General features: G+C 41.8%; 8 protein-coding genes and 1 long non-coding RNA gene across 11 annotated transcripts; 7 read left to right on the forward strand and 2 right to left on the reverse strand.

Annotated features, from left to right (window-relative positions):
• Nucleotides 1-716: 716 nt before the first annotated feature.
• LOC121844657 lies at nucleotides 717-17,989 on the forward strand (the record flags this gene model as incomplete). The annotated part of the gene is given in 13 exon segments (XM_042314991.1): nucleotides 717-917; nucleotides 1,167-1,292; nucleotides 1,362-1,407; nucleotides 1,494-1,584; nucleotides 1,751-1,863; nucleotides 1,866-1,891; nucleotides 1,999-2,103; nucleotides 5,780-5,870; nucleotides 6,186-6,219; nucleotides 12,942-13,019; nucleotides 13,348-13,450; nucleotides 16,766-16,899; nucleotides 17,064-17,989. Coding segments are annotated over 13 exon segments (1,284 nt in total), but the record flags the coding sequence as incomplete, so codon positions are not given.
• Nucleotides 17,990-23,495: 5,506 nt separating this feature from the next.
• On the forward strand, nucleotides 23,496-32,716 carry LOC121844658 (B-cell receptor CD22-like). The gene is made up of 10 exons (XM_042314996.1): nucleotides 23,496-23,531; nucleotides 27,615-27,692; nucleotides 27,975-28,319; nucleotides 28,752-28,964; nucleotides 29,578-29,847; nucleotides 30,087-30,350; nucleotides 30,555-30,645; nucleotides 30,735-30,786; nucleotides 30,880-31,115; nucleotides 32,266-32,716. Exons 2-10 carry the CDS (start codon nucleotides 27,638-27,640, stop codon nucleotides 32,345-32,347), a joined length of 1,608 nt encoding a protein of 535 aa, XP_042170930.1. The 5' UTR covers nucleotides 23,496-23,531; nucleotides 27,615-27,637; the 3' UTR covers nucleotides 32,348-32,716.
• Nucleotides 32,717-35,758: 3,042 nt separating this feature from the next.
• LOC121844661 lies at nucleotides 35,759-37,384 on the forward strand. Its single transcript, XR_006082096.1, has 2 exons — nucleotides 35,759-36,095; nucleotides 37,267-37,384. It is a non-coding gene; the product is annotated as an uncharacterized LOC121844661 (long non-coding RNA).
• Nucleotides 37,385-46,903: 9,519 nt separating this feature from the next.
• LOC112239338 (B-cell receptor CD22-like) lies at nucleotides 46,904-90,406 on the forward strand. 3 transcript variants are annotated; one of them, XM_042314993.1, is made up of 11 exons: nucleotides 46,904-46,957; nucleotides 60,337-60,414; nucleotides 84,796-84,873; nucleotides 85,159-85,503; nucleotides 86,027-86,230; nucleotides 87,705-88,043; nucleotides 88,126-88,374; nucleotides 88,629-88,892; nucleotides 89,094-89,184; nucleotides 89,268-89,322; nucleotides 89,412-90,406. In XM_042314993.1, the coding sequence occupies exons 2-11, from the start codon at nucleotides 60,360-60,362 to the stop codon at nucleotides 89,649-89,651; spliced, it is 1,920 nt and encodes a 639-aa protein (XP_042170927.1). In that variant the 5' UTR covers nucleotides 46,904-46,957; nucleotides 60,337-60,359; the 3' UTR covers nucleotides 89,652-90,406. The 3 variants fall into 3 exon arrangements, with proteins under 3 accessions (XP_042170927.1, XP_042170926.1, XP_042170929.1); XM_042314992.1 differs by lacking the exon at nucleotides 46,904-46,957 and adding an exon at nucleotides 59,383-59,580; XM_042314995.1 differs by lacking the exons at nucleotides 46,904-46,957; nucleotides 60,337-60,414 and adding an exon at nucleotides 82,282-82,360.
• LOC121844659 lies at nucleotides 61,281-63,937 on the forward strand. The gene is made up of 4 exons (XM_042314997.1): nucleotides 61,281-61,718; nucleotides 62,897-63,235; nucleotides 63,318-63,565; nucleotides 63,820-63,937. The coding sequence occupies exons 1-4, from the start codon at nucleotides 61,496-61,498 to the stop codon at nucleotides 63,865-63,867; spliced, it is 858 nt and encodes a 285-aa protein (XP_042170931.1). The 5' UTR covers nucleotides 61,281-61,495; the 3' UTR covers nucleotides 63,868-63,937.
• Nucleotides 74,545-76,447, reverse strand: LOC121844660 (B-cell receptor CD22-like). Its single transcript, XM_042314998.1, has 3 exons — nucleotides 76,371-76,447; nucleotides 75,130-75,330; nucleotides 74,545-74,837 (listed from the first exon to the last, which is right to left on the reverse strand). Exons 1-3 carry the CDS (start codon nucleotides 76,423-76,425, stop codon nucleotides 74,560-74,562), a joined length of 534 nt encoding a protein of 177 aa, XP_042170932.1. The 5' UTR covers nucleotides 76,426-76,447; the 3' UTR covers nucleotides 74,545-74,559.
• Nucleotides 90,407-98,499: 8,093 nt separating the features above from the next.
• Nucleotides 98,500-121,507, forward strand: LOC112241356 (sialoadhesin-like). Its single transcript, XM_042314988.1, has 10 exons — nucleotides 98,500-98,572; nucleotides 110,365-110,709; nucleotides 110,873-111,085; nucleotides 111,523-111,852; nucleotides 114,866-115,120; nucleotides 120,674-120,943; nucleotides 121,045-121,132; nucleotides 121,223-121,262; nucleotides 121,388-121,468; nucleotides 121,499-121,507. Exons 1-10 carry the CDS (start codon nucleotides 98,518-98,520, stop codon nucleotides 121,505-121,507), a joined length of 1,686 nt encoding a protein of 561 aa, XP_042170922.1. The 5' UTR covers nucleotides 98,500-98,517.
• A 3,789-nt stretch (nucleotides 121,508-125,296) lies between these two features.
• Nucleotides 125,297-129,024, forward strand: LOC121844654 (B-cell receptor CD22-like). Its single transcript, XM_042314989.1, has 9 exons — nucleotides 125,297-125,300; nucleotides 125,490-125,702; nucleotides 126,852-127,178; nucleotides 127,338-127,592; nucleotides 127,801-128,064; nucleotides 128,367-128,454; nucleotides 128,549-128,588; nucleotides 128,717-128,797; nucleotides 128,986-129,024. The coding sequence occupies exons 1-9, from the start codon at nucleotides 125,297-125,299 to the stop codon at nucleotides 129,022-129,024; spliced, it is 1,311 nt and encodes a 436-aa protein (XP_042170923.1).
• A 7,557-nt stretch (nucleotides 129,025-136,581) lies between these two features.
• Nucleotides 136,582-138,096, reverse strand: LOC121844655. The gene is made up of 4 exons (XM_042314990.1): nucleotides 137,884-138,096; nucleotides 137,538-137,842; nucleotides 136,945-137,168; nucleotides 136,582-136,744 (listed from the first exon to the last, which is right to left on the reverse strand). The coding sequence occupies exons 2-4, from the start codon at nucleotides 137,763-137,765 to the stop codon at nucleotides 136,582-136,584; spliced, it is 615 nt and encodes a 204-aa protein (XP_042170924.1). The 5' UTR covers nucleotides 137,766-137,842; nucleotides 137,884-138,096.
• Between the last annotated feature and the right edge of the window lie 6,083 nt (nucleotides 138,097-144,179).

Below are 144,179 nucleotides of genomic sequence, written 5' to 3' on the forward strand. Positions count from 1 at the left end.
CACCTGCCATCCTCTGTCGTACCCGGTCCACCTGCCATCATCATCTCTGTCGTACCTGCTCCACCTGCCATCATCATCTCTGTCATACCTGCTCCACCTGCCATCATCATCTCTGTCATACCTGCTCCACCTGCCATCATCATCTCTGTCGTACCTGCTCCACCTGCCATCATCATCTCTGTCGTACCTGCTCCACCTGCCATCATCATCTCTGTCGTACCTGCTCCACCTGCCATCATCATCTCTGTCGTACCTGCTCCACCTGCCATCATCATCTCTGTCGTACCTGCTCCACCTGCCATCATCATCTCTGTCGTACCTGCTCCACCTGCCATCATCATCTCTGTCGTACCTGCTCCACCTGCCACCATCATCTCTGTCGTACCTGGTCCACCTGCCACCATCATCTCTGTCGTACCTGGTCCACCTGCCACCATCATCTCTGTCGTACCTGGTCCACCTGCCATCATCATCTCTGTCGTACCTGGTCCACCTGCCATCATCATCTCTGTCGTACCTGGTCCACCTGCCATCATCATCTCTGTCGTACCTGGTCCACCTGCCATCCTCTGTCGTACCCGGTCCACCTGCCATTATCATCTCTGTCGTACCCGGTCCACCTGCCATTATCATCTCTGTCATCGGTCCACCTGCCATCATCATCTCTGTCCTCCTTACCCTCCCTCAACACACCTTTTACCATTCTCTCTTTACAGAGACAGAAAGAACGAAGGAAACTGGAGAAGGAGAAGAGCGCGGATGCTGAGCAGGAGGGAGAAGCGTCAGAGTCTGAGAGTGAAAGTGAGGAGGAGGAGGTAGAGAGGGTAGTACCTCCTGCCAAGAACAAGCCCACGCCTCCTCTCACTGTGTCTGGGAACAAGAGCAACCGCCAGCCCCCTGTCAGGACCCTAGAGGAGGTAGGAGAGGGAGGGAGGGAAGGACATGGAAGGCAGGGAGGTATGGAGGGGTGGATACACCAGAGAAATAGATATAGGATGATAGAAAGAATTTCTTTGTCTCTTTCTGTCTATTATATCTGCGGCCCAAATGACACCCCATTCCCTATATAATGCCCTACTTCTGACCAGAGCTATATGATTCTATGGGCCCTGGTCATAAGCAGTGCATTATAAGGGTGCCGTTTTGGTTTATATCTCCTCCTCTAGGAGCCAGAGTGGGACGTCCGCAGTGCGTTTGTGGCCAACGCTGCCAGTCACATCAGACCCAAAGCCAGGACCAGTGCAGGCCACGCCTCTAGAGAGAACAAGGAGAACGAGTCTAGGACTAGCGAGGTGCGGAGGGCTGGATACACACACACGCGCACACACAGAGGCAGTGTTAACTGAGTTGTCTCATTTCAGGTGGAGAGTTCAGACCCTGTGAAGAAGAAGGGAGCTTCACTAACAGGTGACATGAACACAATTGTCTCAATGATTATTTCTATTCACTGAAATGACCCCAGTTTAACACTGTATGTGTGTGTTCTCCTCTAGAGAAGGGTATTCAGTTGTTTAAGCAGGGCCAGTACTCTCAGGCTGTGGAAATGTTCTCTGAGGCTATCCACTATGACCCCAAAGACCACAGGTACACCTTAAAGCTTGACCTCTGACCCTAAATACAACGTATTGCACCACTATGCTCTCTGACCTGAAATTAGATTTCTGTCAACTTGTGTTTTAATGTGTCCTCGCTCTCTCTCTTTCTTCCTTCCCTCTCTCGCTATCTGTCTCTCTGTCTCTTTCTCGTTCAGGTTCTTTGGGAATCGTTCATACTGCTACTGGTGTCTGGAGCTCTACCCCTCTGCCCTATCAGACGCTCAGAGGTCCATCCAGCTTGCCCCTGATTGGCCAAAGGGATACTTTCGCAAGGGAGTGCACTGATGGGGTTGAAGGTCAGTGTCTGAGCTCTCTACTGTGAACGTGGACATTCCTGTGTGTGTGTGTGTCTGTCTGTCTGTGTGTGAAATCTGACTCCATCTTCCTCCCCTCTTCTCTCCAGCGGTATGGTGAGGCAGAGGGGGCCATGCAGCAGGTGTTGAAGCTGGATCAGGACTGTGAGGAGGCCTCCATTGAGCTCTTCAACTGCAAGGTCCTGCAGCTCATGGTGAGGGGAGACTGGGATCAGGGGTCAAATCAAATTGTATTAGTCACTTGCGCTGAATACAACAGGTGTAGTAGACCTTACAGTGAAATGCTTACTTACGAACCCCTAACCAACAATGTAGTTAAAAAAAAAATGAATATGAAGAAATATAAGTAACAAGTAATTAAAGAGCAGCAGTAAAATAACAATAGCGAGACTATATACAGGGGGGTACCGGTACAGAGTCAATGTGGGGGGGAACCGGTTAGTGGAGGTAATATGTACATGTAGGTAGAGTTATTTAAGTGACTATGCATAGATAATAACAGAGAGTAGCAGCAGTGTAAAAGAGGGGGGGAGCAATGCAAATAGTCTGGGTAGCCATTTGATTAGATGTTCTTATGGCTTGTGGGTAGAAGTTGTTTAGAAGCCTCTTGAACCTACACTTGGCGCTCCGGTACCGCTTGCCTGTGGTAGCAGAGAAAACAGTCTATGACTAAGGTGGCTGGCATCTGACCATTTTTAGGGCCTTCCTCTGACACGGCCTGGTATAGAGGTCCTGGATGGCAGGAAGCTTGTCCCCAGTGATGTACTTGGCCTTTCGCACTACCCTCTATAGTGCCTTGCGGTCGGAGGCCGAAAAGTTGCCATACCAGGCAGTGATGCAACCAGTGCTCTTGATAGTGCAGCTGTAGGACCTTTTGAGGATCTGAGGACCCATGTCAAATCTTTTCAGTCTTATGAGGGGAAATGGGTTTGTTGTACCCTCTTTACGACTGTCTTGGTGTGCTTGGACCATGTTAGTTTGTTGGTGATGTGGACACCAAAGAACTTGAAGCTCTCAACGTGCTCCACTACAGCCCCGTCGGTGAGAATGGGGACGTGCTCGGTCCTCTTTTTCCTGTAGTCCTCAATCATCTCCTTTGTCTTGATCACGTTGAGGGAGAGGTTGTTGTCCTGGCACCACACTGCCAGGTCTCTGACCTCCTCCCTATAGGCTGTTGTTGTCGGTGATCGTCGTTGTCGGTGATCAGTGCTACCACTGTTGTGTCATTGGCAAACGTAATGATGGTGTTGGAGTCGTGCCTGGCCATGCAGTCATGAGTGAACAGGGAATACAGGTGGGGACTGAGCACGCACCCCTGAGGGACCCCTGTGTTGAGGATCAGCGTGGCGGATATGTTGCTACCTACCCTTACCACCTGGGGGCGGCCCGTCAGGAAGTCCAGGATCCAGTTGCAGAGGAGGTGTTTAGTCCCAGGTTCCTTAGTTCCCTCAAAGCTCATCAATAAGCTATGATGTTGAACTGTGAGCTGTAGTCAATGAGAATAGAATTCTCACATAGATGTTCATTTTGTCCAGGTGGGAGAGTGCAATAGAGATCGCATCATCTGTGGATCTGTTGGTGTGATATGCAAATTGGAGTGGGTCTAGGGTTTCTAGAATAATGGTGTTGATGTGAGTCATGACCAGCCTTTCAAAGCACTTTATGCCTACAGACGTGAGTGCTACGGGTCGGAAGTCATTTAGGCAGGTTACCTTAGTGTTCTTGGGCACAGGCACTATGTTGGTCTGCTTAAAACATGTTGGTATTACAGACTTGGACAGGGAGAGGTTGAAAATGTCAGTGAAGACACTTGCCAGTTGGTCAGCTCATGCTTGGAGTACACGTCCTGAAATCTATCTGGCCTTGTGAATGTTGACCTGTTTAAAGGTCTTACTCACATCTGCTGCGGAGAGCGTGATCACACAGTCATCTGGAACAGCTTGTGCTCTCATGCATGTTTTAGTGTTATTTGCCTTAAAGCGAGCAAAGAAGTAGTTTAGCTCTTCTGGTAGGCTTGTGTCACTGGGCAGTTCTCGACTGTGCTTCCCTTTGTAGTCTGTAATGGTTTGCAAGCCCTGCCACATCAAACGAGCGTCAGAGCCAGTGTAGTACGATTCGATCTTAGTCCTGTATTGACGCTTTGCCTGTTTGATGGTTCGTCGGAGGGCATAGCGGGATTTCTTATCTTATCTTCTTTCTTTTTCTTGATTTCTTCCGTGTTAGAGTCCCGCTCCTTGAAAGCGGCAGCGTTACCCAATGAAGCTTTACCCAGCTTTAGCTCAGTGAGGATGTTGCCTGTAATCCATGGTTTCTGGTTGGGGTATGTACGTACGGTCACTGTGGGGATGATGTCATCGATGCACTTATTGATGAAGCCAATGACTGATGTGGTGTACTGCTCAATGCCATTGGAGGAAACATATTCCAGTCTGTGGAGCAAAACAGTCCAGTATCTTAGCATCTGCTTCATCTGACCACTTTTTTATTGATCGAGACACTGGTGCTTCAGGCTTTCATTTTTGCTTGTAAGCAGGAATCAGGAGGATAGAATTATGGTTTGCCAAATGGAGGGCGAGGAGAGCTTTGTATGCGTTTTTGTATGTGGAGTAAACTTGGTCCAGTTTTTCCCCCTCTGGTTGTACATTTAACATGCTGATAGAAATTTGGTCAAACAGATTTAAGTTTCCTGCATCCCTGCAAGTCCCCAGCCACTAGGAGCGCTGCCTCTGGGTGAGCATTTTCCTGTTTGCTTATGGCGGAATACAGCTCATTCAGTGTGGTCTTAGTGCCAGCGGTGGTGGTATGTAGACAGCTATGAAAAATACAGATGATAACTCTCTTGGTAGACAGTGTGGTCTACAGCTTATCATGAGATCCTCTACTTCAGGTGAGCAAAACCTTGAGACTTCCTTAGATATGGTGCAGTGGAGTTATTTACAAAAATACATAGTCCGCCGCCCCTTGTCTTTTTTTATTTTTATTTAACTAGGCAAGTCAGTTAAGAACAAATCCTTATTTTCAATGACGGCCTAGGACTGTACTGAACTGCCAGAACCACAGATTTATTTTACCGTGTCAACTCGTGGATTCGATCTTACGACCTTTCGCTTACTAGTCCAACGCTCTAACCACTAGGCTACCTGCCTCTAACCACTAGGCTACCTGCCTCTAACCACTAGGCTACCTGCCTCTAACCACTAGGCTTCCTGCCTCTAACCACTAGGCTTCCTGCCTTTAACCACTAGGCTTCCTGCCTCTAACCACTAGGCTTCCTGCCTCTAACCACTAGGCTGCCTGTTTCTAACCACTAGGCTACCTGCCTCTAACCACTAGGCTACCTGCCTCTAACCACTAGGCTACCTGCCTCTAACCACTAGGCTACCTGCCTCTAACCACTAGGCTACCTGCCTCTAACCACTAGGCTACCTGCCTCTAACCACTAGGCTACCTGCCTCTAACCACTAGGCTACCTGCCTCTAACCACTAGGCTACCTGCCGCCCCAGGTCTGAACGACGACGCTGTTCTTTCCTGCCGATACAGCGTATAACCAGCCACCTGTTGATAATGTCGTCGTTCAGCCACGGCTCTGTGAAGCATAAAATATTACAGTCCTGTATGTCCCATTGGTAGTTTAATCTTCCGCGTTAGGTCATCGATTTTATTTTCAAGAGTTTGCACGTTTGCTAACAGAATGAAAGGAATTGGAGGTTTATTCGATCGCCTACGATCAGGTCAGGCTCTAGTCTTTTGTTATAGGATAACTTTGGTGTTGATTGGTGAACTTGTAATGAGATTTTTTTGTCTTTTCTGTTTTGTTTCTGAGATATGATCTGATATCAGTTTATCAATTCACCCCTTCTCTCCTGTAGGATCTGGGTTTTGAAGAGGGGCAGAGTGTGTTGCTGTTGGAGAAGTTTACCACGGTGCAGGCTGCTCTCGGCTCCCCTGAGGCTGACAGAGGTATTGGGACAGGCTGCTCTACCAGACCCCACCACAGGGGGCGTAGTATAGACATGCTGCACTACCAGACCCCACCACAGGGGACATAGTATAGACAGGCTACTCTACCAGACCCCACCACAGGGGGCGTAGTATAGACAGGTTGCACTACCAGACCCCACCACAGGGGGCATAGCCATTGCATTTAAAGAGTTTGATTTACCAAATATACTACAACAATATAGAAATACTTACTGTACATCTAACATTGATTTGTTGCGAGGTTTCGCTACAATGTTTCATAGTAAAGTGAACCTTTTCCTCTTCTTTCTGCAGTGGTGGACCTCTCCTCCCCTGAGGACTCTACTGGGTGAGTATGTTGAACTGGGTATCATACCTGGGTTGTTAGTGTGACTCTCTACCATGTTATCCCACTGAGCTAAAGTCTAGGCATTAGCTTCGGGAGCTAACATGAATCTTCACGTCTCAGACAAGGTTATCTCGTCATTTGAGACCAGCTTTGTTGACCGAGGCCACAGCCACTCTGTTTGTTATCTCGTCATTTGAGACCAGCTTTGCTGAGGCCACCACCACTCTGTTTGTTATCTCGTCATTTGAGACCAGCTTTGCTGAGGCCACCGCCACTCTGTTTGTTATCTCGTCATTTGAGACCAGCTTTGCTGAGGCCACCGCCACTCTGTTTGTTATCCCGTCATTTGAGACCAGCTTTGCAGGCCACCACCACTCTGTTTGTTATCTCGTCATTTGAGACCAGCTTTGCTGAGGCCACCACCACTCTGTTTGTTATCTCGTCATTTGAGACCAGCTTTGCTGAGGCCACCGCCACTCTGTTTGTTATCTCGTCATTTGAGACCAGCTTTGCTGAGGCCACCACCACTCTGTTTGTTATCTCGTCATTTGAGACCAGCTTTGCTGAGGCCACCGCCACTCTGTTTGTTATCTCGTCATTTGAGACCAGCTTTGCTGAGGCCACCACCACTCTGTTTGTTATCTCGTCATTTGAGACCAGCTTTGCTGAGGCCACCACCACTCTGTTTGTTATTCGTCATCTAAATGGTCCTATAATACATCATTTAATTTACATCCCTACAGTTCTAGAAGCTATTGACTGTCCCAAATGGCCCCCTATTCCAGGGTTTCCGTTAGGAAGATGTTACGCTGGACATTTGTCAAGAAGCATTTGAATATACCGGACATTTGAGAAATTTAACGGACCTCATATGCATTGGGTGCTGAAGCTGATTTAGGGCGTCCACCATCTGTCAGAATGGCAGAAATCACATTTAAATGATGGTAATTCATATTAACAGAACATGCAAGTCGAAGATGCAACAATGTGTGGTCCTTATTACCACATTCTGACTCTGTTAGAATAACTGTCCAAATGTACTTTTGCTCAACCAACAAGACGAGGAACAAACAGCACAATAACTGGCCTGTCAGTCTACGATCCCCCACCGTAGAAACGTTCACCTATTCTATTGGTCAACTTGTGGAGAAAGAAATAGCCGATACCAAACAGACTCTGGGACAGTTGTGGGAAGACAGATCCCAAATTCATTCAACCAGTAGGACCAGGCTACATTAAAAAACATTAAAAAGTCATGAATCTGATGCAGAGCAGAAGGCTTAGATCAGTGGTCGCCAACCGGTCGATCATGATCGACTGCTCGATTTCCAAGCCACTCCTAGTCGATCACCAAGCATTTCTGTGAAAAACCCAACGATAAAGCCTTGCGTTCCTATAAAAAAAATGGTTTTGCGCTGTTGATGGTAGGTGCACTTGATTCAGCAGCCCTAGTGCCGGGAAGGCAAAGTGTTTCCATTTTAAACCATTTCATGTGTCTAAAGGTAGAACTCCGCCTACTCGGCAGGCCCAGAGAGCAAATCAAGTGCACCTATAGGCCTACCGCTGCCCAATCAGATAGCTCAGATCACAGAGTCTGCACAGTTTCCTCGCTCCATAGACTGTAAAAAGAAGCCTTCAACTCACAGCAAAGTGAGTGTCAAAATGTTTAAAACCACGAGTAGAGAGACAACGAATACAGCAGAGAGCTGCTTTTTCTTGACTGAGTTCATGTTTAAGTTGTTATTCAGCACTGTCAACACTTAGTTCATCCGTTTTATAAGCCATAAAATGTGAGTGTTTCAATAAGCTTGCGTCGTTGTTATTTCTCTGGTCATAGGAGTAACAACATTTAATTGATTCATGAGGCAGAAGTAATGCAGTAAGCCTCACCATCAGCTGGAAGACTGTGTCCCCTTTTCTCAGCTGAAGGAGGGAGAGAGGAGGGACGGTGAGGAGGGAGAGAGGAGGGAGAGAGGAGGGACGGTGAGTCGGGTGAGAGGCAGCCTCCGCTGCTCCTTCCCTCCCCTCAGACTGACCATCAGATGCTCCCTCCCCTCAGACTGACCATCAGATGCAGGCCATCAGTACAGTACAAAAATAAGCAAATTATTATGCTCACTCAGCTGTGCCTCACAAGCAATAGAACAAATGATCTATTACCAGTGTGATCATATACCTACAATTTTTTAAATGGTCTGAGAAGAACAACATTGGCAGGCCAATTCATGCGCAGCCAATATGCAGTGATGATATATAGGGCCTATAGCCTACTGTACAAACCTCATTGCTACAGAACTGTGTTTAATTAGTTCATGTTGCAAAGGCTTATGTTTAAGTCATGTTTTTTAAATCTGGCCGTAGATCTCTGCTTGCATTTTGACTCCGTAATCTTGACTCAGAAAAGGTTGTTGACCGCTGGTTTAGGTTAAAATGTTAAACTATTATTTCCTCACATTATAAATGCAACAATGTGCACAAGGCAGTAAATGCGTGAATGTTTGTCCCATAATGACATTAGCGGGAGAACACCATTGTCAAAAGGGCACTGCACATGCGAGCGGTTTCATGTGACAGAGTGAAAATATCTGTTGAAATTTTGAAATAGGGGACATCTGATATGCAACAACTAGCGTGGGTTGCTGGTATGACTAGGATTGTGCCTTTGTCTACTGGACGAGATCTAAAAATTGATGAAATGATGAAAATTGATCTAAAATAATTGCCTCCACAGGTTAGGCTACTTTGACGCAAAGTAAGACATGCCTAATAATGTGTAGTAAAACCAGGGGTTGGAACCGGTTTGGGGAACAGACTTCGAAAATGAAGAACAGAACCAGAACTGAGAATGAAAGTGATCTATACTGTACCGGAACAGAACTGTTATTTTAAAAGCATGGGAACCGGTTAATAATATTATTTTCTTTCTGGGAATTTTTTTCCAGTCCCACCAAAAACGCAACAAAGTGCCTATGCATAGCCCCCACTCTGTCACTCAGAAACTTAACCCAGTGTCTGCCTGCCTGCCAGCTGAAAATTGTGTGTGTGTGTAGGCTAACTGCCCCTCCCTCTGAAGCATAGTCTACCGTAGCTACTGATGTTACACGCTTGATTAAAATATTTTTATTAGAGAAGAATGGATGAACCTTTTCATTTCTAGTTAAGGATACTATAGTACTATATACATGTTTTTATTTGAATTCTGGTGCTGCTCTGCACACAAGCTTGTTAGCTAGCTAGCTAGCTCTGGTCTAGCTCTCAAACTTTAGGCAGAATTATGTGTATTCAGATTCAGAAGACTAATGTCCGCAGAGAGGCAATTCATTTTGCAGCAGTCATAAAACATCACATAAAAAATACAAATAAATAGCAAAGGATATTTTCAAGCAAATAGGCAGGGTATGGCAGTTTCCTAGTGTACTGTAGTGGAACTGAGAGTCATGATCAAGGGTTTGTTCTGGTCCAATGTTAGTCAAGCCAACTCTCTGAAGTTCAGATATTCAAAGTTCCTTCATAGAAGCTTCTCCTCCGCAGGTATGATTCTGTGGGCCTAATTAAGATAATGCATGTCATCACTTTATGACCAACTCTCTTCTCACCAGTGTATTTTCAGTCACATCTAGCACCCTTCTCTACACTTGTCTGTCCAATGCATGTACTTAGCTTGTCCGCTGCATGGCAAGCTGCTCTATCCATTGGTGAAGTCATTTAATGTCGAGCTAAATGTAAAAAAAAATATAAAAATATATTTTAAAGGAACGATATAAACAGTTACTTTTGTTTGAACCGGTTCAGAACATTATTTTGCTGGTCAGAACAGTGGAGCAGCACAAACAAAATCATGGTTCTGTTCAGAACGAATAGATTGGACAATTATTTTGGTTCCAACCGCTGATTTAAAACGTTCAGGTTTCTATCAATTAAGTATGTTTTCAAAATGCCTACTGCCTCCATCTCATTGCAAAGTGTTGTGTGACGAGGTGATGAAGTCTTCCTGTTCATAGTGTTCATAGTGTTGTGTGACGAGGTGATGAAGTCATCCTGTTCATAGTGTTGTGTGACGAGGTGATGAAGTCTTCCTGTTCATAGTGTTGTGTGACGAGGTGATGAAGTCATCCTGTTCATAGTGTGTTGTGATGAAGTCGTCCTGTTCATAGTGTTGTGTGACGAGGTGATGAAGTCATCCTGTTCATAGTGTTGTGTGATGAGGTGATGAAGTCGTCCTGTTCATAGTGTTGTGTGACGAGGTGATGAAGTCGTCCTGTTCATAGTGTTGTGTGACGCGGTGATGAAGTCGTCCTGTTCATAGTGTTGTGTGATGAGGTGATGAAGGTCCTGAGTGTTGTGTGACGAGGTGATGAAGTCGTCCTGTTCATAGTGTTGTGTGACGAGGTGATGAAGTCGTCCTGTTCATAGTGTTGTGTGACGCGGTGATGAAGTCGTCCTGTTCATAGTGTTGTGTGACGAGGTGATGAAGTCGTCCTGTTCATAGTGTTGTGTGACGAGGTGATGAAGTCGTCCTGTTCATAGTGTTGTGTGACGAGGTGATGAAGTCGTCCTGTTCATAGTGTTGTGTGACGCGGTGAGGAAGCCGTCCTGTTCATTTGCTGTTTGAGGAGCTGTAGCAGCATCTCTCCTGCTGTCTGACAGATTTACCTCTCAGAGGCTCTGCATCTGTAGGCTGGACGCGTGATAAATATAATGCATTACGAATATACTGTACACATGTGACAATTTAATTCCACTGAATTATGCAAATGAACCTATAGACTGATAAGCATGACCAGTCAAATGTATTTAGATCATCTGGTATTTCCATCAATGAATAATGCTTTTTAGACTATTTCGCAATGGGATTTTTTTCTTCTTCTCCCGGACAATTGGCCAATGGCAATTTTATTTATCGGCTTTTCATTTTTTTAATCGGCCAAACGCCGGCTATTACTGGCTAATGGAAACCCTGCCCTATTCCCTATATTGTGCACTTCTTTCGACAAGAGCCATATAGGCCTTGGTCAAAAGTAATGAACTACAGTTGAAGTCGGAAGTTTACATACACCTTCGCCAAATACATTTAAACTCAGTTTTTCATCATTCCTGACATTTAATCCCAGTAAAAAATCCCTGTTTTAGGTAGGATCACCACTTTATGTTAAGAATGTGAAATGTCAGAATAATAGCAGAGAGAATAATTTATTTCAGCTTTTATTTCTTTCATCACATTCCCAGTGGGTCAGAAGTTTACATACACTCAATTAGTATTTGGTAGCATTCCCTTTAAATGGTTTAACTTGGGTGAAACGTTTCGGGTAGCCTTCCACAAGCTTCCCACATTAAGTTGGGTGAGTTTTGGCCCATTCCTCCTGACAGAGCTGGTGTAACGGAGTCAGGTTTTTAGGCCTCCTTGCTCGCACACACTTTCAGTTCTGCCCACAAATGTTCTATAGGATTGAGGTCAGAGCTTTGTGATGGCCACTTCAATACCTTCGTTGTCCTTAAGGCATTTTGCTTTGGAAATATGGTTGGGGTCATTGTCCATTTGGAAGACCCATTTGTGACGAAGCTTTAACTTCCTGACTGATGTCTTGAGATGTTGCTTCAATATATCCACTCATGATGCCATCCATTTTGTGAAGGACACCAGTCCCTCCTGCAGCAAAGCACCCCCACAACATGATGCTGCCACCCCTGTGCTTCACGGCTGGGATGGTGTTCTTTGGCTTGCAAGCCTCCCCTTTTCCTCCAAACATAACGATGGTCATTATGGCCAAACAGATCTATTTCTGTTTCATCAGACCAGAGGACATTTCTCCAAAAAGTACGATCTTTGTCCCCATGTGCAGTTGCAAACCGTAGTCTGTCTTTTTTATTGCGGTTTTGGAGCAGTGACTTCTTCCTTGCTGAGCGGCTTTTCAGGTTATGTCGATATAGGACTCGTTTTACTGTAGATATAGATACTTTGGTACCCGTTTCCTCCAGCATCTTCACAAGGTCCTTTGCTGTTGTTCTGGGATTGATTTTCACTTTTAGCACCAAAGTACGTTCATCTCTAGGAGACAGAACGAGTCTCCTTCCTGAGCGGTATGACGGCTGCGTGGTCCCATGGTGTTTATACTTGCGTACTATTGTTTGTACAGATGAACGTGGTACCTTCTGGCGTTTGGAAATTGCTCCCAAGGATGAACCAGACTTGTGGAGGTCTACCATTTTTTTTCTGAGGTCCTGGCTGATTTCTTTTGATTTTCCCATGATGTCAAGCAAAGAGGCATTGAGTTTGAAGGATTGGCCTTGAAATACATCCACAGGTACACCTCCAATTGACTCAAATTATGTTAAATTAGCCTATCAGAAGCTTTTAAGCCATGACATCATTTTCTGGAATTTTCCAAGCTCTTTAAAGGCACAGTCAACTTAGTGTATGTAAACTTCTGACCCACTGGAATTGTGATACCGTGAACTATAAGTGAAATAATCTGTCTGTAAACAATTGTTGGACAAATGACTTGTCATGCACAAAGTAGATGTCCTAACCGACTTACGAAAACTATAGTTTGTTAACAAGAAATTTGTTGAGTGGTTGAAAACGAGTTTTAATGACTCCAACCTATGTGTATGTAAACTTCCGACTTCAACTGTATGTAGGGAATAGGGTGCCATTTAGGTTGCATTCATAATGTTGTGGTGTTATGTTGCTGTAATAAATGTGTTTTTCCTCTTATCCTCAGGTCCCCCTGTCCCTCTCTCTGGGTGGGGAACGTCACCGTGGACCTCACTGAGAAGCACATATGGGACCTTTTCAAAACGTACGACCACCATGCCCCATTTCCATCTGTTTTAGTTCAGTAGCCTGACCTATCTATCTCCATATCCACTGCTTAGGCTTCTCCTGCTGTGACTTTCTTTGTTTCTGACATGGTGTGATAATCATCAAGAAACACAACATTAACACCTTAAATGGTTCACTCAAAATGGCCGCCGGTCCCCCATTCTAATACTGTTACATTTATCTGTTTGTTGAGTTGGAATGGTGATCATTATTCTTTTACGTTCTAATTCTATGTTTTTACTGTAGGTGTGGTGAAATAGAGAGAATGTAGAACTCGGATACTAATTCTATGTTCTATACCATAGGTGTGGTGAGATAGAGAGTATCAGAGTTCTACATGAGAGATTCTGTGCCTTTGTCAACTTCAAGAATGCCAACATGGCCGCTGTCGCCTTGGAGAGGCTCCAGGTGAGTGGTGGGATGAAACATAATGCTGACTAAATGCCTTCAACTATGTGAGATGTGCTTTCAATTATTTAACTTAATCTTTAGGAGTGTGTACTTTTGGGACTATGTCATTGTACCTTTGGAACTATGCTATTGGTTCCATTGCACTTTTGGGACTATGCTATTGGTTCCATTGTACCTTTGGGACTATGCTATTGGTTCCATTGCACTTTTGGAACTATGCTTTTGGTTCCATTGTACTTTTGGACTATGCTATTGTACTTTTGGGAGTATGCTTTTGGTTCTATTGTCTGATTGGAAATATGCTTTTGGTTCCATTGTACTTTTGGGACAATGTTTATTTAACCAGGCTAGTCAATTATTAATAACAAATTATTATTTACAATGACGGTGAGGCTAAAGGCCTTGTGCGAGTACGGATAACTCCTCAAAAAAACAGTTTCAATCTAATTAACATAATCAAAATCGCCTAAACCTGTCCGTTCAAGATAGAGATATCAGTCCAACGCATCCGCCGATGTCACACTTGCGCGTCTGCGGTTAAAGGTGGCAGAGCGAGAGCGATGTTTGTCAGACCATGAGACATCCCGATATCACGAACCGGCTCATAGCCCGTAACAAAAGGGAAACAACGTGGAGATAAGGAGAAACAAAATATATATTTATTAAATAAGTAACTAAGTATAATATACAATGGTGTGTGTAATCAGTAATCAGTAGTGTAAGTGTTTTGCATGAAGGTGATAATGCAGGGTGTTGAAAGATGCTAAAGCAAACAACCAAAAACCACCAAGAAACACAACAAAATCTATAAAGGTGTCTGCATGGAGAGAGTCTCCTCCATGAATGGGGAAGTGGTGTATTTATCCTGGGAGACACCGGGCCCAGGTGTGTCTGCATGGAGAGAGACTCCTCCATGAATGGGGAAGAGGTCTATTTATCCTGGAGACACCGGGCTGCAGGTGTGTCTGGCAGAGAGACTCCTCCATGAATGGGGAAGAGGTCTATTTATCCTGGGAGACACCAGGCCCAGGTGTGTCTGCATGGAGAGAGACTCCTCCATGAATGGGGAAGAGGTCTATTTATCCTGGGAGACACCGGGCCCAGGTGTGTCTGCATGGAGAGAGACTCCTCCATGAATGGGGAAGAGGTCTATTTACCTGGGAGACACCGGGCCCAGGTGTGTCTGCATGGAGAGAGACTCCTCCATGAATGGGGAAGAGGTCTATTTATCCTGGGAGACACCGGGCCCAGGTGTGTCTGCATGGAGAGAGACTCCTCCATGAATGGGGAAGAGGTGTATTTATCCTGGGAGACACCGGGCCCAGGTGTGTCTGCATGGAGAGAGACTCCTCCATGAATGGGGAAGAGGTGTATTTATCCTGGGAGACACCGGGCCCAGGTGTGTCTGCATGGAGAGAGACTCCTCCATGAATGGGGAAGAGGTCTATTTATCCTGGGAGACACCGGGCCCAGGTGTGTCTGCATGGAGAGAGACTCCTCCATGAATGGGGAAGAGGTCTATTTATCCTGGGAGACACCGGGCCCAGGTGTGTCTGCATGGAGAGAGTCTCCTCCATGAATGGGGAAGAGGTCTATTTATCCTGGGAGACACCGGGCCCAGGTGTGTCTGCATGGAGAGAGACTCCTCCATGTCTGCATGGAGAGAGACTCCTCCAATGGGGAAGTGGTGTATTTATCCTGGGAGACACCGGGCCCAGGTGTGTCTGCATGGAGAGAGACTCCTCCATGAATGGGGAAGAGGTCTATTTATCCTGGGACACACCGGGCCCAGGTGTGTCTGCATGGAGAGAGACTCCTCCATGAATGGGGAAGAGGTCTATTTATCCTGGGACACACCGGGCCCAGGTGTGTCTGCATGGAGAGAGTCTCCTCCATGAATGGGGAAGAGGTCTATTTATCCTGGGACACACCGGGCCCAGGTGTGTCTGCATGGAGAGAGACTCCTCCATGAATGGGGAAGAGGTCTATTTATCCTGGGAGACACCAGGCCCAGGTGTGTCTGCATGGAGAGAGACTCCTCCATGAATGGGGAAGAGGTGTATTTATCCTGGGACACACCGGGCCCAGGTGTGTCTGCATGGAGAGAGTATTTATCTCCTCCATGAATGGGGAAGAGGTCTATTTATCCTGGGAGACACCGGGCCCAGGTGTGTCTGCTGGGAGACACCTGGCCCAGGTGTGTCTGCTGAGAGTCCCTCCATGGAGAGAGACTCCTCCATGAATGGGGAAGAGGTCCATGAATGTGGAAGAGGTCTATTTATTTACTCCTGGGAGACACCGGGCCCAGGTGTGTCTGCATGGAGAGAGACTCCTCCATGAATGGGGAAAAGGTGTATTTATCCTGGAAGACACCGGGCCCAGGTGTGTCTGCATGGAGAGAGTCTCCTCCATGAATGGGGAAGAGGTCTATTTATCCTGGGACACACCGGGCCCAGGTGTTTCCCATGTAGCTGACGACCCTCCCAACTCCGCCCACCGGCATCCTAATAAGGGAACAAGAACAAACAGAGAATACGGCAGACAGAGTGGGAGGGTCGTCACACCAAAAAAAAAAACGAAAACGTCTGTACCAAAACTTGATTAAAAATAAGTTTGACTAAAAGGACAACACAGACAGAAGACACTGGCAACAGCTCAAATACACCAGCAAACAGTGTGTGTGTGTGTGTGTGTGCGTAGTGTAAAACAACAGGCTGCCTTACATAAGGCAATGCAAACTAGTGTCATGTGGTGACAACTAGAAACAGCTACATGGCTCAACAACCTGTTCATCTATTTGTCCTTTGAACTCCTCCAGACACCAGGTCCTGGTGTTTTAGTTTGGCCCGGAGGGAATTCAAGATCAGGAGCTGAGTAATGAAAGGGACTTTTAGCATAAAACACGATTGAGATCTGAGCTTGTATTATGTGTTCTCATTTTGAGCTGGAAGAGCAGTGTTTCTTAACTGAATAAGAATGGACCAGGGTTTGACGCTGCGTGTTGCTACTGATGTCCACCTGACAGCACTGTAGAGATCACAATGGTGAGTTAGACGTCTCTGCGTGACACACAGAGTCAAGAGCCTTCAGTGTAGAGCTTGAGTCTTGCACATAAATAGTATCATCATTGTCCAACACAAAGAGAAAAGTACAACGATTCAACTCCTTTCTGGCTGCAAAGGAAAAACAATCTTTGTGCCGGTAATAAAACCCAATACGTTGTTATTGGATCCATTGTACTTTTGGGACTATGCTATTGGTCCTATTGCATGTAGTATTTTGAATGTGCCTGCTGTTTGTCCTCCTGTCCAGGGTGTGGAGCTGGAGAGCACCAGGCTGGTAATCAGGTACCCAGACCGCTGGGTCCAGAGAACCCCTCCCTCTCCTCAGAGGACCAACTCTATAGGCCTCAACACCTCCTCAGCCTCCCAGTATGCCTCCACAGGGTAAAGACATCCACCTGTCATTCAAAACATCATTATGAGTTATTCTAAAGTGTTACCAATCAACTCATATAAACTTTTGAAATGTACAAAGTGATGGAAGGAGGAAGCAGGAGCTCAGGTGCAGGTGTTTGTGTTTTCATACTGTTTGTCTCTCTCTCTCCCAGGACCAGGAGGATGTCTCCCATCAATGGTGACGAGTGTTTCTTCTGGAGGACCACCGGCTGTTTCTATGGTGACAGGTGTCGCTTCAAACACAAGCCTGACCAGAGAGGAAGAGACAGGAAACCATGGCAACCCTGACCACCACGCAGGGACTGGATAGTACAGAGGGAGGAGAATGATGAGGATGAGGGACTGTGTCCCTACTTTAAAAGGGAAAAGGAGGTTGAGGGTGGGGGCGGGGGGGTGTCACCCCGTTTGTAGTCTTCTGGCACAGACCACAGATCCCAGACAGAACACTAGACATATATAATGAGTGTGTGAAGTGTCAATCAAAGTGAAGGGGAGTGCACCTCTGATTTCCTTCCCCCTCTCCCTCGGCCGGAGCTGTGAAACATGGAAATGACATCATCATTAGAACTTGAAGGGATCTTTGCCCAGTGAACCTCCTCTATGATGACCATGTTGTAGACACTAAGGGGGCTGACATCTGTTGTTATCATGTGTTTTACTGTGTATGTATTTATGGTCATGTGACTGAACATGTGACCTGAATGTGTCACTTTGAGACTCAGTGCCAGCATGATGCCATAGGGTGCCAAGTAATTGTCCCTACAGGGGATAAATAAACAATGCTTTTTAATTGAATATGGGGCACGTTCCAGGCAGACTAAATTGCAGTCACCTGCCTTCTCTCACAACACCTGGATAAGTGTTTGTTTAAGATGTCAGCTAACCCATCATGATTTAGCAAACTGATGCAGGACTGCACAGTCAGTGACGTGGCACGCAACCATGAGTCAGTCTGGAACATCACCAGTGTCCATGGGGTGTTCTAACATCCAGACCACCTTAAATGAAACAAGTAGTGTGCTACTGTGGATATTGGAACAAGACCCATAACACCTTCCTAATATTGAGTTGCTCCTCCCCTTTCACCCTCAGAACAGCCTCAATTTGTCGGGGCATGGAAGGTGTCGAAAGCGTTCCACAGGGATGCTGGCCCATGTTGACTCCAATGCTTCCCACAGTTGTGTCAAGTTGGCTGGATGTCCTTTGGGTGGTGGACCATTCTTGATACACACTGGAAACTGTTTAGTATGGAAAACCCAGCAGCGTTGCAGTTCTTGACACACTCAAACCGGTGCACCTGGCACCTAATACTGTACCCCGTTCAAAGGCACTTAAATTGTTTGTCTTGCCCGTTCACTCTCTGAATGGCACACATACACAACCCATGTCTCAATGCTTAAACATCCTTCTTTAACCTGTCTCCTCCCTTTCATCTACACCGATTGAAGTGGATTTAACAAGTGATCATAGCTTTCACCTGGATTCACCTGGTCATTTATGTTATAGAAATAGCAGGTATTCCTAATATTTTGTACACACAGTGTTCTGTTCAGTGGACTAAAACATGTCTGTTCAGTGGGTACATGTCTGTTCAAAACATGTCTGTTCAGTGGACTAGTACATGTCTGTTCAGTGGACTAGTACATGTCTGTTCAGTGGACTAGTACATGTCTGTTCAGTGGACTAGTACATGTCTGTTCAGTGGACTAGTACATGTCTGTTCAGTGGACTAGTACATGTCTGTTCAGTGGACTAGTACATGTCTGTTCAGTGGACTAGTACATGTCTGTTCAGTGGACTAGTACATGTCTGTTCAGTGGACTAATTAAATTCAAGTGGACTAAAGTGACAATACATGTCTGAGTGGAGCACAGAATGACTGTTTCAGAGCATCAATGTCAAAAAGACAATCTGTCTGTATCCTCTCAGCATGTGTTTCAGAGCATCAATGGGGAGCTGAGTGTACAAATGACTTAGTGTTTTATTATGTCAATCAGTTGTATTCATTCATAATAAAATACAGTTTAATCAAATCGGATGAAGTTTCATTATTAAATGTAAATTTTATCTGCTGCCACGTGTTGTATATTTATATGTACGTTTCCCTCTGATTGGATTGTCTGAATTCACTTGTCGAGTGACAATTAAAGAAAAAAAACGACATTGATGAAAGATGTGAATCCCTCTACCCTGGCAAAGACAGACTGTATCTAGGAAAACGATTTAGGCTTTGCCTGTTCCTCTCTGCCCCTGTTTCTCTCTGCCCCTGTTCCTCTCTGCCCCCTGTTCCTCTCTGCCCCCTGTTCCTCTCTGCCCCCTGTTCCTCTCTGCCCCCTGTTCCTGTCTGCCCCTGTTTCTCTCTGCCCCTGTTCCTCTCTGCCCCTGTTCCTCTCTGCCCCTGTTTCTCTCTGCCCCTGTTCTCTCTGCCCCTGTTCCCTCTGCCCCTGTTTCTCTCTGCCCCGTTCCTCTCTGCCCCTGTTTCTCCCTGCCCCTGGCCCCAGTCCTTTTTTGACTGCGTCCCTTTTCTCCACCCTTCCCGAAGTGTGCACTAACAATCACCAATCACACACACACACAGAGGCAGTGTTAACTGAGTTGTCTCATTTCAGGTGGAGAGTTCAGACCCTGTGAAGAAGAAGGGAGCTTCACTAACAGGTGACATGAACACAATTGTCTCAGAATGATTATTTCTATTCACTGAAATGAGCCCAGTTTAACACTGTATGTGTGTGTTCTCCTCCAGAGAAGGGTATTCAGTTGTTTAAGCAGGGCCAGTACTCTCAGGATGTGGACATGTTCTCTGAGGCTATCCACTGTGACCCCAAACACCACAGGCACACAACATAAAATACCACAATACTCACAAATTAGATTTGTGTAATCTTGTCCAAACTCTCTCTCTCTCTCTCTCTCTCTCTCTCTCTCTCTCTCTCACTCTCTCTCTCTAGTTCTTTGGGAATAATTGATACAGCTAAGGGTGTTTGGAGATCTACTCCTCTGACTCATCACATGCTCAGACGTCCATCCAGCTTTCTCCTGATTGGCCAAAGTGATGCTTCCACAAAGGGAGTGCACTAACAGGGTTGAAGGTCACTATCTGAGCTATCTACTGTGAATGTGCACAATGCTTTGTGTGTCTGTCTGTCAGAATTCTGACTCTCTCGCCATCTTTCTTCCTCTCCCCTCCCCTCTTCTCTCCAGCGGTATGGTGAGGCAGAGAGGACCATGTAACAGAGTGGAGGCTCCTCAGAGGAGGAAGGGGAGGGACATCCCCTTTAGTGAATTTAAAAAGTTATCCTTTTTAGATGAAACTATGTAATCAAATAAATGATTAAAACATACTATTTTGCAATGAAGGTCTATAGTAGCCTCAACAGCACTCTGTAGGGTAGCACCATGGTGTAGCTGGAGGACAGCTAGCTTCCGTGCACTGGTACATTGATTTCCATACAAAACCTAGGAGGCTCATGGTTCCTACCCCTTCCCTAGACTTACACAGTAATTATGACAACTTCCAGACAATGTCCTCCAACCTGACATTTTGACATTTTGAAAGCATAAGCTGCAGCTAGCTAGCACTGCAGTGCATACAATGTGGTGAGTAGTTGACTCAGAGAGAAAGACAATAGTTGAACAGTTTTGAACAAACACAGAGCGATAGATCAAACACCCTGCTCAAACAGAGGGATGCTATATTAGCTAGCTGGCTATGATGATCCAACACAACACTGGAACTCTCCTTCATTTATTTGGCGTGGGCTACGGCCAAACTGTAGCCTGTGTGGAGTTGGGTTAATAAAACGTACATTCGTAAACTCAATCCTCTGTCTGGACAATTGTTCCTTTATGATCTAGCCAGGTCATTGCACTATGTTGACTAGGACATTACTTTAGCTAATATGGTGACAACGATATAGAGTGTGTGTAGTAGTTTGACTTGGAAAGGTTTTTCCGCCTGGTCACATACAGCTGGTGTGTTGTACATTGCTACTATAACAACCTCCACTCTTCTGGGAAGGCTTTCCACTAGATGTTGGAACATTGCTACAAGCATTTCGCTACAGCATTTGGCTAACACCCGCAATAACATCTGCTAAACACGTGTATTTGACAAATACAATTTGATTTGATTGCTGTGGGGACTTGCTTCCCTTCAGCCACAAGAGCATTAGTGAGCTTAGGCAGTGATGTTTGGCGATTAGGCCTGGCTTGCAGTCGGTGTTCCAAAGATCCCAAAGGTTTTCGATGGGGTTGAGGTCTGGGCTCTGTGCAGGCCATTCAAGATCTTCCACCCCGATCTCGCCAAACCATTTCTGTATGGATCTTGCTTTGTACACGGGGGCATTGTCATGCTGAAACAGGAAAGTGACTTTCCCAAACTGTTTCCACAAAGTTGGAAGCACAGAATCGTATAGAATATCATTGTTTGCTGTCGCGTTAACATTTCCCTTCACTGGAATTAAGGGATCTAGCCTAAACCAAGAAAAACAGCCCCAGACCATTATTCCTCCTCACCAAACTTTACAGTTGGCACTGTGCATTGGGGCAGGTAACGTTCTCCTGGCATCCGCCAAACCCAGATACGTCCGTAAAAATGGAAATCCATTTCATGAAGCCCCCGACGAACAGTTCTTGTGCTGAAGTTGCTTCCAGTCGCAGTTCGGAGCTCGGTAGTGAGTGTTGCAGCCGAGGACAGATGATTTCTACACGCTACGTGCTTCAGCACTCAGCGGACCCCATTCTGTGAGCTTGTGTGGCCTACCACTTCACGGCTGAGCCGTTGTTGCTCCTAGACGTTACCACTTCATAATAACAGCATTTACAGTTGACCAGGGCAGCTCTAGCAGGGCAGAAATTTTACAAACAGACTTGTTGTAAAGGTGGCATCCTATGAAGGTGCCATGTTGAAAGTCACTGAGCTCTTCAGTAAGGCCATTCTACTGCCAATGTTATGGAGTTTGCATGGCTGTGTGCTCGATTTTATACATCTGTCAGTAATGGGTGTGGCTGAAATAAACTAATCCACTAATTTGAAGGGATGTTCACATACTTTTGTATTGTGTATGTGTCCCAAAAAAAAAGCACATTTTGTTATATCTCCTAGATATAGGACAGCCACTTCAAAATATTACGTCTTTTTAAATTTAGCCATTTATGAATGTGTTACTCAATGTGTTTATATGGGCTACAGCAGTAAAGGACTAATTCAATATTTTATCAAATCATTTTTATGTATTTCTTTTTTTTTACCTAAAGGGGTACTATATTTCAAAATCAAATAGCTAAATGATCCATGGTATGACCACCTTAAAACAATTCCAGATGTCAGCTAGTAGAACCCCCAAACGGCTCAGACATTTAGAGGTTCAGAAACCGAGTGTCAGAGGGAGCAATGACCAGCACCAAAACACACAAATCAAATCTAATTGTATTTGTCACATGCACCAAATACAACAGGTGTAGACCTTGAAGTGAAATGGTTTACTGACAAGCCCTTAACTAACAAAATAATAGATTTCTTAAATGATAAAAATGATTTAAAAAATGAATCACACAATAAAATAACAATAACGAAGCAGCAATAAACAACTACATGAAAGATTATTCATTGTCATTTAAAAACACGCATCAGTCAGACACAATGGGACTCAATAATCCCAGACAGACAGACAGGCAGACAGTTATATGCATGTCAGGGTTCACTTTGGGTCTGTTGTTCTGAAGATCAGTGAGCTGAAGACATCTCTTTCACACAAGAACACAGTGGATATACAGAGCAGCTTGCCTTGGCCTTGGCATAATGACAGCTCACTGTTGTCTGTTGTTTCTAGCTAGCTAATGTTGGTAGCTAAATGACAGCTAACTAACTAGGTCACTAGCTAACTATGGGGTCTAGCTAACTATGGGGTCTTGCTGTAATTCAGTGGCAGCGCATCATATTGTTCACAATCCAGTACATTCAGAGTAGCTGTGTGATGCACAAAAATACTTGTTTATCGCTGAATAACAGCCACTTCATGTAGCTAACAAGCTAGCTGAGATCACTAGTTCACTCAATTCAAACGCCAGTTCAACATAAGTCCCAATAACACAGTACTTTTATGTGCATGCCTGGTTTATTCTATATATATTTTTAACATTTTCAAATGTTATTTTACCTTCTATTTTGTATATTTTCATTGGACTAGTAGGGACATATGAAGCCTGGAGGCTGCAGTAATGTTGAGATGTCAGTAGGGAGAGCTCTAGTCTAGAACACTGGTACCAAAGACACTCCCCTTTCATCTGTTCTGGAACCTTCAGTACCAGCTGATGAGGAGATGGGAATGGGTCACATGTTGTCTCTTGTAAAACATGTAGGTCCACTCCTCATATAAAGAAATGTAACTACAGTATTCTGACTTTAGACCATTTTCTATTTAGATACAGTAACATCCCTTATGTGACATGCTGTTGCTGCATGTTAATGACCTGACTAGGCTACTTTAAATGTGTCAACCACAGAACTCACACTTAGGCTACGCCTGTTTCTACTAACACTTACAGTAGACTACTTCTTGTTTCCTCACAGTGACAGTAGTTGACTAATTGTACAAGACTTCTCCCCTTCACTTCACTCTGTAAGTACACTTGATGATATCTTGGAATATAGTTTTAGTTTTGATGTTTTTAGCCAAACATCACATGACTTCCTGTATCTTTGTACTTGTTGGTTTATTTTGAACTGTGTTTTGGTTGTTAACTGATCCCAGGGCCTGTATTCATAAAGTGTCTCAGACGGTCCATATAATTATGATCTCAAAAGGCTAAACTGATCCCAGATCAGCTCTCCTACTCTGATACACTTTGTGAATACTGACCCTGGACTGGGGTTTCATGGCAAATGCCAAACGTCCTGCACGGTGTTGGGCTGTAAGCACAACCCCCACCTGTGGACGTTGGGCCCCATACCACCTTCATGGAGTCTGTTTCTGACCGTTTGAGCAGACACATGCACATTTGTGGCCTGCTGGAGGTCATTTTGCAGGGCTCTGGCAGTGCTCCTCCTGCTCCCCCTTGCACAAAGGCGGAGGTAGCGGTCCTGCTGCTGGGTTGTTGCCCTCCTTCTGCCTCCTCTACTGATCTTCTGATGTACTGGCCTGTCTCCTGGTAGCGCTCCATGCTCTGGACACTATTTTGACAGACACAGCAAACCTTCTTGCCACAGCTCGCATTGATGTGCCATCCTGGATGAGCTGCACTACCTGAGCCACTTGTGTGGTTTGTAGACTCTGTCTCATGCTACCACTAGAGTGAAAGCACCGCCAGCATTCAAAAGTGACCAAAACATCAGCCAGGAAACATAGGAACTGATGAAGTGGTCTGTGGTCCCCATCTGCAGAACCACCTTGATGGTGGGTTGTGTTTGCTAATTGCCTATAATTTCCACCTGTTGTCTATTCCATTTGCACAACAGCGACAAGACAACACATTCTAATATATTATAAACATTCCATATAGAATAGTTAACATATAACATGTATTGAGACACAGTGATGGTGGGTTGTGTTTAGGTTTAAAATGGGAAATGGGTTGACATTTTGTCAATTTTAGAAATGTAGGGCCCATTTTAATACAGTAACCTCCCTTCTCTGACATGCTGTTCTGGTCCTCATGCATGTTAATGTATTAAAGAGGAAGGAAAGGACAGTTCTGTATCCGCTACTTGTGTCCTAACTACATAAATATGTATCAACCACAGAACTGACACTTACTGTCTGTCTCCACACACTATCTGTAAGTTAACTCACTGTACAAGACTCTCCTTCACTTCACTCTGTAAGTACTCTTGACAATATCTTGAAATACATTTTCTGGTTATTTGTTTTTAGTCATTTGTCATATACTTGAGGGTAATGTATAATTTTACTTGTCGTTGTGTTTTGGTTGTTACATCAGGGTCAGTATTCATAAAGTGTCTCAGTGTAGGAGTGTTGATCTACATAGTGATGAGATGATTAACCAGGGTAAAATAGACATGTAAACAAACATTTGAATGCCTGCTCAGTGTGTGGACTCCAGTGATGGTGGGTGCTGTGTGTGTGTGTGTGTGTGTGTGTGTGTGTGTGTGGGTGTGTGTGTGTGTGTGTGTGTGTGTGTGTGTGTGTGTGTGTGGTGTGTGTGTGTGTGTGTGTGAATGACACAGTGGATTTAGCTGAGGGCCCTTCAGGACTGATGGGGAGGAGGGTTGACATCTATACTGTGTAGGATGTGTGTTTTAACTTTTCTACATCCATAACAACCAGCTCTCTAGACTTTAATACAGACCCCATGGGCCTTATGAGCCTTCCCTGCAGATGCTTGTTGTATATTTGTAAGTGTGTGTGTACGTGCGTGCGTGTGTGTGTCTGTCTGTGCATACGTGTGTTTGTGTGCAAGTTTGTGTGTGTGTGTGTGTGTGTTTGTGAGTTTGAGACACAGTGTGTGTGTGTGTGTGTGCATGTGTGTGTGAGTCACTTGCTATTCATTCTCACAGCTTGGGGATAGGAGCTGTTGAACCTGGACTGAAGTAAATAGTATTAACATGAGACACAGTGATGGTAGGTTGTGTTTAGGACACAGTGATGGTGGGTTGTGTTTAGTAGTATTAACATGAGACACAGTGATGGTGGGTTGTGTTTAGGAGTAGTATTAACATGAGACACAGTGATGGTGGGTTGTGTTTAGGAGTAGTATTAACATGAGAAACAGTGATGGTGGGTTGTGTTTAGGAGTAGTATTAACATGAGACACAGTGATGGTGGGTTGTGTTTAGGAGTAGTATTAACATGAGACACAGTGATGGTGGGTTGTGTTTAGGAGTAGTATTAACATGAGACACAGTGATGGTGGGTTGTGTTTAGGAGTAGTATTAACATGAGACACAGTGATGTTGGTTTAGATAAAATGCATATTAGACTTTATAGAATATGGTCCTCTGTACCTCAGTTGGCACGTAATGGGATGCACATATAACTAACTGTAAGTCACTTTGGATAAAAGCATCTGCTAAATGACATTATTTATGGACAGCAGACTACAACACACTACACAGTCAATACAGCAGGCTATGGTGATGTTCATGGATGCCGCTGATAGATTAAGATACTACTAGTACTGTACAACAGAGGAGGCTGGTGGGCAGAGCTATAGGAGGAATGGCTGGAATGAATGGAACAGTATCCATTCATTCTGTTCATATTACTGCACAAATTAATAAGGACATCAGGACTGGAGGCTGCAGTAATGTTGTGATGCCAGTAGGGAGAACTCTAGTCTAGAACACTGGAACCTTCAGTACCACTTTGATGCAGCTGATGAGGAGTGTAAATTGAATGTGTTTGTAGAATAGAATGAATGACATCATGGAACTGACCAAATGTAAATGGAACTTTGACCTGTTCCATGTAGAACTCAGAGGGACAAGGCAACACATTCTAAGATATTATAAACATTCCATATAGAATAGTCAACATATTAAGATGGTTCTGTACTTTTACTGAAAACTGGAAATGGGTGACATTTTGTCCATTATAGAAATGTAGGGCCCACTCTAATACAGTAACTGTTACGGTTTTCTTCCGTCGAAGGAGAGTCGGACCAAAATGCAGCGTGGTTAAATCGAGACATCCTTAATGACGATGAATACGAACAATACAAAACAACAAATGGAATGTGAAAACCTATACAGCCTGTCTGGTGACAACTAACACAGAGACAGGAACAATCACCCACAAAACACTCAAAGAATATGGCTGCCTAAATATGGTTCCCAATCAGAGACGACGAGAATCACCTGCCTCTGATTGAGAACCGCCTCAGGCAACCATAGACTTTGCTAGAACACCCCACTAAGCCACAATCCCAAAACCTACGAAAAACCCCCATATATAAACACAACACAAAATAAACCCATGTCACACCCTGGCCTGACCAAATAAATATATAAACACAAAATACTAAGACCAGGGCGTGACAGTAACCACCCCTTTCTGACATGCTGTTCTGGTCCTCATGCATGTTAATGTCTTAAAGAGGAAGGAGAGGACAGTTCTGTATCAGATACATGTGTCCTGACAACTTTACATATTAGTCAATCACTGAACTGCCACTCACTACCAGTAAGTTGACTAACTGTACAAGACCTCTCCCCTTCACTTCACTCTGTAACTACTCTTGACAATATCTTGAAATATAGTTTTGGGTTATTTGTTTTTTGTAATAAGTCATATTCTTGAGGGTAATGTATCATTTTACTTCTTGTTTTGAGCTGTGTTTTGGTTGTTACATCAGGACCAGTATTCATAAAGTGTCTCAGTGTAGGAGTGTTGATCTACATAGTGATGAGATGATTAACCAGGGTAAAATAGACATGTAAACAAACATTTGAATGCCTGCTCAGTGTAACTGCACTGTTTAAGTGTGTGTGCATGTGTGTGTGTCACTTGCTGTTTAGCCTCACAGATTGGTGATAGGAGTTATCATTGAACCTGGTGGTCAGTCTTTATGCTGCTGTACAGCTTGATGGACTGTAGAGGATTGAACATTTATCCTCCTATATTTGGGGTTCTGAGAATAAAACAGCTTCAGAACAATCAATGTAGAAATATGTGTTTACAGTAATACAATGTATCAGGTGGAGTTAATCAACAGCTATAGAGTGAGTTGTTGTTTATGTTTCTAAGACTGCAGGGTGGGAGATGCAACAATGTCCTTGAGAACAGCCGGAAGTGTATTGGTGGTATTTCTCTGGTCTGTGACAGGTATGGTCTCATTCATAACTTATATGTTTGTCAATCTACAGACTTTTGTAAAATATTAAAATGACATTTGTGTTTTATTATTCTGTTGTGTTCTGTTAGGAGTCTCCAGTTCACTTCAGTAGTTATCTTTCACACCTCTCTTACCTTACTGAGTGATGCGTATGTGTTTTCTCATCACACTCAACTCAACTCAGCAACTATGGCAACAAAGTATGGACAAAGCCTACAGTCAGTGTGAGCCAATGGCTTAATGTAATACCCTTGTGTTCTGTGACTGTTCAGTTGTACTGGGGCAGAATGGCTGGAGAGTGACTTACACCACTCAGAGTATCTGTACCTTGAAGGGGTCAACAGTGGAGCTGACCTGCTCTTACACATATCCCAGTGGTAAAGTCACAACAACCTTCTGGTTCACTGAATGGGGGACTGGTGTAGAACCTAAAGATCTAGGTCAGGACCCAGAGTATGCAGGTCGTCTGGAGTATCATGGAGATAAGAAGAAAGACTGTACCCTGAAAATCACAGACCTGAGAGAGAGAGACTCAGCTACGTACAAGTTCAGATTATTAACAGATCAGACCAGAGGGAAATATTATGGACGTCCTGGAGTCACTCTGTCTGTCACAGGTACAGTTACATTCTATATACTGGTGACCCTGGAGTCACTCTGTCTGTCACACAGTTACAGTTACATTCTATATACTGGTGATCCTGGAGTCACTCTGTCTGTCACAGGTACAGTTACATTCTATATACTGGTGATCCTGGAGTCACTCTGTCTGTCACAGGTACAGTTACATTCTATATACTGGTGATCTGGTGATCCCGGAGTCACTCTGTCTGTCACAGGTACAGTTCTATATACTGGTGACCCTGGAGTCACTCTGTCTGTCACAGGTACAGTTACATACTATATAGTTAAACTGTTGATTTCCATTTAGATCGGGAAATTGTCTTGGTTTGTATTTATATGTGTATAACATAGGATTTCTTCCATCTTTGTATTAGAGTGATAAGTCAGTGATAAAGGGATTTACAGTGATATTGTTTTTTCTCCAGGTCTTCAGGTGAAGGTGACTGGTGGACATCAGGATAAGACACTGACCTGTATCACCACCTGTACTCTGACTGACAACCCCACCTACATCTGGTACAAGAACGGACACAAAGTAAAGGAGGACACTTCCAGCCTGGACTCAGACTCCTTTAGTGATGCAGACAGTTACTCCTGTGCTGTAAAAGGCCATGAGGATCTCCTCTCTCCTGCAGTGTGTGAGTGTGGACTTTTTTATACACATTTCATATAAATACAATTTGCTTCAGGTCGAGACTTTTGTCAATAAATCAATAAATATTGATCATTATTTAAAAATGATGGTTTTCACTACTGTAAACTGGTTAACTAGTTGTATTCTACTTCATAAACAACATCAGTGTATACTGGAAGGTATTGAAATAAAATATTTATGAGATGTTATATTGTATTTTTGTATTTAAGGTCAGAACTGTTGGAGTGTGACTTACACCCATCAGAGTATCTGTGCCTTGAAGGGGTCAAAAGGGAACATATCCTGCTCCTACACATATCCCAGTTATCATGAGATCAAACAAGCTTTCTGGTTTACTAAATGGTCTGGTATGGAGGCTGAAGATCTGAGCTCAGTGCCAGGGTATGAGGGTCATATAGAGTACCTTGGGGATAGTTTGGTATATTAACATTGTAGTGACAGATATTGGCTCCACATGATACTTGAATGGATCATCTTCAATAAGAGGATGGATCTAAAAGTCATTGTGTGGAAAAGTACATTTGTGGAAAGTTTGTAATATTTTTACCTGATTTCATTTGTACTATTTTTTAAAAATCCACTGTCTTTTACATCAGATGGACCAAGGAACACCTCAGTGTCAGTTAGTCCCTCTGGTGAAATAGTGGAGGGCAGTTCAGTGACTCTGACCTGCAGCAGTGATGCCAACCCACCTGTCCAGAGTTACACCTGGTGGTACAAGAAGAATGGAGGTGACTATCAGAGTATGACAGGACCACAGCATGTCTTCAACCAAATCCAGTCATCTGACACTGGAGAGTACTACTGTGTGTCCCAGAATGAGATGGGGACAGACAGGTCTAGGACCATCAACATGGATGTGAAGTGTGAGTAAAGTACAGCTCAGTGTTTGAATGAGAAGGTAGCTAAACAATTGTAATTAAATGAAGTCGTTTTAAAGTACAGGATCTCCAAATGTATATATGTTAACTTTTTGTGTTAGTCAGAGTTTCAGATCTCTGACTTAACATATCATTTATTTTTGACACGGCATGTCATTTGTAAATATACTACTGTCATAAATATGCTACTGTCCTTTCCCCTCTGACAAATTCTCCTTTACCAGATGCTCCAAAGAACACCTCAGTGTCAGTCAGTCCCTCTGGTGAAATAGTGGAGGGCAGTTCAGTGACTCTGACCTGCAGCAGTGATGCCAACCCACCTGTGGACAAATACACCTGGTACTTTCAAAATGAGACTTTTCTAAATGGATGTGGACAGATGTACAACATCAGTAACTTCAGGTCTGAGGACAGTGGACATTACCACTGTGAGGCCTGGAATGGAAGAGGATCTAGGAACTCTACAGCTCTGATGATCATTATACCAGGTGAAGTTTCATCTTATATATTTCAATACAAAATTAAATTTCAATCTATTATTAATAGTTATACATTCGTTTACTGTACTTTGTTTTATAATTATATATACGTTCAGACTAGATCAGTTAACAAATATTGTATTATTGTCCTGGACTATGTTTATTTTCACTTTATAATATGCCAGTACTCGTATCATCCATATTTTAATTTAGGGAAACAAACCTCAGTTCTGACTGCAGCTGTAGGAATCATTGTGGTTGTTCTGGTTGTCATCCTCTGTCTCTCTGGCTTCATGTGGTTCAGGTGAGTGATTCTTTTAAAGATTATTTCACCCTAACACTTTTTATTAACTTAACTTGTTTCAAGAATAAATTAATTAATGTGCAAAACAGGAAGAAGGCCTCCAAACCCTCCAACACAAGAGACACAGCAGACGATGTACAGGTGAGTCTGTTGGAATCAGAAGGTGACTGTGATGACTGTATTCTTTGTGGAACATTTCCACTCCTCATGTTGTCTGTTCTCTCTCTCCATCAGGGAGACTCTAGTCCAGTGTATGAAAACGTCTCAAGCATGTCCATCAACTCTACTGCAGCACAGACAGCTGACACAGATGACCAGGATGATGTTCACTACGCCAGTGTCCACTTCTCTCACTGCAAAAACCAGGAAGTGCCTCTGTACTCCACCGTCCAGCTGCCTCAACCGCAGATACAAGACGAAGATGTCCAATACGCTGCTGTGGAATTCAACCTCCCCGGTGCTGCCACCCAGTGAGCATATTATGCCATTACAACAACAGGGTCAATACTATAACATTGTGAACACACAGCATTAAAGGAAACGTTGGATTGGGGGGGGGGGCATTATCACCTTGGCTACTGTAGGTTATTTCACCTCAGTCTAACTACAATCACATAGCCTATTAGTTATAATGTTGTCATGATATACACCTGAAAGGGAGGAAATATGGGAAATGATTCACACTGACACACTAATCACAGAAGACACAAAAAAGTGTGACATTTTTAGAACTGTGTTGTTTGCATGTTGATAGTATTATAATGTAGAACTATGGGGAAGATAGGTCCTGTGGTGATGTTTTTTGTTTTTGATGTTTTGATTGGTTGATGTCTTTAGACACGGTGGGATGGTTTTAAAAATGGCCTTTTGTCCGGCATCTCGCAAACACACTGTTAGCAGAGCAACCTGCAGCCTGGGGTAGTGCGTTTCACGTCGCCCTCGGCCTGTGCCGCGAGAAGGGGAATTATTATCCTTCTGAGAAAATGGTGAATGTGCTGCTGAAAATCAGGGAGGCAAATCCAGGGGACACAGGAGAATATAACAATCAAACCATTGTTCAGAATTCCACTCGTTGACAAAGAGGCAGGCGCGATTAGTCAGATCAAGAATATAAGAGTTCTGAGCTTTGACCATCACTGGGAGCAATATTTAGACGTTGATCCGTAATTCATTTTCTTTATTCATTGGAGGAGTAGACAATGATGATGCCATCAATAATGCATATTCTGCATTAAGGTAATTCATGCCTCAACACCAGAAACAGGACGAGGATCTGCAATAAGCTGTTGTGAATTGTAACCACCTCACTGCTGCCCCCTGTGACCATATTCTGCATTAAGGTCATTCATATGCTGCTGCTTATTGTAGGAGATGTCATCAATAAGCAAAACAGTTGACCCCTAGTGGCCACTTTTGATGTTATATCCTTAAACTATGAACCCAACAATGGACATCTCAAGACAATTACTATGACAATAGTGAGGGAGTGATGTCATGATGATTTTTTAGAATGTGTTCTCTCTTTGCCTTCCAAATGGCACACTGTTCCCTATTTAGTGCGCTCCTTTTGACCTGAGTTGGGATGCGGATTTTGTTTAATTTCTGTTTCTCTCTCTTCAGACCCGTGGTGGCACAAACAGCTGAGAAGGACCCCTCTGAGATCTACAGTAGAATCAACAAACCCAGAACCAAGAAGACCTGAACACAACAAATTCAGAACCAAGAAGACCTGAACACAACAAACCCAGATCCAAGAAGATCTGAACTCAACAAACCAAGAACCAAGAAGACCTGAACACAACAAACCCAGAACCAAGAATACCTGAACTCAACAAACCCAGAACCAAGAAGACCTGAACACAACAAACCCAGAACCAAGAAGACCTGAACACAACAAATTCAGAACCAAGAAGACCTGAACACAACAAACCCAGATCCAAAAAGACCTGAACTCAACAAACCAAGAACCAAGAAGACCTGAACACAACAAACCCAGAACCAAGAAGACCTGAACTCAACAAACCCAGAACCAAGAAGACCTGAACTCAACAAACCCAGAACCAAGAAGACCTGAACATAACATATCCAGAACCAAGAAGACCTGAACTCAACAAACCAAGAAGACCTGACCTCAACAAACCCAGAACCAAGAACACCTGAACACAACAAACCCAGAACCAAGAAGACCTGAACTCAACAAACCAAGAAGACATGAACACAACAAACCCAGAACCAAGAAGACCTGGACACAACAAACCCCGAACCAAGAAGACCTGAACTCAACAAACCAAGAAGACCTGAACACAACAAACCCAGAACCAAGAACACCTGAACTCAACAAACCAAGAAGACCTGACCTCAACAAACCCAGAATCAAGAAGACCTGACCACAACAAACCCAGAACCAAGAAGACCTGAACACAACAAACCCAGAATCAAGAAGACCTGAAAACAAAAAGTTGAACAAAAACCTTGTACACTATATATTCAAAAGTGGACATCCCTTCAAATTAGTGGATTTGGCTATTTCAGCCACACCTGTTGCTGACAGATGTATAAAATCGAGCACACAGCCATTCAATCTCCATAAACAAACATTGGCAGTAGAATGGCCTTAATGAAGAGCTCAGTGACTTTCAACGTAGCACCGTCAAAAGATGCCTCCTTTTCAACAAGTCAGTTTGTAAAATGTCTGCCCTGCTGGAGCTGCCCCGGTCGACTGTAGGTGCTGTTATTGTGAAGTGGAAACATCTGAGAGCAACAACTGCTCAGCCGCAAAGTGGTAGGCCACACAGCCGCAAAGTGGTAGGCCACACAGCCGCAAAGTGGTAGGCCACACAGCCGCAAATTGGCAGGCCACACAGGCGCAAAGTGGCAGGCCACACAGGCGCAAAGTGGTAGGCCACACAGCCGCAAAGTGGTAGCGCATAGCGTGTAAAAATCGCCTGTCCTCGGTTGCAACACTCCCTACCGAGTTCCAAACTGTCTCTGGAAGCAACGTTAGCACAACAACTGTTCGTAGAGAGCTTCATGAAATGGGTTTCCAAGGCCAAGCAGCTGCACACAAGCCTAAGATCACCATGTGCAATGCCAAGCGTCGGCTGGAGTGGTGTAAAGCTCGCCACCATTGGACTCTGGAGACATTGACTCTGTTGCACAAACACCATTGCACATTGACTCTGTACCGGTACCCCCTGTATATAGCCCCCGCTATTGTTATTTACTGCTGCTCTTTTATTTTTTATTTTTCTTATCGCTTACTTTTTACTTTGTGCACGGGGGCATTGTCATGCTGAAACAGGAAAGGGCCTTCCCCAAAATGTTGCCACAAAGTTGGAAGCACAGAATTGTCTAGAATGTTGTTCTATGCTGTAGCGTTATGATTTCCTTCACTGGAACGAAGGGGCTTAGCAAGAACCATGAAAAACAGGCCCAGTGTCATAGAGGTGTCACGCCCTGCCCCATGCCACAAGGCTAGGATTGTCCAGTGACAGTGAACTGACGGGGAGTTCTGCTGTTGGCTGGAAGTGGATCTTTACTCCGAATAGCTTGTTTCATCTCATCCTACAGATGCTCAATTGAATTGAGATCTGGTGACTGGCCAGGCTACTGAGTAAGCAGAACTCCCCGTCAGTTCACTGTCACTGGACAATCCTAGCCTTGTACCATGGGGCATTATCCTGCTGAAAAATATATATTTGCAGATGGATACACTGGTGCCATGAAGGAATGCACCTGATTGGCAATGATGAGGTTCAGACATCCTGTTGCATTGAAACATTGCTCCACTTGTATCAAGGGGCCCAATGTGTACTGTGAAACCACACCCCACACCATCACACCACCACCACCAGCCTGTGATGTTGACACGCAGCATGATGGCTGCATGTACTCATGTGGTTCTCTCCATACCCTAGTCCTCCCATCAGCGTGAAACAACAGGAGACAAGATTCATCAAACCCAGCAGCGTTGCAGTTCTTGACACACTCAAACTGGTGCGCCTGGCACCTACTACCCTGTTCAAATAAATATGTTGTCTTGCCCATTCACCCTCAATGGCACACATACACAATCCATGTCTCAATTGTCTCAAGGCATAAAATCCTTATTTAACCCTTTTCCTCTCCTTCATCTACAAGTGACATCAATAAGGGATCATAGCTTTCACCTGGACTCACCTTGTTAGTCTGTTTTGTACACTCAGTTTATACAGATATATGTAATTAAGCAATAAGGCCAGAGATATATTGGCCAATTTACTGTCCCACGGTTAATGACTCCTCTTAGGCAACGTGACGTGAAGCGGAGTGCCTGGATACAGCCCTTAGCCATGGTATATTGCTATTATAAACTGGTTACCAACATAAATAGAAAAGTAAACACGTACACTAACTGGTTTACAATAATATATACCATTTTAGCAGACACTTTTATCCAAAGTCATTCACTCATTCATTACAGTCATGGGTGCGTAAATCTTTCATATGGGTAGTCCCAGCAGGAATGGAACCTCCGAGCCACGCTCTACCAACCGAGTCACACAGAACTACTCTATTGACACTCAGAGTACGAGTGCTGATCTAGGGTCAGTTTTGATGTTTAGACTACGATTAATAAGAAAGGCGATTGTAAATATTTAGAAAAGTATATATGTATTTTATGAAGTATTTTTTAAGTTACAGTAAACCCAGAATCTAACGACAAGAACTTTCCACAAAAACTGTAGATATCTGAATTAGGCAGCCTCGATGTCCAGTTATATTTTATATAACTATATTTTGTTATCTGTCAGAAAGAATCATCAAACGTGTGAGACTATTGCGTTTCAGGTAAGACCAAAATGCAGACTGTGTTGACGTAACAATGTTTACTACAGCAACAGGGGCAGGCAAACGTCAGGTCAAGACAGGCAGAGGTCGATAATCCAGAGTAGTGGGGCAAGGGTACAGGACGGCAGGCAGGCTCAGGTTCAGGTCAGGCAGGCTCAGAGTCAGGACAGGCAAGGGTCAAAACCAGAAGGGCGAGAAAAAGAAAGACTGGGAAAAGCAGGAGCCGAGACAAAACGCTTTTTGACTTGACAAACAAGACGAACTGACAACAGACAAACAGAGAACACAGGTATAAGTACACAGGGGATAATGGGGAAGAAGAGCGACACCTGGAGGAGGGTGGAGACAAGCACAAGGACAGGTGAAACAAATCAGGGAGTGACAGAGACTATATATGAAGTCTAACAACAATAGTTATTCTATCTGTTCTATTATATTGTAATAGTTTATATGATATTGTTAGATCTGTACTCTGACTGACAACCCCACCTACATCTGGTATAGGAATGGACACAAAGTAAAGGAGGACACTTCCAGCCAGTACTCAGACTACCTTAGAGACCCAGACAGTTACTCCTGTGCTGTAAAAGGCCATGCGTACCTCCACTCTCCTGCAGTGTGTGAGTGTAGATTGAACGACAGTATTCCTCCTCATTAGACTATATTCATTCATGTTGGTGAATTACACATCTGAAACACTCATCACACAGAAAGATCTGAGAACAGAATACACTAAAACACTACATATTGTCATGTTATTGTTTAAGGTGTCCGTGGTCAGAACTGTTGGAGTGTGACTTACCCCCACAAGGAAGTCTGTGCCTTGAAGGGGTCAACAGTGGATATATCCTCCACGTATGACAGTGGTGATGCTACGATCACATCATCACACTGGTTTAGTTCTAAACAGAGTTCCAGCTGGAAGGATGAGTTGATCCCTGAGGACCTAACCACAGACTCAGGGTATGCAGGTCGTGTGGAGTATGCAGGAGAGAAGGAGAGAGGTCATTCCATCCTGAGAATCACAGATCTGAGAGAGGAGGACTCTGCTGAGTACAAGTTCATATTCAACACACAGACATCAAGATGGGGACACAGTTTCCCTGGAACAACTCTGACTGTCACAGGTAACACTGCACTCACAACCTTCAGGTGAATGTGACTCCTGCCTGGTGATTCAACACTTTCCCCAAATTCCAGAAATCCTAGTTGGAGGATTAATTCGTTCTGATTCTGGGAATATTCTTGAAAACATGGGGATTTTGGGAGAGTTACCAGAATTGTTGAACCCTGTTCCTGCCACAGTGACAATGCAGCTGTGGGTGTTTTTTATTTTTTACATTGATACAATAGGAACCATCTGTGTAGGAAAGTCTTTGTTTATTGTAATAGATCAGGTGATTCAGGGTTTTAATGATGTTTTTACTCCAGGTCTTCAGGTGCTGTTTCACGAGACCAAGTACCTGATCCTAGACCCAGTCTGCAGTGAGGATGCAGGCAGATACGCCTGTGCTGTAAACGGCCAGGAGGATCTCGCCTCTGCTGAAAAGACCCTCACTGTCAGATGTGAGTAGATGGGATATAATTCTAGAACTACACGCTGATTATACAAAACATTTAGAACACCTGCTTTTTCCATGACATAGACCAGATTTCCACAACTGGTGGTCCACAGGCCAAATTTGGCTTGCGGGTGGTTTTATTTGCCCCCCCCCCGCAAGCAAGGTAAGAGTGCACATTGTTGCATTATACTATGTGTACTCTTACCTTTTCTGTCATCCTCTTTACTAGATGGCCCAAAGAACACCTCAGTGTCAGTCAGTCCCTCTGGTGAAATAGTGGAGGGCAGTTCAGTGACTCTGACCTGCAGCAGTGATGCCAACCCACCTGTGGACAAATACACCTGGTACAAGAAGAACGTAACCTCACCAAAAGCATCAGGACAGAGTTACAACATCACTAACATCATCTCTTCTGTGAGTCACCATCTACTACTATATGAAGAGGTGAGACAGCCATTTACATGAACTCTATTCGTAACATATCAACTTCCACTAGAGGTCAGTAGAGAGCAGAACTCACTCCGTCCCTCATTACAGGAGACACACAGGAGGAAGTGATGACACATCAGACACACAGGTAAATGTCAAAAACCAAAGTTATTTCAATACCAATACAGCAGAAACAGACAGGAAGCAAATTAATTAATGTATTTGTGTTTTATGCAGTATTGCGTATTTGTGTTTCTGTGTCTCTCTCCACAGAGTGTCCATCCTGATCCTAACAGTGACACGTACACAGCTCTGAACATGAAGACCAGGTCACCAGAGTATGACACCCTGGCAGTAAGTCTCTTATAATGCAGTTTGTGTGTCCGTGTACATACAAGTGTTAGAGGGAGTGGTTTGTAAAGTGTTCATTCAATGTGTCTTCTATCAGAATGTGAGGGACTTCGCAGTGACCTTCGCAGTGACACAGCCCCTCAGATAGATACTGAGCTCTCCGATTATGAGAACTGAAGAGACCCACCACAGAACCTGGACTGAAGAGACCCACCACAGAACCTGGACTGAAGAGAACCACCACAGAACCTGGACTGAAGAGCAACAGCATCAAACCAAAGCTAGGCCTCACAATGCTATTCTCTTACTATGATATTGCTTTCTTATCTAGAAGGTTTAAGACAATGAGCTTTAACTTTTGAGTAAATGCTGGAATTTAGATGGTTCTCCTAATGATAAATACAGTATGTGCACTACCATTCAAAAGTTTGGGGTCGCTTAAAATGTCCTTGTTTTTGAAAGAAAAGCAAAAAATTTTGTCTTAAAATAGCATCAAATTGATCAGAAATGCAGTGTAGACATTGTTAATGTTGTAAATGACTATTCTAGCTGGAAATGGCTGTTTTTTAATGGAATATCTACATAGGCGTACAGAGGCCAATTATCAGCAACCATCACTCCTGTGTTCCAATGGCACGTTGTGTTAGCTAATCCAAGTTTATCATTTTACAAGGCAAATGAATCATTAGAAAACCATATTGTAATTATGTTAGCACAGCTGAAAACTGTTGTCTGATTAAAGAAGCAATGAAACTGGCCTTCTTTAGACTAGTTGAGTATCTGGAGCATCAGCATTTGTGGGTTCATTTACAGGCTCAACATGTCAACTTATCTGTTTCCTATCTGTAGATTGTATTGCTTCTTTTTTATGGGATTTTGCCAATTCCAGATTTTTATAACATATAAAGTATTGGCTTGTCTTAGTGACACAAAAATGAATAATATTGATACGCTCTTTTAAATATTTGTATCTCTGGAGTTGTTCCTGATGTGTTAAAATATGTTTTACTTTGTATTGCTGTCAGTCATTACTGGTCATTTTATATTTTATATTATGTAATACCATATTGTTCAGTGTCATGATATTCCTTGTTTCATTATCAAATTATTCATTAGGTATTTTAGATACATTGAATACAGTATAAGCATCATGTTGTAAATAAGCTCAAAGGTAGACAATAAATAGACAACAAATACATGTATGATTTTGTTAATTTACATTGAATCATAACTACATCCATTCAGCTCATTTCTTGTATTTCTGCCCATTGGATACATGATGGTGCCATTGAACCACATAACTATGAGTGGCTAGACACACACACACACACACCCTACACCTACCTAGACGTTGCCAGATTCTTTCCCAGTAGTTCAGACAATGTACGGGTGTGTTGTTGTGGATGCCTATGTCAGTTTGCATGGGTATGTTGCTCCCTAGACTACTGCAGGAGTACTCTAATGTAAGATGTCAAACAGATTAACTAGGTGGTAAAGATCTGGATGGACTATTTCTATTTTCATCTAAATTCTTTGATTCTTTGGGAATGGTTCATACTGGTGTCTGGAGCTCTACCCCTCTGCACTTTTAAGACGCTCTGAAGTCCATCCAGCTCGCCCCTGATTGGCCAAAGGGATACTTCCTCAAGGAGAGTGCACTGATGGGGTTAAAGGTCAGTGTCTGAGCTCTCTACTGTGAAAGTGGACATTGCTGACTGTGTGTGTGTCTGTCGGTGAAATCTGACTCTCAATCTCTTCTTCCTCATCTTATCTCCCCCTCTCTTCCCCCCTGCTCTCTCGCTTCATCTTCCCTCTCTCCCCCATCCTCCCATCCCTCCCCTCCTCCCATCCCTCCCCTCCTCCCATCCCTCCCCTCTTCTCTCTCCAGCTGTATGGTGAGGCAGAAAGGGCCATGGATCAGGTGTTAAAGCTGGATCAGGACTGAGATGAGTCCTCCACTGAGGTCTTCAACTGCAAGGTCCTGCAGATCATGGTGAGGGGAGACAGGGGTCAGGCTCCAGCATAATGGAGTTGGTGGTAGTAGAGTTGGATAACTCAAGCTGAGGTTTGGTCTTCTGTCTCTCTCTCTCTCTCTCTCTCTCACTTTTTCATGTAGAACCTGGGTTTTGAGGAGGGGCAGAGATTTTTGCAGGACTCCAGTGGTGGACCTCTCCTCCCCCCAGGACTCCAGTGGTGGACCTCTCCTCCCTCATGACTCCAGTGGTGGACCTCTCCTCCCCTCAGGACTCCAGTGGAGGACCTCTCCTCCCCTCAGGACTCCAGTGGAGGACCTCTCCTCCCCTCATGACTTCAGTGGTGGACCTCTCCTCCCCTCATGACTCCAGTGGTGGACCTCTCCTCCCCTCAGGACTCCAGTGGTGGACCTCTCCTCCCCTCAGGACTCCAGTGGTGGACCTCTCCTCCCCTCATGACTCCAGTGGTGGACCTCTCCTCCCCTCAGGACTCCAGTGGTGGACCTCTCCTCCCCTCAGGACTCCAGTGGTGGACCTCTCCTCCCCTCAGGACTCCAGTGGTGGACCTCTCCTCCCCTCAGGACTCCAGTGGTGGACCTCTCCTCAGGACTCCAGTGGTGGACCTCTCCTCCCCTCATGACTCCAGTGGTGGATCTCTCCTCCCCTCAGGACTCCAGTGGTGGACCTTATAAACAGTTTGTTATTTTGTTATTGATCCAAATGGATGAGGACATGATTGGGACATATGAAGAGAGACAGGAGGCTGCAGTAATGTTGAGATGCCAGTAGGAGGAGCTCTAGTCTAGAACACTGGAACCTTCAGTAGCACTTTGATGGAGATGATGAGGAGTGATGGGTCACATCTTGTGAGGAAACACATTCAGAAACCATATAGAACAGTCAACACTTTGTTGTGGATCTGTATTTAAAGAAAAGACTACATTGGAAATGGGCTGCATTTAGCCCCTTTTAAACATGTAGGCCCACTCCTCAAATGAAGAAATGTAAATAGCTATGCAGTCTTTAGCAGTACATCCAGTACATCCCTTTCTGACATGCTGTTGATGCATGTGATTGTCTTAAATCCCTGACTAGGCTACTTTCACAATGTGTCAGTCACTAAAATCACACTTCTTGTTTCAATGCACTGCTACACCAGTAAGTTGACTCACTTACTCTGTAAGTATGGTTGACGAGATCATTAAATATATACAGTACCAGTCAGAAGTTTGGACACAACTACTCATTCAAGGGTTTTTCTTTATTTTTACTTTTCTCTGCGTTGTAGAATAATAGTGAAGACATCACAACTATGAAATAACACATATGGAATCATGAAGTAACCAAAAAGGTGTTCAACAAATATATATATATATATATATATATATATATATATATATATATATATATATATTATATATATATAGATTTTATATTTGAGATTCTTCAAAGGAGCCACCCTTTGCCTTGATGACAGCTTTGCACACTCTTGGCATTCTCTCAACCAGCTTCATGAGGTAGTCACCTGGAAGGCATTTCAATTAACAGGTGTGCTTTGTTAAAAGTTCACTTGTGGAATAGATTTCCTTCTTAATGCTTTTGAGACAATCAGTTGTGTTGTGACGAGGTGGGCGTGGTATACAGAAGAAGGCCCTATTTGGTAAAAGACCAAGTTCATATTATGGCAATAACTGCTCAATAAGCAAAGAGAAACGACAGTCCATCATTACTTTAAGACAAGAAGGTCAGTCAATAAGGAAAATGTCAAGAAAGTTTCTTCAAGTGCAGTCGTACTATCTAACAAAACTTACTATATCCCTTCCTTCAGTTATATTATTTGTGGTAGAATTCATTACCAAGGTCATTTCGGGCCTTCTTCCTTTCTTCCTATCGAAAGCAATGTCGGTTCGATTCCGTCACCTTCTCTGTCGCCCTTGGATCATATATCGGCCTGTTTTTTTAAAGCTCAATTCAGAGGCCGATTCTTTAAATAACGAGTCCAGGCCCATTCGTGCGCGGCTTTCGGCTCTCCCTTCGGACGACTGAGACAAGTTTGCGGAATCCGCTCGAAGGACCAATTGTTACTGTAATTTAGTTATTCCAATATGTTTTCATTAATTGAATTCCCTTAATCTATTTTATGAGAATTTGTAAGATTCTTGTTCGCATAAAATAGACGGAGACCAGTCTTTTCAATAATAGGTAACAGAATTTATTCTCGGAGCGCGCTCCCATGTTACCACGAGCAACAGTTTATATACAATAACATGACGTCATTTCATTGCTTCTAAAATGAATCTCCTCCTCCAGACCGGGACAAAGGGAAGTTTAAAAGTTCATTCAAAGTTCATTCTGACCCCCTAGCACATACACAGGACACACAACAAAACTGAATTGACTTTTGACTCCTCACCATTATCGATCACCACTTAGCTGACAGTTCTAACTAACAGAAAACCTAGGAATGCACTCACTGCCTTACCTAAAACACCCCAGAGCTCAGTTTCGTTGGTTCAACCATAGGTTAACTACCTTATCTGTTTACTTAATCCACAACCCATTCCTTTCTTCCCAGTTGGAATGGTGTTCATTAACTGTAATTACTCCTTGTCCGTGTCACACAATCCCTTCTTATGAACTCATATTGTTAATCAGATATAATAAAACTGAGTATAAGTTTACTTAGTTACAGTTCTATTTAAAATGAGAATATTGTTTATTCATTTATTCATAATATTTCTAACAACAATGCATCACCGGTTGCAAACTACCTGCCCTCAAGGTCACCTACACCACCCGATGTCATCAAGGACAACAACCACCCGAGCCACTGCCTGTTCACCCTACTATCATCCAGAAGGCGAGGTCAGTACAGGTGCATCAAAGTGGGGACCGAGAGACTGAAAAACAGCTTCTATCTCAAGGCCATCAGACTGTTAAACAGCCATCACTAACATTGAGTGGCTGCTGCCAACATACTGACTCAACTCTAGCCACGTTAATAATGTAAAAATTGATGTTATCAATTTATCACTAGTCACTTTATATAATGTTTACATACCCTACATTACTCATCTCATATGTACACTGCTCAAAAAAATAAAGGGAACACTTAAACAACACAATGTAACTCCAAGTCAATCTCACTTCTGTGAAATCAAACTGTCCACTTAGGAAGCAACACTGATTGACAATAAATTTCACATGCTGTTGTGCAAATGGAATGGAAGGTGAAAATTATAGGCATTTAGCAAGACACCCCCAATAAAGGAGTGGTTCTGCAGGTGGGGACCACAGACCACTTCTCAGTTCCTATGCTTCCTGGCTGATGTTTTGGTCACTTTTGAATGCTGGTGGTGCTTTCACTCTAGTGGTAGCATGAGACGGAGTCTACAACCCACACAAGTGGCTCAGGTAGTGCAGCTCATCCAGGATGGCACATCAATGAGAGATGTGGCAAGAAGGTTTGCTGTGTCTGTCAGCGTAGTGTCCAGAGCATGGAGGCGCTACCAGGAGACAGGCCAGTACATCAGGAGACGTGGAGGAGGCCGTAGGAGGGCAGCAACCCAGCAGCAGGACCGCTACCTCCACCTTTGTGCAAGGAGGAGCAGGAGGAGCACTGCCAGAGCCCTGCAAAATGACCCCCAGCAGGCCACAAATGTGCATGTGTCTGCTCAAACGGTCAGAAACAGACTCCATGAGGGTGGTATGAGGGCCCGACGTCCACAGGTGGGGGTTGTGCTTACAGCCCAACACCGTGCAGGACGTTTGGCATTTGCCAGAGAACACCAAGATTGACAAATTCACCACTGGCGACCTGTGCTCTTCACAGATGAAAGCAGGTTCACACTGAGCACACGTGACAGACGTGACAGAGTCTGGAGACGCCGTGGAGAACATTCTGCTGCCTGCAACATCCTCCAGCATGACCGGTTTGGCAGTGGGTCAGTCATGGTGTGGGGTGGCATTTCTTTGGTGGGCCGCACAGCCCTCCAGGTGCTCGCCAGAGGTAGCCTGACTGCCATTAGGTACCGAGATGAGATCCTCAGACCCCTTGTGAGACCATATGCTGGTGCGGTTGGCCCTGGGTTCCTCCTAATGCAAGACAATGCTAGACCTCATGTGGCTGGAGTGTGTCAGCAGTTCCTGCAAGAGGAAGGCATTGATGCTATGGATTGGCCCGACCATTCCCCAGACCTGAATCCAATTGAGCACATCTGGGACATCATGTCTCGCTCCATCCACCAACGCCACGTTGCACCACAGACTGTCCAGGAGTTGGCGGATGCTTTAGTCCAGGTCTGGGAGGAGAGCCCTCAGGAGACCATCCGCCACCTCATCAAGAGCATGCCCAGGCGTTGTAGGGAGGTCATACAGGCACGTGGAGGCCACACACACTAATGAGCCTCATTTTGACTTGTTTTAAGGACATTACACCAAAGTTGGATCAGCCTGTAGTGTGGTTTTCCACTTGAATTTTGAGTGTGACTCCAAATCCAGACCTCCATGGGTTGATACATTTGATTTCCGTGTGATTTTGTTGTCAGCACATTCAACTATGTAAAGAAAAAAGTGTTTCATAAGAATATTTCACTCATTCAGATCTAGGATGTGTTATTTTAGTGTTCCCTTTATTTTTTTGAGCAGTGTATATGGATAACATGCTACATTAGACTATATATGGATAACTGGCTACATTAGACTATATATGGATAACAGGCTTCATTAGACTATATATGGATAACATGCTACATTAGACTATATATGGATAACAGGCTACATTAGACTATATATGGATAACAGGCTACATTAGACCATATTTGATAACAGGCTTCATTAGACTATATATGGATAACAGGCTACATTAGACTATATATGATAACAGGCTACATTAGACTATATATGGATAACAGGCTACATTAGACTATATATGGATAACAGGCTACATTAGACTATATATGGATAACAGGTTACATTAGACTATATATGGATAACAGGTTACATTAGACTATATATGGATAACAGGCTACATTAGACTATATATGGATAACAGGCTACATTAGACTACATATGATAACAGGCTACATTAGACTATATATGGATAACAGGCTACATTAGACTATATATGTATAACAGGCTACATTAGACTATATATGATAACAGGCTACATTAGACTATATATGATAACAGGCTACATTAGACTATATGTATAACAGGCTACATTAGACTATATATGATAACAGGCTACATTAGACTAAATATGATAACAGGCTACATTAGACTATATATGTATAACAGGCTACATTAGACTACATATGATAACAGGCTACATTAGACTATATATGGATAACAGGCTACATTAGACTATATATGTATAACAGGCTACATTAGACTATATATGATAACAGGCTACATTAGACTATATATGATAACAGGCTACATTAGACTATATATGATAACAGGCTACATTAGACTATATATGATAACAGGCTACATTAGACTATATATGATAACAGGCTACATTAGACTATATATGATAACAGGCTACATTAGACTATATATGATAACAGGCTACATTAGACTATATATGATAACAGGCTACATTAGACTATATATGGATAACAGGCTACATTAGACTATATATGTATAACAGGCTACATTAGACTATATATGATAACAGGCTACATTAGACTATATATGATAACAGGCTACATTAGACTATATATGATAACAGGCTACATTAGACTATATATGATAACAGGCTACATTAGACTATACAGTATATAGACAGAAGCAGTCAATACAGCAGACTATGATGTCAACATTATATAATAATATGATTGTGGTATGTTGTCATACAGTGTTTGTGTGATGAAATGTGACTTTGTCAAGTAGCCAGTGTTGTGTTTCCCCACTCTATCTGATTCATTTCCAGTTTGTAGTGTTGTTGGTAGCCCAACATTATTGAGGACATTATTATTCGGATGGTGCAGTAATGTTGAGATGCCAGTAGGAGGAGCTCTAGTCTAGAACACTGGAACCTTCAGTACCACTTTGATGCAGCTGATGGAGGAGTGTAAATCGAATGTGTTTGTAGACGTCATGCATATTAATGACTTAAAGGAAGGAGAGGACAGTAAAGGAAGGAGAGGACAGTTTTGCATCAGCTACTTGTGTTCTGACTACTATAAATATGTATCAACCACAGAACTGACAATTACTAACAGTTCCCACACACTACCAGTAAGTTAATGCACTGTACAAGACCTCTCCCCTTCACTTCACTCTGTAAGTACTGTAATTACAATAAAATATATAGTTTTGAGTTATTTGTTTTTAGTAACAAGTCACATACTTGAGGGTAATGTATAATTTTACTTGTTGTTATGTTTTGAGCTGTGTTTTGGTTGTGACATCAGGGCCAGTATTCATAAAGTGTCTCAGTGTAGGAGTGTTGATCTACATAGTGATGAGATGATTAACCAGTGTAAAAAAGACATACAAATTAACACTGCTGTGTGTGTCTGTGTCTGTGTGTGTGTGTGTCTGTGTCTGTGCGTGTTGTCTGTGGTGTGTCTGTGTCTGTGTCTGTCTGTCTGTGTGTGTGTGTGTGTGTGTGTGTGTGTGTGTGTGTGTGTGTGTGTGTGTGTGTGTGTTTGATGGTTAGTCTTTAGGCTGTTTTACAGTAATACACATTTGTTCAATAAGTCTTGTTGTTGTTAATGATGATGATGATGATAATGATTTGATAAGTGATGATGATGATGATGATGATGATGATGGTGGTGGTGTGATGATGACTTTATTGTATTGTAAATTATTTTTGCTCTCATTATTTTACAATGTCAGGTTAAATAGACAGATGCAGACAGACATGCAACACGTCACACACATTACATACATAGTGATATAGACTTACAGACAGACAGTATTCACATAGACAACCATTTAGCACAATACAACACAACACAATATGAGCCTGGTTCATTTTCAGTAATGAGGCCCTGGACCCCATTTACAGTTTCTACTTCAATGTATCAGGTGGAGTTATTCACCAGCTATAGAGTGAGTTGTTGTTTATGTTTCTAAGACTGCAGGGTGGGAGATGCAACAATGTCTTGAGAACAGCAGGAAGTGTGTTGGTGGTCTTTCTCTGGTCTGTAACAGGTATGGTCTCATTCATATCTTTTAGTTGCTCTGTTTAATAATCTACAGACATTTCTAAAAGGATAAGAATCATAATGTTATTTTGGTGTGTTTTGTTAGGCGTCTCCACTTCACTTTAAATAGTTATCTTTCACACCTCACTGAGTGATGCTTATCTGTGGTTTCCATTCACACTCAAATCAGGAACTATGACAACAATGTGGACAAACCCTACTCAGTTTGAAATTGGTCCATCTTAAGGTGAAAAACTAAATGCACAACCCTCCACAGAGTTAATCATATTTTCACACGACTCTCCCCTTGTACTGTAAAACAAATTGCAGCCCTCCCCCTCACATAATTAACTCAAAATAATGTTTTCAACCACAGAGAACAAACGTAGCGACTACATTTTTTGGGGTAATGCTGTGTTCAATTGGTTGTAATCTTGGACTGAGCAGACCTTCCCATACAATTCCGATCAACTCCATGAAATACATCATTCTACCATTCCAATTCACAATATAATTTAAAAAGAAAATACCCTTTTCAAACATATTTTCCATAAATACAGGTATTTTATCAACCAGCATATTTGAGTTAGAACCAATATTACAACAAATATTATGGTTTATCTTTTTTTATGAAATTGAAATTGTAACCAGCTCTGCAATGCTTGTTTGAAAAAGACAGATACTTTGAAGGTTTCATTTTATATTCATCGAACGTTAGACATGGCAATCTGCACAAAGACAAAATGGCCATTTATCAACAAGGGATGAGCTGTTCTTAGTAATCTACTTGAGAACCATTTTGGGTTCAAGTAAAACTTTTGTATAAGTGAAGCTTTTGGAGAGTTTTAGTGCTTTTATATTTGACAATCTCAACCCACCCAGTTCATATTCATTATATAGTGACTGTGTGTTTATAAATGTGAAAATTGACTTCGCCACTTCAACATGTTTTTGTGGCACAGTTACCTCCACGCAGAGTTATTGGCCAGAAGGTTGAGGGTTCGCTGACTCAGATTTTCAACATTTTGACGCCATATTTGTATGTACAGTATATAAAATAGCATGCAACACATTTCCACCAACAGGTTTCTGTGCCAAAACACCACACAACCAAGACAGACACAAAAGTCTAATGACTTCGAGCACTTCAATATCATGGTTTTCATTTTTAAAGCCACAATCAATACTCGATCTCAGTCTGGACAAACAGAGAACACATCCCTCCTTACCTTGTAGGCCTACCCAGTATTGCAGGCTTGACAAACAGAGAACACATCCCTCCTTACCTTGTAGGCCTACCCAGTATTGAAGGCTTGACAATCAGAGAACACATCCCTCCTTACCTTGTAGGCCTACCCAGAATTGAAGGCTTGACAAACAGAGAACACATCCCTCCTTACCTTGTAGGCCTACCCAGTATTGAAGGCTTGACAATCAGAGAACACATCCCTCCTTACCTTGTAGGCCTACCCAGAATTGAAGGCTTGACAAACAGAGAACACATCCCTCCTTACCTTGTAGGCCTACCCAGAATTGAAGGCTTGACAATCAGAGAATACATCCCTCCTTACCTTGTAGGCCTACCCAGTATTGAAGGCTTGACAAACAGAGAACACATCCCTCCTTACCTTGTAGGCCTACCCAGTATTGAAGGCTTGACAAACAGAGAATACATCCCTCCTTACCTTGTAGGCCTACCCAGTATTGAAGGCTTGACAAACAGAGAATACATCCCTCCTTACCTTGTAGGCCTACCCAGTATTGAAGGCTTGACAAACAGAGAACACATCCCTCCTTACCTTGTAGGCCTACCCAGTATTGAAGGGTTGACAATCAGAGAATACATCCCTCCTTACCTTGTAGGCCTACCCAGTATTGAAGGCTTGACAAACAGAGAACACATCCCTCCTTACCTTGTAGGCCTACCCAGTATTGAAGGCTTGACAAACAGAGAATACATCCCTCCTTACCTTGTAGGCCTACCCAGTATTGAAGGCTTGACAAACAGAGAACACATCCCTCCTTACTTGTAGGCCTACCCAGTATTGAAGGGTTGACAATCAGAGAACACATCCCTTTACCTTGTAGGCCTACCCAGTATTGAAGGCTTGACAAACAGAGAATACATCCCTCCTTACCTTGTAGGCCTACCCAGTATTGAAGGGTTGACAAACAGAGAACACATCCCTCCTTACCTTGTAGGCCTACCCAGTATTGAATAAATACTTGACAAACAGAGAATACATCCCTCCTTACCTTGTAGGCCTACCCAGTATTGAAGGCTTGACAAACAGAGAATACATCCCTCCTTACCTTGTAGGCCTACCCAGTATTGAAGGCTTGACAATCTCTGAATGTCATTCAACTTGTTGGTGTTTTGTGACAGGTTTCTCTTTCCATTAATGAAATGGCTGCTGCACAGCTTATTGATTGATTTTATTTGTCAGTTGAAAAAATACATATACATGTACACACAGTTTTTTAAAAGTGACCAGCATTGTTGTTTTAAAGGATTGCACAATAAAGTCGGGGATATATTTACATTGTGGTCCCTGTGTTTTACATAAATACATTTACAATTACAGAGATACAGACACATCACATAGATACAGACACATCACATAGATACAGACACATTACATACATTCAGACACATTACAGAGATACAGACACATTACATAGATACAGACACATTACAGAGATACAGACACATTACAGAGATACAGACACATTACAGAGATACAGACACATTACATAGATACAGACACATTACAGAGAAACAGACACATTACATAGATACAGACACATTACATAGATACAGACACATTACAGAGAAACAGACACATTACATAGATACAGACACATTACATACATTCAGACACATTACAGAGATACAGACACATCACATAGATACAGACACATTACATAGATACAGACACATCACATAGATACAGACACATCACATAGATACAGACACATCACATAGATACAGACACATTACATAGATACAGACACATTACAGAGAAACAGACACATTACATAGATACAGACACATTACATAGATACAGACACATCACATAGATACAGACACATCACATAGATACAGACACATTACATAGATACAGACACATTACAGAGAAACAGACACATTACATAGATACAGACACATTACATAGATACAGACACATTACATAGATACAGACACATTACATAGATACAGACACATTACATAGATACAGACACATTACATAGATACAGACACATTACAGAGATACAGACACATTACAGAGAAACAGACACATTACATAGATACAGACACATTACATAGATACAGACACATTACATAGATACAGACACATTACATAGATACAGACACATTACAGAGATACAGACACATTACATAGATACAGACACATTACATACATTCAGACACATTACAGAGATACAGACACATTACATAGATACAGACACATTACATAGATACAGACACATTACAGAGATACAGACACATTACAGAGATACAGACACATTACAGAGATACAGACACATTACAGAGATACAGACACATTACAGAGATACAGACACATTACATAGATACAGACACATTACAGAGATACAGACACATTACAGAGAAACAGACACATTACATAGATACAGACACATTACATAGATACAGACACATTACAGAGATACAGACACATTACAGAGATACAGACACATTACATAGATACAGACACTTTACAGAGATACAGACACATTACAGAGATACAGACACATTACAGAGATACAGACACATTACAGAGATACAGACACATTAGAGATACAGACACATTACAGAGATACAGACACATTACAGAGATACAGACACATTACAGAGATACAGACACATTACAGAGATACAGACACATTACATAGATACAGACACATTACAGAGATAGACACATTAGAGATACAGACACATTACATAGATACAGACACATTACAGAGATAGACACATTAGAGATACAGACACATTACAGAGATACAGACACATTACAGAGATACAGACACATTACAGAGATAGAGACACATTACAGAGATAGAGACACATTACAGAGATACAGACACATTAGAGATACAGACACATTACAGAGATACAGACACATTACAGAGATACAGACACATTGCAGAGATACAGACACATTACAGAGATACAGACACATTACAGAGATACAGACACATTACAGAGATACAGACACATTACATAGATACAGACACATTAGCGGTACAGACACATTACAGAGATACAAACACATAGATACAGACACATTACAGAGATAGACACATTAGAGAGATACAGACAAAAAAATACCCAACCTTCAAATATGTTTAAGTACAATTCTTACAAGCCTTTGGCTGCTCTGTAACTTATTCTTCAGATGTTTGGTGCTGCTGGTGAACCATGATGTGCAGCATAATCAAAGTGAGACTGTACTAGCGCATTTGCCAGAGTCTATAAGGTGTCTATAGTCAGGTTTCCATTCAATTTGCAATACATTTTCATTCAAATATTTTAGAATCTGCATAAAAATAGTCTGCACATTTTCCCATCATTGTTGTGTTTCTATAAAATAGATTGTTGCAGATAAAAGTCCATCTCATTTTCCCATCATTGTTGTGTTTCTATAAAATAGATTGTTGCAGATAAAAGTCCATCTCATTTTCCCATCATTGTTGTGTTTCTATAAAATAGATTGTTGCAGATAAAAGTCCATCTCATTTTCCCATCATTGTTGTGTTTCTATAAAATAGATTGTTGCAGATAAAAGTCCATCTCATTTTCCCATCATTGTTGTGTTTCTATAAAATAGTCCATCTCATTTTCCCATCATTGTTGTGCAGATAAAAGTCCATCACATTTTCCCATCATTGTTGTGTTTCTATAAAATAGATTGTTGCAGATAAAAGTCCATCTCATTTTCCCATCATTGTTGTGTTTCTATAAAATAGATTGTTGCAGATAAAAGTCCATCTCATTTTCCCATCATTGTTGTGTTTCTATAAAATAGATTGTTGCAGATAAAAGTCCATCTCATTTTCAACTCTAGAAATATTTACAGGCCTTCTGATTTGTCACAAATAAATGTTGCGTTATATATTGAATGTGTCAACTCTGTTATTGGCATGTGCACTCTAGCCAACAGCTTGCAGAGACAGTGCAGGTGTAGCCTACATGATGAGATTATTCTGGACAAACAGTGTAAGATTAATTTTATTTGTTAAACTGCAGCCAATCATCATGTGACCAGAATAAGAACCTCAATATTTATTGAAAGGAGCATCAAGCTCATCACTGTGCACTTTCACCACCCTGTGAAGTCCATAATGTATTCCATCTGTAGCCTAATAACCTGCATGCTGTCCCATGATGTTGCGCCATTTTATATCCAACACACTTTATTCGCATAAAAAGGTTGGATGGAAGCCGGGTTCATGTCAGGCCATTTTGAGGATTCTGGAATGACATTTTGGATGAACGTGCGCATGCCTAAAGGAGACGTTTGAAGTTGCCTAATCAGATTAAAACATTGTGACTGGTTGTGTTTATGCCACATATACAAGGTAATACATTTTAAATGATTATTTAGGCTATACTGAAGCCTTACGTCTAATGTACGAGAGGAATAGTCGCTCGGACTGGAGAGGAGGCAGATCCTGTTAAGCTTTCCTGAATAACTGGGTCTGCCGGGAGAATATATGGCCACATTATCATAGGAGGACTTGGGAGAATGATGCTCTGAAACAGACAGGGCATCTCAGTATCAGAACTAAAAACACAGCCATACTGGCCTGCTACTGTGCCTTCCTAGACCTTAAACTGTTGTAGACCCACAACTGATCCAAATGGAATGAAACATACAAATCACAGGGCTTTTGCACCGTTATTGATGATATTTCACTACAGAGTATCATTTTGTACTCACTTAAAAACAACATTGCAACTATTCATTGCATTGTTGTTTGGTAGTCTAGTCTAGGTAGGATCATTGCATTGTTGTTTGGTAGTCTAGTCTAGGTAGGATCATTGCATTGTTGTTTGGTAGTCTAGTGTAGGTAGGATCATTGCATTGTTGTTTGGTAGTCTAGTGTAGGTAGGATCATTGCATTGTTGTTTGGTAGTCTAGTGTAGGTAGGATCATTGCATTGTTGTTTGGTAGTCTAGTCTAGGTAGGATCATTGCATTGTTGTTTGGTAGTCTAGTCTAGGTAGGATCATTGCATTGTTGTTTGGTAGTCTAGTGTAGGTAGGATCATTGCATTGTTGTTTGGTAGTCTAGTCTAGGTAGGATCATTGCATTGTTGTTTGGTAGTCTAGTGTAGGTAGGATCATTGCATTGTTGTTTGGTAGTCTAGTCTAGGTAGGATCATTGCATTGTTGTTTGGTAGTCTAGTCTAGGTAGGATCGCATTCCTGTTAAACAAGATCATTGGAGGGTTTTTAAACTGTGTGTTTCAGTTCATTCTCGCGCAATGATCATTGCTCTTGTCAGCTTTACTAGTCGTGTGAATTCATAGTGAAAATATTATCATTGCATTGTTGTTTGGTAGTCTAGTCTAGGTAGGATCATTGCATTTTGTTTGATTTTATGTGTAGGTATGATTGCTAATTAGCCTGGTAGTTACAGATCTGGACAAACAATTGCATACCACTATTGTCACTATGAATGAGGAACAGGGCAGGTTTGGTGGTTAGACTGGTAGACTATCATTGACCTGTGGTAGGTAGACTATACTGAACTTAGGTAGATTAAACTGACCTGTGGTAGGTAGGACTCATTGACCTGTGGTTGTTTGACTATACTGACCTGTGGTAGGTAGACTATATTGACCTGTGGTTGGTAGACTATACTGACCTAGGTAGGTAGACTATATTAACCTGTGTTAGGTAGACTATACTGACCTGTGGTAGGATAGACTATACTGACCTGTTTGGTAGGTAGACTATAGGATCAACCTGTTGCTTGGTAGACTATACTGACCTGTGGTAGGTAGACATTGACCTGTTGTTAGGTAGACTATCTAACCTGTCTAGGTAGATCATTGCATTGTGTTAGTTAGTCTATATTAACCTGTGGTAGGTAGACTATACTGACACTAGGTAGGTAGACTAAACAAGACATTGATAGGTTTTTAAATGTGTCTCATGTTAACCTGATGCACCTGGTAGACTATACTGCTGGTAGGTCAGACTATTACTGACCTTTGTTAGGTAGATTATATTGAAAATGTGGTAGCTTTGAATGATTTTATGTGTGGTATGATTATACTGACCTATTACAGACTATACAAACCTGTGCAGGTAGACTATACTGACCTATGAAGGGAACAGATTGACCTGTGGTAGGTAGACTTACTGACCTGTGGTAGGTAGACTATATTAACCTGTGGTAGGTAGACTATACTGACCTGTGGTAGGTAGACTATACTGACCTGTGGTAGGTAGACTATATTAACCTGTGCTAGGTAGACTATACTGACCTGTGGTAGGTAGACTATACTGACCTGTGGTAGGTAGACTATATTAACCTGTGCTAGGTAGACTATACGGACCTGTGGTAGTTAGTCTATATTAACCTGTGGTAGGTAGACTATACTGACCTGTGGTAGGTAGACTATACTGACCTGTGATAGGTAGACTATATTAACCTGTGCTAGGTAGACTATACTGCCCGGTGGTAGGTAGACTATACTGACCTGTGGTAGGTAGACTATATTAACCTGTGGTAGGTAGATTATACTGACCTGTGGTAGGTAGACTATACTGACCTGTGATAGGTAGACTATATTAACCTGTGCTAGGTAGACTATACTGACCTGTGGTAGGTAGACTATACTGACCTGTGATAGGTAGACTATATTAACCTGTGCTAGGTAGACTATACTGACCGGTGGTAGGTAGATTATACTGACCTGTGGTAGGTAGACTATATTAACCTGTGGTAGGTAGACTATACTGACCTGTGGTAGGTAGACTATACTGACCTGTGATAGGTAGACTATATTAACCTGTGATAGGTAGACTATATTAACCTGTGGTAGGTAGACTATACTGACCTGTGGTAGGTAGACTATATTAACCTGTGGTAGGTAGACTATACTGACCTGTGGTAGGTAGACTATATTAACCTGTGGTAGGTAGACTATGCATGTGTAAAAGCGTAGTGTATAATGGAAATACCAAAACACCTTGATATAGTGGAAGCCATGCAAGAAGATGAGGACATTTAGCTAGCATGGAAGAAATTAGAGTAAAACCTGCAAAATAGCGAATGTAAACCAGAGAAACAACACAATACCCTCCCCTGTGGCCAATACAAAAACACAAAACCCTCCCCAAAGCAATAACAAAAAGTTTGACAACCCTCCCTTATTTTGGGGCCCCTCAGTATATTGCGATCTGTAGGATAACATGAGTGAAGGAAATTAAGAAATGTATTAAAATGTTGGAAATGAACGCTGAAATTAAACTATTAACTATGCAAATGAGTGAAAGCAGTGTGCACTAGTTAGGGATAGGCGGGACGCAAATGTCTCAACTGGCCAATTGCCAGGGAAAATGCAGAGCGCCAGATTCATATAAAATACAATAAAATCAAACTTTCATTAAATCACACATGTAAGATACTCAATTAAAGCTACACTCGTTGTGAATCCAGCCAACATGTCAGATTTTAAAAAGGCTTTTCGGCAGAAGCATAAGAAGCTATTATCTGATAGCCTGCACCATCTGCACCATCTGCACCATCTGCACCATCTGCACCATCTGCACCAGCAGTAAACAAAGGAGGTAGCATATTTCAACCCTGCAGGCACTACACAAAACGCAGAAATAAAATATAAAACATGCATTACCTTTGACGAGCTTCTTTTGTTGGCACTCCAATATGTCCCATAAACATCACAAATGGTCCTTTTGTTCGATTAATTCCGTCCATATATATCCAAAATGTCTATTTATAAAGCGCGTTTGATCCAGAAAAAAACAGCTTACATAAAACGCAATGTCACTACTAAATATTTCAAAAGTTGCCGATGAACTTTGCCAAAATATTTCAAACTACTTTTGTTATACAACTTTAGGTATTTTTTAAACGTTAATAATCGATAAAATTGTAGACGGGGAAATCTGTGTTCAATAAAGGAAAGAAAACAAACCAGCGCCACTTTTCACGTATTGTGCAAATCACAAAAGTGTTCCCAGTTCCTAGCTGGCCTACTTCTTCATTGCACAAAGGAATAACCTCAACCAAATTCCAAAGATTGGAGACATCCAGTGGAAGCGGTAGGCACTGAAAAAGGGTCCCTAAGAAATATCCCTTGGCAATAACAAGTTCAGGGAAGAGAGAGAGGCAAAAAACAAAAACAAATTCTGAACAGTTAGTCCTCGGGGTTTTGCCTGCTACATAAGTTATGTTATACTCACAGACATGATACAAACAGTTTTAGAAACTTTAGCGTGTTTTCTATCCAAATCTATGAATAATATGCATATCTTATATTCTTGGCATGAGTAGCAGGAAGTTGAAATTGGGCACGCTATTTATCCAAAAGTGAAAATTCTGCCCCCTAGGAAATAGAAGCCTGGCTCAAATAGAAGCCTGTCTGTAAAAAAGCGCCTGTGTTTCTAAGTAATTTAACGGTAGGCAAATAAACACCCAGACTAATTGAAGATTTACGGTAGGCCAGGCTTCACAAGCTATAGTAGCATGGCACACCTTGATCTGTTATCGCTCGATCTGTCCCTTAGTCTGGCTTAATTCTGATACCATTGTGTTGCGTGACTGTTTCAGTGGTACTGGGTCAGGATGGCTGGAGTGTGACTTACACCACTCAGAGTATCTGTACCTTCAAGGAGTCAACAGTAAAGCTGTCTTGCTCTTACACATGTCCCAGTGGTACAGTCACAACAGCCTTCTGGTACACTGAATCGGGGACTGGTAAAGAACCTGAAGATCTAGGTCAGGACCCAGTGTATGCAGGTCATCTGGAGTATCATGGGGATAAGAAGAATGGTCACACACTGAGGATCACAGACTTGAGAGAGAGTGACTCTGCTGAGTACAAGTTCAGATTTATGATAACAGGCTACATTAGACTATATATGGATAACAGGCTACATTAGACTATATATGATAACAGGCTACATTAGACGATATATGATAACAGGCTACATTAGACTATTTATGGATAACAGGCTACATTAAACTGTATATGGACATGCTACATTAGACTATATATGGATAACAGGCTACATTAGACTATATATGGATAACAGGCTACATTAGACTATATATGGATAACAGACCACATTAGACTATATATTGATAACAGGCTACATTAGACTATATATGGATAACAGGCTACATTAGACTATATATGATAACAGGCTACATTAGACTATATATGGATAACAGGCTACATTAGACTATATATGGATAACAGGCTACATTAAACTGTATATGGACATGCTACATTAGAGTATATATGGATAACAGGCTACATTAGACTATATATGGATAACAGGCTACATTAGACTATATATGGATAACAGGCTACATTAGACTATATATGATAACAGGCTACATTAGCCTATATATGATAACAGGCTACATTAGACTATATATGATAACAGGCTACATTAGACTATATATGGATAACAGGCTACATTAGACTATATATGATAACAGGCTACATTAGACTATACAGTATATAGACAGAAGCAGTCAATACAGCAGACTATGATGTCAACAATATATAATAATATGATTGTGGTATGTTGTCATACAGTGTTTGTGTGATGAAATGTGACTTTGTCAAGTAGCCAGTGTTGTTTCCCCACTCTATCTGATTCATTTCCAGTTTGTAGTGTTGTTGATAGCCCGACAATGCAGTAATAACCAACAAGTAATCTAAACTAAACAATTAAACAACTAAACTAACAATTCCAAAACTACTGTCTTATACACAGTGTAAGGGGATAAAGAATATGTACATAAGGATATATGAATGAGTGATGGTACAGAGCAGCATAGGCAAGATACAGTAGATGGTATCGGGTACAGTATATACATATGAGATGATTATGTAAACAAAGTGGCATAGTTAAAGTGGCTAGTGATACATGTATTACATAAGGATGCAGTCGATGATATAGAGTACAGTATATACGTATGCATATGAGATTAATAATGTAGGGTAAGTAACATTATATAGGGTAGCATTGTTTAAAGTGGCTAGTGATATATTTACATCATTTCCCATCAATTCCCATTATTAAAGTGGCTGGAGTTGAGTCAGTGTCAGTGTGTTGGCAGCAGCCACTCAATGTTAGTGGTGGCTGTTTAACAGTCTGATGGCCTTGAGATAGAAGCTGTTTTTCAGTCTCTCGGTCCCAGCTTTGATGCACCTGTACTGACCTCGCCTTCTGGATGATAGCGGGGTGAACAGGCAGTGGCTCGGGTGGTTGATGTCCTTGATGATCTTTATGGCCTTCCTGTAACATCGGGTGGTGTAGGTGTCCTGGAGGGCAGGTAGTTTGCCCCCGGTGATGCGTTGTGCAGACCTCACTACCCTCTGGAGAGCCTTACGGTTGAGGGCGGAGCAGTTGCCGTACCAGGCGGTGATACAGCCCGCCAGGATGCTCTCGATTGTGCATCTGTAGAAGTTTGTGAGTGCTTTTGGTGACAAGCCGAATTTCTTCAGCCTCCTGAGGTTGAAGAGGCGCTGCTGCGCCTTCTTCACGATGCTGTCTGTGTGAGTGGACCAATTCAGTTTGTCTGTGATGTGTATGCCGAGGAACTTAAAACTTGCTACCCTCTCCACTACTCTTCCATCGATGTGGATAGGGGGGTGTTCCCTCTGCTGTTTCCTGAAGTCCACAATCATCTCCTTAGTTTTGTTGACGTTGAGTGTGAGGTTATTTTCCAGATACCACACTCCGAGGGCCCTCACCTCCTCCCTGTAGGCCGTCTCGTCGTTGTTGGTAATCAAGCCTACCACTGTTGTGTCGTCCGCAAACTTGATGATTGAGTTGGAGGCGTGCATGGCCACGCAGTCGTGGGTGAACAGGGAGTACAGGAGAGGGCTCAGAACGCACCCTTGTGGGGCCCCAGTGGAACACTGGAACCTTCAGTACCACTTTGATGCAGCTGATGAGGAGTGTAAATCGAATGTGTTTGTAGAATAGAATGAATGACATCATGGACCTGACCAAATGGAACTTTGACCTGTTCCATGTAGAACTCAGAGGGACAAGGCAAGACATTCTAATGTATTATAAACATTCCATATAGAATCGTGAACATATTGTTGACATGATTCTGTATTAAAATAAAAGTGGAAATGGGGGACATTTTGTCCATTTTAGAAATGTATATCCACTCTAATACAGTCATCTTTCTTTTCTGACTTGCTGTTCTACATGTCATGCATATTAATGACTTAAAGGAAGGAGAGGACAGTTTTGCATCAGCTACTTGTGTTCTGACTACTATAAATATGTATCAACCACAGAACTGACACTTACTAACAGTTCCCACACACTACCAGTAAGTTAATGCACTGTACAAGACCTCTCCCCTTCACTTCACTCTGTAAGTACTGTAATTACAATAAAATATATAGTTTTGAGTTATTTTTTTTTAGTAATAAGTCATATACTTGAGGGTAATGTATCATTTTACTTGTTGTTATGTTTTGAGCTGTGTTTTGGTTGTTACATCAGGGCCAGTATTCATAAAGTGTCTCAGTGTAGGAGTGTTGATCTATGTAGGGATGAGATGATTAACCAGGGTAAAAAAGACATACAAATTAACACTGCTGTGTGTATGTGTGTGTGTGTCTGTTTGATGGTTAGTCTTTAGGCTGCTGTACAGCTTGACGGACCATAGAACATTGATCCTCCTATATCTGGGGTTCTGAACTATCAATGTAGAAATATGTGTTTTACAGTAATACACATTTGTTCAATAAGTGATTGTTGTTGTTAATGATGATGATGATGATGATGATGATGATGATGATGATGATGATGGTGGTGGTGGTGGTGGTGGTGGTGATGATGACTTTATTGTATTGTAAATTATTTTTGCATCATACATCATGTCAGGTTAAATAGACAGATGCAGACAGACATGCAACACGTCACACACATTACATACATAGTGAAATAGACTTACAGACAGACAGTATTCACATAGACAACCATATAGCACAATACAACACAACACAATATGAGCCTGGTTCATTTTCAGTAATGAGGCCCTGGACCCCATTTACAGTTTCTACTTCAATGTATCAGGTGGAGTTATTCACCAGCTATAGAGTGAGTTGTTGTTTATGTTTCTAAGACTGCAGGGTGGGAGATGCAACAATGGTCTTGAGAACAGCAGGAAGTGTGTTGGTGGTCTTTCTCTGGTCTGTAGCAGGTATGGTCTCATTCTTATCTTTAAGTTGCCCAGTTTGTCAAACTACAGATATTTCTAAAAGCATAACCATTTTTATGTTCTACTGTCGACACATTTGGCGTCTCCACTTCCCTTTAAACAGTTGTCTTTCACACCTCACTGAGTGAAGCTTATCTGTGGTTTCCATTCACACTCAACCAAAGAATATCTATGTCTCAACTCAGCAACTATGGAACAAAGTGTTAGTGTGAGTCAAAAGACCTTGAACTTAATGTAACGTCCTTGTGATGTCTAACTGTGTTTCAGTGGTACTGGGTCAGAATGGCTGGAGTGTTACATACTCCACTCAGAGTATCTGTACCTTGAAGGGGTCAACAGTGGATCTGTCCTGCTTTATCAGATATCCCAGTTGGCATAAAGTCAAAACAACCTTCTGGTTCACCAAAAAGTATGATGTGGAGAATTATGTAAATCTGAGAAATGACCCAAACTACAAAGGTCGTGTGATGTACCGTAGTGATAAGACGAATGGCCACATCCTGACAATCACAGACCTGAGAGAGAGGGACTCAGCTGAGTACAAATTCAGATTTATAACAGATCAGACTGGAGAGAAATATTCTGGCTATCCTGGAGTCACCCTGTCTGTTACAGGTACAGTGATATTATATACAGTGTTGATCTGTTTAATCACTCTGTCTGTTACAGGTACAGTGATATTATATATAGTGTTGATCTGTTTAATCACTGTCTGTTACAGGTACAGTGATATTATATATAGTGTTGATCTGTTTAATCACTCTGTCTGTTACAGGTACAGTGATATTATATATAGTGTTGATCTGTTTAATCACTCTGTCTGTTACAGGTACAGTGATATTATATATCGTGTTGATCTGTTTAATCACTCTGTCTGTTACAGGTACAGTGATATTATATATAGTGTTGATCTGTTTAAGTGGTTCTGGAAAATTGTCTTGATTTGTACAGAAATAATATAATTAATATGAATGTATGGTATAATAGGAATGTCTGAATTGATGATTTGAGAACGTCCACTCCTGCCTCATTTGAACTAGACAACAGGTCATTGAGGGTTTTAATGTTGTTATCTACTCCAGAACTGCAGGTGAAGGTGACCACTACATGGTGGTCAACTACACTGACCTGTAGCACCACCTGTACTCTGACTGGTAACCCCACCTACACCTGGTACAGGAACAGTAAGATTGTACAAGGGGCCTCCTCCCCCTCATACACAGTCTACTTTAAAACTGAAGACAGCTTCTACTGTGCTGCAAAAGGCATCAATTCTAATGCAGTTTGTGAGTGTGACTAATACACTTTTAAAGTCTGTCAAAATCATCCAATACATCATTGGTCAGTGTTGATGTTTAGTGAAACAGACATGAGATAGAGCTACTATTCCATTTAGATTAATGGTGGTTGATGTTTAGTGAAACAGACATGAGGTAGAGCTACTATTCCATTTAGATTAATGGTGGTTGATGTTTAGTGAAACAGACATGAGATAGAGCTACTATTCCATTTAGATTAATGGTGGTTGATGTTTAGTGAAACAGACATGAGATAGAGCTACTATTCCATTTAGATTAATGGTGGTTGATGTTTAGTGAAACAGACATGAGATAGAGCTACTATTCCATTTAGATTAATGGTGGTTGATGTTTAGTGAAACAGACATGAGATAGAGCTACTATTCCATTTAGATTAATGGTTGTTGATGTTTAGTGAAACAGACATGAGATAGAGCTACTATTCCATTTAGATTAATGGTGGTTGATGTTTAGTGAAACAGACATGAGATAGAGCTACTATTCCATTTAGATTAATGGTTGTTGATGTTTAGTGAAACAGACATGAGATAGAGCTACTATTCCATTTAGATTAATGGTTGTTGATGTTTAGTGAAACAGACATGAGGTAGAGCACTATTCCATTTAGATTAATGGTGGTTGATGTTTAGTGAAACAGACATGAGATAGAGCTACTATTCCATTTAGATTAATGGTGGTTGATGTTTAGTGAAACAGACATGAGATAGAGCTACTATTTAATATAGATTAATGGTTGTTGATGTTTAGTGAAACAGACATGAGATAGAGCTACTATTCCATTTAGATTAATGGTGGTTGATGTTTAGTGAAACAGACATGAGATAGAGCTACTATTCCATTTAGATTAATGGTGGTTGATGTTTAGTGAAACAGACATGAGATAGAGCTACTATTCCATTTAGATTAATGGTGGTTGATGTTTAGTGAAACAGACATGAGATAGAGCTACTATTCCATTTAGATTAATGGTGGTTGATGTTTAGTGAAACAGACATGAGGTAGAGCTACTATTCCATTTAGATTAATGGTGGTTGATGTTTAGTGAAACAGACATGAGATAGAGCTACTATTCCATTTAGATTCATGGTTGTTGATTTTACAGTTCTAAATACTGACACCATTTGAAAAATGTACTTGTGTTTCAGCTGTTGAGGGTCACAGTTATTTCCACGTGACTTACACCCATCAGAGGATCTGTACCTTGAAGGGGACATCAGTGGACATATCCTGCTCTTATACTTATCCCAGTGGTCATACAGTCTCTGAAATAAACTGGTATACAAAAGGAAAACTTAATGAGGCGTCTCAAATCCTGAGCCCGGGGTATGGAGGTCGTGTGGAGTACCTTGGAAATATGCAGAGTGACTCCATCCTGAGAATCACAGACCTGACAGAGGAGGACTCAGCTGAGTATAAGATTAGATTCAGAACAGATCAGACAACCTGGGAGCCCACCTTCCCTGGAACAACTCTGACTGTCACAGGTAACACTACAGGTCACATCCTATCAATACTGCAAACGATTACTTAATGATGTACTCAGTGTTTTAATCCTCTTTCATTTAGGTCTGCAGGTGAAGGTGACTCCTGCCACTGTGACAGAGGGACAGAATGTGACACTGACCTGTAGCACCACCTGTACTCTGAGTGACATCTCCAACCCCACCTACATCTGGTACAAGAGTGGACATGTAACCACAAAATCTACCAGTCTGTTCCTAAACCCAGTCAGCAGTGAGGATGCAGGCAGATACTCCTGTTCTGTAGAAGGACATGAGGATCTCCCTCTGCTGAAGAGACTCTCACTGTCACATGTGAGGATGTGTGATCCATCTCCAGTTGTTTTCTTTTCGTAACATCTTCTCTCATCTATTATATCCATTATTTCAATCTATGTCCCAGTTCGATGATTGTACTCATCTCATTACTGTAGTAACTACAAGTACTTCACAAACACTGTATTGTTACATTAATGTCTAAGTTCCACATATTTATATTCATATTTAATTTATTTTAATCATATGTCCAAGTTCTATGTATGAACAATGTGTTACATATTGTCCACCAGACGGCCCAAAGAACACCTCAGTGTCAGTCAGTCCCTCTGGTGAAATAGTGGAGGGCAGTTCAGTGACTCTGACCTGCAGCAGTGATGCCAACCCACCTGTGGACAAATACACCTGGTACAAGAAGAACGTAACCTCACCAAAAGCATCAGGACAGAGGTACAGCATCACTGACATCATCTCTGAGGACAGAGGAGAATATTACTGTGAGGCCCAGAATAGAAGAGGATCTATGAACTCTACAGCTCTGATGATCATTGTAGCAGGTAAAGTTACATCTTCAATACTTCAATACAAAACTACATGTTTCAATCTAATCTTAATCATTATACTCTGACTAATTACACCTTAGTTTACACTGGGTTATAAGAACCCTTAACAAGTATTGTATTACTGTCCTGTATTATAGTTCATTTGTAGTTCATTATATCATGTCATGTACTCAAATCATCCATGTTGTATCATAGGGAAACCAACCTCCTTTATGACTGCAGCTGTAGGAAGCATAGTGGTTGTTCTGGTTCTCATCCTCTGTCTCTCTGGCTTCATGTGGTTCAGGTGAGTGAAGTGAAAACACATTTTTCAGTTTTATTATTTAGCTTAGTAACATTGATTGATTCATTCATTAATGTGTAAAACAGGAAGAAGGCCTCCAAATCCACCTCTGACACAAGAGACACATCAGAGAATGTACAGGTGAGTCTGTTGGAAACAGAGAATGTACAGGTGAGTCTGTTGGAAACAGAGAATGTACAGGTGAGTCTGTTGGAAACAGAGAATGTACAGGTGAGTCTGTTGGAAACACAGGTGAGTCTGTTGAAACAGAGAATGTACAGGTGAGTCTGTTGGTAACAGAGAATGTACAGGTGAGTCTGTTGGAAACAGAGAAACAGGTGAGTCTGTTGGAAACAGAGAATGACTGTCTGTTGGAAACAGAGAATGTACAGGTGAGTCTGTTGGAAACAGAGAATGCACCAGAAGGTGACTATTGCTTTGTGGAACATTTCTACTCCTTATGTTGTCTGTCCTCTCTTTCTCCATCAGGGAGACTCTAGTCCAGTGTATGACAACATCTCAGGCATGGCCATGACCTCTACTGCAGCACAGACAGAGTCCACAGACAACCAGGATTATGTTCACTATGCCAGCGTCCACTTCTCTGGCTCCAAAAACCAGGAAGTGCCTCTATACTCCACCGTCCAGCTGCCTCAGCCCCAGATTCAGGACGAGGATGTCCAGTATGCTGCTGTGAAATTCAGCCGCCCCAGTGCTGCCACCCGGTGAATATTTTCTGCCATTACAACAGAGTCAATACTAGAACACTGAACTCACAGACATCATCAAGGGCATTCATATGCTGCTGTTTATTGGAAGAGTAGACAATGTCATCAATAAGCAAAACAGTTGACCCCCTAGTGACAACTCATTGTTCCCTGAGATCTCCCTCCATCAATAGCTGAAGCACAGGGGGATGGTGGCACCTTAATTGGGGAGGATGGGCTTGTGGTAATTGCCGGAGCAGAATAAGTGGAATGGTATAAAATACATAAAACACATGGTTTCCATTCTATTTGCCTCGTTCCAGCCATTATTATGACCCGTTCTCACCTCAGCAACCTCCTTCAGGACAAAGTGCATTTCCTTGAACTCATGATATGGTGGAACAATGGACATTTGTTGCACTCAGGGTTGGGGTCAATTCCATTTCAATTTAGGAAAATTCCAATTCCAATTGTTCCTCATTGAAAAGCATTGAGAAAATATGACATTTCAGTTTACTTCCTGAATTGAAATGTGTTTTAGTTGTGTCTTTAGACTAAACTTTAGCAAAACAAATCTGCACAAGACTATACAGCTGCACTCTTATTGATTTGATGTATGACATTAACTTGGCGTTGATATCGAGACTGTCAAGTATGATATTATAACGCTTTTTAATCACTAATCTAAATGTGTTTCTTACTTTTTGTCAAATGTGATGAGTGGCCAGTGTTTGTTTATCCATGAGAAAAGGTTAATAAATGCTTTCACCCTCCATTGGTTCTCACGCTCTTCCATTTTGTCAAACAGTGAATGTGGCCTCCTATAAGTCACTGATATTTTAACAAATGTAAAACAATGACAGAGGTTCTGCCTATAGGGTTTATTTTAAAATAAGTTGAACAAAGAAGAAATGTCAGTTTGTTGACATGAGAGTATTATGATGATAGAACATATATAATTAATATCATGCAAATGAGCAAGCATTTCAGTTCTAGCATGATGTCACTGGTCCTCTTCTATACACCTGTGAAATGATCTTTCCGTACGGTGTACATTTGAGGACATCCCGACTCCTTATGACAAAAGTCGACTATGGGTCTCCATCCAATGGTTTCACTTTCGTTTGCATTACAAGCAAAAGCACAACTACACAAAAATGACATTATTAACTAAATGTATTATATCATCTAAAAATACATTCTGTGATTTAAAAAAAACACACGGCCACTTCGCCATCTGTTTTGGTAAAGAGCTGAGAATTCTGTCTGGAGAAATGTGACACACACACACACAAACACACACAAGCAAGTAATGTCATGGTATTGTGGTATTGTGAATTCTATATTGCAAATGTGAAATATTAGATTCATGATGTAATAATGTATTATATGATGTATTGTTTTATTGATGATTTTATTTGTATTATTTTATTTAACCTTTATTTAACCAGGTCGGCCAGTTGAGAACAAGTTCTCATTTACAACTGCGACCTGGCCAAGATAAAGCAAAGCAGTGCGACACAAACAACAACAGAGTTACACATGGAGTAAACAAGCGTAGTCAATAACACAATAGATATAATAGTACATGTGTTTAGTTAAGTTCAGAATTTTCAATTGTGTGTTAAAACATGATCAGTAGAGTACAGTATGCCAGTAATACCAAAATGCTTTTCTGCTGAAGGATAATGTTCACGTCAATGTATAACATTGTCAAGTATAACTGTTTGTGTGTTAATAATGTACTTTTATATATGTATCTGATTGTGAGATATGCTGTCACAGCGATAATTATTGGCACCCTTGATAAATATTAGTAAAAAATATAGTATAAAATAAATAGTACAAATACTGCATGCTGCAAAAGATGGGATGTACATTGTACATCTAGTTTCATATATAATACTTGTGCTTGCGATTTTAAGACCTCTGAGTAACAGATTGTTGTGGAGACATTTTGAAAATGGCCTAAAGTAAGAGTAAGAGTGATTGAGTTGATGCTTCATAAGAGATTTAGGAGTAGTATTAACATGAGACACAGTGATGGTGGGTTGTGTTTAGGAGTAGTATTAACATGAGACACAGTGATGGTGGGTTGTGTTTAGGAGTAGTATTAACATGAGACACAGTGATGGTGGGTTGTGTTTAGGAGTAGTATTAACATGAGACACAGTGATGGTGGGTTGTGTTTAGGAGTAGTATTAACATGAGACACAGTGATGGTGGGTTGTGTTTAGGAGTAGTATTAACATGAGACACAGTGATGGTGGGTTGTGTTTAGGAGTAGTATTAACATGAGACACAGTGATGGTGGGTTGTGTTTAGGAGTAGTATTAACATGAGACAGTGATGGTGGGTTGTGTTTTGGAGTAGTATTAACATGAGACACAGTGATGGTGGGTTGTGTTTAGGAGTAATATTAACATGAGACAGTGATGGTGGGTTGTGTTTAGGAGTAGTATTAACATGACACAGTGATGGTGGGTTGTGTTTAGGAGTAGTATTAACATGAGACAGTGATGGTGGTTTGTGTTTAGGAGTAGTATTAACATGAGACAGTGATGGTGGGTTGTGTTTAGGAGTAGTATTAACATGAGACACATTGATGGTGGGTTGTGTTTAGGAGTAGTATTAACATGAGACATAGTGACGTTGGGGTATCAGGAATCTGTATAAACACATTCGACTATACAGAATATGATTCCCTGTAGCTCCGCTGGTAGAGCAATTTTTGTATTCCTATTACTGCCCAAATGAATGAGGACATCATATGAGGACTGGAGGCTGCAGTAATGTTGAGATGCCAGTAGGGAGCGCTCTAGTCTAGAACACTGGAACATTCATTAACACTGATGCAGCTGATGAGGAGTGATGGTGGGTCACATTTCTCCTCTTTAAAAAATGTATGGCCCACTCCTCAAATGAAGAAATGCAACCCTCTTCTGAGAGGCTGTTTATGCATGTTAATGTCTTATCTCCCTGTTTAGAACTCACACTTACAGGAGGATACTTCTTGTTTCTCTGCACTGCCAGTAAGTGTTGTTGGTTCAGATCAGTTGTTCCCAAACTTTGTATAGTCCTGTACCCCTTCAAACATTCAACCTCCAGTTGTGTACCCCGTCTAGCACTCTCAAATATAGTTTTTTGCCATCATTGTAAGCCTGCCACACACACACACTATACGATACATTTATTAAATATCAAATCAAATCAAATCAAATCAAATCAAATTTTATTTGTCACATACACATGGTTAGCAGATGTTAATGCGAGTGTAGCGAAATGCTTGTGCTTCTAGTTCCGACAATGCAGTAATAACGAGCAAGTAATCTAACTAACAATTCCAAAAAAAAAAACTACTGTCATACACAGTGTAAGGGGATAAAGAATATGTACATAAGGATATATGAATGAGTGATGGTACAGAGCAGCATAGGCAAGATACGGTAGATGATATCGAGTACAGTTTATACATATGAGATAAGTATGTAAACCAAGTGGCATAGTTAAAGTGGCTAGTGATACATGTATTACATAAGGATGCAGTCGATGATATAGAGTACAGTATCAACGTATGCATATGAGATGAACAATGTAGGGTAAGTAACATTATATAAGGTAGCATTGTTTTAAGTGGCTAGTGATATATTTACATCATTTCCCATCAATTCCCATGATTAAAGTGGCTGGAGTAGAGTCAGTGTCATTGACAGTGTGTTGGCAGTAGCCACTCAATGTTAGTGGTGGCTGTTTAACAGTCTGATGGCCTTGAGATAGAAGCTGTTTTTCAGTCTCTCGGTCCCAGCTTTGATGCACCTGTACTGACCTCGCCTTCTGGATGGCAGCGGGGTGAACAGGCAGTGGCTCGGGTGTTTGATGTCCTTGATGATCTTTATGGCCTTCCTGTAGCATCGGGTGGTGTAGGTGTCCTGGAGGGCAGGTAGTTTGCCCCCGGTGATGCGTTGTGCAGACCTCACTACCCTCTGGAGAGCCTTACGGTTGAGGGCGGTGCAGTTGCCATACCAGGCGGTGATACAGCCCGCCAGGATGCTCTCGATTGTGCATCTGTAGAAGTTTGTGAGTGCTTTTGGTGACAAACCGAATTTCTTCAGCCTCCTGAGGTTGAAGAGGCGCTGCTGCGCCTTCCTCACGATGCTGTCTGTGTGAGTGGACCAATTCAGTTTGTCTGTGATGTGTATGCCGAGGAACTGAAAACTTGCTACCCTCTCCACTACTGTTCCATCGATGTGGATGGGGGTGTTCCCTCTGCTTTTTCCTGAAGTCCACAATCATCTCCTTAGTTTTGTTGACGTTGAGTGTGAGGTTATTTTCCTGACACCACACTCCGAGGGCCCTCACCTCCTCCCTGTAGGCCGTCTCGTCGTTGTTGGTAATCAAGCCTACCACTGTTGTGTCGTCCGCAAACTTGATGATTGAGTTGGAGGCGTGCATGGCCATGCAGTCGTGGGTGAACAGGGAGTACAGGAGAGGGCTCAGAACGCACCCTTGTGGGGCCCCAGTGTTGAGGATCAGCGGGGAGGAGATGTTGTTGCCTACCCTCACCACCTGGGGGCGGCCCGTCAGGAAGTCCAGTACCCAGTTGCACAGGGCGGGGTCGAGACATAACATAAGAATGAGTCTGAGTTTGTCACAACCTGGCTCGTGGGAAGTGACAAAGAGCTCTTATAGGACCAGGGCACAAAAGAATATATAATATTAGTGAATAATTTTGCTCATTATTTTGGCATCTTACATATAAAACCTTATTTGTTCATTGTGAGTAACACAACACAGGTTAATGAGAAGGGTGTGCTTGAAAGGATGCACATAACTCTGCAATGTTGGGTTGTATTGGAGAGAATCTCAGTCTTAAATCATTTTCCACACACAGTCTGTGCCTGTATTCAGTTTTCATGCTAGTGAGGGCTGAGAATCCACTCTCACATAGGTACAGTTGAAGTCGGAAGTTTACATACACTTAAGTTGGAGTCATTAAACTCGTTTTTCAACCACTCCACAAATTTCTTGTTAACAAACTGTAGTTTTGGCAAGTCAGTTAGGACATCTACTTAGTGCATGACACAAGTAACTTTTCCAACAATTGTTTGCAGACAGAATATTTCACGAACACCATCCCAACCGTGAAGCACAAGGGTGGCAGCATCATGTTGCTTTGCTGCATGAGGGACTGGTGCACTTCAGAAAATATATGGCATCATCAGGCAGGAAAATGATGTGGATATATTGAAGCAACATCTCAAGATGTTAGTCAGAAAGTTAAAGCTTGGTATCAAATGGGTCTTCCAAATGAAAAATGACGCCAAGTGGCTTAAGGACAACAACGTCAAGGTATTGGAGTGTCCATCACAAAGCCCTGACCTCAATCCTATAGAAAATGTGTGGGCAGAACTGAAAAAGCATGTACAAGCAAGGAGGCCTACAAACCTGACTCAGTTACACCAGCTCTGTCAGGAGAAATGGGACAAAATACACCCAACTTACAGTGGGAAGCTTGTGGAAGGCTACCCGAAACGTTTGACCCAAGTTAAACAATTTAAAGGCAATGCTACCAAATACTAATTGAGTGTATCTAAACTTCTGACCTACTGGGGATGTGATGAAAGATATAAAAGCTGAAATAAATCATTCTCTCTACTATTACTCTGACATTTCACATTCTTCAAATAAAGTGGTGATCCTAACTGTTCTAAAACAGGGAATTTTTTATAGGATTAAATGTCAGGAATTGTGAAAAACTGAGTTTAAATGTATTTGGTTAAGCTGTATGTAAACTTCTGAATTCAACTGTAGTCCATCCAGATCTTTGCCACCTAGGACATCTATTGGACCACTTAAATTTGAGTACACCTTCAATAGTCTAGGGAGCAACTGTTGTGGAGATTCTTAACAAAATATAACACTTACAAGAACTTGTGAATTAAATATAGGCTTTTAATACAAACATTTCAGAAGCCTAGATGGTCCACGGAACACACCCTTTTCCAGAGCTCTAGCTCTGATTTATACACATACAACATATGAGTCCATCCCACATGCAAATGAAATTATTTCCCTCAGTCCATCTGCCACCATTATATCCCAATCTGTGCATCCTGCTTGTTCAGCTCGATAACACCCATATCTGCTTTCAGTCAAGTTATAATGGTGACAGGACCTCTTCATGTCACAAAAATAATACATGCCCATCTTATGCTATGGGCCCCCTTACGTTCAGCCTGGTGTGTTCTTTGGTATGTGTGTCCTTATTAGGACTAGTAGACTGTGTCTCTTCTCTTCATGTCCTAAAAAGATATGCCCTGTGTCTATAGTCCATCAGTTGGTCATTTGGCTGACCCCCTCCTTTGTATGTCCCTATGACCAAGGTATGTCCAGCTGTCCTATGCTCTCATGGACTTACTTTGGCTTCCTGTCCTATACAATGCATTTTACCAGAATGGCAAATGCACTAAGCGTATCTTTCTCGTGGTACAGTATTAAGATTCTCCCTACATGTACATCTTTCTCCCACACTACATACCCATACCACACACATACGGACGCAGGCATCCACACGCACACACCCATACAATGTCTAATCTACCGGGAAAGAATCTGGCAAGGTCTCGCGTGCGTGCGTGCGTGCGTGCGTGTGTGTGTGTGTGTGCCTAGCCACTCAGGGTTATGTGGTTCAATGGCACCATCATGTGTCCAACAGGGAGAAATACAAGAAACGAGCTGAATGGTTATGTAGTTATGATTCAATGTAAATTAACAAAATATTCAATTTATTTGTTGTCTTTTTATTGTTTACATTTGAGCTTATTTTCAACATAATGCTTATACTGTATTCAATGTGTCTAAAATATGTAATAATGAATAATGTGATAATAAAACAAGGAATATCCTGACACTGAACAATATGGTATTACGTAATATAAAATATAAAATGACCAGTAATGACTGACAGCAATACAAAGTAAAATGTATTTTAACACATCAGGAACAACTTGAGATACAAATATTTAAAAGCTCTTGTCAATATAATTCATTTTTGTGTCACTAAGACAAGACATAACTTTGTTATAAAAATATGGAATTGGCAAAATCCCATAGAAAAAACAATACAATCAATAGATAGAAAACAGATAGTCTGTAATAGATAAATTGCAACATTGAGCCTGTAATCGAACCCACAAATGCTGATGCTCCAGATACTCAACTAATCTAAAGAAGGCCTGTTTTATTGCCTCTTTAAATCAGCAAGCACAACCATTTTCAGCTGTGCTAATATAATTGCAATATGATTTTCGAATGATCAATTAGCCTTTTAAAATGATAAACTTGGATTAGCTAACACAGTGTGCCATTGGCCTCTGCACACCTGTGTAGATATTCCACAAAAAAAAATCTGCCATTTTCAGCTACAATAGTCATTTAAAACATTAACAATGTCTACACTGCATTTCTGATCAATTTGATTATATTTTAATGGACAAAAAAAAAAATTCAAGAACATTTTAAGTGACCCCAAACTTTTGAACGATAGTGCACATACTGTATATCATTAGGAGAATAATCTAAATTCCAGCATTTTCTCAAAAGTTAAAGCTCATTGTCGCAAACCTTCTAGATTAGAAAGCATAATGATAGTAAGAGAATAGCATTGTGAGGCCTAGCTTTGGTTTGATGCTGTTGCTCTTCAGTCTAGGTTCTGTGGTGCTTCTCTTCAGTCTAGGTTCTGTGGTGCTTCTCTTCAGTCTAGGTTCTGTGGTGCTTCTCTTCAGTCTAGGTTCTGTGGTGCTTCTCTTCAGTCTAGGTTCTGTGGTGCTTCTCTTCATTTCTCATAAATGGAGAGCTAAGGATCTATTTGAGGGGCTGTGTCACTGGGGAGTCCCCTCACATTCTGAAAGAAGACACACTGAATGAGAACTTGACAAACTTGTCCCTATAACATTTATATGGACATGGACACAAAAACTGCATTATAAGAGACTTACTGCCAGGGTGTCATACTCTGGTGACCTGGTCTTCATGTTCAGAGCTGTGTACATGTCACTGTTAGGATCTGGATGGACACTCTGTGGAGAGACACAGAAACACAAATACTCAATACTGCATAAAACAAATATATTAATCAATTCACTTCCTGTCTGTTTCTGCTGTATTGGTATTGAAATAACTTTGGTTTTTGACATTTACCTGTGTGTCTGATGTGTCATCACTTCCTCCTGTGTGTCTCCTGTAATGAGGGACGGAGTGAGTTCTGCTCTCTACTGACCTCTAGTGGAAGTTGATATGTTACGAATAGAGTTCATGTAAATGGCTGTCTCACCTCTTCATATAGTAGTAGATGGTGACTAGAAGAGCTCCAACAGTCAGGACAGCCCCCACCCCCATCACAGGAACCCAGGGAAACACTGCTGTAGTATCATGAGATTCTAAATGCATGGTGGAGATATGACATAGAGGAAACCAGGGAAACACTGCTGTAGTATCATGAGATTCTAAATGCATGGTGGAGATATGACAGAAGAAACCAGGGAAACACTGCTGTCATATCATGAGGTTATAAATGCATGATGGAGATATGACAGAGGAAACCAGGGAAACACTGCTGTCATATCATGAGGTTATAAATGCATGATGGAGATATGACAGAGGAAACCAGGGAAACACTGCTGTCATATCATGAGGTTATAAATGCATGATGGAGATATGACAGAGGAAACCAGGGAAACACTGCTGTCATATCATGAGGTTATAAATGCATGATGGAGATATGACAGAGGAAACCAGGGAAACACTGCTGTCATATCATGAGGTTATAAATGCATGATGGAGATATGACAGAGGAAACCAGGGAAACACTGCTGTCATATCATGAGGTTATAAATGCATGATGGAGATATGACAGAGGAAACCAGGGAAACACTGCTGTCATATCATGAGGTTATAAATGCATGATGGAGATATGACAGAGGAAACCAGGGAAACACTGCTGTCATATCATGAGGTTATAAATGCATGATGGAGATATGACAGAGGAAACCAGGGAAACACTGCTGTCATATCATGAGGTTATAAATGCATGATGGAGATATGACAGAGGAAACCAGGGAAACACTGCTGTCATATCATGAGGTTATAAATGCATGATGGAGATATGACAGAGGAAACCAGGGAAACACTGCTGTCATATCATGAGGTTATAAATGCATGATGGAGATATGACAGAGGAAACCAGGGAAACACTGCTGTCATATCATGAGGTTATAAATGCATGATGGAGATATGACAGAGGAAACCAGGGAAACACTGCTGTCATATCATGAGGTTATAAATGCATGATGGAGATATAGGGGAAAACAAGGAAGAACAATATTTATTTAATTCTATGTCATACGGTAGGATAAGTGTCTCACATTGCTTACTATTATTTATTGTTGTTGACCTGTGTGATTGTCAATGAATAGATGAAGGTTAGGTGAACTTACACTGAACGTCCACAGACACAGAAGAAGAGATGAGACGTCCATATTTATTCTCAGCCTCACAGTAATATTCTCCTCTGTCCTCAGAGATGATGTTAGTGATGTTGTAACTCTGTCCTGATGCTTTTGGTGAGGTTACGTTCTTCTTGTACCAGGTGTATTTGTCCACAGGTGGGTTGGCATCACTGCTGCAGGTCAGAGTCACTGAACTGCCCTCCACTATTTCACCAGAGGGACTGACTGACACTGAGGTGTTCTTTGGGCCGTCTGGTGGACAATATGTAACACATTGTTCATACAGCTTTAGAACTTGGAACTTGGATTTATGATTAAAATAAATTAAATATGAATATAAATATGTATAACTTAGACATTAATGTAACAATACAGTGTTTGTGAAGTACTTGTAGTTACTACAGTAATGAGATGAGTACAATCAAGGAACTTGGACATAGATTGAAATAATAGATAGATTTCATATCTGTTCCACTGCACATCAACACTAACCAATGATTGGATGATTTTGAAAGACTTTAAAAAGTGTTTTAGTCACACTCACACACTGCAGGAGAATTTATGCCCTTTACAGCACAGTAGAAGCTGTCTTCAGTTTTAAAGTAGAATGTGTACGAGGGGGAGAACTCTTGTACAATCTTACTGTTCCTGTACCAGGTGTAGGTGGGGTTACCAGTCAGAGTACAGGTGGTGCTACAGGTCAGTGTAGTTGACCACCATGTAGTGGTCACCTTCACCTGCAGGTCTGGAGTAGATAACAACATTAAAACCCTCAATGACCTGTTCTCAAATCATCAATTCCGACGCATACTTTCACATTCATATTATTTCAATACAAATCAAGACAATTTTCCAGAACCAATTAAACAGTTCCACACCATATATAATATCACTGTACCTGTAACAGACAGAGTGATTAAACAGATCAACACTATATATAATATCACTGTACCTGTAACAGACAGAGTGATTAAACAGATCAACACTATATATAATATCACTGTACCTGTAACAGACAGAGTGATTAAACAGATCAACACTATATATAATATCACTGTACCTGTAACAGACAGAGTGATTAAACAGATCAACACTATATATAATATCACTGTACCTGTAACAGACAGAGTGATTAAACAGATCAACACTATATATAATATCACTGTACCTGTAACAGACAGAGTGATTAAACAGATCAACACTATATATAATATCACTGTACCTGTAACAGACAGAGTGATTAAACAGATCAACACTATATATAATATCACTGTACCTGTAACAGACAGAGTGATTAAACAGATCAACACTATATATAACATCACTGTACCTGTAACAGACAGAGTGATTAAACAGATCAACACTGTATATAATATCACTGTACCTGTAACAGACAGAGTAACTCCAGGATCACCAGCATAATTCCTCCAGTCTGATCTGTTATGAACAGAACAGATCCACTGATGACCCCTTCAAGGTACAGATACTCTGAGTGGTGTATGTCACACTCCAGCCATCCTGACCCAGTACCACTGAAACACAGTTAGACATCACAATGGTATCAGAATGAAGACAAGGTCTATTGGTTCACACTGACAGTAGGGTTTGTCTCCACTTTGTTGCTTTAGTTGCTGAGTCGAGTGTGAATGGAAACCACAGAAAACTATTTAAGTGAAGTTGATATGCTTAACAGAACACACCAGAATAACATTATGATTCTTAACCTTTCATAAGTGTTTGTAGATTATTAAACAGAGCAACTAAAAGATATGAATGAGACCATACCTGCTACAGACCAGAGAAAGACCACCAACACACTTCCTGCTGTTCTCAAGACCATTGTTGCATCTTCCACCTTGCAGTCTTAGAAACATAAACAACAACTCACTCTATAGCTGGTGAATAACTCCACCTGATACATTGAAGTATAAACTGTAAATGGGGTCCAGGGCCTCATTACTGAAAATGAACCAGGCTCATATTGTGTTGTATTGTGCTACAGACGTGGATCTTAATTTGATCACACTTTTGTTTTCGAGAATTTTCCTGCTTCCTGGAAATGCAAACTTGTAGTGTATTCAAGGTTTATAAAGGCTTCTAACTGTCAGGGATCCCTCCAGTACTGCTGCTCATTCTGTGCACCAGTTCTGGAAGCCTACGTCACTGGCTTTCTAGGCATCACTGAGCTGTCTAATTACACACACCTGGTTCCCATTTCCCCTGATTAGCAATTATATAAATGTGCCCTTTGTTCACCATTGTCTTGGTCAGGTATTGTTTCCATGTCTGTTGGTCTTGTGAGTACCTGTACTTTGTTGCGGTGGATTTCGTGCTGCGTGTTATTACGTGTTTCATCCTGTGTATTTATTAGAGGTTTAAAAAATAGCCCACTTTTCTTGTGCTTATCTGTTGTTGATCTTTTCTATGGGATTTAGCCAATTCCAGTTTTTTTATAATAGATAAAGTATTGGCTTGTTTTAGTGACACAAAATGAATAATATTGATAAGAGGTTTTAAATAATTTTAGCTCTGGAGTTTCTCCTGATTTGTTTTAATACGTTTTACTTTGTATTGGTGTCATATTATTGGGCATTTTATATTTTATATTGTGTTATACCATATTGTTCAGTGTCATAATATTGCTTGTTTTATTATCAAATTATGAATTATTACCTATTTTAGATACATTACATTTTGCAGCTTTTTTTTTTTACATTGAATACAGTACAAGTATCATGTTGTAAATAAGCTCAAAGTTAGACAATAAATAGACAACAAATAAATCAATTATGTTTCTTGTATTTCTGTCTATTGTACACAGGCGCCATAGAGCAATATAATACATGAGTGGCTAGCCTATAGGCCAGCCAGGGATACTCCATTACTGTCAAGAGAGAAACTGTAATAGATCAACAAACACACACACGAACATGCACGCACGCACACACACACGTAAACACACACTGAGTCTAGAACTTGCCAGAGTCTTTCCTGATAGTTCAGATGTTGTATGGGTGTGTGTTTATACGTGTGTGTGTGGGGGGTATGGGTATGTTGCATGAGAACTCTAATGTAAGTGGTCCAACAGATTTCCTAAGTGGTAAAGGTCTGGATGGACTATTTCTACATTGATCTAATTTTCTTTTGATTCTTTGGGAATGGTTCATACTGGTGTCTGGAGCTCTACCCCTCTGCCCTATCAGACGCTCAGAAGTCCATCCAGCTCGCCCCTGATTGGCCAAAGGGATACTTATTCAAGGGGAGTGCACTGATGGGGTTGAAGGTCAGTGTCTGAGCTTTCTACTGTGAAAGTGGAAATTGCTGATTGTGTGTGTGTGTGTGTGAGTCAGTCTGTCTTCTCCCTCTCCCCACTCCCCATCCTTTCCTCCCTTCACTCTCTCACCTCATATCCTCCACCTCCCCTCAGTTTTCCTTAAATGGCCTTCTGAATAGGAATGGACCAGGGTTTGAGGCTGCGTGTTGCTACTGATGTCCACCTGACAGCACTGTCGAGACCACAATGGTGAGTTAGACGTCTCTGCACGATACACAGAGTCAAGAGCCTTCAGTGTAGAGCTTCAGTTTAGAGCTTTAAATAGTATCACCATCGTTCAACACAGAGAGAAAAGTACAACGATTCAACTCATTTCTGGCAGCAAAGGAAAACAAGATTTGTTATTGGTTCCATTGTACTTGTGGGACAATGCTATTGGTCCCATTGCATGTATTTGGACTGTGCCTGCTGTTTGTCCTCCGGTCCAGGGGTGGAGCTGGAGAGCACCAGGCTGGTAATCAGGTACCCAGACCGCTGGATGCAGAGAACACCTCCCTCTACTCAGAGGACCAACCCTATAGGCCTCAACACCTCCTCAGCCTCCCAGTACGCCTCCACAGGGTAAAGACATCTCTCACAGGTTTGACTCTCTCTCTCCCAGGACCAGGAGGATGGCTCCCATCAATGGTGACGAGTGTTTCTTCTGGAGGACCACCGGCTGTTTCTATGGTGACAGGTGTCGCTTCAAACACAAGCCTGACCAGAGAGGAAGAGACAGGAAACCCTGACAACCCTGACAACCCTGAACACCACGTACCGTCCGGATATGACAGAGTAAGGAAGAAGAGAAGGAATGACAGAATAATGAATATGAAGATTGAGGAAGAGGAGGAGGGACCGTGTAGCTACCTGAAAAGGGAACAGGAAGCTTGGCTAGAATGGGGCTGTTGGGAGGGTGTCACCGCTTTTGTAGTCCTCTGACACACAGCACAGACAGCACACTGGACACACAGTAGGAGTAAGTGTCAATCAAAGTGAAGAGGAGTGCTCCTCTGATTTCCTTCCCCCGCCCCCTCGGCCTGAGCTGTGAAACATGTTGGTTATTGATGTTAGATGATGGAGATGATGTCATCATTAGAATCTTGAGGGGGTTGTTGCCCAGGCCAACGCCTCTACAACAACCATGTTGTAGACACTAAAGGGGGTCAGGGCAGGGTCTTTGATGCAGCTGATGAGGAGTGTACATTAAATGGGTTAGTAGAATAGAATGACATCATGGAACTGACCAAATGTAAATGGAACTTTGACCTGTTCCATGTAGAACTCAGAGGGACAAGGCAACACATTCTAAGATATTATAAACATTCCATATAGAATAGTCAACATATTGTTAACATGGTTCTGTATTTAAATAAAAGTGGATTTGGGGAACATTTAGTCCATTATAGAAATGTAGGGCCCACTTTAATACAATAATCTCCCTTTTCTGACATGCTGTTCTGGTCCTCATGCATGTTAATGTCTTAAGGAGGAAGGAAAGGACTGTTCTCCATCAGCTACTTGTGTTCTACTTTAAATATGTATCAAACACAGAACTGACACCTACTAGCAGTTCCCCACACACTACCAGTCAGTTGATCTCACCCCCTCACTTCACTCTGTAACTACTCTTGACAATATCTGGGAAAATAGTTTTTGGTTATTTGTTTTTAGTAATAGGTCATATACTTGAAGGTAATGTACCATTTTACTTGTTAAGTTATGAGCTGTGTTTTGGTTGTTACATCAGGACCAGTATTCATAAAGGGTCTCAGTGTAGGAGTGTTGATCTACGTAGGGATGAGATGATTAACCAGGGTAAAAAGACATGCAGACAAACATTGTAACACTGCAGTGTGTGTGTGTGTGTGTGTGTGTGTGTGTGTGTGTTTGTGAGTCACTTCTGTTTAGACTCTCAGCTCGGTGATAGGAGCTATAATTGAAACGGGTCCGGCCATGGAGCCGGGTGGAACGTCGCACCCGGACTGGGCACCGGCGTAGAGGAAGGCTCCGGCCTTGGAGCAGGACTGAACGCCATGCCTGGACTAGGTACCGGCGCAGAGGAAGGCTCCGGCCTTGGAGCAGGACTGAACGCCGTGCCTGGACTGGGTACCGGCGCAGAGGAAGGCTCCGGCCTTGGTGCGGGACTGAACGCCGTGCCTGGACTGGGTACCGGCACAGAGGAAAGCTCCGGCCTTGGAGCGGGACTGAACGCCGAGCCTGGACTGGGCCCCGGAGCAGAGGAAGGCTCCGGCCTTGGAGCAGGACTGAACGCCGTGCCTGGACTGGGTACCGGCGCAGAGGAAGGCTCCGGCCTTGGTGCGGGACTGAACGCCGTGCCTGGACTGGGTACCGGCACAGAGGAAAGCTCCGGCCTTGGAGCGGGACTGAACGCCGAGCCTGGACTGGGCCCCGGAGCAGAGGAAGGCTCCGGCCTTGGTGCGGGACTGAACGCCGTGCCTGGACTGGGTACCGGCGCAGAGGAAGGCTCCGGCCTTGGAGCAGGACTGAACGCCGTGCCTGGACTGGGTACCGGCACAGAGGAAGGCTCCGGCCTTGGAGCGGGACTGAACGCCGAGCCTGGACTGGGCCCCGGAGCAGAGGAAGGCTCCGGCCTTGGTGCGGGACTGAACGCCGTGCCTGGACTGGGTACCGGCGCAGAGGAAGGCTCCGGCCTTGGAGCAGGACTGAACGCCGTGCCTGGACTGGGCCCCGGAGCAGAGGAAGGCTCCGGCCTTGGTGCGGGACTGAACGCCGTGCCTGGACTGGGTACCGGCGAAGAGGAAGGCTCTGGCCTGGTGAAACGCACTTCAGGGCGCGTGCGAGGAGCAGGCACAGGACGGACCGGACTGGGGATACACACTTTAGGGAGAGTGAATGGAGCCGGCACAGGTGGTACCAGACTGGGGATACACACTTTAGGGAGAGTGAATGGAGCCGCCACAGGTGGTACCAGACTGGGGATACACACTTTAGGGAGAGTGCATGGAGCCGGCACAGGTGGTACCAGACTGGGGGCTACATTAGACTATACATATATGGACTACACACTTTGGATAACAGGCTACATTAGTCTATATATGGATAACAGGCTACATTAGACTATATATGGATAACAGGCTACATTAGACTATATATGGATAACATGCTACACTACACTATATATGGATAACAGGCTACATTAGACTGGATATGGATAACAGGCTACATTAGACTATACATGGAAACAGGCTACATTAGACTATATGGATAACAGGCTACATTAGACTATATATGGATAACAGGCTACATTAGACTATACATGGAAACAGGCTACATTAGACTATATATGGATAACAGGCTACATTAGACTATACATGGAAACAGGCTACATTAGACTATACATGGAAACAGGCTACATTAGACTATATGGTGGACAACGAAACAGGCTAATTAGACTATATATGGAAACAGGCTACATTAGACTATACATGGAAACAGGCTACATGAGACTGTACATGGAAACAGGCTACATTAGGAAACAGGCTACATTAGACTATATGTAGGATAACAGGCTACATTAGACTATATGTGGACAACAGGCTATTTAGACTATATATGGATAACAGGCTACATTAGACTATATGTGGACAACAGGCTATTTAGACTATATATGGATAACAGGCTACATTATAATATATTTGGATAAGAGGCTGCATTAGCCTATATGGACAACATAGTACATTAGCCTATACAGTCAACACAGCATCACTATGGTGATGATGATTGTGATGATATTGATGCCTCTGCTACTACCTGTACTGTCCAGCAGAGGAGGCTGGTGGGCAGATATATAGAAAGACATGCTCATTGTACTGGCTGGAGTGGAATAAATGGAACAGTATCCATTAATTATATTCCAGTCATTGCAATTAGCCTCTCCTCCTATATCTCTGCCAACCAGCCTCCTTTATTGTACACAAGGTCCTTTATTATAATACAACAGTGTATGTTTGCTTAACTGTGACTTTTTCAAGTAAACAGTTTAGTTTTTCACTAGTTTATCTAATGTATTTCCAGTGTGTTATGTTGTTATTAACCCAACATTATTGAGGACATTATTATTAGGAAGGTTAGGAAATCACCTAGCAACCACACCAAGCCCTCTGTAGTCGACACATTGTTTAAATGGTTCTCTGTGTTGTCAAAATATCACGTTGGAAATATGACACATTTAGCTCTTTTTAAAAATGTAGTCCCACTCCTCAAATGAAGAAAAGTACATATAGATATGCAGTCTGTTGCATAATTTCTGTTGAAATACAGTAACATCCCTTTCCTGATGTACTGGTCTGGTCATCTTGCATGTTAATGACTTAAAGAGGAAGAATAAGGGCAGTTAAATATGTGTCAACAAAATAACTCACACTAACTGACAGTAAGTTGACTCACTGTACAAGACCTCTCCCCTTCACTTCACTCTGTAAGTACAATTGTCAATATCTTGAAATATAGTTTGGGGTTGTTTTGTTTTTAGTCATGTAATTGAGGGTAATGTATCATTTTACTTGTTGTTCAGTTTTGAGCTGTGTTTTATGGCCAGTATTCATAAAGTGTCTCAGTGTAGGAGTGTTGATCTACGTAGGGATGAGATGATTAATCAGGGTAAAAAAGACATGCAAACAAACATTGTAGCTCTGCAGTGTGTGTGTTCATGTGGGCCTGTGTGTGTGTCTGCGTGTGACACAGTTGATTTATCTGAGGGCCCTTCAGAACCAGACTGATAGGGAGTAGAGTTGACATCTATACTGTGTAGGATGTGTGTTTTAACTTTTCTACATCCATAACAACCAGCTCTCTAGACTTTGATACAGACTCCATGGGCCTTATGGGCCTTCCCGACAGATGCAGGATACCTACACTACATGACCAAACGTATGTGGACACCTGCTCATCAAACAAATCATTAAAAAGTCATGGGCATTAATATGGAGTTTGTCCCTGCTATAACAGCCTACACATTTGGGAAGGCTTTCCACTAGATGTTGGAACATTGCTGCTTGGACTTGCTTCCATTCAGCCACAAGAGCATTACTGATGTTGGGCAATTAGGCTTGGCTTGCAATTGGCATTCCAATTCATCCCGAAGGTGGTTGAGGTCAGGGCTCTGTCAGTTCTTCCACACCGATCTCGACAAACCATTTCTGTATGGACCTCGCTTTATCCACCGGGGCATTGTCATGCTGTAACAGGAAAGGGCCTTCCCCAAACTGTTGCCTCAAACTTGGAAGCACATAATTGTCTCGAATATCATTGTATGCCGTATCGTTAAGATTTCCTTTCAAAGGAACTAAGGGGCCCGAACCATGAAAAACAGCCCCAGACCATTATTCTTCCTCCACCAAACATTTGACCAACTGGGGACGTTTTGTTGGTCCCCACAAGGTCAAATGCTATCTCTAGGGGGTTTAGGGTTAAGGTTAGAATCAGTGTCAGGTTTAAGAGGGTTTCTGTTTATGCTGGTTTCAACCTTTGTGTTGCACGGGCCTATTGCAACTTTCTGCCCCGTTTCTATATTGAACATCCAACCGGTCTGGAGACAGTGGGAGAACATGACAGGCCGAAGTTCAACAGGAGGAAGACAATTATTGATTAAGTGCTGAGGTTAAAAAGGTTTAACTTTAAAACAAATGTTCTAATAAAATCATAATAAAACATGCAAACTGGATCAATTAAATAAATAATCCCACCAAGTGTCACGATCGTCGTAAAGATTGGACCAAGGTGCAGCGTGAGTAGAGTTCCACATCTTTTAATAAATTAAAACTCACAAAACAAGTGAACCGTGACACTACTGGTATGCACACAGGAAACTATCTGTAGACAAGATCCCACAAAACACAATGAGGAAATGGCTGCCTAAATATGATCCCCAATCAGAGACAACGATAAACAGCTGTCTCTGATTGGAACCAATACCCAGCCAACATAATTCATTAATCACCTAGATGACCCACCTTAATCACTATCACGCCCCAACCAACATAGAGAATAAACAGCTCTCTATGGTCAGGGAGTGACAACAAGAGATGAAGGGATTAGGTGCTCAAAAATAAGTGCTAGGTTAAAGTGCATGGTATAATAAAATTCAATATTAAATATAAGACTAAACCAGTTAGAATCAGTGTTACGGTTAGATTTAGGTTTAGGGTTTGGAGCTAGGGTTTGGGTTAGGGTTAATAGGTTTTGGGTTTAAGGTAAAGGAAAATAGGATTGTGAATGACTCTGAATTTTGTGTCCCTGCATGGTTAGCTTTACAAGACTGTGTGTGTGTGTCTGTGTGTGTGTGTGAGTGAGTGAGTGAGTGAGTCACTTGCTGTTTAGCCTCATAGCTTGAGGATAGGAGCTGTCATTGAACCTGGTGGTCAGTCTTTAGGCTGCTGTACAGCTTGATGGACCGTAGAGGATTGAACATTTATCCTCCTATATTTGGGGTTCTGAGAATAAAGCAGCTTCAGGATAATCAAAGTAGAAATGTTTGTTTGCAGTTTTACACATCTGTTCAATAAGTGATTGTTGCTGTTGTTGTTTTTGATGATGATGGTGGTGATGATGACAATGATGATGGTGATGACTATTGTATCCATTAGGAAATTATTTTTGCATCATACATCATGTCAGGTTAAATAGACAGATGCAGACAGACATGCAGCACATTACATACATAGTGCAATAGACTTACAGACAGACAGTATTCACATAGACAACCATATAGCACAATACAACACAACACAACACAATATGAGTCTGGTTCATTTTTAGTGATGAGGCCCTGTACCCCATTTACAGTTTCTACTTCAATGTATCAGGTGGAGTTATTCACCAACTATAGAGTGAGTTGTTGTATATGTTTCTAAGACTGCAGGGTGGGAGATGCAACAATGGTCTTGAGAACAGCAGGAAGTGTGTTGGTGGTCTTTCTCTGGTCTGTAGCAGGTATGGTCTCATTCTTATCTTTAAGTTGCCCAGTTTGTCAAACTACAGATATTTCTAAAAGCATAACCATTTTTATGTTCTACTGACGACACATTTGGCGTCTCCACTTCCCTTTAAACAGTTGTCTTTCTCACCTCACTGAGTGAAGCTTATCTGTGGTTTCCATTCACACTCAACCAAAGAGTATCTATGTCTCAACTCAGCAACTATGGAACAAAGTGTTAGTGTGAGTCAAAAGACCTTGAACTTAATGTAACGTCCTTGTGATGTCTAACTGTGTTTCAGTGGTACTGAGTCAGAAAGGCTGGAGTGTTACATACTCCACTCAGAGTATCTGTACCTTGAAGGGGTCAACAGTGGAGATGTCCAGCTCTTACACATATCCCAGTGGTACAGTCACAACAACCTTCTGGTTCACCAAAAAGTATGCTGTGGAGAAGTCTGTAAATCTGAGAAATGACCCAAACTACAAAGGTCGTGTGACGTACCGTAGTGATAAGACGAATGGCCACACCCTGAAAATCACAGACCTGAGAGAGAGAGACTCAGCTACATACAAGTTCAGATTTATAACAGATCAGACAGGAGGGAAATATTATGGCGAACCTGGAGTCACTCTGTCTGTTACAGGTACAGTGATATGATATATAGTGTTGATCTGTTTAATCACTCTGTCTGTTACAGGTACAGTGATATTATATATAGTATTGATCTGTTTAATCACACTGTCTGTTACAGGTACAGTGATATGATATATAGTGTTGATCTGTTTAATCACTCTGTCTGTTACAGGTACAGTGATATTATATATAGTGTTGATCTGTTTAATCACTCTGTCTGTTACAGGTACAGTGATATGATATATAGTGTTGATCTGTTTAATCACTCTGTCTGTTACAGGTACAGTGATATTATATATAGTATTGATCTGTTTAATCACTCTGTCTGTTACAGGTACAGTGATATTATATATAGTGTTGATCTGTTTAAGTGGTTCTGGAAAAATTGTCTAAATTTGTACAGAAATACTATAATTAATATGAATGTTGGTATAATAGGAATGTCTGAATTGATGATTTGAGAACGTCCACTCCTGCCTCATTTGAACTAGACAACAGGTCATTGATGGTTTTAATGTTGTTATCTACTCCAGACCTGCAGGTGAAGGTGACCACTACATGGTGGTCAACGACACTGACCTGTAGCACCACCTGTACTCTGACTGGTAACCCCACCTACACCTGGTACAGGAACAGTAAGATTGTACAAGGGGCCTCCTCTCCCTCATACACAGTCTACTTTAATCCTGAAGGCAGCTTCTACTGTGCTGTAAAAGGCATCAATTCTCCTGCAGTGTGTGAGTGTGACTAATACACTTTTAAAGTCTGTCAAAATCATCCAATACATCACTGGTCAGTGTTGTTGTTTAGTGAAACAGACATGAGATAGAGCTACTATTCCATTTAGATTAATGGTGGTTGATGTTTAGTGAAACAGACATGAGATAGAGCTACTATTCCATTTAGATTAATGGTGGTTGATGTTTAGTGAAACAGACATGAGGTAGAGCTACTATTCCATTTAGATTAATGGTTGTTGATGTTTAGTGAAACAGACATGAGATAGAGCTACTATTCCATTTAGATTAATGGTTGTTGATGTTTAGTGAAACAGACATGAGATAGAGCTACTATTCCATTTAGATTAATGGTGGTTAATGTTTAGTGAAACAGACATGAGATAGAGCTACTATTCCATTTAGATTAATGGTGGTTGATGTTTAGTGAAACAGACATGAGATAGAGCTACTATTCCATTTAGATTAATGGTGGTTGATGTTTAGTGAAACAGACATGAGATAGAGCTACTATTCCATTTAGATTAATGGTTGTTGATGTTTAGTGAAACAGACATGAGATAGAGCTACTATTCCATTTAGATTAATGGTGGTTGATGTTTAGTGAAACAGACATGAGATAGAGCTACTATTCCATTTAGATTAATGGTGGTTGATGTTTAGTGAAACAGACATGAGATAGAGCTACTATTCCATTTAGATTAATGGTTGTTGATGTTTAGTGAAACAGACATGAGATAGAGCTACTATTCCATTTAGATTAATGGTGGTTGATGTTTAGTGAAACAGACATGAGATAGAGCTACTATTCCATTTAGATTAATGGTTGTTGATGTTTAGTGAAACAGACATGAGATAGAGCTACTATTCCATTTAGATTAATGGTGGTTGATGTTTAGTGAAACAGACATGAGATAGAGCTACTATTCCATTTAGATTAATGGTGGTTGATGTTTAGTGAAACAGACATGAGATAGAGCTACTATTCCATTTAGATTAATGGTGGTTGATGTTTAGTGAAACAGACATGAGATAGAGCTACTATTCCATTTAGATTAATGGTGGTTGATGTTTAGTGAAACAGACATGAGATAGAGCTACTATTCCATTTAGATTAATGGTGGTTGATGTTTAGTGAAACAGACATGAGGTAGAGCTACTATTTAATATAGATTAATGGTTGTTGATGTTTAGTGAAACAGACATGAGGTAGAGCTACTATTCCATTTAGATTAATGCTGGTTGATGTTTAGTGAAACAGACATGAGGTAGAGCTACTATTTAATATAGATTAATGGTTGTTGATGTTTAGTGAAACAGACATGAGGTAGAGCTACTATTCCATTTAGATTAATGGTGGTTGATGTTTAGTGAAACAGACATGAGATAGAGCTACTGTTCCATTTAGATTAATGGTTGTTGATTTTACAGTTCTAAATACTTCCACCTTTTGAAAAATTTACTTGTGTTTCAGCTGTTGAGGGTCACAGTTATTTCCACGTGACTTACACCCATCAGAGGATCTGTACCTTGAAGGGGACATCAGTGGACATATCCTGCTCTTATACTTATCCCAGTGGTCATACAGTCTCTGAAATAAACTGGTATACAAAAGGAAAACTTAATGAGGCGTCTCAAATCCTGAGCCCGGGGTATGGAGGTCGTGTGGAGTACCTTGGAAATATGCAGAGTGACTCCATCCTGAGAATCACAGACCTGACAGAGGAGGACTCAGCTGAGTATAAGTTTAGATTCAGAACAGATCAGACAACCTGGGAGCCCACCTTCCCTGGAACAACTCTGACTGTCACAGGTAACACTGCAGGTCACATCCTATCAATACTGCAAACGATTACTTAATGATGTACTCAGTGTTTTAATCCTCTTTCATTTAGGTCTGCAGGTGAAGGTGACTCCTGCCACTGTGACAGAGGGACAGAATGTGACACTGACCTGTAGCACCACCTGTACTCTGAGTGACATCTCCAACCCCACCTACATCTGGTACAAGAGTGGACATGTAACCACAAAATCTACCAGTCTGTTCCTAAACCCAGTCAGCAGTGAGGATGCAGGCAGATACTCCTGTTCTGTAGAAGGACATGAGGATCTCCCCTCTGCTGAAGAGACTCTCACTGTCACATGTGAGGATGTGTGATCCATCTCCAGTTGTTTTCTTTTCGTAACATCTTCTCTCATCTATTATATCCATTATTTCAATCTATGTCCCAGTTCGATGATTGTACTCATCTCATTACTGTAGTAACTACAAGTACTTCACAAACACTGTATTGTTACATTAATGTCTAAGTTCCACATATTTATATTCATATTTAATTTATTTTAATCATATGTCCAAGTTCTATGTATGAACAATGTGTTACATATTGTCCACCAGACGGCCCAAAGAACACCTCAGTGTCAGTCAGTCCCTCTGGTGAAATAGTGGAGGGCAGTTCAGTGACTCTGACCTGCAGCAGTGATGCCAACCCACCTGTGGACAAATACACCTGGTACAAGAAGAACGTAACCTCACCAAAAGCATCAGGACAGAGTTACAACATCACTAACATCATCTCTGAGGACAGAGGAGAATATTACTGTGAGGCCCAGAATGGAAGAGGATCTATGAACTCTACAGCTCTGATGATCATTGTAGCAGGTAAAGTTACATCTTCAATACTTCTATACAAAACTACATGGTTCAATCTAATCTTAGTCATTATACTCTGACTAATTACACCTTAGTTTACACTGGGTTATAAGAACCCTTAACAAGTATTGTATTACTGTCCTGTATTATAGTTCATTTGTAGTTCATTATATCATGTCATGTACTCAAATCATCCATGTTGTATCATAGGGAAACCAACCTCCTTTATGACTGCAGCTGTAGGAAGCATAGTGGTTGTTCTGGTTCTCATCCTCTGTCTCTCTGGCTTCATGTGGTTCAGGTGAGTGAAGTGAAAACACATTTTTCAGTTTTATTATTTAGCTTAGTAACATTGATTGATTCATTCATTAATGTGTAAAACAGGAAGAAGGCCTCCAAATCCACCTCTGACACAAGAGACACATCAGAGAATGTACAGGTGAGTCTGTTGGAAACAGAAGGTGACTGTGTATTGCTTTGTGGAGCACCTCTACTCCTTATGTTGTCTGTCCTCTCTTTCTCCATCAGGGAGACTCTAGTCCAGTGTATGACAACATCTCAGGCATGGCCATGACCTCTACTGCAGCACAGACAGAGTCCACAGACAACCAGGATTATGTTCACTATGCCAGCGTCCACTTCTCTGGCTCCAAAAACCAGGAAGTGCCTCTGTACTCCACCGTCCAGCTGCCTCAGCCCCAGATTCAGGACGAGGATGTCCAGTATGCTGCTGTGAAATTCAGCCGGCTCAGTGCTGCCACCCGGTGAATATTTTCTGCCATTACAACAGAGTCAATACTAGAACACTGAACTCACAGACATCATCAAGGGCATTCATATGCTGCTGTTTATTGGAAGAGTAGACAATGTCATCAATAAGCAAAACAGTTGACCCCCTAGTGACAACTCATTGTTCCCTGAGATCTCCCTCCATCAATAGCTGAAGCACAGGGGGATGGTGGCACCTTAATTGGGGAGGATGGGCTTGTGGTAATTGCCGGAGCAGAATAAGTGGAATGGTATAAAATACATAAAACACATGGTTTCCATTCTATTTGCCTCGTTCCAGCCATTATTATGACCCGTTCTCACCTCAGCAACCTCCTTCAGGACAAAGTGCATTTCCTTGAACTCATGATATGGTGGAACAATGGACATTTGTTGCACTCAGGGTTGGGGTCAATTCCATTTCAATTTAGGAAAATTCCAATTCCAATTGTTCCTCATTGAAAAGCATTGAGAAAATATGACATTTCAGTTTACTTCCTGAATTGAAATGTGTTTTAGTTGTGTCTTTAGACTAAACTTTAGCAAAACAAATCTGCACAAGACTATACAGCTGCACTCTTATTTGATTTGATGTATGACATTAACTTGGCGTTGATATCGAGACTGTCAAGTATGATATTATAACGCTTTTTTAATCACTAATCTAAATGTGTTTCTTACTTTTTGTCAAATGTGATGAGTGGCCAGTGTTTGTTTATCCATGAGAAAAGGTTAATAAATGCTTTCACCCTCCATTGGTTCTCACGCTCTTCCATTTTGTCAAACAGTGAATGTGGCCTCCTATAAGTCACTGATATTTTAACAAAGTAAAACAATGACAGAGGTTCTGCCTATAGGGTTTATTTTAAAATAAGTTGAACAAAGAAGAAATGTCAGTTTGTTGACATGAGAGTATTATGATGATAGAACATATATAATTAATATCATGCAAATGAGCAAGCATTTCAGTTCTAGCATGATGTCACTGGTCCTCTTCTATACACCTGTGAAATGATCTTTCCGTACGGTGTACATTTGAGGACATCCCGACTCCTTATGACAAAAGTCGACTATGGGTCTCCATCCAATGGTTTCACTTTCGTTTGCATTACAAGCAAAAGCACAACTACACAAAAATGACATTATTAACTAAATGTATTATATCATCTAAAACTACATTTTGGGATTTTAAAACACACGGTCACTTCACCATCTGTTTTGGTAAAGAGCTGAGAATTCTATCTGGAGAAATGTAACCACTCTGGAATTCTATCCATGAGATGGAAATGATTGTTTTAACCCTGTTTTAAAGGGTTCTGATGGAGTTGTACCGTTGAAATAAGCTTCTAAGCATTTAAGTTATATTCTTCAAGAAAAATGGCCATACATCATTCATTTAAAAATCTGAAAATGGATGTACCGATCACAGACTGTAGCTTTAAGCTGACTTAGACAAATGCCTATTGTTGTATACAATTCACTATCGCTGTACCCCTTGGTAGCACACAGGACATAAGAAAAAATAGTTTGTTGATTTGAGTACATGATGTAACATCAACATAAATCAGCATTATGCAAATGAGAATGCTTTCCAATTCTGACATGATGTCAATGATCCTCTTCAATAGACATGAAATTATCTTCTCTACGGTGTACATTTTAGGACATCCCTAAAACAAAGTCTACTATGTAATTTCATGGGACTCCTTCCAATGTGTTTATGATAAGATCATGGGTATTGTGTTTGCTGTTAATGTGACACACACACACACACACACACACACGCACACGCACACGCACACGCACACGCACACGCACACGCAATGTCATGCTATTGTGAATTCTATATTGCAAATGTGAAATATTAGATTAATGATGTAATAATGTATTATATGATGTATTGATTTATTGATGATTTTATTTTATTTTACCTTTATTTAACCAGGTCAGCTAGTTGAGAACAAGTTCTCATTTACAACTGCGACCTGGCCAAGATAAAGCAAAGCAGTGCGACACAAACAACAACTCAGAGTTACACATGGAACCAACAAGCGTACAGTCAATAACACAATAGATATAATTGGACATGTGTTTAGTTAAAGTCAGATTATTCAATTGTGTGTTAAAACATGATCAGTAGAGTACAGTATGCCAGTAATACCAAAATGCATTTCTGCTGAAGGATAATGTTCACGTCAATGTATAACATTGTCAAGTATAACTGTTTGTGTGTTAATAATGTACTTTTATATATGTATCTGATTGTGAGATATGCTGTCACAGCGATAATTATTGGCACCCTTGATAAATATTAGTAAAAAATATAGTATAAAATAAATAGTACAAATACTGCATGCTGCAAAAGATGGGATGTACATTGTACATCTAGTTTCATATATAATACTTGTGCTTGCGATTTTAAGACACATTGATGGTGGGTTGTGTTTAGGAGTAATATTAACATGAGACACAGTGATAGTGGGTTGTGTTTAGGAGTAGTATTAACATGAGACACAGTGATGGTGGGTTGTGTTTAGGAGTAGTATTAACATGAGACACAGTGATGGTGGGTTGTGTTTAGGAGTAGTATTAACATGAGACACAGTGATGTATTAACATGAGACACAGTGATGGTGTTGTGTTTAGGAGTAGTATTAACATGAGACACAGTGATGGTGGGTTGTGTTTAGGAGTAGTATTAACATGAGACACAGTGATGGTGGGTTGTGTTTAGGACACAGTGATGGTGGGATGTGTTTAGGAGTAGTATTAACATGAGACACAGTGATGGTGGGGGTTTGTGTTTGATGGTGGGTTGTGTTTAGGAGTAGTATTAACATGAGACACAGTGATGGTGGGTTGTGTTTAGGAGTAGTATTAACATGAGACACAGTGATGGTGGGTTGTGTTTGTAGTATAAACATGAGACAGTGATGGTGGGTTGTGTTTAGGAGTAGTATTAACATGAGACACAGTGATGGTGGGTTGTGTTTAGGAGTAGTATTAACATGAGACACAGTGATGGTGGGTTGTGGGTAGTATTAACATGAGACACAGTGATGGTGGGTTGTGTTTAGGAGTAGTATTAACATGAGACACAGTGATGGTGGGTTGTGTTTAGGAGTAGTATTAACATGTATTAACACAGTGATGGTGGGTTGTGTTTAGGAGTAGTATTAACATGAGACACAGTGATGGTGGGTTGTGTTTAGGAGTAGTATTAACATGAGACACAGTGACAGTGATGGTGGGATTGTTTGTTTGAGACACAGTGATGGTGGGTTGTGTTTAGGAGTAGTATTAACATGAGACACAGTGATGGTGGGTTGTGTTTAGGAGTAGTATTAACATGAGACACAGTGATGGTGGGTTGTGTTTAGGAGTAGTATTAACATGAGACACAGTGATGGTGGGTTGTGTTTAGGAGTGTATTAACATGAGACACAGTGATGGTGGGTTGTGTTTAGGAGTAGTATTAACATGAGACACAGTGATGGTGGGTTGTGTTTAGGAGTAGTATTAACATGAGACACAGTGATGGTGGGTTGTGTTTAGGAGTAGTATTAACATGAGACACAGTGATGGTGGGTTGTGTTTAGGAGTAGTATTAACATGAGACACAGTGATGGTGGGTTGTGTTTAGGAGTAGTATTAACATGAGACACAGTGATGGTGGGTTGTGTTTAGAGTAGTATTAACATGAGACACAGTGATGGTGGGTTGTGTTTAGGAGTAGTATTAACATGAGACACAGTGATGGTGGGTTGTGTTTAGGAGTAGTATTAACATGAGACACAGTGATGGTGGTTGTGTGTAGGAGTAATATTAACATGAGACACAGTGATGGTGGGTTGTGTTTAGGAGTAGTATTAACATGAGACACAGTGATGGTGGGTTGGGTTTAGGAGTAGTATTAACATGAGACACAGTGATGGTGGTTGTGTATAGGAGTAGTATTAACATGAGAAACAGTGATGGTGGGTTGTGTTTAGGAGTAGTATTAACATGAGACACAGTGATGGTGGGTTGTGTTTAGGAGTGTATTAACATGAGACACAGTGACAAATAATAATAATAATAATAATGCAGTTGTGTCCATGTCCATATAAATGTTATAGGGACAAGTTTGTCAAGTTCTCATTCAGTGTGTCTTCTTTCAGAATGTGAGGGGACTCCCCAGTGACACAGCCCCTCAAATAGATCCTTAGCTCTCCATTTATGAGAAATTAAGAGAAGCACCACAGAACCTAGACTGAAGAGAAGCACCACAGAACCTAGACTGAAGAGCAACAGCATCAAACCAAAGCTAGGCCTCACAATCCTATTCTCTTACTATCATTATGCTTTCTAATCTAGAAGGTTTGCGACAATGAGCTTTAACTTTTGAGAAAATGCTGGAATTTAAATTATTCTCAGGATATTCCTTGTTTTATTATCACATTATTCATTATTACATATTTTAGACACATTGAATACAGTATAAGCATTATGTTGAAAATAAGCTCAAATGTAAACAATAAAAAGACAACAAATAAATTGAATATTTTGTTAATTTACATTGAATCATAACTACATATCCATTCAGCTCGTTTCTTGTATTTCTCCCTGTTGGACACATGATGGTGCCATTGAACCACATAACCCTGAGTGGCTAGGCACACACACACACACACACGCACGCGAGAGACCTTGCCAGATTCTTTCCCGGTAGATTAGACATTGTATGGGTGTGTGCGTGTGGATGCCTGCGTCCGTATGTGTGTGGTATGGGTATGTAGTGTGGGAGAAAGATGTACATATAGGAAGAAACATAATACTGTAACACAAGAGAAAGATACACTTAGTGCATTTGCCATTCTGGTAAAATGCATTGTCTATTGTATAGGACAGGAAGCCAAAGTAAGGCCATGAGAGCATAGGACAGCTGGACAAACCAAGGTCAGAGGGACATACAAAGGAGGGGGTCAGCCAAATGACCAACTGATGGACTATAGACATAGGGCGTATATTTTTAGGACATGAAGAGAAGAGACACAGTCTACTAGTCCTAATAAGGACACACATACCAAAGAACACACCAGGCTGAACGTAAGGGGGCCCATAGCATAAGATGGGCATGTATTATTTTTGGGACATGAAGAGGTCCTGTCACCATTATAACTTGACTGAAAGCTTCAGATATGGGCGTTATCGAGCTGAACAAGCAGGATGCACAGATTGGGATATAATGGTGGCAGATGGACTGAGGGAAGTAACTTCATTTGCATGTGGGATGGACTCATATGTTGTATGTGTATAAATCAGAGCCAGTGCTCTGGAAAAGGGTGTGTTCCGCGGACCATCTAGGCTTCTGATATGTTTGTATTAAAAGCCTATATTGAATTCACAAGTTCTTGTAAGTGTTACATTTTGTTAAGAATCTCCACGACAGTTGCTCCCTAGACTATTGAAGGTGTACTCAAATTTAAGTGGTCCAATAGATGTCCTAGGTGGCAAAGATCTGGATGGACTACAGTTGAATTCAGAAGTTTACATACAGCTTAACCAAATACATTTAAACTCAGTTTTTCACAATTCCTGACATTTAATCCTATAAAAAATTCCCTGTTTTAGGTCAGTTAGGATCACCACTTTATTTGAAGAATGTGAAATGTCAGAATAATAGTAGAGAGAATGATTTATTTCAGCTTTTATATCTTTCATCACATCCCCAGTAGGTCAGAAGTTTAGATACACTCAATTAGTATTTGGTAGCATTGCCTTTAAATTGTTTAACTTGGGTCAAACGTTTCGGGTAGCCTTCCACAAGCTTCCCACTGTAAGTTGGGTGTATTTTGTCCCATTTCTCCTGACAGAGCTGGTGTAACTGAGTCAAGTTTGTAGCCCTCCTTGCTTGCACACGCTTTTCAGTTCTGCCTACAAATTTTCTGTAGGATTGAGGTCAGGGCTTTGTGATGGCCACTCCAAAACCTTGACTTTGTTGTCCATAAGCCATTTTGCCACAACTTTGGAAGTATGCTTGGGGTCATTGTCCATTTGGAAGACCCATTTGCGATCAAGCTTTAACTTTCTGACTAACGTCTTGATGTTGCTTCAATATATCCACATTTTCCTTCCTCGTGATGCCATTTATTTTGTGAAGTGCACTAGCCCCTCCTGCAGAAAATCACCCCCAAAATATGATGCTGCCACCCCTGTGCTTCACGGTTTGAATGGTGTTCTTCAGCTTACAAGCCTCCCCCTTTTCCTCCAAACATAACAATGGTCATTATGGCCAAATTGCTCCCAAGGATGAACCAGACTTGTGGAGGTCGCCAATTTGTTTTCTCAGGCCCCCTTTGAACTCTCAGGCCCCTTATTGCCAGTTTGTTATTTTGTTATTGAACCAAGTGAATGAGGATATGATTGGGACATATTAGTCACCCTAGGCAGACAGGTTGCCTCCCACAATGTTAACAATGTCCTTGCTGTTTCACTAAGGTGTGGGATTTCCTAGACTAGTAGAGACATATTAAGACTGTAGTAATGTTGAGATGCCAGTAGGGGCAATCTAGTCTAGACCACTGGAGCCAAACATACTATTTAGTCTACTTTCAGTTGCACATGATGCAGCTGATGAGGAGTGATGGGAATGATGGGAATGGGTCTTTTAATAAATGTAGGCCCACTCAAAGAAAGAAATCCAAATATGCTGACTTTTGTCCATTTTCTATTTAGAAACAGTAACATCGCTTTAGTGGCATGCTGTTTACACATGTTAACACCCTGACTAGTCTAATTTTAAAATGTATCAACCACAGAACTCACTTAGGTTACGCCTACTTCTACTAATGCAGTAGACTACTTCTTGTTTCCACGCAGCGACAGTAAGTTGACTAACTGTACAAGACCTTCCCCTTCACTTCACTCTAAGTACTCTTGACAATATCTGGAAATATTGTTTGTCATGTTTTTCTTGTAATATATCATATATTTGAGGGTAAGACTTACCGTATCGTTTCATTTTTGTGATGTTTTGAGCTGTGTTTTGGTTGTTACACTTTATGAATACTGGCCCTGATGTATCAGAATAGGAGTGCTGATCTAGGATCAGGTTCACCTCATCCAAATAATTGATCTAAAAGGCAAAACTGATCCTAGAACAGCACTCCTACTCTGATACACTTTCTGAATACCGGCCCTGGACTATGTTGATGTTTAGTTCAGTTTATTCATGTGCATGTTTTTGTGTGTATATGTGGGTTGTGTTTAGGAGTAGTATTAACATGAGACACATTAGACAAATGCAGAATATGGTCCTCTGTAACTGAGTTGGTAGAGCACGGCGCCTGCAACAACACTGGAACCTTCAGTAGCAGCTGATGAGGAGTGATGGGATTTAGTAACATTTTGCCTCTAAAAATGTATGGCCCACTTCTCAAAGGCAACTATTTTCTGACATGTTGTTTGTGCATGTTAATGTCTTAACGCCTTGACTGGGCTACTTTTAAAATGTGTCAACCACAGAATTCACACTTACAGTAGGCTACTTCTTGTTTCTATGTACTGCCAGCATCACCTTCCTGTCATCTGTAGACCTCTACAGCCTGAACCATAGTGTTCTATATATGGACATTATACTGTATGTACTTAATTAGCACTTCATTATCACAGAATAGTATATGAACAACATGCTACATTAGACTGACTCGTTTCAGGAAACTAGACCTGGGTCACTACTTCACAGGAGAGCCATTTGAAAGTCAACTTTTTTATTCAAAATGCGTTTTTTGGCAGAAATGCCTTCTGGAACATGTGAACTTTCATGTGCCTTAATAACAAACTTGTATGTCAACTGTACATACGAATAAAATTAGCCTAGTTGGTTTAGCCACAGAACCTTCCTGCTAGCCATGATTGGCTGAGGTGAGTGGGCTGGACATGCTGAGAGAGGAGTGCTGTTCTGGTCCTGTTCTGGTCCTCTTGTATATTAATGACTTAAATTCCTCTTTAAGAGGAAAGGACAGTTCTGCATCAGCTACTTGTGTCCCGACCACTTTAAATATGTATCAACCAGTTGACTCACTGTACAAGACCTCTCCTTCACTTCATTCTAAGTGCTCTTGACAATAACTTTGTTAGTTTTTGGTTATTAGTTTGTAGATGTAAGTCATTATTGAGGCTAATGTATCATTTTACTTCTTATGTTTTGGTTATTACATCAGGGTCAGTATTCATAAAGTGCCTCAGTGTAGGAGTGTTGATCTACATAGTGATGAGATGATTAACCAGTGTAAAATAAACATGCAATCAACCATTTGAATCTCTGCTCAGTGTGTGTGTGAATGACAGTGGGTTTATCGGAGGGCCCTTCAGGACCAGACTGATGGGGAGGAGGGTTGACATCTATACTGTGTAGGATGTGTGTTTCAACTTTCTACATCCATAACAACCAGCTCTCTAGACTTTGATAGACTCCATGGGCCTTCAATACAGATGGTTTCTGTATTTGTGTGTGTGTGAGAGAGTCACTTGCAATATAGAAATATGTGTTTGCAGTTCTACAAATATGTTCAATAATTGATTGTTGATAATGATGATGACTATTGTATACATTAGGAATTTATTTTGTATCATACTTTGTCAGATTAAATAGACAAACATGCAACACATCACAACACATTACATACATACATAGTGCAATAGACTTACAGACAGACAGTATTCACAGACAACCATATAGCACAATACAACACAAAATGAGCCTGGTTCATTTTCAGTAATGAGGCCCTGTACCCCATTTACAGTTTATACTTCAATGTCTCAGGTGGAGTTATTCACCAGCTATAGTGTTTGTTTCTAAGACTGCAGGGTGAGAGATGCAACAATGGCCTTGAGAACAGCAGGAAGTGTGTTGGTGGTCTTTCTCTGGTCTGTAGCAGGTATGGTCTCATTCTTAACTTTTAGTTGCTTTGTTTAATAATCTACAGACATTTATAAAAGGATATGAATCATAATGTTATTCTGGTGTGTTCTGTTAGGCGTCTCCACTTCACTTTAAATAGTTATCTTTCAAGTGATAAGTGATGCGTATCTGTGATTTCCATTCACTCAACTCAACTATGGCGACAAAGTGGACAAAACATTTACAGTCAGTCATTTAGCAGACAAGCCTATGCAGAGCAACAAAGGTCAAGCGCCACGCCCAAGGGCACTTTGACAAAGTCAAATCGGGGCCCAGAACCAACGACCTTTCGGCCACCGGCCCAAGCTCCTAACTGCCAACAAAGATTCCTTCCCCCTACAGTTCCCAGAGAGCTGCCCCTCAACCATCCTCACTCAAAACATGCATTGGACGTAACAGCGTTGCCCCTCAGTGTCATTCAAAAATGTTTTGTTTATTTTGACAGAATTTTCTACTTTTGTCTTTGACCGTCATTCTATCCCCCACCCAGACACTCCACTCCACATCCCAACTCTCAGTTTCCCTCAGCCCATCCCACCTTTCTCTGCTGGCCACAATCTTTGGATTTCTACACACCATGTATCTTTCAACTATGCTGTGATGTTTAACATACAATTTGAATAGATGTAATCAAATAGAATCCACCGATTGCGAGTTGATTCGTAAGAGTATTAGTATGTTAGTAATTGACTGACCAGGTCTCTCCAGATCTCTCAAAAATGCTATTTGTAGGGTCAATTTTAGATTCAAGTTAACTTTTTGGCCATTCCTGAGACCAGCAACAGGCTACCTGAGGGCAATACCAGAACAAATGGACTATTGATTTTTGCATCCACACAACTAAATCTGAAGAGCTACGATAATTGAATGCCCCAAATATTCAACATTGTTGGTGGCAAGAATTCTGTAGAATAATGTTAGCTGAAAAACAAGGGGTGGCAGGGTAGCCTAGTGGTTAGAGCGTTGGACTAGTAACCAGAAGGTTGCAAGTTCAAACCCCGAGCTGACAAGGTACAAAACTGTCGTTCTGCCCCTGAACAGGCAGTTAACTCATTGTTCCTTGGCAGTCATTGAAAATAAGAATTTGTTCTTAACTGACTTGCCTAGTTAAATAAAAAAAAGAAGTCTTGAGTAGTTTTAAAAATGCACAGTTAGTCAGAAGTTTACATACGCCTTAGCCAAATACATTTAAACTCAGTCTCACAATTCCTAACATTTAATCCAGGTAAAAATTCCCTGTTGTAGGTCAGTTAGGATTACCACTTTATTTTAAGAATGTGAAATGTCAGAATAATAGAATGATTTCAGCTTTTATTTCTTTCATCACATTCCAAGTGGGTCAGAATTTGACATACACTCAATTAGTATTTGGTTGCATTGCCTTTAAATTGTTTAACTTGGGTCAAACATTTTGGGTAGCCTTACACAAGCTTCCCACAATAAGTTGGCTGAATTTTGGCACATTCCTCCTGACAGAGCTGGTGTAACTGAGTCAGGTTTGTAGGCCTCCTTGCTTGCACACGCTTTTTCAGTTCTGCCCACAAATTTTCTATGGGATTGAGGTCAGGGCTTTGTGATGGCCACTCTAATACCTTGACTTTGTTGAGCTTAAGCCATTTTGCCACAACTTTGGAAGTATGCTTGGGTCATTGTCCATTTGGAAAATCCATTTGCGACCAAGCTTTAACTTCCTGACTGATGTCTTGATGTTGCTTCAATATATCCACATAATTTTCCTTTCCTCATGATGCCATATATTTTGTGAAGTACACCAGTCCCTGCAAAGCACCCCCACAACATGATGCTGCCACCCCCATGCTTGGGATGGTGTTCTTCGGCTTGCAAGCCTTCCCCTTTTTCCTCCAAATGGTCAGTATGGCCAAACAGTTGTTTTCGTTTCATCAGACCAGACGACATTTCTCCTAAAAGTAAAATCTTTGTCCCCATGTGCAGTTGTAAACCATAGTCTGGTGTTTTAATGGCTGTTTTGGAGTAGTGGCTTCTTCGTTGCTGAGCAGCCTTTCAGGATATGTCGATATAGGACTCGTTTTACTGTGGATATAGATTACTTTGTGCCCTGTTTCGTCCAGCATAGTCAGGGTCCTTTGCCGTTGTTCTGGGATTGATTTGCACTTTTCACACCAAAGAACGTTCATCACTAGGAGACAGAACGCATCGCCTTCCTGAGCAGTATGAAGGCTGTATGGTCCCATGGTGTTTATACTTGCGTACTATTGTTTGTACAGATGAATGTGGTACCTTCAGGCGTTTGGAAATTGCTCCCAAGGATGAACCAAACTTGTGGAGGTCTGCAATATTTTCTGCAATATATAAGTCTTGGCTGATTTCTTTTGATTTTCCCATGATGTCGAGCAAAGGGGCACTGAGTTTGAAAGGTAGGCCTTGAAATACATCTACACGTACACCTCCAATTGACGCAAATGAGCTTATCAGAAGCTTCTAAAGCCATGACATCATTCTGTAATTTTCCAAGCTGTTTATAGGCAGTCAATTTAGTGTAATTTAGTGTAACTTCTGACCCACTGGAATTGTGGTAGTGAAAATAATGTCTAAACAATTGTTTGAAAAATTACTTGTCATGCACAAGTCCTACTTGCTTTACCAAAACTAGTTTGTTAACAAGACATTTGTGGAGTGGTTGAAAAACAAGTTAATGACTCCAACTTAAGTGTATGTAAACTTCCCACTTCAACTATATCAACTCATACACCCTGTGCCATGGAATCGGTACATTAAAAACCATTTCTTCCCAGCTTCTTTTCAATCTATATGGCACAGCTGTCAACATCCTGGTCCTCAAACAAAACTGGTATACTTTCCTATTTATGCTGTTTTTGTTCCTCCGGCAGTTTTGATCCTTTATATTGGGCAGACACACCAGTTCCCTACCTCCCGCCACTGCCACCTGCCTCCATTTGTGTAATTCTGTAATCAATTGGTTGTAATCTTGGACTGAGCAGACCTTCCCATACAATTCTGATAACTCCATGAAATACATTCTTCCATACCAATTTACAATAATTGAATAACCAAATTCTTTCAACATTTTCCATAAATACAGGTATTTTATCAACCAGCACATTGAGGTCAGCCATAATGTAATATTTGTTCTGTCTTTTCTGGGGATGAAATTGAAATCAGTTCTGCAATGCTTTTTTGAAAAAGAGATACATTGAATGTTTCATTTTCAATTAATTGAAAATTAGACATGGTAATCTGTAAAAAGGCCATTTTTAAACAGTGGTTGAGCATTTCTTAGTAATCCATTTGAGAACCATTTTGGGTTCAAGTAAAACTTTCGTATAAGTGAAGCTTTCAGAGAGTTTAAGTGCTTTTATATTTAGTCTGAACTCACCCAGTTCTAGTAGGACACAAGGTGAGACCCAGATGCAGACACAGGACACAGATGGTTGGAGTCTTACAATGTTAATTCATCCAAAAGGGGTAGGCAAGACAATGGTTGTGGACAGGCAAAAGGTCAAAACCAGATCGGAGTCCAGGAGGTACAGAGTGGCAGACAGGCTCGTGGTCAAGGCAGGCAGAAAGGTCAGGCAGGCAGGTATATAGTCCAGAAACAGGCAAGGGTCAAAACCAGGAGAACTAGAAAAGGATAATAGCAAAAAAAAAAAAAGCAGGAGAACGTGAAAACCTCTGGTTGACTTGACTTAAACATACAAGGCGACCTGGCACAGAGAGACAGGGATAAATACACTGGGGAAAATAAGCGACACCTGGAAGGGGTGGAGACAATCACAGGGACAGGTGAAACAGATCAGGGCGTGACATGTTCATATTAATTATATAGCTACAGTGTCTTTATAAATGTGAAATTTGACTTTGACTCTGATATGGTTCTCAATCAGAGGCAGGTGTTTGTCATTGTCTCTGATTGGGAACCATATTTAGGTAGCCTGTTTGGTGTTGGGTTTTGTGGGTGATTGGCCTTGTTCCTGTCTCTGTGTTACTTTGCACCAGAATTAGGCTGTTTTGGTTTACGTTTTTGTATTTGATTCGTGTTTACTTTGTTTCATTAAACATGGATCGTAATAGCCACGCTGCATTTTGGTCTGACTCTCTTTCACATGAAGAAAACTGTGACAGCCTGTTTCTTTACACTACAATCAGAGCCGGCTGCAGACAATGATCAGCTAGGGGAAATCAGATTTTAAAAATTTATATTTCGAGTGCAATATTATTTATACAGTATAATATATGCAACAAATTTTCTACCAACAGGTTTCAGTGCCAATGCACCACACAACCAATAAACAAAAGCATAATGACTTTGAGCACTTCAATATCATGGTTTGCGTTTTAAAACCACAATCAAAACCCAATCTGGAGAAACAGGAAATACATCCCTCCTTATCTTGTAGGCCTACCCAGTAAAGAAGGCGTGGCAATCTCTGAATGTTGTTGAACTTTTTGGTGTTTTGTAAGGATGTCTCTTTCCTTTCATCAAATGGTCACTTTACAGTTTAAACTGATTGATTTTATTTGTCAGTAATAAAGCACACACACACACATATATAGTGGGGAGAACAAGTATTTGATACACTGCCGATTTTTGCAAGTTTTCCTACTTTCAAAGCATGTAGAGGTCTGGAATTTTTATCATAGGTACACTTCAACTGTGAGAGACGGAATCTAATTGTATGATTTTAAGTAATGAATTTGCATTTTATTGCATGACATAAGTATTTGATCACCTACCAACCAGTAATAATTCCGGCTCTCACAGACCTGTTAGTTTTTCTTTACAGCCCCCTGTTCTCCACTCATTACCTGTATTAACTGCACCTGTTTGAACTCGTTACCTGTATAAAAGACACCTGTCCACACACTCAATCAAACAGACTCCAACCTCTCCACACACTCAATCAAACAGACTCCAACCTCTCCACAGTGGCCAAGACCAGAGCGCTGTGTAAGGACATCAGGGATACACTTGTAGACCTGCACAAGGCTGGGATGTGCTACTAGCCAGTAGGCAAGCAGCTTGGTGAGAAGGCAACAACTGTTGGCGCAATTATAAAATGGAAGAAGTTCAAGATGACGGTCAATCACCCTCGGTCTGGGGCGCCATGCAAGATCTCACCTCGTGGGGCATCAATGATCATGAGGAAGGTGAGGGATCAGCCCAGAACTACATGGCAGGACCTGGTCAATGACCTGAAGAGAGCTGGGACCACAGTCTCAAAGAAAACCATTAGTAACATACTATGCCGTCATGGATTAAAATCCTGCAGCACACGCAAGGTCCCCCTGCTCAAGCCAGTGCATGTCCAGGCCCGTCTGAAGTTTGCCAATGACCATCTGGATGATCCAGAGGAGGAATGGGAGAAGGTCATGTAGTCTGATGAGACAAAAATATAGCTTTTTGGTCTAAACTCCACTCGCTGTGTTTGGAGGAAGAAGAAGGATAAGTACAACCCCAAGAAAACCATCCCAACTGTGAAGCACAGAGGTGGAAACATCATTCTTTGGGGATGCTTTTCTGCAAAGGGGACAGGACGACTGCACCGTATTGAGGAGAGGATGGATGGGGCCATGTATCGCAAGATCTTGGCCAACAATCTCCTTCCCTCAGTAGGAGCATTGAAGATGGGTCGTGGCTGGGTCTTCCAGCATGACAACGACCCGAAACACACAGCCAGGGCAACTAAGGAGTGGCTCCGTAAGAAGCATCTCAAGGTCCTGGAGTGGCCTAGCCAGTCTCCAGACCTGAACCCAATAGAAAGTCTTTGGAGGGAGCTGAAAGTCCGTATTGCCCAGCGACAGGCCGAAACCTGAAGGATCTGGAGAAGGTCTGTATGGAGGAGTGGAACAAAATCCCTGCTGCAGTGTGTGCAAACCTGGTCAAGAACTACAGGAAACGTATGATCTCTGTAATTGCAAACAAAGGTTTCTGTACCAAATATTAAGTTCTGCTTTTCTGATGTATCAAATACTTTTATGGATTTTTGTTTTAGATTCCGTCTCTCACTGTTGAAGTGTACCCATGATAAAAACTAGACCTCTATGCTTTGTAAGTAGGAAAACCTGCAAAATTGGCAGTGTTTCAAATACTTGTTCTGTGTGTGTGTGTGTGTGTGTGTGTGTGTGTGTGTGTGTGTACAGTTATTTAAAATTGACCAGTATTGCACAATACAGTGAGGGACGTATTTCCATTGTGGTCCCTATCTTTAACATAAATGCATATACAATTATATAGATACAGACACTGCAGAAATGCAGACAAAAATGTTTGACCTACAGATGAGTATGAAGGGGGAGTTTAAGTACAATTCTTACAAGCCTTTGGCTGGTCTGTCGCTTATTCTTTAGATGTTTGGGGCTGCTGGTGAAACAAATATTTTAAAATCTGCATAAAAATGTATGCACATTTTCCCATCAGAGTTGTCTCCAACAAATTGACTTTTTGCACTTTTTGAACCCAAGTTCAAATTGATCCCATTTTTGCACATAGCCAAAAGTCTGTAAATCTGTAAATACTTAGTGCACATATAAATAACCTTTGGGATTAACTTCCCATGTAGCAAATAAAAAATACAAAGGTAAATGGGTTTCCATCTCATTTTCAACTCTATAAATATTTTAAACTACAGGCCTACTGATGGTTTTGTCACAAAAACATGTTGCGTTATATAGCGAATGTGCTCTGATATTGGCATGTGCTCTCTAGCCAACAGCTTGCAGAGACAGTGCAGGTGTAGCCTACATACTTTCACCCCCTGTGAAGTTCATCATGCGATTATTATGGACAAAAGTGTACAATTATCTTTATGTCAAACGGCAGCCAAGCATCAATCATGTCACCAGAATAAGACCTCGATAGTTATTGAAAGGAGCATCAAGCTCATCTCTGTGCACTTTCACCCCCTGTGAAGTTCATCACACCCCCTGTGAAGTTCATCACCTCCCTGTGAAGTTCATCACCCCCTGTGAAGTTCATCACACCCCCTGTGAAGTTCATCACCCCTGTGAAGTTCCCCCTGTGAAGTTCATCACACCCCTGTGAAGTTCATCACCTCACACCCCTGTGAAGTTCATCAGTTCATCACCCCTGTGAAGTTCATCACCCCTGTGAAGTTCATCACCCCCCCCTGTGAAGTTCATCACCCCCTGTGAAGTTCATCACCCCCTGTGAAGTTCATCACCCCCTGTGAAGTTCATCACATCACCCCCTGTGAAGTTCATCATAATATCACCCCCTTAATCATCACCCCCTGTGAAGTTAATCACCCCCCTAATAAATGAAGTTAATCACCCCCTTTCCCATGATGTTGTTAATCACCACCCCATTTTCTGTGAAGTTATCACCACCCAATCATGAAGTTCATACTTTTAATTTGCATCACCCTGTGAAGTTAAAACCCTGTGAAGTTCATCACATCCCCTTGGTTGGGAACCTGGGAACCTTTTCATGTCAGGCCATTTTGAGGTTCCTGGAATTAGATATTGGATGAATGTGCGCATGCCTAAAGCAGACTTTTAAAGTAGCCTAATCAGATGACAACATTGTGGCTGGTTGTGTTTATGCCACATATAAAAGGTAATACATTTAAATGATTATTTAGGCTATATTGAAGCCTTACGTCTAATGTACGAGAGGAATAGCTGGCTCGGGATTGGAGAGGAGGCAGATCCTGTTAAGCCTACCTGAATAACTGGGTCTGCCGGGAGAATATATGGCCACATTATCATAGGAGGACTTGGGAGAATGATGCTCTGAAACAGACAGCGGATCTCAGTATCAGAAACACAGCCAGACTGGCCTGCTACTGTGCCTTCCTAGACCTTAGAAATTGTCGATGACCCACAACTGATCCAAATGGAAGGAAACATTCAAATCACAGGGCTTTTGCGCTGTTATTCAAATGACATTTTCACACAGTCTACAGTACAGTAGAAATGTGTACTCACTTAAAAACAATATTGCAACTATTCATTGCATTGTTGTTTGGTAGTCTAGTCTAGGTAGGATCATTGCATTGTTGTTTGGTAGTCTAGTCTAGGTAGGATAATTGCATTGTTGTTTGGTAGTCTAGTCTAGGTAGGATCATTGCATTGTTGTTTGGTAGTCTAGTCTAGGTAGGATCATTGCATTGTTGTTTGGTAGTCTAGTCTAGGTAGGATCATTGCATTGTTGTTTGGTAGTCTAGTCTAGGTAGGATCATTGCATTGTTGTTTGGTAGTCTAGTCTAGGTAGGATCATTGCATTGTTGTTTGGTAGTCTAGTCTAGGTAGGATCATTGCATTGTTGTTTGGTAGTCTAGTCTAGGTAGGATCATTGCATTGTTGTTTGGTAGTCTAGTCTAGGTAGGATCATTGCATTGTTGTTTGGTAGTCTAGTCTAGGTAGGATCATTGCATTGTTGTTTGGTAGTCTAGTCTAGGTAGGATCATTGCATTGTTGTTTGGTAGTCTAGTCTAGGTAGGATCATTGCATTGTTGTTTGGTAGTCTAGTCTAGGTAGGATCATTGCATTGTTGTTTGGTAGTCTAGTCTAGGTAGGATCATTGCATTGTTGTTTGGTAGTCTAGTCTAGGTAGGATCATTGTATTGTTTGGTAGTTAAACAAGATCATTGGGGTTGTTTTTAAACTGTCATCTCATGTTCTTTCTTTGCAATGATGTTTGGTAGTCTGTCTGCCTATCAGCTATTCATATGTTTTCTTTGGATTCATATTGAAAATGGGTGCAGCTTTGAATGATTTTATGTGTAGGTATGATTGCTAATTGTTACAGTTTGGACAAACAGTCCAGGTAGGATCTATTGTCACTATGAATTGTTTGGTAGTTAGACTGGTAGGATCATTGACCTGTTGTTTGGTAGACTATACTGAACTCTGGTAGGGATTATTGACATTGTTGTTGGTAGAGTCTATAGGATCCTTGCATTGTTGTACAGTAGGTAGACTATATTGACCTATGGTAGGTATCTATACTGACATTGCATTGGTTTGGTAGACTAGTCTGAGGTAGGTATCATTGACCTGTCTAGTAGGTAGACTATCTGACCTGTAGGTAGGATCATTGCATTGTTGTTTGGTAGTCTGAGTCTAGGTAGGATCATTGATTGTTGTTAGGTAGACTATCTGACCTGTCTAGGTAGGATCTATTGATTGTTGTTTGGTAGACTATCTGAGGTAGGATCATTGATTGTGGTTGGTAGTCTAGTCTGAGGTAGGATCATTGCTGATTGTGTTTGGTAGTCTAGTCTGTGGTAGGATCATTGATTGTTGTTTGGTAGTCTAGTGACCTAGGTAGGATCATACTGACCTGTGGTTTGGTAGTCTAGTGACCTAGGTAGGATCATTGTATTGACCTGTGGTAGGTAGACTATGCTGACCTGTGGTAGGTAGACTATACTGACCTGTGGTAGGTAGACTATACTGACCTGTGGTAGGTAGACTGTGCATCTCATGTTCTTTGGTAGGTGAGACCTGTCCTGTGCCTAGGTCAGCTATTCATATGTTTTCTTGTGGTAGGTGAAAATGGGTGAGCTTTGAATGATTTAGACTATGGTATGATTGCTAATTAGCCTATTACAGATCTGGACAAACAGACACATACCACTATTGTCACTATGAATGGTGGATTTAGGGACTATATGACCAGTTAGACTGGTAGACTATACTGACCTGTGGTAGGTAGACTATACTGAACTCTGGTAGGTAGATTAAACTGACCTGTGGTAGGTAGACTATATTGACCTGTGGTAGGTAGACTATACTGACCTGTGGTAGGTAGACTATATTGACCTGTGGTAGGTAGACTATACTGACCTGTGGTAGGTAGACTATATTAACCTGTGGTAGGTAGACTATACTGACCTGTGGTAGGTAGACTATACTGACCTGTGGTAGGTAGACTATATTGACCTGTGGTAGGTAGACTATACTGACCTGTGGTAGGTAGACTATACTGACATGTGGTAGGTAGACTATACTGACCTGTGGTAGGTAGACTATACTGACCTGTGGTAGGTGGACTATACTGACCTTTGGTAGGTAGACTATATTGACCTGTGGTAGGTAGACTATATTAACCTGTGGTAGGTAGACTATATTGACCTGTGGTAGGTAGACTATACTGACCTGTGGTAGGTAGACTATACTGACCTGTGGTAGGTAGACTATACTGACCTGTGGTAGGTAGACTATATTGACCTGTGGTAGGTAGACTATACTGACCTGTGGTAGGTAGACTATATTAACCTGTGGTAGGTAGACTATACTGACCTGTGGTAGGTAGACTATACTGACCTGTGGTAGGTAGACTATATTAACCTGTGCTAGGTAGACTATACTGACCTGTGGTAGGTAGACTATACTGACCTGTGGTAGGTAGACTATGCTGACCTGTGGTAGGTAGACTATGCTGACCTGTGGTAGGTAGACTATGCTGACCTGTGGTAGGTAGACTATACTGACCTGTGGTAGGTAGACTATACTGACCTGTGGTAGGTAGACTATACTGTGGTATCGTAAAAGTTAGTGTGTGTAAAAGCGTAGTGCACAATGGAAGTACCAAAACACCTTGATATAGGGGAGGTGCATACAAGATGAGGAGGACATTTAGCTAGCATGGAAGACATTATAAAGTAAACCTGCTAAATAACTAATTTTATCCAGAGATACAACACACTACCCTCCCCTGTGGCCAATAAAAAAACACACAACCCTCCCCAAAGCAACTAAAAATGTTTGACAACCCTCCCCAAAGCAACTAAAAGGTTTGACAACCCTCCCCAAAGCAACTAAAAGGTTTGACAACCCTCCCCAAAGCAACTAAAAGGTTTGACAACCCTCCCCAAAGCAACTAAAAGGTTTGACAACCCCCTCCCCAAAGCAACTAAAAGGTTTGACAACCCTCCCCAAAGCAACTAAAAGGTTTGACAACCCTCCCCAAAGCAACTAAAAGGTTTGACAACCCTCCCCAAAGCAACTAAAAGGTTTGACAACCCTCCCCAAAGCAACTAAAAGGTTTGACAACCCTCCCCAAAGCAACTAAAAGGTTTGACAACCCTCCCCAAAGCAACTAAAAGGTTTGACAACCCTCCCCAAAGCAACTAAAAGGTTTGACAACCCTCCCCAAAGCAGCTAAAAAGGTTTGACAACCACCCCCAAAGCAACTAAAAGGTTTGACAACCCTCCCCAAAGCAACTAAAAGATTTGACAACCCTCCCCAAAGCAATTAAAATGTTTGACAACCCTCCCCAAAGCAACTAAAAGGTTTGACAACCCCCCAAGCAACTAAAAAGGTTTGACAACCCCCCAAAGCAACTAAAAATGTTTGACAACCCCCCAAAGCAACTAAAAAGGTTTGACAACCCCCCAAAGCAACTAAACAAGTTTGACAACCCTCCCCTATTTTGGACCCCCAGTAAATTGTGATGTGTCCCTAACACGTTAGTGAAGGAAATTAAGAAATGTATTAAAATGCTGGAAGTGAATGCTGGAATGAAACTATTAACTATGCAAATGAGCGAGAGCTGTGTACATTCAGGAAATAGATGCCTGGCTCAAGTAGAAGCCTGTCTGTAATAAAGCATTTGTTGTGTTCAGTTATTTACCGGTAATCAAATAAAACGCCCAAACTAATTGAAGTTTTACGGTAGGCCAGGCCTCACTAACTATAGTAGCACAGCACACCTTGATCTGTTGTCTCTCAATCCGTCCCTTAGTCTGTGCCAACAGACCTTGGCTTAATTTTGATACAATTGTGTTGCATGACTTTTTCAGTGGTGCTGGGTCAGGATGGCTGGAGTGTAACTTACACCAAGAATAGAATCTGTGTCTTGAAGGGGTCTTCAGTGGAGCTGTCCTGCTCTTACACATATCCCAGTGGTCATACAGTCACAACAGCCTTCTGGTTCACTGAATTGGGGACTGGTGTAGAACCTGACAGTCTAGGTCAGGACCCAGAGTATTCAGGTCGTCTGGAGTATCATGGAGACAAGAATGGTCAACGCCTGAAAATAACAGACCTGGGAGAGAGTGACTCTGCTGAGTACAAGTTCAGATTTATGACAAATCAGGAAGGAGGGAAATATATGGGCAGTCCTGGAGTCACTCTGTCTGTCACAGGTACAGTAACATTCAATATAGTTAAACTGTTGAATTCCATTTAGTTCAGGATAATTGTCTTGGTTTGTATTTATGTCTGTATAACATAGGATTTCTTCCATCTTTGTATTAGAGTGATAAGTCAGTGATAAAGGGATTTACAGTGATATTGTTTTTTCTCCAGGTCTTCAGGTGAAGGTGACTGGTGGACATCAGGATAAGACACTGACCTGTAGCACCACCTGTACTCTGACTGACAACCCCACCTACATCTGGTACAAGAACGGACAAAAAGTAAAGGAGGACACTTCCAGCCTGTACCCAGACTCCTTTAGTGATGCAGACAGCTACTCCTGTGCTGTAAAAGGCCATGAGGATCTCCACTCTCTTGCAGTGTGTGAGTGTGGACTTTTAAATACAATTTTCATACAAATAAAATGTTGTTTCCGGTTGTGAGATGATTATAATTTTATTTGCTGTTAATGTGCCGTCCACTTCTGCTTTAGTTCCGTATCTTCGTAGGGCTTCAAGATTGCATATCAAATTCATAAGATATATTCATGTTTGTGGGTGAATTTACTTCTACCAGATGCCTTTTATGAAGACCTTTACTCAATATGTTGACACATTGAACACCCTTTCATTTTTATTTATTTTTAAAGTTGAAAAACTACAATGCTGAAAGAGTAGTCACTTCCTGGTTACTTTCACAGCATATCATTATGGTTTTCACTACTAATTGTTTTCCTACTTTATTAACAACATGCGTGTATACTGGTAGGTATTGCAATGACATATTTATGTAAGGTGTTTTGTTGTCTTTTTGTATTTCAGGTAAGAACTGTTGGATTGTGACTTACACCCATCAGAGTATCTGTGCCTTGAAGGGGTCAACAGTGGACATATCCTGCTCTTACACATATCCCATTGATCATGAGATCAAAACTACTTTCTGGTTTACTAAATGGGAGTCTGATATGGATCCTGAAGATCTGAGCTCAGTGCCAGGATATGAGGGTCATATGGAGTACCTTGGGGATAAGAAGAGTGAGGGTACCCTGAGAATCACAGACCTGAGATTGAGTGACTCTGCTGGGTACAGATTCAGATTGATAACATCTGGAGAAAAGTTTGCTGGCTCACCTGTCTCCCTGACTGTCACAGGTAATCTGTCATACATCTGTTACGGTGACCATATTCCCACCACACAGCCAGTCATGAGGCCTGTCAAATTCCACGTGACCGTTTAGTCACGATAATTAATCTTCTCCAAGCTCAGATGCTTCTGATGGTCGTTAGTAGCCTTTCTAACTGCCTGGTACTCAGCAATATTTTGTCCCTCTAATAACTCTGACATCAATGCAAATGTGATCGAAAATCTAACCAAACATGAGCTCATGTTGTGCAACATTTCTATAGGCTGTACAATTACGTGAGGAAACTGAGTGATGGCCTCTATTGAAAAGAGGAGGATCCCATCAGCTTTCTATAGGCTAAACCTACTATACTGTATTTATTTCTCAACTTTCCAAATTTATATAGTGTCAAAAGACACGCGCAGGTGTCTGTAATCATGACCGGGTGTGGCCTGATATCATTGGTCAACTCTCATATATTAAAATAGCATACAAAAAACATAAATGGATAGCGTACAGTCATAGATACAATTTGGCCACATAAGCCCACAAACATTTACAATAGCAAAATCACAAGAATGGCTTCAGATCAAAGTCCACATTGAGACCGAAGGGAGCAAGGGTCTTTAAATTAAAGATCCAGGCAGCCTCTCGTTTTAACAATAAATTGTTGAGGTCACCCCCTCTCCTAGGGAGGGTGACATGTTCGATGCCAATATAACGCAGAGACGAGTTTTTGCACATAATGGTGCTACGATACTTATTATTCACATAATTTTTTACCACAAGGACAAGTTATAAGATAAATAACTGCCTTAGTGGAGCACGTAATAACACCTTTGATTGGGATCTGTTTCCCTATTTGGTGGTGTTTGAATGATCTACATTTATAAGTGCCATTGCATTGAGCACAGCCATTACACTTGTAGTTTCCATCCATTAGGGGCGCAAATAGACGTGGTGCAGGGATATCTTGGGGTGGTAAATCAGAGTTTACCAATTGATCTCTGAGGTTTCTGCCCCGTGAGAATACGACCAAGGGAAGGTCCTAAAACACATTACAGAGACTATCATTGGATCTTAGAATGTGCCAATGTTTGTGAACGATTCCCTTAATTTGTTCAGTGCACCTTGAAAAAGGTCATGTCTCGTTATGTTTTGAATTTTCTCAATGACTGTATTAATCGGACCATTTTTGTACCCCTCTCCTTGAATGTTCTCTGCGTCTCAGCCATATTTCTTTCTATCTTCTTTTTTTTTACAAACTCTTTTGATTCGACAGAATTGGCTGAAGAGCAAACTGTTTTTCAAGGGAACAAACTTTTACGATCAGTAGGTTTTCTGTAAAGATCAGTGCATAGAACATTATCTTCAAACAAGATCAGAAGATCAATAAAACTGAAGTGATGGCTATTTAACAGTCTGATGGCCTTGAGAGAGAAGCAGTTTTTCAGTCTCTTAGTCCTAGCTTTGACCAACCTGTACTGACTTCAGCTTCTGGATGATAGCGGGGTGAACAGGCTGTGGATTGGGTGGTTGAAGATCCTTATGGCCTTCCTGTGACATCAGGTGCTGTTGTTGTCCTTGAGGGCAGGCAGTGTGCCCCCGGTGATGCATTTGGCAGACCGCACCACCCCTGGAGAGCCTTGCAGTTGCAGGCGGAGCAGTTGCTATACCAGGCAGTGATACAGCCTGACAAGATGCTATTACTATAATTACCTTATTAAGGGCAGTCATACAGACACAGTAGTGGTATGTCACAGAAAAGTACCTAATTTAGTATTGCACATAAGAGGACATAATACACAGTTAGTGCAGAAAGTGTTCAGACCCCTTGCCTTTTTCCAAATGTTGTTACATTACAGCCTTATTCTATAATGGATTAAAGATCACATTTCCATAAGTATTCATAACCATTACTCAGTACTTTGTTAAAGTACCTTTGGCAGCAATTACAGCCTCGAGTCTTCCTGGGTATGGCGCTACAAGCTTAGCACACCTGCATTTGGGGAGTTTCTCCTATTCTTCTCTGCAGATCCTCTCAAGCTCTGTCAGGTTGGATATGGAGAGTCGCTGCACAGCTATTTTCAGGTCTCTCCAGTGATGTTCGATCGGGTTCAAGTCCAGGCTCTGGGTGGGCCACTCAAGGACATTCAGAGACTTGTCCCGAAGCCACTTCTGCATTGTCTTGGCTGTGTGCTTACGGTTGTTGTCCTGTTGGAAGGTGCCTTTTGGCAAACTCCAAGCTGGCTGTCATGTGCCTTTTACTGAAGAGTGGCTTCTGTCTGGCCACTCTACCATAAAGGCCTTATTGGTGGAGTGCTGCAGAGATGGTTGTCCTTCTGGAAGGATCCCCACAGAGGAACTCATGAGCTCTGTCAGAGTGACCATCGGGTTCTTGGTCACTTCCCTGACCAAGGCCCTTCTCCCCGATTGATCACTTTGGCCAGCTCTAGGAAGTGTCTTGGTGGATCCAAACTTCTTCCATTTAAGAATGAGAGCAGCCATTGTGTTCTTGGGGACCTTCAATGCTGCAGAATTGTTTTGGTACCCTTCCCCAGATTTGTGCCTTGACACAATCCTGTCTTGGAGCTCGACGTGCAATTACGTCGACCTCGTGTCTTGGTTTTTGCTCTGACATGCACTGTCAACTGTGGGACCTTATATAGACAGGTGTGTGCCTTTCCAAATCGTGTCAAGTCAATTGAATTTACCACCATCAAGTTGTAAAAACATATCAAGGATGATCAATGGAAACAGGATGCACCTCAGCTCAATTTCGAGTCTCATTTCAAAGGGTCTGAATACTTACGTAAATAAAGGTATTTTTTTAATTCATTTGTACAAAAAAAAATCTAAAAACCTGTTTTTGCTTTGTCATTATGGGGTATTGTGTGAAGATTGATGAGGGAAACAATTATTTGAATACATTTTAGAATAAGGCTGTAACGTAACAAAATGTGGAAAAAGTCAAGGGGTCTGAGTACTTTTCGAATGCACTGTATAGGAGGACCATATTAATTGTTTTATTTTTACTCTAGATGTTGTGTTGGAGATGGTTCCTACATCTGTGTCAGAGAGTGAGAGTGTCACACTGACATGTAGAACCAAATGTACGCTGGACCCAATCGCAGCATTTATTTGGTATAAGAATGGACAACCTATACCAAACAGCAACACCTACTCTCTTGTCTATAGCCTATTCTCAGTCAGCAGTGAGGATAGAGGCAGATACTCCTGTGCTGTAGAAGGCCATGAGGATCTCCCCTCTGCTGAAGAGACTCTCACGGTCAGATGTAAGTTTAAACATTTAGTTTGGTATTATAACATTGTATTGACAGACATTAGCTCCACATGATACTTGAATTGATCATCCTCAATAAAAGGGTGAATCTAAGAGTCATTGTGTGGAGGAGTACAGTTGAAGTCGGAAGTTTACATACACTTAGGTTGGAGTCATTAAAACTTGCTTTTCAACCACTCCACAAATGTCTTGTTAAAACATCTTTGGGCTGCAATCCCGTTAACGGGATGATATGACAACAGCCAGTGAAAGTGCAGGGCGCCAAATTCAAAACAACAGAAATCTCATAATTAAAATTCCTCAAACATACATATATGTAATAACCTTTTTTAAATAATCTTGTTGTTAATCCCACCACAGTGTCCGATTTCAGATATGCTTTTCAGCGAAAGCACCACAAACGATTATGTTAGGTCACCACCAAGACACCACCAAGCCACCACCAAGCCATTTTTCCAGCCAAAGAGAGGAGTCACAAAAAGCACAAATTGAGATAAAATTAATCACTAACCTTTGATGATCTTCATCAGATGACACTCATAGGACTTCATGTTACACAATACATGTATGTTTTGTTTGATAAAGTTCCTATTTATATCCAAAAAGAGTTTACATTGGCGCGTTACGTTAACTAGTTCCAAAAACATCCAGTGATTTTGCATAGCCACATCGATTCAACAGAAATACTCATCATAAATGTAGATGATAATACAAGTTATATACATGGAATTATAGATATACCTGTCCTTAATGCAACCGCTGTGTCAGATTTTTTTTTTTTTAAACAACAGAAAAAGCAAACCATGCAATAATCTGAGACGGCGCTCAGAAATATAATGCAATTAGCCGCCATTTGAGTCAACAGAAACCAGAAATTACATGATAAATATTCCCTTACCTTTGATGATCTTCATCAGAATACACTCCCAGGAATCCCAGGTCCACAATAAATACTTGATTTGTTCAATAATGTCCGTTATTTATGTCCAATCAGCTACTTTTGTTCACGCGTTTGGTACACTTTTCCAAACGCTGGTGCTGGTCGACCATTTCTTCGGACAAAAACTTCTAAAAGTTATATTACAGGTCGAAGAAACATTTCAAACTAAGTACAGAATCAATCATTAGGATGTTTTTATCATAAATCGTCAATAAAGTTCCAATCGGAGAATTCCTTTGTGTCTTGAGGAGGAACGGAACACAGGAAGATATCATGTGCTATGCGCGTGACCAGGAAATGGCTCTCTGCCAGTAAGCTGACTCATTCTCTTATTCAGTCCCACAACACAGTAGAAGCCTCATTCAAGTTTATATAGACAGCTGACATCTAGTGGAAGCCCTAGGAAGTGCATCTTCATTCATATCCCAATGTGATTTCAATAGGGAATGGGTTGAAAATATACCAACCTCAGATTTCTCACTTCCTGTTTGGATTTCTTCTCAGGTTTTTGCCTGCCATATGAGTTCTGTTATACTCACAGACATCATTCAAACAGTTTTAGAAACGTCAGATAATAATAATTTGCATATATTAGCAACTGAGACTGAGGAGCAGGCCGTTTACTCTGGGCACCTCTGGGCACCTTTCATCCAAGCTACTCTCTTGGCAGGCATATGAAGTTTTAACAAACTACAGTGGCTTGTAAAATGGCATTTTTCCTATTTTGTTGTCTTACAACCTGGAATTAATTATATACAGTGCCTTGCGAAAGTATTCGGCCCCCTTGAACTTTGCGACCTTTTGCCACATTTCAGGCTTCAAACATAAAGATATAAAACTGTATTTTTTGTGAAGAATCAACAACAAGTGGGACACAATCATGAAATGGAACGACATTTATTGGATATTTCAAACTTTTTTAACAAATCAAAAACTGAAATATTGGGCGTGCAAAATTATTCAGCCCCTTTACTTTCAGTGCAGCAAACTCTCTCCAGAAGTTCAGTGAGGATCTCTGAATGATCCAATGTTGACCTAAATGACTAATGATGATAAATACAATCCACCTGTGTGTAATCAAGTCTCCGTATAAATGCACCTGCACTGTGATAGTCTCAGAGGTCCGTTAAAAGCGCAGAGAGCATCATGAAGAACAAGGAACACACCAGGCAGGTCCGAGATACTGTTGTGAAGAAGTTTAAAGCCGGATTTGGATACAAAAAGATTTCCCAAACTTTAAACATCCCAAGGAGCACTGTGCAAGCGATAATATTGAAATGGAAGGAGTATCAGACCACTGCAAATCTACCAAGACCTGGCCGTCCCTCTAAACTTTCAGCTCATACAAGGAGAAGACTGATCAGAGATGCAGTCAAGAGGCCCATGATCACTCTGGATGAACTGCAGAGATCTACAGCTGAGGTGGGAGACTCTGTCCATAGGACAACAATCAGTCGTATATTGCACAAATCTGGCCTTTATGGAAGAGTGGCAAGAAGAAAGCCATTTCTTAAAGATATCCATAAAAAGTGTTGTTTAAAGTTTGCCACAAGCCACCTGGGAGACACACCAAACATGTGAAAGAAGGTGCTCGGATCAGATGAAACCAAAATTGAACTTTTTGGCATCAACGCAAAACGTTATGTTTGGCGTAAAAGCAACACAGCTCATCACCCTGAACACACCATCCCCACTGTCAAACATGGTGGTGGCAGCATCATGGTTTGGGCCTGCTTTTCTTCAGCAGGGACAGGGAAGATGGTTAAAATTGATGGGAAGATGGATGGAGCCAAATACAGGACCATTCTGGAAGAAAACCTGATGGAGTCTGCAAAAGACCTGAGACTGGGACGGAGATTTGTCTTCCAACAAGACAATGATCCAAAACATAAAGCAAAATCTACAATGGAATGGTTCAAAAATAAACATATTCAGGTGTTAGAATGGCCAAGTCAAAGTCCAGACCTGAATCCAATCGAGAATCTGTGGAAAGAACTGAAAACTGCTGTTCACAAATGCTCTCCATCCAACCTCACTGAGCTCGAGCTGTTTTGCAAGGAGGAATGGGAAAAAATGTCAGTCTCTCGATGTGCAAAACTGATAGAGACATACCCCAAGCGACTTACAGCTGTAATCGCAGCAAAAGGTGGCGCTACAATTTTTCAGTTTTTGATTTGTTAAAAAAGTTTGAAATATCCAATAAATGTCGTTCCACTTCATGATTGTGTCCCACTTGTTGTTGATTCTTCACAAAAAATACAGTTTTATATCTTTATGTTTGAAGCCTGAAATGTGGCAAAAGGTCGCAAAGTTCAAGGGGGCCGAATACTTTTTCGCAAGGCACTGTATATATATATATACGCTAGCAACTCCCGCTACAACTACGGGCTCGGTACAGACAAAGGTTGAAAGTCATGCGTCCTCCGACACACAACCCAACCAAGCTGCACTGCTTCTTAACACAGCGCCATCCAACCCGGAAGCCAGCCGCACCAATGTGTCGGAGGAAACACCGTGCACCTGGCAACCGTGGTTAGTGCGCACTGCGCCCGGCCCGCCACAGGAGTCGCTGGTGCGCGATAAGACAAGGATTTCCCTACCGGCCAAACCCTCCTAACCCGGACGACGTTAGGCCAATTGTGCGTCGCCCCACGGACCTCCCGGTCGCGGCCGGTTACAACAGAGCCTGGTCGCAAACCCAGAGTCTCTGGTGGCATAGCTGGCGCTGCAGTACAGTGCCCTTAACCACTGCGCCACCCGGGAGGCTATTAAAATATATTTTGGGGGTTTGTAAATTTTGATTTACACAACATGCCTACCACTTTGAAGATGCAAAATATTTTTCATGTGAAACAAAAAAGAAATCATTTTAAAAACTGAAAACTTGAGCATGCATAACTATTCACACATGCCTTTTGGTGAACACTTGTTTGGTTATTTTTTTCTTTAAGCAATGGCTTTTTTCAGTCCACTCTTCCCAAAAACCCAGCTCTGTGGAGTGTACAGCTTAAAGTGGTCCTATGGACAGATACTCCAATCACCGCTTTGGAGCTTTGCAGCTCCTTCTAGGTTATTTTTGGTCTCTTTGTTGCCTCTCTGATTAATGCCCTCCTTGCCTGGTCTGTGAGTTTTGGTGGGCAACCCTCTCTTGGCAGGTTTGTTGTGGTGCCATTTTCCTTCCATTTGTTAATAATAGATTTAATGGTGCTTCATGGGATGTTCAAAGTTTATGATTTTTTTACAACCCAACCCTGATCTGTACTTCTCCACAACTTTGTCCCTGACCTGTTTGGAGAGCTCCTTGGTCGTCATAGTGTTGCTTGCTTGGTGGTACCCCGTAATGCAACAAATTAGGAAAACGCCAAGGGGGGTGAATACTTTTGCAAGGCACTGTATAGTTTTGGCAAGTCTGTTAGGACATCTACTTTGTGCATGACACAAGTACGTTTTCAAACAATTGTTTATAGACCGATTATTTCACTTATAATTCACTGTATCACAATTCCAGTGGGTCAAAAGATTACATACACTAATTTGACTGTGCCTTTAAACAGCTTGGAAAATTACACAATTTCAGATGTCATGGCTTTAGAAGCTTCCGATAGGCTAATTGACATCATTTGAGTCAATTGGAGGTGTACCTGTGGATGTATTTCAAGGCCTACCTTCAAACTCAGTGCCCCTTTGCTTGACATCATGGGAAAATCAAAAGAAATCAGCCAAGACCTCAGAAAAAGATTGTAGACCTCCACAAGTTTGGTTAATCCTTGGGAGCAATTTCCAAACACCTGAAGGTACCACGTTCATCTGTACAAACAATAGTATTCAAGTATAAACACCATGGGACCACGCAGCCTTCATACCGCTCAGGAAGCAGATGCGTTCTGTCTCCTAGAGATTAACGTACTTTGGTGTGAAAAGTGCAAATCAATCCCAGAACAACAGCAAAGTTAAAATGTGATGTGAAGATGCTGGAGGAAACGTGTACAAAAGTATCTATATCCACAGTAAAACGAGTCCTATATCGACATAACCTGAAAGGCCGCTCAATAAGGAAGAAGCCACTGCTCCTTACCGCCATAAAAAAAGCCAGACTATGGTTTGCAACTGCACATGGGGACAAAGATCATACTTTTTGGAGAAATGTCCTCTGGTCTGATGAAACAAAAATAAAACTGTTTGGCCATAATGACCATCGTTATGAATGGGACAAAATTGATCCAACTTATTGTGGGAAGCTAGTGGAATGCTCCCTGAAATGTTTGACCCAAGATAAAGAATATAAAAGCAATGCTACCAAATACTAATTGAGTGTATGTAAACTTCTGACTCACTGGGAATGTGATGAAAGAAATAAAAGCTGAAATAAATCACTCTCTCTACAATTATTCTGACATTTCACATTCTTAAAATAGTAGTTATCCTAACTGACCTACGACAGGGAATTGTTACTCGGATTAAATGTCAGGAATTGTGGAAAAACTGAGTTTAAATGTATTTGGCTAAGGTGTATGTAAAGTTCCGACTTCAACTGTACATTTGTGGAAAGTTAATATAATATTTAACTGACCTAATTTGTACTTTTACTATATCCAATGTATTTTACACCAGATGGTCCATGGAACACCTCAGTATCAGTCAGTCCCTCTGGTGAAATAGTGGAGGGCAGTTCAGTGACTCTGACCTGCAGCAGTGATGCCAACCCACCTGTGGACAAATACACCTGGTACAAGAAGAATATAGCCTCACCAAAAGCATCAGGACAGAGTTACAGCATCACTGACATCATCTCTGAGGACAGAGGAGAATACTACTGTGAAGCTAGAAACATTAAAGGGACAGAGACTTCCATCCCTGTCCATATTAATGTCATGTGTAAGTATGTCATGTTCTGTCTATTTCTGGTGCTCTGTGATATGACTGATTTAACAGATATATGTTCTAACCTATTGACACCTAAACCCATGATCCTGCAGCAGTGTTTCCCTGGGTTCCTGTAATGGGGGTGGGGGCTGTCCTGACTGCTGGAGCTCTGCTCCTCACCATCTACTGCACTCTGAAGAGGTGAATCTTTCATTGAGATATACTGCATTAGTAACACAACCTCCACTAGAGGTCAGTAGAGAGCATAACTCACTCTGTTCCTCTTTACAGGAGATCCACAGGAGGAAGTGATGCCACAACAGACACACAGGTGATTATATCAGTTACACCTCCACCTTCACACCTGGTGATATTAATCTACTGTATCACGACAGTCTCTTTCACACTATTTTCACTTTTACTATGTTCTCTCTCTCCATTTCCCGCTCACTCCAGAGTGTCCACCATGACCCTAACAGTGACACGTACACAGGTCTGAACGTGAAGACCAGTTCAACTGACTACGACACTCTGGCAGTAAGTCTCTTATTATGTGTTTGTGTTTAGAGAAAATGATAGAGGTGTCTCAAAGTGCTCATGCATTTCCCCTCCCTCCCTCCCTCCCTCCCTCCCTCCCTCCCTCCCTCCCTCCCTCCCTCCCTCCCTCCCTCCCTCCCTCCCTCCCTCCCTCCCTCCCTCCCTCCCCCCCTCCCTCCCTCCCTCCCTCCCTCCCTCCCTCACACCCTCCCTCACACCCTCCCTCTCTCACTCTACAGAGTGTCCATCCTGACCCTAACAGTAACATGTGCACATCTCTGAAGAAGAATACCAGGTCACCAGAGTGACATCCAGGCAGTAGGTGTGTGTGTGTTTGTTCCTAAACATTTTATGAAGTGGTGTATAAAGTGCTCCTTCAGTGTGTCTTTGTTCAGAATGTGAGAGACTCACCCAGTGACACATCCCCCTCAAATAGATACTAAGCCACCATAGAACCTGGACTGAAGAGAACCACCACAGAACCTGGATTGAAGACAACCACCACAGAACCTTGCATTAAAATAATCTATGCCGAACCTGGACCTAGGATTTCCAGACAATGAACTTTAACTTCTCCACAAACATTGAAGTTTAATGTTTTTTCCTTGTAACGTTAATTATATATATTGAAGATAAATAGGATGGATTATATTCTACTCTTTTACAATGGGACATTTCCCCATTGTAAAATATGTATAATATTAAAAACAGCTTTTAATATGTTTTGCTTTCGCACCTAGTTGCTCCTGATGTGTTAATTGACTTACTTTGTATTGCTGTCAGACATTATTGTGCCATGGCATTTATGAATATTAATATCACAATCACACTTGATTTATGGTGACATTTTTTATGATTATTTCCAATACAGTGTGATTCAGTGTAAATTATGCATTATTATGCATTTTGTTGTGAATTAGCTCAAAGTTTAAGACAATAAAATGTTTTAAACTTTAAAGCCATAAAATGTTGCTTTAAATATTACAGCCTAGTCTGTCTTTATCATCTGTTAACTTGAAAATCTTAAAAATATGAATTTATACAAGTATCCCACAATACAGTAGAGTAGAGCACCCCGCCCTCCATTTGGCAAATCTGACCATAATTATATCCTCCTGATTCCTGCTGACAAGAAAAAACTAAAGCAGGAAGTACCCAGGACTCGCTCAATACGGAAGTGGTCAGATGACGTGGATGCTACGCTACAGGACCTTTTTTTCTAGCACAGACTGGAATATGTTCCGGGATTCATCAAATGGCATTGAGGAGTAAACCACCTCAGTTATTGTCTTCATCAATCAGTGCATCGACGACGTTGTCCCCACAGTGACCGTACCTACATATCCCAACCAGAAGCCATGGATTACAGGCAACATCTGCATTGTGCTAAAGGCTAGAGTGCACAATTATGAACTTGAAAGTGTATGAATAAACCAATTAGGCACATTTGGGCAGTCTTGATACAACATCTTGAACAGACGTGCAATGGTTCATTGGATCAGTCTACAGTCTACTTTGCACATACACTGCGGCCATCTTGTGGCCAAAGTCTAAATTGCGCTTGGGCTGGAATAATACATCATGGCTTTTCTCTTGCATTTCAATAATGATTGTACAAAGAAAATACCAAAAAAATGATTTTTATTTCTTTGTATTATCTTTTACCAAATCTAATGTGTTATATTCTCCTACATTCATTTCACATTTCCACAAACCTCAAATTGTTTCCTTTCAAATGGTATCAAGAATATGCATATCCTTGCTTCAGGTCCTGAGCTACAGGCAGTTAAATGTGGGTATGTCATTTTAGGCGAAAATGGGAAAAAAGGGTTTGGTCCTTAAGAAGTGGAGGGTGTAGTACAGGCTTTTATGCACAACGCAACTCAGCATGCCTGGATACAGATTAATCATGTATTGTGTGGTTACGGTACAACAAAACCCAGAGGACTTTGCTATGACACTCACAGCCATGATAAAAATGTCATCATAACACATGGGCTCTCATGCAATATTGCTTAAATATACCATGGCTGTTAGCCAATCAGCTTTCAGGGCTGAAACCGTCCAGTTATTACTACAAAATATACTACAGAATAATGACATGTTTGTCAGTACCTTTGACAGACTACACAGTTGTTTCCTAATCCTTGCTTTGCCTGATGGCCATTGAAGTTGAACAAGGACATCAGGCCATTGGTTAACCGTGCATCAGGCCATTGCTAACCTTGCAATCTATGTCAAGAGACTTTGTTTGAAACACCGGAAGTTATGCAGTAAACACTGTCTCAGTGTCACGCCCTGACCTTAGAGAGATGTTTTATTTCTCTATTTGGTTAGGTCAGGGTGTGATTTGCGGTGGGCATTCTATGTTGTCTATTTCTTTGTTTTTGGCCGAGTATGGTTCCTAATCAGAGGCAGCTGTCTATCGTTGTCTCTGATTGGGAATCATACTTAGGCAGCCCTTTTTCCCACTTTCTGTTCTGGTATCTTGTTTTTGCACAGTTGCTGTTAGCCCTGCAGAACTTTACGTTCGTTTATATTTTGTGGTTTTTTGGAGTCAATTAAAATTAAAGTATAATGTACGCCTACCACGCTGCACCTTGGTCTCCTTCTAACAACGGACGTAACGGGTTGTTATATCAGGGTCCGTATTCACAAAGTGTCTCAGAGTAGGAGCGCTGATCTTGGTTCAGGGCTCCTGGTCCAAATAATTAAGAAATAAAACGGTGTGTGTGTTGCACGCAGTGGATTTAGCTGAGGGCCCTTCAGGACTGATGGGGAGGAGGGTTGACATCTCTACTGTGTAGGATGTGTGTTTCAACTTTCTACATCCATAACAACCAGCTCTCTAGACTTTGATACAGACTCCATGGGCCTTATGGGCCTTCAATACAGATTGTGTGTGTGTGTGTGTGTGTCACTTACTGTTTAGCCTCACAGCTTGGGGATAGGAGTTATCATTGAACCTGGTGGTCCGTAGAGGATTTAACATTTATCCTCCCATATTTGGGGTTCTGAGAATGAAACAGCTTCAGAATAATCAATGTAGAAATATGTGTTTACAGTAATACAGACCTGTTGTTGTTGTTAATGATGAAGATGACTTTATTGTATCTATTCGGAAATTATTTTTGCATCATACAGCATATCTTAAATAGACAGACGTAGACAGACATGCAACACATCACACACATTACATACATACATAGTGCAATAGACTTACAGACAGACAGTATTCACATAGACAACCATATAGCACAATACAACACAACACACACATTACATACATAGTGCAATAGACTTACAGACAGACAGTATTCACATAGACAACCATATAGCACAATACATACATACATAGTGCAATAGACTTACAGACAGACAGTATTCACATAGACAACCATATAGCACAATACAACACAACACAACATGAGCCTGGTTCATTTTCAGTAATGAGGCCCTGGACCCCATTTACAGTTTATACTTCAATGTATCAGGTGGAGTTATTCACCAGCTATAGAGTGAGTTGTTTATGTTTCTAAGACTGCAGGGTGGGAGATGCAACAATGTCCTTGAGAACAGCAGGAAGTGTGTTGGGGGTCTTTGTCTGGTCTGTAGCAGGTATGGTCTCATTCGTAATGTTTTAGTAATGTTATCTTAATGTTATTCTGTGTATTCAGTGACATCGTCTGTTAGGGGCTTCTTCTTTTCTGGAATAGTTGTCTTTTACACCTCACTTAGTAACACTTAGGTCCTTTCTGTGGTTTCCATTCACACTCAGCAAGTAGAGTACGGCAACAAAGTGTGGACAAATGCTGTTAGTGTGAGAAAATGGGTCTGTAATGTATAATCACTGTAATGTGTACAGTAACATTCAATATAGTTAAACTGTTGAATTCCATTTAGTTCAGGATAATTGTCTTGGTTTGTATTTCTGTCTGAATAACATAGGATTTCTTCCATCTTTGTATTAGAGTGATAAGTCAGTGATAAAGGGATTTACAGTGATATTGTTTTTCTCCAGGTCTTCAGGTGAAGGTGACTGGTGGACATCAGGATAAGACACTGACCTGTAGCACCACCTGTACTCTGACTGACAACCCCACCTACATCTGGTACAAGAACGGACACAAAGTAAAGGAGGACACTTCCAGCCTGGACTCAGACTCCTTTAGTGATGCAGACAGTTACTCCTGTGCTGTAAAAGGCCATGAGGATCTCCACTCTCCTGCAGTGTGTGAGTGTTGAGCTTGTAAACAACATTACATACAACATTTCACTTGAGGGACAATCATATTTGTATATGCTTTGAGTGTGACATCCACTTCTGCTTTAGTTCCGTATCTATTCCCAAGCTGTGTTGAATGGGCTTCAAGAATATATAATCAAATTCATGAAAATGTGGTCATTTATTAAAATTGTGGTAAACTGTGGGGTGTTGGGTTGAGCGTGCAGAGACACAGAGAGGTTTTAGTCAGCAAACACAACTTTACTAGGCCATAAAATAAACATAACAAACTGTGGGGTGTTGGGTTGAGCAGAGATTAACACAGGAGGTTTTAGAGATTAACACAAACTGTGGAGGTTTTAGTCAGATTAACACAGAGAGGTTTTAGTCAACAAACACAACTTTACTAGGCCATAAAATAAACATAACAAACTGTGGGGTGTTGGGTTGAGTGTGCAGAGATTAACACAGAGAGGTTTTAGTCAGCAAACATAACTTTACTAGGCCATAAAATAAACATAACAAACTGTGGGGTGTTGGGTTGAGCAGAGATTAACACAGAGAGGTTTTAGTCAGCAAACACAACTTTACTAGGCCATAAAATAAACATAACAAACTGTGGGGTGTTGGGTTGAGTGTGCAGAGATTAACACAGAGAGGTTTTAGTCAGCAAACACAACTTTACTAGGCCATAAAATAAACATAACAAAGAAAATCACATAGGTTCGGTCCTTCTTCTTCTCAGCTTTGGCTCTGTGTCGGTCTCTCCCGGGTCTCTCCTGCGGTGGGCCACATCGCTCCTTTTATGTTGCCTCCACGGCTGGTTGGCACTTTCCCTAATTACCTCCACATGGAGCCATCCGCGTCGGGGTGCATTCATGTCACTGGGAGAATTCACTTTTTGAAGACCTTTGCGCTATGTTTTTGCACATAGAACACCCTTTCAATTTTCATAAAATGAAAACTACAAATGTTGAAAAACTACAAACCTGAAGGGGTGGTCACTTCCTCGTTACTTTTACTGAATATAATTATGGTTTTACAAACGGTTAGGAAGTAATTATTATTTTCCTACTTTATTAAAAATATAAGTGTATACTGGTAAGCATTGTAATTAAAGACTGTTGAAAGGTGTTCTGTTATCTTCTTGTCTTTCAGGTCAGAAGTGTTGGAGTGTGACTTACACCCATCAGAGTATCTGTACCTTGAAGGGGTCAACAGTGAACATATCCTGCTCTTACACATATCCCAGTTATCATGAGATCAAACAAGCTTTCTGGTTTACTAAATGGTCTGGTATGGAGGCTGAAGATCTGAGCTCAGTGCCAGGGTATGAGGGTCATATAGAGTACCTTGGGGATAAGGAGAGTGACTGTACCCTGAGAATCACAGACCTGAGATTGAGAGACTCTGCTGGGTACAGATTCAGATTGATAACATCAGGAGATACGTTTGCTGGCTCACCTGTCTCCCTGACTGTCACAGGTAATATGTCACTCATCTCACATCTATTACTGTAATGAACTTATTAAGGGCAGTCATACAGAAACTGTGGTGGTATGTGACAGAACAAAACAAATCTAGTATTTCATATAAGAGGACATATATAGGAGGATAATAATGATTTGTTTCCTTTTACTCTAGATGTTGTGTTGGAGATGGATCCTACATCTGTGTCAGAGAGGGAGAATGTCACACTGAGATGTAGAACCAAATGTACACTGGACCCCATCACAGTCTACAGTTGGTATAAGAATGGACAGTCTATACCAAACAGCAACACCTCCTCTCCTGTCTATATCCTTTTCTCAGTCAGCAGTGAGGATACAGGCAGATACTCCTGTTCTGTAGAAGGACATGAGGATCTCCCCTCTGCTGAAGAGACTCTCACTGTCAGATGTGAGTAGATGGGTTTTAAATATTTAGTTTGGTATATTAACATTGTAGTGACAGATATTAGCTTCACATGATACTTGAATAGAGAATCTTCAATAAGAGGGTGAATCTAAAAGTCATTGTGTGGAAAAGTACATTTGTGGAAAGTTAATAGAATATTTGCAACTAACCTAATTTGTACTCCTTCTAAATCCACTGTCTTTTACATCAGATGGACCAAGGAACACCTCAGTGTCAGTTAGTCCCTCTGGTGAAATAGTGGAGGGCAGTTCAGTGTCTCTGACCTGCAGCAGTGATGCCAACCCACCTGTGGACAAATACACCTGGTACAAGAAGAACGTAACCTCACCAAAAGCATCAGGACAGAGTTACAGCATCACTAACATCATCTCTGAGGACAGAGGAGAATACTACAGTGAAGCTAGCAACATTAAAGGGACAGAGACTTCCATCCCTGTCCATATTAATGTCATGTGTAAGTATGTCATGTTCTGTCTATTTCTGGTGCTCTGTGAGATGACTGTTTTAACAGATAAGCACTATAAACACATGTACACACGGATTTTGTGTTGTAGATATGTGGTGTTAGAGTAGGGGCCTAAGGTCATATAAGTCATGTGTTTTGCAATCTGTAGTGAATGCATTGTAATGTTTTTAAAAATGGAATAATTGCCTTAATTTTACTGCCTACATTTTGCTAATGAGGATCCATAATAAATACAACTACAAACAGATATATGTTCTAACCTACTGACACCTAAACCCATGATCCTGCAGCAGTGTTTCCCTGGGTTCCTGTAATGGGGGTGGGGGCTGTCCTGACTGCTGGAGCTCTGCTCCTCACCATCTACTGCACTCTGAAGAGGTGAGGATTTCCATACCAGGGATAAATATGAAATGTTTATAAACCTCCACTAGAGGTCAGTAGAGATTTTATCTCACTATGTTCCACTTTACAGGAGATCCACAGGAGGAAGTGATGCCACAGCAGACACACAGGTGATTATATCAGTAAACCTCCACCTCCACACCTGGTGACATTAATCTACTGTATCACAACAGTCTCTTTCACACTATTTTCACTGTTACCATGTTCTCTCCCTCTCTCCATTTCCCGCTCTCTCCAGAGTGTCCATCATGACCCTAACAGTGACACGTACACAGGTCTGAACATGAGGACCATGTCACCTGACTACGACACTCTGGCAGTACGTCTCTTATTATGTGTTTGTGTTTTATACAGTATTTGAATTTGTTCAGAGAAAATGAAAGAGAGAGTGGTGTCACAAAGTGCTCGTGCATTTCTCTCTCTCTACTCCCTCCCTCCTTCCCTCCCTCCCTCTCATGCTCTCTCTTTGTGTGCTCTCTCTTTGCCTCTCTCTCATTCTCTCCACAGAGTGTCCATCCTGACCCTAACAGTGACATGTCATCATGAAGAAAAGACAGATCACCAGAGTGACACCTTGGGAGAAGTGTGTGTGTGAAAGTGTTCATTCAGTGTGTCTTCTTTCAGAATGTGAGGAACTGAGCCCCCTGTGACACAGCCCCTCAGATAGATGCTGAGCCCTCCGATTATCAGAACTGAAGCAAACCACCACAGAACCTGACACACAGTGACACAGACCCTCAGATAGATGTTGAGCCCTCTGATTATCAGAACTGAAGAGAACCACCACAGAGACCTGGACTGAAGTCAACCAACACAGAACCTGGACTGTAGAGAACCATAACAGAACCTGGTCCGAAAAGAAGAGAACCCCAATGTTTTTTCCTTGTAATGTTAATTAAATATATTGAAGATAAATAGGATGGATTATACTTTTACTCTTTTATAATGGGACATTTCCCCCCAAAATGTCCAAAGTCATTCTCATGTAGTAATGAAAACAACAATGAAGGCGATGCGGGCACCAGCTGGAAAATGTGAAAAAGTTTGTGCAGGTCCTGTTCTGACTGGAGATGCGCAAATGTCTGCATACTTGATCTGCGGAAACAATTGGGAGGTGCTTGGGAAAGTTCGTCAGGCTCAGTAATTCCCCAAAAACTGAATTGTCAGCAAAAGTGAAATGGCCTACTTTTATGTGAATTAATGAGGACCCCAACTCAAACTGTTGTTAGAAAATAAAACTTGTTAGAAAATCATATGAATTTGACAAGTTGAAACAGCCTATACATAAAAGCAGGCAGCGTGCCTTAGTTTGAGGGCAGCGCAGATTAAGACATTAACCTTTTCACATGAGTTCCAATATCTCTAACGGTTGCCCCAGCATAAGTTTTTTTATGCACGTGATGTCAGAATGCCCTCACTGTTCCAAAATGTCATTGTTACGCAACAGGACAGTTGAGCTAACGTAGGCTAATGCGATTAGCATGAGGTTGTAAATAACAAGAACATTTCCCAGGACATAGACATATCTGATATTGGCAGAAAGCTTACATTCTTGTTAATCTAACTTCACTGTACAATTTACAGTAGCTATTACAGAGAAATAATACCATGCTATTGTTTGAGGAGAGTGGACAATTTTGAACATGAATGTTATTTATAAACAAATTAGGCACATTTGGACAGTCTTGATACAACATTTTGAACAGAAATGCAATGGTTCATTGGATCACTCTAAAACTTTGCACATACACTGCTGCCATCGAGGGGCTAAAAATCTAACCTGGGCTGGAATAATACATTATGGCCTTTCTCTTGCATATCAAAGATGAAGGTCCAAAAAAATTAAAAAGAACGGTTGATTTTTCCTTTGTATTATCTTTTACCAGATCAAATGTGTTATATTCTCCAACATTCCTTTCATATTTCCACAAACATCAAAGTGTTTCCTTTCAAATGGTAATGTACCAAAAATATGCATATCCTTGCTTCAGGACCTGAGCTACAGGCAGTTAGATTTGGGTCATTTTAGGCGAAAATTGAAGAAAAGGGGCAGATTCTCTTAAGAGGTTTTAAAATATGATGAAAAGAAACATGACTGTAAATAATTAATTACAAACTTTCAAACGAAATGTAACTTCTTGGCAGGGAAAAAACACATTTCAATAAAGGTGGGTTTTGACACTCTTAAGTAGGTGTCATAATCAGCCATAAAATAACACAATATATGTCACAGCAGGTGATGATAGGTCATGAGAGTGTTATGACCATATTATGACAGGTTATGATAAGTTATGTCAGCTGTTATGACATATTGTGACATGGTCATAACAAAGTCATAGCATGCTATGACACTGTGTCAAATAAATTGTTACCATTGGGGTCAATCCCATGTCAATTCCAGTCAATTCAGAAAGTAAACCAAATTCCAATTCTACATTTTCACTCATTGAAAAGGTTTGAAGATAATTGGAATTAGAATTTCAATCTACTTCCTGAATTGAGTGGAATTGAAATGGAACAACTTGCTTGTGGTTGACCTCATTCTTATTCAGCTCCTGCTGCTGATGTGCAGAAGTGTGAATGAAACCTCAGTGAGGTTTGAAATATAACTATTTAAAGTGAAACCCTAACCCCACTATTTAAAGTGAGACACTTAACAGAACACATCGGAATAACATTAGGATTTTTAAACTTTTAGAAATGTTTTTAGATTGTTAAACAGAGCAACGAAAAGTTATGAATGAGACCATACCTGCTACAGACCAGAGAAAGACCATACCTGCTACAGACCAGAGAAAGACCACCAACACACTTCCTGCTGTTCTCAAGGCCATTGATGCATCTTCCACCCTGCAGTCTTAGAAACATAAACAACAACTCACTCTATAGCTGGTGAATAACTCCACCTGAGACATTGAAGTATAACTTCTTAAGCTGGTGAATAATGTTGTGGAAAAAGCCTAACAGCCGGATCTTATACCCGGTCAGCAGTGAGGATGCAGTGATGCCAACCCACCTGTGGACAAATACACCTGGTACAAGAAGAATGTAATCTCAGCATAAGCATCAGGACAGAGTTACAGCATCACTAACATCATCTCTGAAAACAGAGGAGAATACTACTGTGAGGCCCAGAATGGAAGAGGATCTATGAACTCTACAGCTCTGATGATCATTGTAGCAGGTAAAGTTACATCTTCAATACTTCTATACAAAACTACAAGTTTCAAGCTGATCTTAATCATTGTGTTTTGACTGATTACACTTTGGTTCATAATTATGTGTTGGCTTGGATCCCTTGACAAGTAGTATAAGATCTCCAAGTAGTAACATGTATTGTGTTGATATTCTGTACTCAATCGTCCACTTGATCTTTTAAGGAAACATACCTCAGTTCTGAATGCAGCTGTAGGAATCATAGTGGTTTTTCTGGTTCTCATCCTCTGTCTCTCTGGACTCATCTCTGGACTTCAATCCAACATGGCGTAGCAGTCAGACGTCTTTGTCCTGTCGTGTCCCTTGTATATATCGTTTTACATATTTTTCTTCGCATATCTTTTAAAATATTTTGCTAAACCTCAACATCTAAATACTCTCCTGCATCCCGCCTCACCCAATGTGGCGTGGATCTGCTTTTTTTTCTAAAGTATTTATATTTACTTTGGATCTGGAATCCCTCAACTGAAGCTAGCCAGCTAACTACCATCTATCAGTCAGCAAACCATTGCCAGCGGTCATCAGCTAACCTTCAGCTCGGAAAGCTCTCGCCAGTTCGAACAACGTGACTCTAACCAGAGCATAACGGACCTCTTATTTTATCCCCGGATTCCTACCGCAAACTGAACATTTTCATCTGGATCTTCACAACTAGCTAACCACAATCCCAGATGACTACTCCTGGCTAGCGTTTCCATCCCAGAGCAAGCACCAATTAGCTTGAAGCTAACCCGGCCAGGGCTACTGTGCTACCACCGAAGCATACTCCTGAGCTACAATATCCGGACCCCTTCTACAGCCGGTACGGGGCATGGAACCCCGTAGGTCCCCTACAACTGGAATACCGACATAATCTGCCCGAGGACTCCAACAGGTCCCTCAAGCGCGACGCCCGCTGAAGGCCCATTATGCTAACCAGCTAGGCCTGCTAGCTACCTAGAGCTACTTGGAACCCTACTAAGTCCACGACTGGTCTATCGACGTCACAGCACGAAGAGGCAAGAGTTAGCCCCTGCTAACTGCTTGCTTGCTAACCCGGTCTGCTAACTGCTAGCCCCGGCTAACCCGGCCTGCTAACTGCTAGCTTACCCCGGTCTACTAACAGCTAACTTGCCGACCCCGGCCTGCTAACTGTTAGCTTGTTAGCATCGGCCTGCTAATCTGTCTGAATCGCCGTGTCCCCAGCAAGCCCAACCACTCACTGGACCCATATGTTCACTTGGCTACGCATGCCTCACTCTAATATCAATATGCCTCGTCCATTACTGTCCTGGTTGGTGATTACAGTCTTATTTCACTGTAGAGCCTCTAGCCCTGCTCAATATACCTTAACCAACCATGCCTTAACCAACCATGTTGTTCCACCTGCGATGACATCACCTGGTTTAAACATCTCTCGAGACTATATCTCTCTCATCATTACTCAATGCCTAGGTTTACCTCCAATGTACTCACCGCCTACCTTACCTTTGTCTGTACACTATGCCTTGAATCTATGTTATCGTGCCGAGAAACCTGCTCCTTTTACTCTCTGTTCCGAACGTGCTAGACGGCCAGTTCGTATAGCCTTTAGCCGTACCCTTATCCTACATCCCCTCTGTTCCTCTGGTGATGTGGAGGTTAATCCAGGTCCTGCAGTGCCTAGCTCCACTCCCACCCCCCAGGTGCTCTCATTTGTTGACTTCTGTAAACGTAAAAGCCTTGGTTTCATGCATGTTAACATTAGAAGCCTACTCCCTAAGTTTGTTTTACTCACTGCTTTAGCACACTCTGCCAACCCAGATATCTTAGCCGTGTCTGAATCCTGGTTTAGGAAAACCACCAAAAACCCTGAAATCTACATCGCTAACTATAACGTTTTCTGCCAGCATAGAACTGCCAAAGGGGGCGGTGTTGCAATCTACTGCTAAGATAGCCTGCAGAGTTCTGTATTACTATCTCAGTCTGTACCCAAACAATTTGAGCTTCTACTTCTAAAAATGCACCTTTACAGAAACAAGTCTCTCACTGCTACCGCTTGCTATAGACCTCCCTCTGCCCCCAGCTGTGCCCTCGATACCATATGTGAATTGATTGCCCCACATCTATCTTCAGAGTTTGTGCTACTATATTATATAAAAAATACTATAAAAATATTGTCTGTGACTATAACAGAATTGATGTTGCAGGCGAAAGCCTGAGAAAAATCCAATCCGGAAGTGCCTCACGTTTTGAAAGCGCTGCGTTCCAATGCGTCCCTATTGAGCAGTGAATGGGCTATCAACCAGATTACATTTTCTCCGTATTCCCCAAGGGGTCTACAGCATTGTGACGTAGTTTTACGCATTTATGTTGAAGAATACCCGTAAGCGGCTACATTGCGCAAGTGGTCACCTGATGCTCCCATAGAGATTCTCAAGTAAAATACAGAGGTAGCCATTATTCCAACCGGTCCTACTGAAAAACGAATTGTCCCGGTGGATATATTATCGAATAGATATTTGAAAAACACCTTGAGGATTGATTATAAACAACGTTTGCCATGTTTCTGTCGATATTATGGAGCAAAATTTGTATATTTTTCGGCGTTTCGTGACTGCAATTTCCGGGCGATTTCTCAGCCAACCGTGAAGAACAAACAGAGCTATTTCGCCTACAAAAATAATCTCTTTGGAAAAAAGGAACATTGGCTATCTAACTGGGAGTCTCGTGAGTGAAAACATCCGAAGCTCATCAAAGGTAAACTATTTAATTTGATTGCTTTTCTGATTTCCGTGATCAAGTTACATGCTGCTAGCTGGACAAAATGCTATGCTAGGCTATCGATAAACTTACACAAATGCTTGTCTAGCTTTGGCTGTAAAGCATATTTTGAAAATCCGAGATGACAGGGTGATTAACAAAAGGCTAAGCTGTGTCTCAATATATTTCACTTGTGATTTTTATGAATAGGAATATTTTCTAGGAATATTTATGTCCGTTGCGTTATGCTAATTAGTGTCAGTCGATGATTACGCTCCCTCATGCGGGATGGGGAGTCACTAGAGGTTTAACACCCCGGCCATCCTACAATCTAAGCTTGTTGACCTCAATCTCACACAAATTATCAATGAACCTACCAGGTACAACCCCAAATCAGTAAACACGGGCACCCTCATAGATGTCATCCTAACTAACTCGCCCTCCAAATACACCTCTGCTGTTTTCAATCAAGATCTCAGAGATCACTGCCTCATTGCCTGCATCCGTAATGGGTCTGAGACAGAACGACAACCCCTCATCACTGTCAAACGCTCCCTGAAACACTTCTGCGAGCAGGCCTTTCTAATCGACCTGGCCGGGGTAACCTGGAATGACATTAACGTCATCCCGTCAGTAGATGATGCCTGGCTATTCTTTAAAGTGCCTTCCTCACCATCTTAAATAAGCATGCCCCTCTTAAAAAATGTAGAACTAGGAATAGATATAGTCCTTGGTTCACTCCAGACCTGTCTGCCCTTGACCAGCACAAAAAAAATCCTGTGGCGTTCTGCATTAGCATCGAATAGCCCTCGTGATATGTAACTTTTCAGGGAAGTTACGAACAAATATACACAGGCAGTTAGAAAAGCTAAGGCAAGCTTTTTCAAACAGTTATTTGCATCCTGTAGTACTAACTCAAAAAAGTTCTGGGACACTGTAAAGTCCATGGAGAATAAGAGCACCTCCTCCCAGCTGCCCACTGCTCTGAGGCTAGGAAACACTGTCACCACTGATAAATCCACTATAATGGCTACCCTTACCCTGGTCAACTGCCCGGCATCCTCCACAGCACCCCGCCAAAGCCCCCACCATTTCTCCTTTACCCAAATCCAGATAGCTGATGTTCTAAAAGAGCTGCAATATCTGGACCAGCCGGGCTAGACAATCTGGACCCCCTCTTTCTAAAAATGTATGCCGAAATTGTTGCAACCCGTATTACTAGCCTGTCCAACCTCTCTTTCGTATCGTCTGGGATTCCCAAAGTTTGGAAAGCTGCCACGGTCATCCCCCTCTTCAAAGGGGTGACACTCTAGACCCAAACTGCTACAGACCTATTCTATCCTACCCTGTCTTTCTAAGGTCTTCGAAAGCCAAGTTAACAAACAGATTACTGACCATTTCGAATCCCACTGTACCTTCTCCGCTATGCAATCTGGTTTCAGAGCTGGTCATGGGTGCACCTCAGCCACGCTCAAGGCTCTAAATGACATCATAACCGCCATCGATAAGAGACATTACTGTGCAGCCGTATTCCTCGACCTGGCCAAGGCTTTCGACTCTGTCAATCACAACATTCTTATTGGCAGACTAGACAGCCTTGGTTTCTCAAATGACTGCCTTGCCTGGTTCACCAATTACTTTGCAGACAGAGTTCAGTGTGCCAAATCGGAGGGCCTATTGTCCGGACCTTTGACAGTTTCTATGGGTGTGCCAACAGGGTTCAATTCTCAGGCCGACTCTTTTCTCTGTATACATCAATGATGTTGCTCTTGCTGCTGGTGATTGTCTGATCCACGTCTACACAGACGACACCATTCTGTATACTTCTGGCCCCTCCTTGGACACTGTTAACTAACCTCCAGATGAGCTTCAATGCCATACAACTCTCCTTCCGTGGCCTCCAACTGCTCTTAAACGCAAGTTAAACTAAATGCATACTATTCAGTCGATCACTGCCCGCACCTGCTTGCCGGTCCAGCATCACTACTCTGGACGGCTATGACTTAGAATACGTGGACAACTACAAATACATGGGTGTCTGGTGAGACTGTAACCTCTCCTTATAATGGATATGAATCCATTATATTTTCCTGTTGATAGATATATGGTAAGTACAAAGGCCTTCAAATTCAGAGAGCAAAGTTCAGAGCAGGTTAAAGTGAACCATTACCTTGCAGAATCCTTCACTAGTGTTGAATATATGCTTGGTGCACCAATGCTAACATAACCGTCCTTGGGAGCATTTCCACTGTCAACAGGCATTGCCTCCGTAGGAGTGTAGCCGATTTGGGAGACTCCAGTTCTGCCATTCTTGTAGTGCGATTTGGAACTGTAGGAAGAGATTGGGATGACACCCGACTGTTCAACAATACTGGCTTGAGAACTACCAGAGGCACCATCTTCAGTGCTTTCGTAGTGCTTCTGCTGAGAATTTGGGGCCGGTTGCTGCTGGGAAATTTGGGCTACATGCCAAAATTGCTGAGGAATGGGGTTGGGTTGCTGCTGGGCCATTTGAGCTGGATACCTCACTTGCTGAGGTTTGACGACCAGTTCCTTCTGCTGCTCAACTGCCAGTTCCTTCTGCTGCTCGACTGCCAGTTCCTTCTGCTGCTGGGGAAATTGAGATGGATGCCACTGGCGGCCAGATGATTCTCCTGATGGAGCATTTTAGCTCGATACCACATTTGCTGGGGCATGGCGGTCAGTTCCTTCTGTTGAGGTTCAGTGGCCGGTTGCTTCTGCTGCAGGGGCATTTTAGCTGGATGCCACGCTTGCTCGGACGTGGTGGGTGGTTGCTTCTGCTGCTGAGGTTCAGTGGCTGTTCGATTCTTGGACATTTGAGCTGGATGCCAGACCTGCTGAGGTTGCTGAGCTATGGGGGCCAGTTGCTTCTGCTGGGGAAATTGAGCTGGATGCCAAACTTGCTGTGGCATGGCGGTCAGTTCCTTCTGCTGAGCTTCAGGGGCAGGTTGCTTCTGATGCAGGGGCATTTGAGAAAGATGCCACACTTGCTGGGGCACGGCGGGCGGTTGCTTCTGCAGTGTGTGAAATGGATTCTTCTGGGGCATTTGAGCTGGATGCCACACTTGCTGGGGCACAGTGGTCGGTTGCTTTTGCTGCATTTGAGCTGGATGCCACACTTGCAGGGGCACGGCGGTCGGTTGCTTCTGCTGCAGGGGCATTGGAGCAGGATGCCACACTTGCTGGGGCATGGCAGTCGGTTGCTTCTGGGGCATTTGAGCTGGATGCCACACTTGCTGGAGCACAGTGGTCAGTTGCTTTTGCGGCATTTGAGCTGGATGCCGCACTAGCTGGGGCACGGCGGTCGGTTGCTTCTGCTGCAGGGGCATTACAGCAGCATGCCACACTTGCTGGGGCACGGCATCGGTTGCTTCTGCTGCAGGGGCATTTGAGCAGGATGCCACACTTGCTTCGGTCGGTTGGCAGCATTTGATTAGGATGCCACACTTGCTGGGGCACGGCGGTCGGTTGATTCTGCTGCAGGGGCATTTGAGAAGGTTGCCACACTTGCTGGGGCACGGTGGTTGGTTGCTTCTGCTGCAGGGGCATTAGAGCAGGATTCCACACTTGCTGGGGCACGGCGGTCGGTTGCTTCTGCTGCAGGGGCCTTTGAGCAGCATGCCACACTTGCTTGGGCACGGCGGTCGGTTGCTTTTGCAGCATTTGATTAGGATGCCACACTTGCTGGGGCACAGCGGTCGGTGGCTTCTGCTGCAGGGGCATTTGAGCTGCCAAACATGCTGGTAAGAAAGATCATAAAGGTAATTTCAGATTCAGGTTTAGGGGGGTCATTTTCAGTCACAACTTGCACACTTGTTTATGTGTTGCTGTGCATTTTGTTGCCAACCTATTTTGCTACCTGACAACTTTACGCTTTTTACTTTTTAATTATCGTTTATATTTTTGTTTTTTCCCTCAACTTTTCCACTCCGGAAGCTTTATCTGGACATGGTTCGTCAGGACCTCCAACAGCCGAAGCTAAGTAGTAACATTAACATGATGCCTTCTAATTGCAGTCGCTGTACTCATAATATACAGGAGAACGATCGCCTTACGGCGAGGATAGCTTCAGGCGCAATCGTTAGGCAAGGGTAATTTCAGTGTAGGAAAGGATGAACACAGTCCTCGCAGCCGGACAACTTTCTCACGGTTTCTGGAAGGAAATGCTGTAGGAATGCTCAACCGGTGTCGCTCATTCAGCGACAGAAACTTTCAACCGGTTTTCCCCATTAAGCAGCAAGTCGGAGTTAGAGGCCAAACCTTCTCGTGTCTCTACTCCTCCCGTTACGGGGTCTGAGACTCCGAAGCTTCCCACCATTAGCTCTGACAAATTGAAAACTCTAGTCCATTGGCGACTCCATTACCTGCAGTATTAGACTTAAAACCAATCATCCAGCGATCATACACTGTTTACCAGGGGGCAGGGCTACCGACGTTAAGGCTAATCTGAAGATGGTGCTGGCTAAAGCTAAAACTGGAGAGTGTAGAAAGTATAGAGATATTGTTATCCACATCGGCACCAACGTGGTGTTAGGATGAAACAGTCAGAGATCACCAAGCGCAACATAGCTTCGGTGTGTAAATCAGCTGGAAAGATGTGTCGGCATCGAGTAATTGTCTCTGGCCCCCTCCCAGTTAGGGGGAGTGATGAGCTCTACAGCAGAGTCTCACAACTCAATCGCTGGTTGAAAACGTTTCTCTGCCCCTCCCAAAAGATAGAATTTGTAGATAATTGGTCCTCTTTTCTGGGACTCACCCACAAACAGGACCAAGCCTGACCTGCTGAGGAGTGACGGACTCCATCCTAGCTGGAGGGGTGCTCTCATCTTATCTACCAACATAGACAGGGCTCTAACTCCTCTAGCTCCACAATGAAATAGGGTGCAGGCCAGGCAGCAGGCTGTTAGCCAGCCTGCCAGCATAGTGGAGTCTGCCACTAGCACAGTCAGTGTAGTCAGCTCAACTATCACCATTGAGGCCGTGTCTGTGCCTCGACCTAGGTTGGGCAAAACTAAACATGGCGTTGTTCGCCTTAGCAATCTCACTAGGATAAAGACCTCCTCCATTCCTGTCATTATTGAAAGAGATCATGATACCTCACATCTCAAAATAGGGCTAATTAATGTTAGATCCCTTACTTCAAAGGCAATTCTAGTCAATGAACTAATCACTGATCATAATCTTGATGTGATTGGCCTGACTGAAACATGGCTTAAGCCTGATGAATTTACTGTGTTAAATGAGGCCTCACCTCCTGGCTACACTTGTGACCATATCCCCCGTGCATCCCGCAAAGGCGGAGGTGTTGCTAACATTTCCGATTGCAAATTTCAATTTACAAAAAAAATGATGTTTTCGTCTTTTGAGCTTCTAGTCATGAAATCTATGCAGCCTACTCAATCACTTTTTATAGCTACTGTTTACAGGCCTCCTGGGCCATATATAGCGTTTCTCATTGAGTTCCCTGAATTCCTATCGGACCTTGTAGTCATAGCAGATAATATTCTAATCTTTGGTGACTTTAATATTCACATGGAAAAGTCCACAGACCCACTCGAAAAGGCTTTCGGAGCCATCATCGACTCAGTGGGTTTTGTCCAACATGTCTCTGGACCCACTCACTGTCACAGTCATACTCTGGACCTAGTTTTGTCCCATGGAATAAATGTTGTGGATCTTAATGTTTTTCCTCATAATCCTGGACTATCGGACCACCATTTTATTACGTTTGCAATTGCAACAAATAATCTGCTCAGACCCCAACCAAGGAGCATCAAAAGTCGTGCTATAAATTCACAGACAACACAAAGATTCCTTGATGTCCTTCCAGATTCCCTCTGTCTACCCAAGGACGCCAGAGGACAAAAATCAGTTAACCACCTAACTGAGGAACTCAATTTAACCTTGCGCAATACCCTAGATGCAGTTGCACCCCTAAAAACTAAAAACATTTCTCATAAGAAACTAGCTCCCTGGTACACAGAAAATACCCGAGCTCTGAAGCAAGCTTCCAGAAAATTGGAACGGAAATGGCGCCACACCAAACTGGAACTCTTCCGACTAGCTTGGAAAGACAGTACCGTGCAGTACCGAAGAGCCCTTACTGCTGCTCGATCATCCTATTTTTCTAACTTAATTGAGGAAAATAAGAACAATCCGAAATTCCTTTTTGATACTGTCGCAAAGCTAACTAAAAAGCAGCATTCCCCAAGAGAGGATGGCTTTCACTTTAGCAGTGATAAATTCATGAACTTCTTTGAGGAAAAGATCATGATTATTAGAAAGAAAATTACGGACTCCTCTTAAATCTGCGTATTCCTTCAAAGCTCAGTTGTCCTGAGTCTGCACAACTCTGCCAGGACCTAGGATCAAGAGAGACGCTCAAGTGTTTTAGTACTATATCTCTTGACACAATGATGAAAATAATCATGGCCTCTAAACCTTCAAGCTGCATACTGGACCCTATTCCAACTAAACTACTGAAAGAGCTGCTTCCTGTGCTTGGCCCTCCTATGTTGAACATAATAAATGGCTCTCTATCCACCGGATGTGTACCAAACTAAAAGTGGCAGTAATAAAACCTCTCTTGAAAAAGCCAAACCTTGACCCATAAAATATAAAAAACTATCGGCCTATATCGAATCTTCCATTCCTCTCAAAAAGTTTAGAAAGGGCTGTTGCGCAGCAACTCACTGCCTTCCTGAAGACAAACAATGTATACGAAATACTTCAGTCTGGTTTTAGACCCCATCATAGCACTGAGACTGCACTTGTGAAGGTGGTAAATGACTTTTTAATGGCATCAGACCGAGGCTCTGCATCTGTCCTCGTGCTCCTAGACCTCAGTGCTGCTTTTGATATCATCGATCACCACATTCTTTTGGAGAGATTGGACAAGTTCTGGCCTGTGAATGGTCTCTGTGAATGGTTTGTCCTCTGACAAATCAACTGTACATTTCGGTGTTCCTCAAGGTTCCGTTTTAGGACCACTATTGTTTTCGCTATATATTTTACCTCTTGGGGATGTCATTCGAAAACATAATGTTGTGCCTAATGGTTCCCAAGCGGGAACTACACCCCCCCCCGTTCAACTCAAACGGTGGCGCAGGGAATGCAAAAATATTCTTAGAAATATTTAACCTCCACACATTAACAAGTCCAATACCTCAAATGAAAGATAAACACCTTGTTCATTTACCCAGCGTGTCAGATTTTTAAAATGTTTTACGGCGAAAACAGAACATATATTTATGTTAGACCACCACCAAAACAAAGAAAAAACGTAGCCATTTTGTCCAACAAAAGATACAATGACAAAAGCAGGATTAAAAGAAAAATCATTCACTAACCTTTTGAAAATCTTCATCAGATGACAGTAATATGACATGTTACACAGTACATTTATGTTTTGTTCGATAATATGCATTTTATATCCATAAATCTCGGTTTACATTGACGCCATGTTCAGAAAATTCTCCAAAATGTCCGAAGAAATTATAGAAAGCTACGCCAGATAACGCCAGATAACAGAAATACTCATCATAAACTTTGACTAAAGATACATGTTCTACATATAGTTAGAAAGATACACTTGTTCTTAATGCAACCGCTGTGTCACATTTTTTTAACGTTACGGAATTAGTTTACTATGCAATAATCTGTGACGGCGCTCAGACGTAACAATATTTCTCCGCTATGTTGGAGTCAACAAAAATACAAAATTACAACATAAATATTCCCTTACCTTTGATGGTCTTCAATCAGAATGTAGTGGAAGGAGTCATACTTACCCAATACATCGTTTTGTTTCATAATGTTCAATTCTAGTGTCCATGTAGTAGCATATGCTACCACTTTCAGCTCAAATGCCCAAAAAATGACTTCTGGTCCAGAATAATTGCGCATCAAAACTTCCAAATTACATATTACAGGTCGACGAAACTGGTCAAACTAAGTGCAGAATCAAGCTTCAGGATGTTATAAACGTACAAAACGAATGGCATTCCAACCGGACAATCCTAGTTCATCTGGGGCTGACTGGAACAAAGGAAGCTCTCTGTCCAAAGCGTGCCTTCACGCACAAGAAAATCCTTACGACAGTTTTTCACCCCATTGGGTCAAAGTTCACAGCATATGCACCATTAAACGCTCTACTGAATGAGGACATCTAGTGGAAGACAAAGGAAGTGTTTCCAGATCCATAACTGGTTGGGAAGGGAGGGGGCGATGACGTCAAAGTTGCCCCAACTTTCAGGATTCCAAAACTAGTTTGGAAGATTGCCTGCCCTGTGAGTTCTGTTATACTCACAGACATAATTCAAACGGTTTTAGAAGCTTCAGTGTTTTCTATCCAATAATAATAATAATATGCATATATTTGCAATTTAGGACAGATTTTTATGCAGTTTACTATGGGCACGCAATTCATCCAAAGGGGAAATACCGCCCCCTATCCTTAAGCCATTAACTTTCACTGCTATGCGGATGACACACAGCTGTACATTTCAATGAAACATGGTGAAGCCCCAAAATTGCCCTCGCTAGAAATCAAATCAAATCAAATCAAATTTTATTTGTCACATACACATGGTTAGCAGATGTTAATGCGAGTGTAGCGAAATGCTTGTGCTTCTAGTTCCGACAATGCAGTAATAACGAACAAGTAATCTAACTAACAATTCCAAAAAAACTACTGTCTTATACACAGTGTAAGGGGATAAAGAATATGTACATAAGGATATATGAATGAGTGATGGTACAGAGCAGCATAGGCAAGATACAGTAGATGGTATCGAGTACAGTATATACAGTATGTAAACCAAGTGGCATAGTTAAAGTGGCTAGTGATACATGTATTACATAAGGATGCAGTCGATGATATAGAGTACAGTATCAACGTATGCATATGAGATGAACAATGTAGGGTAAGTAACATTATATAAGGTAGCATTGTTTAAAGTGGCTAGTGATATATTTACATCATTTCCCATCAATTCCCATGATTAAAGTGGCTGGAGTAGAGTCAGTGTCATTGACAGTGTGTTGGCAGTAGCCACTCAATGTTAGTGGTGGCTGTTTAACAGTCTGATGGCCTTGAGATAGAAGCTGTTTTTCAGTCTCTGGGTCCCAGCTTTGATGCACCTGTACTGACCTCGCCTTCTGGATGACAGCGGGGTGAACAGGCAGTGGCTCGGGTGGTTGATGTCCTTGATGATCTTTATGGCCTTCCTGTAGCATCGGGTGGTGTAGGTGTCCTGGAGGGCAGGTAGTTTGCCCCCGGTGATGCGTTGTGCAGACCTCACTACCCTCTGGAGAGCCTTACGGTTGAGGGCGGTGCAGTTGCCATACCAGGCGGTGATACAGCCCGCCAGGATGCTCTCGATTGTGCATCTGTAGAAGTTTGTGAGTGCTTTTGGTGACAAGCCGAATTTCTTCAGCCTCCTGAGGTTGAAGAGGCGCTGCTGCGCCTTCCTCACGATGCTGTCTGTGTGAGTGGACCAATTCAGTTTGTCTGTGATGTGTATGCCGAGGAACTTAAAACTTGCTACCCTCTCCACTACTGTTCCATCGATGTGGATGGGGGGGTGTTCCCTCTGCTGTTTCCTGAAGTCCACAATCATCTCCTTAGTTTTGTTGACGTTGAGTGTGAGGTTATTTTCCTGACACCACACTCCGAGGGCCCTCACCTCCTCCCTGTAGGCCGTCTCGTCGTTGTTTCAGACATAAGGAAGTGGATGGCTGCA

Source organism: Oncorhynchus tshawytscha, unplaced genomic scaffold (assembly GCF_018296145.1).
Source record: "Oncorhynchus tshawytscha isolate Ot180627B unplaced genomic scaffold, Otsh_v2.0 Un_contig_493_pilon_pilon, whole genome shotgun sequence".
Taxonomy (NCBI): Eukaryota; Metazoa; Chordata; class Actinopteri; order Salmoniformes; family Salmonidae; genus Oncorhynchus; species Oncorhynchus tshawytscha.

What these genes read in the sequence shown, in the direction of transcription:
- LOC112241356 (XM_042314988.1), top strand. Translation starts at nt 98,518, where the DNA reads ATGGCCTTGAGAACAGCAGGAAGTGTGTTGGTGGTCTTTCTCTGGTCT. An exon ending in CTTTCTCTGGTCTGTAGCAG is followed by an intron (nt 98,573 to 110,364) that starts GTATGGTCTCAT and finishes TGACTTTTTCAG; the next exon opens with TGGTGCTGGGTCAGGATGGC. An exon ending in AGAGACTCTCACGGTCAGAT is followed by an intron (nt 115,121 to 120,673) that starts GTAAGTTTAAAC and finishes CAATGTATTTTA; the next exon opens with CACCAGATGGTCCATGGAAC.
- LOC121844660 (XM_042314998.1), bottom strand. Translation starts at nt 76,425, where the DNA reads ATGGTCTTGAGAACAGCAGGAAGTGTGTTGGTGGTCTTTCTCTGGTCT. An exon ending in CTTTCTCTGGTCTGTAGCAG is followed by an intron (nt 75,331 to 76,370) that starts GTATGGTCTCAT and finishes TATCTACTCCAG; the next exon opens with ACCTGCAGGTGAAGGTGACC. An exon ending in CATAAATTCTCCTGCAGTGT is followed by an intron (nt 74,838 to 75,129) that starts GTGAGTGTGACT and finishes ATTGTCCACCAG; the next exon opens with ACGGCCCAAAGAACACCTCA.
- LOC121844655 (XM_042314990.1), bottom strand. Translation starts at nt 137,765, where the DNA reads ATGCCCCTGCAGCAGAAGCAACCGACCGCCGTGCCCCAGCTAGTGCGG. An exon ending in AAGTGTGGCATCCAGCTCAA is followed by an intron (nt 137,169 to 137,537) that starts ATGCAGCAAAAG and finishes CATCCAGCTAAA; the next exon opens with ATGCCCCTGCAGCAGAAGCA. An exon ending in TGGTCGTCAAACCTCAGCAA is followed by an intron (nt 136,745 to 136,944) that starts GTGAGGTATCCA and finishes CTCTTCCTACAG; the next exon opens with TTCCAAATCGCACTACAAGA.
- LOC121844654 (XM_042314989.1), top strand. An exon ending in TGTCCATATTAATGTCATGT is followed by an intron (nt 128,065 to 128,366) that starts GTAAGTATGTCA and finishes ATGATCCTGCAG; the next exon opens with CAGTGTTTCCCTGGGTTCCT. An exon ending in CTGACTACGACACTCTGGCA is followed by an intron (nt 128,798 to 128,985) that starts GTACGTCTCTTA and finishes TTCTCTCCACAG; the next exon opens with AGTGTCCATCCTGACCCTAA.
- LOC112239338 (XM_042314992.1), top strand. Translation starts at nt 59,544, where the DNA reads ATGCACTGTACAAGACCTCTCCCCTTCACTTCACTCT. An exon ending in CATCAATTCTCCTGCAGTGT is followed by an intron (nt 86,231 to 87,704) that starts GTGAGTGTGACT and finishes CTTGTGTTTCAG; the next exon opens with CTGTTGAGGGTCACAGTTAT. An exon ending in AGAGACTCTCACTGTCACAT is followed by an intron (nt 88,375 to 88,628) that starts GTGAGGATGTGT and finishes ATTGTCCACCAG; the next exon opens with ACGGCCCAAAGAACACCTCA.
- LOC121844659 (XM_042314997.1), top strand. Translation starts at nt 61,496, where the DNA reads ATGTTGTTATCTACTCCAGAACTGCAGGTGAAGGTGACCACTACATGG. An exon ending in AACAACTCTGACTGTCACAG is followed by an intron (nt 63,236 to 63,317) that starts GTAACACTACAG and finishes TCTTTCATTTAG; the next exon opens with GTCTGCAGGTGAAGGTGACT. An exon ending in AGAGACTCTCACTGTCACAT is followed by an intron (nt 63,566 to 63,819) that starts GTGAGGATGTGT and finishes ATTGTCCACCAG; the next exon opens with ACGGCCCAAAGAACACCTCA.
- LOC121844658 (XM_042314996.1), top strand. Translation starts at nt 27,638, where the DNA reads ATGTCCTTGAGAACAGCCGGAAGTGTATTGGTGGTATTTCTCTGGTCT. An exon ending in ATTTCTCTGGTCTGTGACAG is followed by an intron (nt 27,693 to 27,974) that starts GTATGGTCTCAT and finishes GTGACTGTTCAG; the next exon opens with TTGTACTGGGGCAGAATGGC. An exon ending in ACACAGCAGACGATGTACAG is followed by an intron (nt 30,787 to 30,879) that starts GTGAGTCTGTTG and finishes TCTCTCCATCAG; the next exon opens with GGAGACTCTAGTCCAGTGTA.